The following is a 144,179-nucleotide window of genomic DNA, read 5'->3' on the forward strand; positions in this document are numbered from 1 at the left end:
AGATTGGAAAAACGTTGCCTGGTCTGATGAGTCTCGATTTCTGCTGCGACATTCGGATGGTAGGGTCAGAATTTGGCGTCAACAACATGAAAGCATGGATCCATCCTGCCTTGTATCAACGGTTCAGGCTGGTGGTGGTGGTGTAATGGTGTGGGGGATATTTTCTTGGCACACTTTGGGCCCCTTAGTACCAATTTAGCATCGCGTCAACGCCACAGCCTACCTGAGTATTGTTGCTGACCATGTCCATCCCTTTATGACCACAGTGTTCCCATCTTCTGATGGCTACTTCCAGCAGGATAACGCGCCATGTCATAAAGCTCGAATCATCTCAGACTGGTTTCTTGAACATAACAATGAGTTCACTGTACTCAAATGGCCTCCACAGTCACCAGATCTCAATCCAATAGAGCACCTCTGGGATGTGGTGGACCGGGAGATTCCCATCATGGATGTGCAGCCGACAAATCTGCAGCAACTACGTGATGCTATCATGTCAATATGGACCAAACTCTCTGAGGAATGTTTCCAATACCTTGTTGAATCTATGCCACGAAGGATTAAGGCAGTTCTGAAAGCAAAAGGGGGTCAAACCCGGTATTAGCAAGGTGTACCTAATAAAGTGGCCAGTGAGTGTATATCTTATACAGGAGGCATGATCTGAAAGGGAGTGGAGACTGCAAGGTGGTGACGGGAGAACATAGCCAGGCAGCATTGGATGGTGGTCTGTAGGATGACTCTAGAATCAAGAAGAGGAAGAGAATGAAGTCAGAGCCAAGAATCAAATGGTGGAAGTCGAAGAAGGAAGACTTGTGTGGAGTTCAAGGAAGAGTTAAGGCAGGCACTGGGTGGTAGTGAAGAGTTGCTGGGTGGCTAGGCAACTGCTGCAGAAATAATGAGGGAGACAGCTAGAAGGTACTTGGTGTGTCATCTGGACAGAGAAAGGAAGACAAGGAGACTTGGTGGTGGAATGAGGAAGTACAACAAAGTATACAGAGGAAGAGGTTGGCAAAGAAATGGGATAGAGAGATGAAGAAAGTAGACAGGAGTACAAGGAGATGCGGCATATAGCAAAGAGAGAGGTGGTGAAGGCAAGGGAAAAGGCGTATCGTGAGTTGTATGAGAGGTTGGACACTAAGGAATGAGAAAAGGACTTGTGCCGATTGGCTAGACAGAAGGACCGAGCTGACAAGGATGTGCAGCAGGTTAGGGCGATGAAGGATAGAGATGGAAATGTGCTGATAAGCGAGGAGAGTGTGTTGAGAAGGTGGAAGGAGTAGTTTGAGGGGCTGATGAATGAAGAAAATGAGAGAAGGTCAGATAATGTGGGGATAATGAATCAGGAAGTGCGGTGGATTAGCAAGGAGGAAGTAAGAGTAAGGGCAGCTATGATGAGGATGAAGCGTGGAAGGGCAGTTGGTCCAGATGACATACATGTGGAGGCATGGAGATGTTTAGGAGAGATAGCAGTGGATTTTTTAATTAGATTGTTTAACACAATCTTGGAAAGTGAGAGGATGCCTGAGGAGTCGAGAAGAAGTGTACTGGTACCGATTTGCAAGAATAAGGGTGATGTGCAGAGCTCTAGTAACTACAGAGATATAAAGTTGATCAGCCACAACATGATGATATGGGAAAGAGCCCTCTGGTGTTTGCAATGGTGATGAACAGGTTGATGGACGAAATCAGGCAGGAGTCTCTGTGAACTGTTTGCGGATGACATTGGGATCTGTAGCGAGAGTAGGCAGCAGGTTGAGGGGACCGTGGAGAGGTGGAGGTATGCATTGGAGAGAAGAGGAATGAAAGTCTGTAGGAGCAAGAGGGAATTCATATGCATGAATGGGAGGGAAGACAGCGGAATGATGAGGATGCAAGGAGTAGAGGTGATGAAGGTGGATGAGTTTAAATACTTGGGGTCAACTGTTCAAAGTAACGGGGAGTGCAGAAGAGGTGAAGAAGAGAGTGCAAGAAGGGTGGAGTGGGTGGAGAAGAGTGTCAGGAGTAATTTGCGACAGAAGGGTACCAGCAAGAGTGAAAGGGAAGGTTTACAAGTAGTAAAGTATGATAGTGAGACCAGCTATGTTGTATAGTTTGGAGATGGTGGCACTGACCAAAAGACGGGCGGGCGGAGCTGCAGGTGGCAAAGTTGAAGATGCTAAGATTTTTGTTGGGAGTGACGGAGAAGGACAAGATTAGGAACAAGTATATTAGAGGGACAGCTCAGGTTGGACGGTTTGGAGACAAAGCAAGAGGCAAGATTGAGATGGCTTGGTCTGTGCGGAAGAGAGATGCTGGGTATATTGGGAGGAGGACGCTGAATATGGAGCTGCCAGGGAAGAGGAAAAGAGAAAGGCCAAAGAGGAAGTTATAGATGTTGTGAGGGAGGACATGCAGGTGGCTGGTGTGACAGAGGAAGATGTAGAGGACAGGAAGAAATGGAAGTAGTAGTAATAGTAGAAGTAGTAGTAGTAGTATATGGAATATCCTATTAGCCTTGAGTTAACAGGATACTCTAACCTAACAGGATACCTTGAGAAATATGATCCAAGCAGTTTGAATAGATCGCAAATAGGTCTAGGCTGGTTTATTTTTTTTAAAGTTCGCATCCAAAATATATTTAGTTTGCAGAAAAGGGAACCTATACTGAATATTGGGCACATTTCTCATAAAATTGCAGAAATGTATTCTTGAAAAACATACCTTTGTACACATGCATATAACCAAATGATGCAGGCAATAAAAATAAAAAGGATGTCATACAGTCCCAACAGAGTCTACACCCATCCATCTACCAGGCTCTACAATTTTGGCATTTTCCCTACTCAATGTCTACTTCAGTGTTTGTTGCTCCATTCATTACCATGTCCCCTATAAATACAATAATACCTCAGCTGTGTGCTCCTCCAACAACTCACAGCCACATTCCAAGTAAACAGGAATATGTTTTCACAGAACATCCCCTTAAGCACTAAACAACCATTTCTCAGGTTTGTTTAAAATATGAAGATGAATATGGTGTAGTAATGAATATTCATAAAAAAATGACAGACCACAGTGTATTTGAATTACTGCATATAATTCTTAGGATTAGCATGTATTCTATAAAATGCTCTGAAAAAAAGTATTTCAAAGTTGAACAGGTGGTAAACGTACTCAGGTTAAGTAAAATGTCAGAGAGATGATAAAACAAACAATGCGAATTTGTGGACAACACTTAAAATTGTCGTATTTTGGCAATGCCCATCTATTGGCTGACAAAAGGTTCTCCAAAGGCCTGGAAGCTGTAAACTGTCAGGAAAAATATACCTCAGTGATAACAAAAGCCTCCCATCCAGTTTTATAAACAATACATCTTGCTTGCTCACTGATGCAGTGATAAAAACACTCATAGCACTTCCAATTTCTGAACCAAAGATCCGCAAACAGAGAAAAAGCAATCACAAAACTGCTTCAAAATACTGACATCAAATTACACTGTTACACTCCTCCAGTATCCACCGTCCTATCATTACATTAGACAATTAAAACAAAGATGCACGGATAGGTATTTATCAAATGTTAACCTCACAAAAAGCAACTACAGCAGATGTTTCTAAAAATTGTGACTGTGAGGAAAACTACAAGTTATATTCATTCCATTTTGATAATACATAGAAAAGTAAATTCTCTTTATAAACACATGAAATGAACCAGAGTGGTCCTATTAATCGTTACATTTATTTTAATCCATTTATCAAAATGATTAATAACAAAATAAAAGGATGTGCAGGTCAATTCCTTTTAAATCTCTCATTTATGATATGCTAGAAAAGCAGGTGACCCCATAATGGAAAATCGTGTGTATTTTCACTTCGCTCTTCTAAATGTCTGACATGGACCCTTCCAGTTCAGGTGTTTTTCAAGAAAGCAAAGGTTAAAAAAATAAAATAAAAAGAATCTTTGGGGTTAATATAACTGTCTTCAAATCATAGCTTTTAAATAAGGACTACAATAACTATGTAATCAGGACCTGTTAATACAATTTCTGAATTAAAATACTGAATAATTCACATCTAGAACACCCGTTAACTTTAAAGATGCATCATATTTAATCCATCCACTTTCAGCTTTCTTGTGCAGCTTGTAATATACACAACACCCCCACATGCAGGGCCGACATGCACACATCTCCATGTGAACGCATTCATCTAGATAAGACAGCTAAGTTTAAGACTTCTCGCAGCATTAAGATTCTTAAGGGTGTCTAATTATGGCAGAATACAAACTAATCAAGCCATTATGTCTGTGACAGCAAGGGCTTCACATGGACATCTGATCTTTTTCAGCTTATGTTGTTTGATTGGACGTTTTTTTTGTTTTGTTTTGACAGCATGTTGAAGAGGATGTACAAAGACAACAGCTGGGAAACATTGCTCTTTTCATGTAAACAATCCAATGAGAATGTGTTCGAACACGGACTAATGGATGACTTCACAAAAGTGTTAAAAGATAAAAGTAGAAAAAAAATATTGTTCTTCATGCGTCTGACTGGACAAACTGGAAAATGTGTCGTAGTGATCAACTCCAGAGTCATCTGTATTCACTGGGAATTAGCAGTACCATCACTGTGTCGTCTCTCCTTGACACCCATCTTGTATCTTGTACCACCCCGGCACTGCTGCTCAATCTCTTCTGGGCTGGTTTAGTGGTCATGGAAACCTGGCATGGGGAAGGGCCTGGCAAACGCCTCAACGCGGCTGCGGAGGTTGGCGATGCAAGCCACCGTCTCTGGGTCCTGGACCAGGAAGTCCTTGAATTCCTGCAGCTTACCTGCAGTGGACGCAGGAGGAGAAGGAGTAGTGGAGGTGGTGGTGGTGGTGGGGACAGAGGGAAAGATAAATGGAGAGAGTGATAAACTCAGCTTTCTGTTTTTAACAAGTTTTCTCATCACCAGTGGGCTTTTTTGCTTCCGCTCCTGTTAGTGTCCTGATAATTTAATCATCTTTTGAGGCCAGATAAAGTAGTGTACTATTTTTTTGCGAAAAACTGGCTGTGATGTTGAACTTTTCTTGCTGGAATTGCAATACCACTGCAGTTTCTATCCACTGCTGAATTAAACAAATACTTGGGGGGGGGGGGGGGGGGCAAAACAGGAAAAAAAAGAAAAACTGGTCTGGAGCAAACAAATGTTCTCTCCAGCCACCAGACTGTACTGACCCATATGCTACTCTCCCTGCTTGCATGAGGCTTACCGGTCTTTTTCTTGACATCCAAGGCTATTTTGAAGCCCTCATCCATGAACTCCACAACCTGCACAAAGTCAGCTTCTTTGAACTGCCGGGAGGTCAGTGCTGGGGCACCTTAGGAGAGGGAAGAGTACAGGAAAGCAGAGGCATTACATGTCAAACTTATCCTAAAATTACTTCCCTTTAGAAGTCAGATGGGAATTTTTCAGAGAGGATTCTGGGTAATTTTAAGTTTTCATTTTGAGATTTACCAAACATTTGTAGCAGAGTGGGGAATGGGGGTGAAGTATTTCTGCTAACATAGATGCAACCGCTTCCCCTGAAATCCCCTCATTGTAAGATTCAAGAGAAAAACACCTCCACTGTTTAATGAAATGTCACCTATAAAATGATACACCATCAGTTTTCTTGTCTGCTCCAACAAATTATACTACAATCCCGATGTTTCCTTAAGTGCCTGTGCCCCCCCCCATTTAGGAACACATGTAATCTTTCAGAAAATGTCTGTGTATAACCCCAGAACTTACTAAAATGTAACTGACAAGTCCAAACTACTCTATTCAGTTCTACTCTATTCAAACTACCCTATTCACTATCTCTGTACAGTACCAAAATTGGCAATGGATAGCTCTCTAAAATATCTATATCCACATCTAGAGAAAATATGAGACGGTCATGAGCATGGGGTGTTTTAAGAGAGATGTATTGTGCCAGAGGGGAAGTGTAGATTTGTGACTGGAGCTTCCTGGAAGACAAGTGAATAAACCAAACAGGCTGTTAATTAATTATAATCTGCTCGGTGCTCATGGCCTGATTGGTGTCTCACTCATTTGCATATGCAGATCTACTTCTTGAGAAAGCAAATAAAAAGACAAGGCATAAAGCGCAAGATAAATGTGACATAATACCTTGCCTGTTAGCTAAACACGGGGAGGCTTTGGTAATGATAAAGAGCTCATCTAAATATCCACACTGACATCTTGAGCAAGTGACTGACTATGTGTTCTGAAGTTGTTTTTCCATCTTTCATTCTTTTTTTGAGCTTACTGCACTGCACAAATAAACAAGTTGCAAATATATTAATTAATAACATAAATTCAGAGCAATTAATTCTTGTGTGTGTGTGTGGTGTTAACATGTTTGATAATACTTGGCAGGACCAGATCAGTTGGCGAGTTGATCGATGTGGTTCAGTTTGAACTTGTAAACACTACCAGATAATCTATGCCGAATATCATTTCTGACCAAGCATCTGAGAGTGAGAGGCTAGACTGGCTAATAGAAGGGTACATCGGCCCGATTATTGTTTAGTCCATACCTGGTCCAAAACAGCAGGGAGGTGTGACACAGGACAAAGCCTAAGGGACAGGTTTAATTCAGTGTGAAGTGTAGTCATACCTAGCCTGAGGCCACCAGGAGTCAGGGCACTCTTGTCCCCGGGGCAGGTGTTCTTATTGGCCGTGATTGATACCAGCTCCAGCACCCTCTCGGCTCGTGCCCCATCGATGCCCTTAGGCCGTAGGTCCACAAGGACCAAGTGGTTCTCTGTCCCACCTGAAATGTTCAGAAGACTTTTATGTAATGTGTGACTTTAATTTCTATTCTGTTTAGGTAACCAAATTCATCTCTCTAGTTTTTTGTTTTGTTCAATCAATCACATCAAGTTTTGCTCTTTGACTTATTAGCTATTCACGTGTTGAGCTGAACAAAGATGGAATGCCAGCTGTGCTCCAAGATGTGGCAGAAATGGGTCCAAATGGCTTCACATTTGGGCAGTGTGTCATTTCTGGCCTTATTGGTATTAAATCTCATTATGAATTTTCCACATATCAATATTATATTGGTGTAAACCTTGCATTTACAATTTCAGATTCATTTGGGGAAAAAAATGAGTAAAGCATTTGTTTCATACTCTCAAAATGTGTGGATACAGCAAAGCTACATCCATCGGAATGAAATGTACCCACTTACTCTAAATTTAACTTGTTTCCCCTTTTTCTCCCCAGTTGTACTTGGCCAATTACCCAACTCTTCCGAGCTGTACCGGTCGCTGCTCCACCCACTCTGCCGATCCGGGGAGGGCTGCAGACTACCACATGCTTCCTCCGATACATGTAGAGTCGCCAGCTGCTTCTTTTCACCTGACAGTGAGGAGTTTCGCCAGGGGGACGTAGCATATGGGAGGATCACGCTATTCCCCCCCAGTTCCCCCTCCCCCCTGAACAGGCACACCGACCAACCAGAGGAGGCGCTAGTGCAGTGACCAGGACATATACCCACATCCAGCTTCCCACCCGCAGACACAGCCAATTGTGTCTGTAGGGATGCCCGACCAAGCCGGAGGTAACATTGGGATTTGACCTGGCGATCCCCATGTTGGTAGACAACAGAATAGACCGCCAAGCCACCCGGACTCCCTACAGCAGGCACTCTTAACAGAAAACTGTCTATGAATATAATATTAAGATGGTGTAAAACTAAACATAGAAAATTACTTACTAGAAATAACCATCTCTTGGACTCAAATGTAGGCTTATTAATATTCTCAAAAAACAAGCAAAATTCATTCTCTTGTTCTTTTGTTCAAATATAACAGGAAGTCAACCAAATAATGTTCTCAATATGCAAATCAAAAGAGAGAAAAGGTGAGTTCTAAAATTCTTTTCCCATCATGATTTATTCAGGCAGGTGAGTGGTTTGACATCACATTGCTAATTTACAAGTTTTTTCTGCTCAACATAGCAGTGCACAACATACTTTTTCCAATTCCTATAAACAAGCTACAAACTGAAGGACCAGAGTCTGCATACAGCGCAAGACAGATCTGGGCAGTATCCTTTGGAGGGTATGAATTGTCCTGAAGGCTTTGCATTCAGAGAGAGCTGAGGCTAACATATAACATGCAGTACGAGATGCAGGAAATTCAAGCCCTTGCTCACATCCAAAAACCGCAAATGCTGATGTGATTCTCTTCATTTGATTGACAGAACAAATACAGACATAAGCCTATTTGCACATCATAAATTTAAATGCATTTTCTTTTGACCAACCAATTTGCGACTTGACATGTGACTTGAGTTTGTGACTTCTCTTTATTATCAACTCCTTTCAAAGTTTCCCACTGCTCTCCACTGACTTAATATGTGTTTTTGGATTAAAAAAAAAAAACAAAAAAAAAAACATTTTACAACTAAAATAATATTACCTGAAACCAATGTGTAGCCTTTGCTGAGCAGAGCTACAGCCATTGCCTTGGCATTCTTCAGTACCTGGGCAATATACTCCCTGAACATGGGTGAATGAGCCTAGAAACACAAACACGCATACGCGCACACACACACACACACACATACAAACAAAAGCAGAACACATTGAGTTAACAGCTGTCACTACTGCATAAGTTAGAATTGGCCCCGTTTCTCTTTGTAAGTCAGCCTGTCTCTTACAAAACCAGAAAATTGCCCATGTGTGCGAAGCTTCACATTTCAAACTAAATAAGGGAAGGAAAAAAAAACAAGATAGAAAATACATTGATGTATCTGGTCACAGCTAAACTCAATCTAAATACTTTGAAATTACTCAAGAAAGGGTAAAGCATCAATAGTGGATTACTAATCAAAGTAGCTCACCTTTAAAATTGTGATAACCGCTGATGTCTTTGTTTTGGCCACTATCTTGTTCTTTTCTCCAGTAACACTGTCTCTTTGCCTTCTGTTCGCTCTGACTGTGAGGCACTTAGTAAATGTGTTTTTTTTCTGTTCTTAAGTGAAATATGAACCAATTTCCATCCATACATCCATTATCCAAACCGCTTATCCTGCTCTCAGGGTCATGGGGTACTGGAGCCTATCCCAGCAGTCATTGGGTGGCAGGCGGGGAGAAACCCTGGACAGGCCGCCAGTCCATCACAGGGCCAACACATTCACACACATTCACACCTATGGACAATTTAGTATGGCCAATTCACCGGACTTGCATGTCTTTGGACTGTGGGAGGAAACTGGCACACCCAGAGGAAACCCATGCAGACACGGGGGAGAACATGCAAACCCCACACAGAGGACGACCCGGGACGACCCCCAAGGTTGGACTACCCCTGGGCTCAAACCCAGGACCTTCTTGCTGTGAGGCGACCGCGCTACCCACTGTGCCACCATGCCACCCATGAACCAACTTACTATTATGAAATCATTAAAAAACTTTGAAAGGTAAATAAATGAACTAGGTTGGGTCACCACAAAGTAGGCAATTAATCTTTTCCACATCACGTCATTATTCAAACTTTTAGTTTGAATAACTATTTTTATGGTGAAACAGGCCTGTGGTGGTTGTTTGTCTGACCTGTCTGAGTGCCACAGCCACACCAGCGATGGCATGGTTGTGAGGTCCGCCCTGGAGAGAGGGGAAGACAGAGAAGTTGACCTTATCCTCAAGGTCATACATGATCTCCTTGCCCTTCTTATCCACTGAGTGAACACCTTTGCGGTAGAAGATAAGGCCAGCCCTGAATTGGACAGAGGAATGCATTCTGCTGGTTAGTGGGGCCATTTTGACACAGGTGTTGCTACCCTTTCATACTGTTGATGGTCAGCATTGCTCTGTTTTGCCACTAGATGCATCATTGGCCTTCCCTACTGTGCACTGCTAATCCTCTGCCAGAATGACTAAACATTTGCTAACACCTATGGTCACGGGAGACCATAATTGATCCAAGATGTGTTGTCCTCATTTTTCCCCCATTTAACCTTGTTGCTAAACAGATACACACGGTTCGCACTGGAGCAATAATGTCTACTTACACCCTGTAATAACAAAACTGCTGTTATTGATGGTGTTGAGGTTTCCACTAACATTCAAGCCAGCTTTCTAGATGCTTTGTGCAAATAACACATAGTTACATCAGATCCTATGTATGGGTACACTAAATTAGAGTTGAGCTGATCAGAGACTGGTTTTCATCTTACACTGAAGTTATGTTGAGGCATTTGACCTAATGATTGAAGAACAGTATACAGTGATGAGCCAAAATATTATGACCCCTCAGAGGTGAAGCAAAAACACTGATCATCTCCAAACAAGGGCACATGTTAAGTTCTGGGTAGATAAGATGGTAAATGAACAATCAGTTCTCGTAGTCAATGTATTGGATGCAGGAGAAATGGGCAGGGGTAAAGACCTGAGTGACTTTGACAAGGGCCAAATTGTTATGGCCAATGGTAAAAGGTGGTACTTTACAGTGGTAAAAGTAATTGAAAAAATGGCAAACCATATATATATCTACAGTGAATTGATCACGATTGGTCAATTATGAAAACATGAAACTTAACAAAGGTGAAGCTTAAGGGGTTTCGGGGTGGTGCTGACCCCCCATCCCAAAATTTCTGCAAAGAAAAACACAGGAGCCAGGCCAAGTCGAGTCATTTTTGTTGTTCGACGCTCTGCCCTCAAAAAGTCTTGGCTCGCACTTGCAGCCCTCAGCAAATCGTGCAGAGATTGCAGCAAGCAATATCTACTGAGAGTGTTTAAAAAGGACTACAAATGTGTTCTGTAATCACTACCTTTGTATTCAAATTTATTTTTCCTGCTTGGTTTTACTGGTTGCTTTGCTGAACACATGACTTCAGGATTCAAGTTTGATTATACATAGCACCTTTGCCTTAATGGAGTTTTATTTCAAAACGACCCTTGTCAGGGAATTGCACACATTAACGCGCTAATAATTCTTACTTGGAGCTACGGTACTGGTAGGCATTGTCAAAATTATTTGATTTGTATTTTTTGATACTTTAAGCTTGTTGCTGAATTACGAATAGTATGTTAGGATTTTAAAAAAAAACTGAATGAAAGCACGTTTCTCTGTTCAGTAAACCACTCTGGGTAAAATTTGTGAAATCTCACTTGCATCTCAAACAATATTAAACTATACTTGCCATAAGAGCCCCTGGGTTAACAGAAAACCCGAGATCCCGTTCTAAAACTTTCATATTTGAAAGCAATACTACACCTTTTGATTGACTGGCAATTAGCAATCAAGTTTTGTTGGGTTTTTTAACCCCCCCTTTTTTTCCTCCCCAATTGTACTTTGCCAAATACTCCCATCTGGGGAGGGCTGCAGACTACCATGTCTCCTTCGATACACGTGGTGTCACCAGCCGCTTCTTTTCACCTGACAGTGAGGAGTTTCGCCAGGAGGACTTAGCATGTGGGAGGATTATGCCATTCCCCCAGTTCCCCCTCCCCCCCGAAAAGGTGCCCCGACTGACCAGAGCAGGCGATAGTGCAGCGATCAGGACACATGCGCACGTCTGGCTTCCCACCCGCAGACATGGCCAATTGTGTCTGTAAGGACGCCCAACCAAGCCGGAGGTAACACGGGAATTCGAACTGGTGATCCCCCTGTTGGTAGGCAATGGAATAGAGCGCCATGCCACCCGGACGCCCCAGTGATCAAGTTTTGATAACTAGCCACACTAAGATCATAGTTCAGTGCGAGGGCATTTCATGAGGTAGTATTGACCTCACTCCTACCCTTTGTTGGAGATAAGGTCGCATGGGTTGTGAAGTCAGTGTTGTACTTGTTGGATTATATCAATGTATCCTGGAGATAACAAGCTACATTAGTAGCAGTCTATTCTGTCCTACGTGTTTGTGTCCATGCATAAACAGGCCGACAGATAGCCAACATGAAGAATCCCAAAGAAATACAGAGTCCCGGTCCAAGTTGAGGAACTTTACTGAAGAACTTTGAGAATTCAACCTTTTTTGTAAAACTGTATAGGGGGGCAATACAGAGAAAGAATGTTTCAATAAACATTGCATAAATTATAAAATGTTATCACATGTCTATGACATAACTACATAACACATGTAAATAACTGCACATGACTGCATGTAAATAATAATTGTAGGCTACATAACTGCATGTAAATAGCTGGTACGTAACCTAGGAATTACGAAATCACACATGACTTATGAATGACTTATGAACTAATTGTAAATAATGTACGTATAACATAGATCAGTATGCTATAATATAGGCGGAATACGGGCAGACAGAATAACGTGACATTTCTACCACAGAGCTGACACAGCTAACTAGCAACCGAAAGCCTGGCTGGCTAACTAGCTAACAGAAAATGGGAGAAGCTAACGTTACACATAGCTATTTTCTTATTAACATGAATACAACGACGTTCTTATGACGGACATCATCAATCACTTAAATAATGTCCCAACTGAACTTACAGACGATGCTCTCCAAGGCACAAACGTAGATAGAAGCAATAAACACAGGAGCTGGGCAAACATATGAAATTCCGCATGGAAAGCTGGACTGTACTGTTACCATGACTATCAGGCAGGAAACTATGTCCTGAATTTAAGTCACGTGAGGAAGGCTAGGGGGAGCAAATAAACTTAAAAATAAAAGTACTCTTCTCACATTCTAATAAAGTAACGTCACACTCCCCGCCTGGTATAATTACTATACCACTACCTTAAACTAACATGAGGAGCATGTCCGGAGAACACAAACTAACTCAGTCCATATCCTCAGCAGGCATGAGTAGGACTGTCTTGGAGACAGGCCTCAGGAAGGTCTTTGTAGATCCATATTTTGTGACCTTGAGCTCAATCTTCCTGACCTTTCCATCCTGGCCAGGGAATGTCTTTGTAACAAGAGCCAGGGGCCACTCGTTCCTCGTCACTTGATTGTCCTTCAGCAACACTAGGTTGCCCTCCTTGGCGTTAGGACGCATGTCCTGCCACTTGCTTCGACATTGGAGTGTGGGGAGGTACTCACGCCTCCATCGGTGCCAAAAGGTGTTGGCGAGATGTTGCACCTGCCTCCACTGCTGGCGATGGAGATCCTCGCTGTCGAAGGTCCCCGGAGGGGGAGGGAGAGTACACACCTTTTGCGTCAGTAGCGAAGCAGGGGTCAGGAGGAAGGGAGATTCTGGGTCCGAGGAGATTGGTGCGAGGGGCCTGGCGTTGATGATTGCCGTAACTTCTGCCATTAAGGTAGACAACACCTCATGAGTAAGGCGTGATTGGCTGGTTTCCCTGAGCATGGAGTCAAGAATACGTCTGGAGACTCCAACCATACACTCCCAGGCTCCTCCCATATGGGAGGAATGAGGAGGGTTAAAGATCCATGAACACCCTTCCTCACCCAAGTACTTCCTGACGTTGGGCTCTTCGGGATCTGTGAGGAGCATATGCAACTCCTTGCAGGCGCCTGTAAAGTTCGTACCACAGTCTGAATGAATCTGCTTCGCAGGGCCTCTCAGTGCAAAGAATTGTCTTAAGGCATTGATGGAACTTGATGTATCCATCGATTCGATGAGTTCGATGTGCACGGCATGTGTGCTCATGCACGTGAAGAGGACTGCCCACCTCTTGCTGTTAGCTTGACCGCCACGGGTTCTTCTTGTGGTGACAGCCCAAGGACCGAACACGTCGAGTCCTATGTAGGTGAAGGGTGGCTCTGTGCTCAGATGGTCGGAGGGTAGGTCCGCCATTTTCTGTTCGGCCGTCCTCCCTCGAAGTTTGTTGCAAGCCACGCATTTGCGGAGGATGCTGTTGATGCACCGCTTGGCTCCGACGATCCAGAATCCTGCTGTGCGGATGGACCCTTCCGTGACGATATGACCCTGATGTTTGACTCTCTCATGGTAATGCCTCACAAGGAGCGTCGCGATGTGGCTGCGAGCTGGGATGACGACTGGGGAACTGTTCTCCTGTGTCGATTGCATCATGCTTGAGCCTTCCCCCTATCCTCAGAAGACCATCTTCATCCACGTAGGGGTCCAGCTTCCTTAAAGGACTGTGTTTGGGAATACTTTTCCCAGCAGCCAAGCAGGTGAACTCTTCTCTGTAGGTCTCTCTTTGCACACAGCTGATGATGAGAGTCTCTGACATCGATAGCTGTTCCGCCGTGCAAGGCTTTGTGGGACCGGTACAGGTTTTGAGGTTGTCTTCCACAGCAGCTTTTTTGAGCTCCAAGATGCGGGTTAGGGATGCGATAGCTCGCACAAGAGACTTCCATGAGGAGAACCGCTCAAAGCGATGAGATCCCAGGTTAGCTGGAGGGACGGAGAGAGTCGTGGCATGAGAACGCACCTCACTGTCAGAATCCGGGTTGACGAGTTCGTGAGGCTCCCCTTCAGGAGTGTGAACTCCGTCAGGCAGGGACAGGAAAGGGGGTCCTGTGAGCCATGTAGTGTTTGTTAGCTCGGCGGCAGGTACCGATCGGGTAGCATGATCCGCTGGGTTTTGAGCTGTGTGGACGTAGCTCCACTGTTCTGGTTTGGTGAACTTCCTGATTCGCTGCACTCTGTTGCAGACGTACACATAGAACCGCCTGGTCTGGTTGTATATGTACCCTAAGACAACTTTGCTGTCTGTGTAGAACCCCATCGTGTCTACACTGATGTCCAACTCCCTCACCACCAGCTCTGCCATTTCCACTGCCAGCACAGCGGCGCCAAGCTCCAGTCTTGGGATAGTATGAGCGGACGGAGGCGCCAGTTTCGCCTTTCCCAGGACAAAACCGACATGACAGTCTCCATCACTGTCGATCACCTTGAGGTAAGCTACCGCGGCGATAGCCTTCACTGAAGCGTCAGAGAAGACGTGGAGCTCATTCCTTTGCGCGGTAGATAGGGTGGTGGGAGTGTAGGCTCTTGGTATCCTGATGTCTTTCAGGTCTTGTAATGAATCTTTCCACATCCTCCATTCTGCTTCCTTTTCATCTGGTAGAGGGGTGTCCCAGTCGAGAGCTTCATTGCAGATGAGTTCTCGCAGCAGAAACTTTCTCTGAATGACGACTGGAGCAACGAGACCGAGGGGCTCAAACAAGCTGTTCACCGTGGCTAGAGCACCTCTGCGGGTGAAGGGCTTCTCTGTGGCCATTGCTCTGAAGGTGAAAATGTCGCGCTTGAGTTCCCAGCTGAGTCCCAGGCTGCGTTGGATGAGGGTGGAGTTGTCGTCGAAGTCCAAGGTTTGCAGTCCCTTTGCATGGTCTTCTGGAGGGAAGGCCTCCAGGACATCAGAACTGTTTGACACTATCTTATGGAGTCTCAGGTTTGAGGCAGCAAGCATCTCCTGTGTCCTTTTCAACAGGTCGATGGCTTCTGTGGCTGACGGGAGCGACTTGAGGCCGTCGTCGACGTAGAAGTCGCGTTCCACGAAGTGCTTGGCATCCATTCCGTGTTCCCTGGAGCCGTGTTCTGCTGCTCGGTGAAGTCCATAGATGGCGACAGCTGGGGATGGTGAGTTGCCGAATACGTGGACTTTCATGCGATATTCGACAACCTCTTGGTTGGGGTCGTTGTTGTTGAACCACAGGAAACGCAGGAAATCTCTGTTGTCTTCTCGAACGACGAAGCTGTGAAACATCTGCTCGATGTCTGCTATGACAGCCACTGTTTCTCTTTGGAAGCGCAAAAAGACTCCCAGCAAGCTGTTGTTCAGATCCGGGCCGGTAAGTAGCACATCGTTCAGGGAGATGCCGTGATGTTGAGCGCTGGAGTCGAAGACAACCCTGATCTTGTCTGGCTTTTGAGGGTGGTAGACACCGAAGATAGGTAAGTACCAGCACTCACTTCCCTCCGGTAGTGGTGGGGCCAACTCAGCCTGGTCGTAATCAAAGATGTTTTGCATGAAGGTGAGGAAGTCGGCTTTCATCTTAGGCTTTCTTTCCAAGGTGTGGCGGAGAGAGGTAAGTCTGCTAAGAGCTTGGTCTCGATTGTTCGAGAGCCGTCGACGAGGGGATCGGAATGGGAGAGGCGCCACCCAGCTGTTGGTGTCGTCCATCACCATCTCTCTGTCCATGAACTCCAGGAACAGACAATCTTTGATGGAAAGCCCCACTTTGTCGTCATCTTTAGTACTCTGGAAGATAGTGCTGCCTAGGCTGCAGTCATCAGGGACTGGGGTGTCATGTTTGACGCTGTAAGGAGGAGAGGTGCTGTTCTGTGCTTTGGAGCTGAACCTTTCCTTGACCTGGAGACGGTTGGGGCACGGAGTGAGGAGAGATGGCCTTCCATTTTCGAGCACGCTGGTGCGATAGGAAGTCACAGCTGCTGGCTTGTGGGCTGAACCCAGGCACACGTCACCTATAACCACCCAAACCAGGTCTAGACGTTGGGCATAGGGGGCGCTGGGAGGACCATTGCGTTGCTCCCTGACTTTATGGACCTGAAGGATGTCGCGTCCCAGAAGTATCAGGATCTGGGCTTCAGGGTCCAGGCGAGGGATTCTGCGAGCGATGGACTTCAGGTGGCTGTGGTGCTGTGCAGCTTCTGGGGTCGGGATTTCTGACCGATCGTCAGGCATATGGTTGCACTCGATGAGTGTTGGAAGCACCACACTTATTTTTCCATCCAACGACTCCGCCAAGAACCCTGTGGCTCTTCTTCCAGATGTCTCGGTGACTCCTGCACATGTACGCAGGGTGTACGGTGAGTCTGAACCTCTGATTTGGAAGAGGTCGAAGAATTCAGACCTTGCCAGAGATCTATTGCTCTGGTCGTCCAGGAAGATGTAGACGTTAGTAGCTCTGTCTGGGTGTGCTTTGGGGTATACCTTCACCAGGCAGATTTTGGCACAGGATCTGAGGCTTTGGCCTCTGCCACAGACTTCTGTGCATTTAGAGGTGACTGCTGGTGGAGGCACCTCCTCTTCACTCTCCCCGCCATGCTCTGAGGTGGGGTCCTTGTCTTTTTTGTCCCATGGAGGAGGTCCAGGGTGGAGCGCCGCTATGTGGTCATCGCTCTGACATTCGCTGCACTTCAAAGTTGCCTTACAGTTCTTTGCCAGGTGAGTTGTGGAGGAGCAACACCTGTAGCAGGCACCATTCTCTTTCAGAAAGGCTTTGCGCTCCTCAAGAGGCTTGCTTCGAAAACCCTGACATTTCTTTAGAGGATGGGGCTTCTGATGGATGGGACATTGTTTCCCAATGTCGTCAGGCTTGCTGCTCGAACTGCATGACTGAGAAGCTGAGCAGTTTGTTGAGACCTCTGTCTTGTGGGTGGAGACATGCCTTTTGGCGTGTCTTGATTCCTTTTCTGATCGCTCATGTTTTGAGGACCCTGAGGAGGACTTGTTGGATGTTTTCAAGGGAGCTGAAGGGAGAGTAAAGCTGGGGTCGTTTCTTCTGCGTGCCTCGCTGCTGATAAAGTCTGCGAAGAAGGTGAATGGGGGGAAAGAGACATGGTGCTGCTCTTTGTACTGGGAACCCTTAGTTATCCACCTCTCTTGTAGACTGTGTGGCAGCTTCTCAACGATCGGGTTGACACCCCTGGCGGTGTCCAGGTACGAGAGCCCCGGCAGGTAGCCCTCATACTTAGCAGAATCTAACTCCATCAGCAGGTCTCCCAGTTCCCTCAACTTTACGGGGTCTTTCTGAGAGATTTTTGGAAAGTTCTCTAGCCTCTCGAAGAGCGCTCTCTCGATCACTTCAGGGGAGCCATAGCACTCTTCTAGGCGTTCCCAGACAAGTTGTAGGCCCACTACAGGGTTGGCGACGTGCACAGAGCGAATTCTTGTAACGTGCTCTGAGGACATTTTTCCTAACCACTTTGTCAAGAGGTCGAGCTCCTCGCTGGCAGTTAAGTTCAGTCCTTCAATGGCGTTGAAGAAAGAGGACTTCCACGCCCAATAATTTTCTGGGCGCTCGTTGAACTGGATGAGACCAGAATTCACAAGCTCTCGGCGCACCAAGTACCTCGCAATGTCATTTATACCAGTCGTGTCATCACGATGTGGCTGCGGTGAGGCTCTGAGAGGAGAGTGGTGCAGCTGAGCAGGAGGAGGCTGAGGAGGGGAGAGCTGAGCAGGATGTTGGTGATGTACTGCAGGAGTTGACCTCGCAGGTTGCTGTGCCGGAGCTGCAGGCGCTGACCTCGCAGGTTGCTGTGCTGCAGCTGGCATCGACCTCGCAGGTTGCTGTGCCGGAGCTGCAGGCGCTGACCTCGCAGGTTGCTGTGCCGGAGCTGCTGGCGTTGAACTTGCAGGTTGATGTGTGGCAGCTGACGTTGTGGTTGCGGGTTGCTGTACTGCATGAACATCGTTCGTGGCTGAGAGGTGAGGGGCTCTGAGCGGCGTATATCGTTCGTTCTGGGGGCTCCTCGTAACTAGTCTGTAGCTTAGAGTGGTGTTCGACGTAGTCACGTGTGCGTTGAAGGCTGTTGCTAACCGATTTGTATCGACTCTTCTCGCTTCCCTCACGATCTTCAAGTTCAGCCGCTTCTTCGAGAACTTGAGCATCTGCTATAGCTGCCGCTACCTCCTTCTCGTGACCCAATGTTGATAACTTGGCGGCTATTTGAGCTTCTTTAACTTTAATGTCAGCTGCTAGACGAGCCTCTTCTAATTTCAGGTGAGCTGCTATACGGGCCTCTTCTACCTTTAATTTAGCTTCCCGTTGACCGTAGGATGAACGTGCGCGGGCAGCTTCGACTTTGGCGCGAGCCCTGATTGCAGCTTTGCCAGTTGAGGAGGTTTTAGATCCAGATGATGAGGCGGAATGTAGAGATGCAGCGTCAGGTGGGCGGACCTGTTTCGTCTCATCACCTTCAGTGTTTCCATTGGTTACGCTGTTGTCCGTCATTGTTTATTGATCCTGTTGCTGTAGTGCCCGCCGTGAAGTCGTCTTTTTACTATTCTGTCCTACGTGTTTGTGTCCATGCATAAACAGGCCGACAGATAGCCAACATGAAGAATCCTAAAGAAATACAGAGTCCCGGTCCAAGTTGAGGAACTTTAAGAATTCAACCTTTTTTGTAAAACTGTATAGGGGGGCAATACAGAGAAAGAATGTTTCAATAAACATTGCATAAATTATAAAATGTTATCACATGTCTATGACATAACTACATAACACATGTAAATAACTGCACATGACTGCATGTAAATAATAATTGTAGGCTACATAACTGCATGTAAATAGCTGTACGTAACCTAGGAATTACGAAATCACACATGACTTATGAATGACTTATGAACTAATTGTAAATAATGTACATATAACATAGATCAGTATGCTATAATATAGGCGGAATACAGGCAGACAGAATAACGTGACATTTCTACCACAGAGCTGACACAGCTAACTAGCAACCGAAAGCCTGGCTGGCTAACTAGCTAACAGAAAATGGGAGAAGCTAACGTTACACATAGCTATTTTCTTATTAACATGAATACAACGACGTTCTTATGACGGACATCATCAATCACTTAAATAATGTCGCAACTGAACTTACAGACGATGCTCTCCAAGGCACAAACGTAGATAGAAGCAATAAACACAGGAGCTGGGCAAACATATGAAATTCCGCATGGAAAGCTGGACTGTACCGTTACCATGACTATCAGGCAGGAAACTATGTCCTGAATTTAAGTCACGTGAGGAAGGCTAGGGGGAGCAAATAAACTTAAAAATAAAAGTACTCTTCTCACATTCTAATAAAGTAACGTCACACAGTCTGAAACAAGTTGTTCATTATGCCTGATAAGGGAGTGATACACAACTTCAAAGTAGTACTCATTGTAATCATTCGTTCGTAATCATTAGGTAGTTGGTCAGCTGGTGCACATCTGTATGACATATTCAGGTACAAGTTCTGGACAATAACACATAAAATATGACAAGCAGGGAATTGTGCATTAAAAATAAACACTAAATAAAAATGTGATTTTCAAACAGTATTCTTTTCAGGTTTTACCAACGGTGAATATATTTCTCACATCCTGGGACTTAGTCCACGATGGATGCTCAATTTAAGACACTACAGCATGAAAATGTTTTAAATTGGAAAAAAAAGAATATCAAACATGTCTACACGACCAAGAATAATGAATGTCTTGTTATCAATTTCCACCATATTATGTCAGTCACCAACAACGACTCTCTACCCCATGTTTCCTGTCTGCAATGTTACCTATAAAAAAAAAAGGCTTAAACTGACCAACCCCCCTCACAGACACAGAAAAATGAATGCTGTTGAGAATTCAACATAGGTGTGGTTATCATCATTGAGCCTCATTAGTTCACAACTGAACAGCAGCTTAAATTATTATATTTTTAACCTAGTCTAACAGGATCTTACCGGGCTCCTCGGAGGGACTTGTGTGTGGTAGAGGAGACCAGGTCAGCGTACTCGAAGGGGGAGGGGATGGCTTTGGCTGCCACCAGACCGCTGATGTGGGCCATGTCAGCCAACATGTATGCCTTTACTTCAGTGCAAAGCTAAGAGGAGAAACAAGGGACTCAAGATTAATATCCTTGTTTTTTTTAAATGTATTTCTATCTGTATCTGGGCACAGTCTGTAAAGTCAACAGTCAGATCACGCACTTGGCATTTACACCTAATATTGCGGTTCTGTTGTCTGCATTGTGTCCGCACTGGGAATGGATTGAGGTTTATGTGTGGGGTTATTTCACATTTTCCAACAGTCTCATATACTGGAGCATATTTAAATCAAAACGTATTGTTCTGCTCAATACTTGGGTACCCACAAGGAATATATCAAAATTAGACGCACATTCTGAAAATGTGGTGTGTGTTTGGTAGTTTTTCACATGCCAGGAATTTGACACGATAACACATCAAGTCAAATTTCTAGTATGACAAAACTCACTTGCACTACAACATTAAGACATTACACAAAAAAATAAAAATATCGGTTAAGTTTTCTTTTCATAAAAGAAATTTGGATTTCTGTGTCGTGATGTCATGTCAAATGTAGAATTGAAAAAAAAAAGTGACCTGAAATAAAAGATAGTATGAACTAGGGCATTCACGGCTGCTAGATTTTAGTAGTCATCAACTATACTCCCAAAAAGTAATCAAGTAGTTGTGAGAAATATTTTTTTTTCACCAAATAACAGCAATCGGTTCTCATCAAAAATGTCTCAAATACAACCAGTAAAGGGTTATTTAATGTAGGCAGGACCAACCTGTGGGTGGATGAAATAGCAGAGTCCTTGGTTGGCTCAGAGAGGCTGTTTACAAAAGAGCCGCAATCTGATTGGACTAAACCCCCAGCTTCCTGTCTGACCTGGAGATACTGCAGTAACAACGCGACTGCTTTCTTGCAGGTGTTTCGGTTTAACTAGTGACCATGTTTCCTGGTGACTTTCAGCTGAGCCTGTCTGTGGTTGTGGTGACAGCAGCTGTTGAAAAGTCTAAAGGCCTTAAATGATCTTAAATGGAATATTCAATACAGTATATTTTGTCATCATATAAATTAAACAGTGTTGCCGGCAAGAAACATTCACATTTATTGAAGTTACTTATAATCATATTTGCCAACCTTGACACCTCAAAAATAGGGAGGATTTTAAAGCCAAAGTGGGGGGGGGGGTCCTCCCCCAGAAAAAATTGAGTTTCAGAGACGTTGTTTCCTGCATTCTGGTGACTTTTAAAGAATGAAAATAACTACACTGCAACAGCATTTTTTACGTTAAATACAGAATAATTTGCCCCTCTGGTGAGAATCACTGCTTTTAAGAGCCTGTACACGCCATTGCCCTCTGTGGCTGCCATCTATAAATGTTTATTGTAGTTAAAATTGCAATGCTTTGTGGCCTGTGGCACAATCGTTGAGGGTGGATAGGTGTAGGCCAGAGAGAATATTCTGTTAGGGCCACTAACATAGCCATCTTAGTCTGAGCATATATTACTGCATCAGGTCTCCCTTTATCAAGCAGGCCTATGATGCTTTGCTGGCCCTGGTACACTGTCATCACCTTCTTGTTTCTCAGCCTCTCGATGGTGATTCATGTCGGTGCAATCCTCATGCTCGACCAAAAAATCGACGCAGCCAATTTAAAAAAAAAAAATCGCACGCCCCTTTCCCTTAAAACTTTGTGTAAGAAATGCGAATTCTTCATTCCTGAAGGTCTGAAATTTACATGAGTATTTTTTTCTCTTTGAACTCTCCATTTCTCTCTCTGTCAAGACAGTCACTCACTGAGGAGGGCAAGGCGAGCAGCTCTCTTCGCGCGCATGCCATGGAAATGATACATTTGGTGTAGATGTATTGTCGTCCAGTCGCAAACAGTCGAGTTTTAGAGTCATAGAGCTTATACATGCTGTACAGTGCCAGAAAAAGGTTGTGATAATGTAAAGGGAAAAAAGAAAGGTGGGAAAATGTGTCATAAATTGGGAGAAATACGGGAAAATTGTGACCCCTAGAGGAAACCGGGAGAGGGCAATAAAAATCGTGAGTCTCATGGGAAAATCGGGAGGGTTGGCAAGTGTGCTTATAATGTGGGTGAAAAGCAGAGAATAGCAGAGCAGTGTCTAATGAGAAATTTGACATTATAATGTTACAGGTTAAATGACTGAATAAGGGTCACTTTCCAGTTTGTTTTTCCACATTATAAGAAACTTTATGAGAGGTGAATGAATCTTGCTGAGCACAATTTAGCTTACATAAATGGTTAGCATAGATATTAAACACGGATGAGTGTGTATTTAAAATTTACTAAAGTAAAATCAAAGGCTTTTAGGAGGCCACTACGTGTTCTTTTCGTGTTTTCAACAGCTGCCGTCACTAAAGTCACCAGTTAACATGGTCACTTGTTAAACCGAAACACAGGGTGAGCGGGAGACTTTCCTTCTCCAATTACCTTAAATTCTGTTAATTTAATATGGCGTAATGTAGAAAATGATTGTTCAAACAAATCTATGTTCAACAACAACTAATATTATGTCCACCTACCCACGGTGCTCCCAGCTGCACACCTGCTGTAGATGCACTGCCACTGCCTAATTACTGCAGAGTGCTAAAACCTCAGATGAATGAATAGTCTACAACTATGCAGTGTCGACTAGTGGTTCTGATAGTCGACTACGCGACTGTTCTGTGAAACCCGTAGCATGAACTCACATTGAAAATAGCTTTATGACTGTACTGAGATGAGTTGCAGAATTATTATTATTCAACACTTGCCTTTTTTGGACATTTCATCATTCCAGACATTTTTCCCAATGTAAGGGATCATGTCTCTACTTGCGTTCATTAACCCTGGACACAAACCTAAGCATGCCAGCCACATACTGGTCCCACTGCGCTCTACAATTTATTAGACTATATATATATGTGTATATGTATATATATATGTGTGTGTGTGTGTGTGTATATACATGAGATACAAGACGCATGATATGATCTCAAGACACTGAGAAAGTACATTCTGCCCCACGGTTAGGATTTGATATCTTATTCTACATCTAGGTTCGCACTGAGCCGATAATTCAGAACAGCGGGGGAAGGGCTGGTGTAATTATACTCTTCAAGCAGTCTTCAGAGGACCGAAAGTACTACAGCATAATTCAATAAATCCAAGCCGTTTCTTGCCAGCGTTTATCGAGAGAGGCACAAACAATAAATAGCTCGCTAACATGCAAATAACTCACTGGCGCATGATCAGAGCGATAAACAAACCTTTTTTAGAGCTCCAATTAATATTCATTATCATGACAATCTCCCATCCTCTCATATCTAAACTGGATCAGCACATTTTTATTAGATTTAAAGCCATGGGAGAAGTCAGAGGCAGTGGAGGGGAGTAAAGGAACACAAAAGGGTAACCTACAGTTTTACTTGGAGGAAAAGGAGGGGAAAAAAGGCAAAGAAAAAGGAGGGGCCTACTTTAATCTAGCTCTAACCTGACCCTGAAAAACCTGGACAGTAGCCAAGGCTTGGCAGCCTCCGCCATAAAACAGTGAATAGTTACACAGAGTTGTGTCAGGGGGAAAATATGGTCACACTTCAGGCCTAGCAGCAGAGTGGTTATGGTGCTTAATAAACACATGGTGCTCTTAACGGTGTGACACTTCATCTGATGGTGGTGGCTGAAGAGGATCTCAGCAACAATGAGAGCCAGTCATAGAGTGAATGGACAGCGGATGGGTGGGTGCAACACAAAATAGCCTCTTGTGTGCTGTCATAGAGGGGCACTGAAGTGTGAGGGTAAAAGCTGCCACTGTGCGCACGAGTACGCGTGTGCACGTATCAATGTAAATGTGAGCGTGCACACAGGGTGCCGGAGAATTCGGTAAATTGGATGAGAGCGTAAGACAGGATGTGTGTTTGTATTATGGGCAAGAGTGTGAATTTGCGTGGGGTTTTTGATAAACTAGGATAGAAGTGGGGGTGTGAAAACATCGAGGTTCGAGGGCGCCAGAGAATTCGGTCAAGTGGATGAGAGAGTAAGACAGGATGTGTGTGTTTGTATTATGTGCAAGAGTGCGTGAATTTGCGTGGGTTTTTGATAGACTAGGAGAGAAGAAGTGGGGGTGTGAAAACGTCGAGGTTTGAGGGCGCCAGAGGATTCAGTCAAGTGGATGAGAGAGTAAGACAGGATATGTGTTTGTATTATGGCAAGAGTGTGAGAATTTGTGTGGGATTTTTGATAGACTAGGACAGAAGAAGAGGGGATGTGAAAATGTCAAGGTTCAAGGGCGAACGACTGACAGGGAGAGGCAGAGCATGGTCTCTACTGCAGAATGGAAATTAAGACAGAGATCAGTCCCGGCAAAGCCAGAACCAACAGCGAGGGAGCAGGTGTGTGTGACAGCACAACAGTAAAGGTTGACTGAGTCTTCAATAAGGATGGAACGGTGACCTGACTTTCCCAATTTCAGAGGAGGAAGGAGGAACCAAGGATGGGTTGCAAGTCAAAGAAAACTGATAGAGGAAAACGAATGAATGAGAGAGAGAGACAGAGAGAGAGAGAGAGAGAGAGAGAGAGAGAGAGAGAGAGAGAGAGAGAGAGAGAGAGAGAGAGAGAGAGAGAGAGAATGCAGCCAATGTAAAGGTTGAGTGAATTTCGAATAAGTGGAGAGGGGTCCATGCACCTTCTTGATGCGGGCGTAGTCAATAAGGCGGGCGTAGGCACTGGTGCCAGCGATGATGAGCTTGGGCCGAAACAGCTTGGCAGTCATCTCCATCTGGTCATAGTCTATGAGTCCTGTAGCAGGCTAGAGAGAGAGAGAGAGAGAGATATGAGTCCTGTAACAGACTAGAGAGCTAGAGAGCTAGCGAGAGAGCGAGACACACACACACACACACATATATACACACACACACACACACATACACAGAGAAAGGCAGAGAAGGGGGGCCAGCAGATGTATAGGAGAGAGAGGGAGAGTAAGGTAAAGGAGAGGGGAGAGGACGGAGAAACAACACAGACAGGAGAACAAAAAGAAAGAGGGCACAGATAGAAACAGGAGGGGAAGAGAGAAGAGGGGGCATATGGTAAGGTTTAAGAAATGAGAAATGGGGTGGAGAGGGAGGGAGAGAAGCAAGACAGACAGGAGATAGAAAAAGAAATGAGAAGAAAACACTGATGAATGAGGAACATGAACGGAGGTGGAAACACTGTCAAATTTCAAAATCAAGCAAATTTAAACATGGCAGACATCAGAATGTTTTGGTTAGCACTACCTGAATAAAGTTCTCCAGGTAAATCAAAAAGAAAAATGCATTCATGTTGGAGAAAAAGATAAAATCATCAACTTCACTCATTGTAGAGGAATTTGGAGCCACTGCAACAATGCACCCCTGCTTATTTCATCTTCTTTCTATCTAGTAGTCAACTTATCAAATGAGGAGAAAAGCATCGACATTGGGAGTGGGAACTGCTTCTTTGCCCTTTCTTCTATAAATGAGCTATTTCAACAAATGAACGTCAGACAACTCGCTCTTCAGCAGACGGGTCACATGAAATGGAATCAGACAGTGAATCAAATGACCGGGCTTGTTGCATGCCATCATTTCCTACTTATCCAGTTTCACGTATCCCATACGTCAGAAAAATAGAGAGAGAGAGAGAGAGAGAGAGAGAGAGAGAGAGAGAGAGAGAGAGAGAGAGAGGGCAGGGCAAAAAAGACGAGAGAGAGGTGAGAAAAAGAAGAGGAGAGAGGGATAGAGGAAAGCTTTATTTAGACAAGCAGATAATCTGCCATCTCCAGAGCGGCTCTCTGGACGGCCCCTCACTCCATCAAGGTGCTCATTGTGAAGATGGAGCCAGCGGTGCTGGCCAGCCTGTCGATTTCCCATTATCTCTCTCGCAGAGGGGTCCTTCCCGCCCATCCATCAGCAAGCCGGAACACACCAACTCTCAGAGGCATCGATCAGCAACTGCTAACCCACCCACCCAACCCCACTGCCGCCCAGCAACTACTACCATAAGAATACCTTCATTACAACAAAACACTGATCATATCGAGATGTTGACTTGGGAAATGCTTGGGTCTTACCTGCCTGACTGAGAACCTGTGATTATCACCATGCCAGAGCATGCTAGCAATATATCTAGCTGCCCTTTACACAATGCTTTCGCAGCACGGTGGAACAGTGAGTAGGGAGACCATCTTTTCAAAGGGGGAAGGTGCAACATTTTGGCTTCTCTGATGTGTAATTATTACTAGTAAACATCAGCAAAGGCTTGTGAATGGTTGAGACTAAAACAAAGTTCGTACCCCCCATGCACGCGCACACATATATGGGTGTTTGTCTATATCTTGCACATAGTACTCTTGCATGCCCTAGGGGGCAGTGTTGTGTCAGTGAAACCAAATTATAAAAGTGACAGCCGAAGAAATCTGGGAACAGAAAAAAAGAAAATAAAAGAACAAAACAGAGTGGCATGTAACCAGTTTTTTTTTTATTCTGCGTGTTGTGTCCGTGTGTATATTGTTGTCAGCTCCCTTGTCTCAGCTTCTGTTTTGTTGTTGTGTTGATGTCATGCTACCAGATATTCTTCCCTGCTTGACCAATCAGTGTTAAAATTGCACACCGTCTCTCAGACACGGTAAATGTGCTCTCAAGATTTTGGAGCTGTGCGGGGCTGCGTCTCTAAGCCTTTTGCCAGCTACGGTCAACCAGAGACCACGTCTTCGTGACGCTTTGCAGAGCTCTTCATGTGTTCCTATTCAGAAGAACATCCTGGGCTTAAGGGTTTTTGTTGTAATTTTAACGCCCGGCCACCCATAAGATTCGGCCAGCACTTGTGGTTGTTAGCTACAGGTGTCGGTGCTTCGCTTACTTTAGCAAGTCGATATCTACTCGCGTTGTTGGAAAACACAAGATGTCAGAAAAGGTGCTGGGTTTCTGCTACATATTTGAATTTCTTTGTCATGTCTGTTTTAATTTGAAGATGTTGTTCACATCACTGAGAAATAGTACCCAGGTAAAAACTACACATAGCCCTTTAACTGAAAGGACTGTAGTTTAAATTGTCCTGTTGCTGGACATCCTACATGCCGAAGTGACTCTTAACAAAACACTAAATTCCTAAATGCTCAAGTATGGCTGCTCTGCAGCTGATTCTGACCCCTTACCTCGCTGCAGAGCAGGGGTAAGAGGGGGTAAAATTTACCAAAATGGTTTAATAAAGGGTCATAAAACTCCAAGCAAATACCTTTTAAAATAGTTGCACATTTAATCCTTTGAGATTCCACTTTTGTTTTTATATTTTTAGTATGTCAATATCAAGACAACTCACTCTTCAGCAGAAACCAGAAATGAAAAAGCAAAGTTTTAGCTTTTTGCATTTAAGAGTCATTCGGTAAAGTGGAATGCTTCAAATATTTGTCAAATATTTTCAAATAGACTTAAAAACAATTCCTACTTGATGAAGAAGTATATTCAAATGCTGTGTTTCATTCACGTTATTTTTTATTTTGATTTTGATATACTCCTATTGATCCCCAAAGGGAAAGGCTTCTCTGCGTTTATCCCATCCTAGCTGTGTAGCTAGGAGCAGTGGGCAGCTACCGTGCAGCGCTCGGGGACCAACTCCAGTTCGTCTTGAACTCGAGCTGGTCTTGAACTGCAGTTGCTCTTAAACTGGAGGCGAACTGGAGACCAACTCGTTCACTTCAGTCAGGGGCACAGACAGGAGTATAAACCCTAACATGCATGTCTTTTTGATGGTGGGGGAAACGGGAGCACCCAGAGAAAACCCACCAAAGACATGGGGGAAAACATGCAAACTCCACACAGAGGGCAACCTGGGATGACGCCCCAAGCCTGGACAACACCATGTTTTGTTGGCCAACATACAACACATTCACCTTGTAAACAAACATACAGTAAAATCTTCAGTCAGTCTAATAATACCAACTTCAGAAAGAACAACCCTCATTTTATTTAAAACCCAACTCCTGCTTCAACCCACTACCCCACTATCTATGACATAAAAGGACAAACACAAAATGGTAAACAGAAGTGACCGAGATGACTGATAGCACTGCTGGGAAATAGGAGAGTCCTTAGAATAAGGTCAGCTGGAATATGTCATGGCTGACATCTGAGAAGATGGTAGGTGCTATGACACAAAACATTCAGATTAAATATAGACAGGAAATCCAAACAGCAACAATTATAACCAACAAAATGTACTTTATTCATATTGATGGAGTTTTTTTCTCCTAAACAGCAAACCTGGGTCAAATAAAACTGACCAAATGTATTTTTGCTTTAGCAGTGTCACCTAAACTGTCAGTCACAGAAAAGCAACTTTCAAACACTTTTTAGAAAATTAAACCAAATCTTAAAACTTTCTAAAATTCCAGTGTCTGACATAGAGGTGAATTTAAAACAAGGTATAAGAAATACGTTCGAATGGTATTTGACCCACATCTGCCTTAGTCGTGTCATGTTTTTAAACAGAATGAGTCCACTTTCTTCCATATCTATCACTTTTACATTCAGTAGAGCCTGTACACACTGCTTTAGAAAGTTGCCTGTGTATTGCTGCCTTTATAAAGTAACCAGTGGTGAGTGGACATCAGTAGCTAAGGGATACAGTTTAGAAGAGGGTCTCTACTTACATTCAGCTTGTAGGGCATAGACTCAAAATAGATGGAGGTGGCAGAGATTCTCTTTACATCCGACATATAGCCATGGGTCAAACTGGGGAGGAAAAAAAAACGGCAACATGTAAAGAGCCGAAATCACAAGGAGAAACACAAACACTCTCTCTCTCTCTCTCTCTCTCTCTCTCTCTCTCTCTCTCTCTCTCTCTCTAGTAGCATTCCATTAGTTCCAGGTTCTCGCTCCTTGTCCATGAATGTCTTGTTCCGGTAGCCCATTTCTCATCAGGTTGCCCTGGTTCACCAACACCTGACGCGCTTGTTAACCCGGGCAACGTCCGAGCCGGTATGACTCTATTCACGTTACTCTCTCTCATATCTGAGGTAGTTGGTTTGTATAGCATTAGCAGTCTAAGCCATGGACTCTTACTGGAGACTCGTCCCAACTGGGGTTTTAATCCCCAGTCTCTGGTGGAGAATCCGGCATTCTTACCTACTGAGCTATCCAGCTGCTAGGAGAGACTGTACAATAAGCGAAAGATGGGGGTTGAGGGTTAGTGAGTGTCAGAGCCACTACCCAGGATGAAACAAGGAACATCCATGAGTATATCAGAAAAAGGGCCCTCCAGGACAAAGTGCTGAGTGAGATACAGGCTGTGCAAAGACGAGACAGAGACAGTCCAGTCCAGCACTTAGTAGCAGGGTGTAAAATGCTAGCTGGGAAGGCATACACTGAAAGCCATAACCAAGTGGCTTGGATAGTGTACAGGAACATCTGTACTGAATACAGACTGGAAGTCCCCAAGTCCAAATGGGAGACACCACCAAAGGTGGTTGAGAATGGCAGAGTCAAGATCCTGTGGGTCTTCCAAGTTCCAGACTGACAAGCAGGTGCTGACTAACCAACTAGACATAGTGGTGGTTGACAAGGAACAGAAGACAGCAGTAGTGATCGATGCAGCAATCCAGAGACGGCAACAACAGGAAGAAAGAGCATGAGAAGTTAGAGAAATACCAATGGCTGAGGGAAGAACTAGATCGGATGTGAAAGGTGAAATCCACAGCAGTTCCAGTGGTAATAGGAGCACTAGGGGCTGTGACCCCCAGACTGGGAAAGTGGCTCCAGCAAATTCCAGGTACAACATCTGAGGTAGCTGTCCAGAAGAGTGCAGTCCTAGGAACAGCTAACATACTGCACAGAACCCTCAAACTCCCAGGCCTCTGGTAGAGGACCTGAGCTTAAGAAAGACACACACCACCTGAAAAAGGATAATGGGGGGGGGTATATATATATATATATATATACACTATACCCCCCAGTTCCATGTCAGCTCATTGGTATGACTAATCTTTTCATAAAATGGTCGACCTTGTTCGCCACAAAACCACTCGTGCTCTCTTAGAGTGCAATCTGACTTTTCTCTTTTTGTGTACTGTAAGCGAAGTAAGATAAGTTTTAAATTAAATAAATGTTAAATGACCTCAATCTAGCTTTCTTATTTCTCCATATTTTCTGCAGACAGCAACATGACAATCGCACCTTTATTTTATTGACTAATTATAATTACTTGATAAAAAAAAGGTTATTGGGTACAAAAGTCATACAATAAAATGTATTTTAAGTCTTTTCCCCCCATTCTCCTGTGGGTAAAGTATCTGCCACTCATGAGCGAGTGAGTGTTTGACTAAGGCCTTGATTGTGGACCAAGCATTGAGTAAAAGGTAACTGGAGAATTTAGTTGGTTGGCGAATAAGCAAATGAGAGAGGACAATATGGATAGAGTAAACATTATCATACTATCTTAACTTTACACACCCACCCACACACACACACACACACACATACAGAAAAAAAGGTGTAAACTACTGACTGTCCTCCATCAGGGAGGTCCAGGCCCATGATGCGATCGTGGGGTTTGAGCACAGCAGTGTAGACAGCAAAGTTAGCAGGGGAGCCGGAGTACGGCTGGACATTGACTCCCCACAAGGCAGGGTCCAGATCAAAGGCTTCCAGGGCTCTCTTCTGGCACAGCAGCTCAATCTTGTCCACCACTTCTGCTCCGCCATAGTACCTACACAGGGGGATATAATTGACATGATGTAAACAAATCTGAACTGTTTGTGTAAACATGATTTCTTGAGCCATTCCTAAATACTGTTTCTCCTGGATATTTGACACCAGCCCTTCTGTGTTGACTTGTTTACTGTGTGCATGTTCTTCCTGTGTACATTCGGTTACTATGGTTTTCTCAAACAGTCCATGCATATTTGATGAATAGGCATGGTATGGATGCTATGTGTGGTATGGATGCTGCAAATGACAGGTGTTAATGCTCCGCTGAATGACAACTTTGCAAACAAATTGACCAATTAAGTGTGACATGACTAATAATTCTGGTGGTCTCTAATATCACAAGTAATTAAACATTTCAGTATCTCTGACTGTATAAAAACAAGTAATGTTTGTTGCTCCCAATACCATTGTAACACCACTAAATCAAATAAGAATGACAAATCTTTAATCACATGATTAAAGGATCGGTTCAATTTTTTAAAATCATCAAAATGTTTTTGGGTATCATTTAGAAATAGACAAGCAAGTAGCGGTCTATTCCGTTGCCAACCAACATGAGGATCACCGGTTTGAATCCGTTACCTCTGGCTTGGTCGGGCATCCCTATAGACACAATTGGCCGTGTCTGCGGATGGGAAGCTAGATGTGGAAATGTGTCCTGGTTGCTGCACTAGCGCCTTCTCTGGTCGGTTGGGGCACCTTTTCGGGGGGAGGGACTGGGGGGAATAGCGTGATCCTCCCATGCACTACCTCCCCCTGGTGAAACTCCTCACTGTCAGGTGAAAAGAAGTGGCTGGCGACTCCACACGTGTTGGAGGAGACATGTGGTAGTCTGCAGCCCTTCCTGGATCGGCAGAGGGGGTGGAACAGCAACCGGGATGGAAGAGTGGGATAATTGTCCAGGTTCAATTAGGGGGAAGGGGGGGGGACGATGACATGTCTCGTTTTGAATACAACAAGTTCACAGTGCAGTCCCGTGTACTTTCATTTATTTTATGTTTATTTGCATTTTATTTTAGACAGGAGCAAAATCCGATTCGATTTGGAACTACTTTTTATGGCTAATGCAGTACAGCCCAACCACGTGTAAACTTCTGCACTTTTTACAGCAGGAAGTAATGCAGCCCAAAAGTCCTGTAGGAGAAAACAAACAAACTGCAACATATGTAGCAAAGAAAACGTATTTGAAGTGCACGATAAAGTAGCTTTAACAGCAGAAGTGTGATTTGAGAATATTTTTTCAATTTAACACTTTTACAAGATATGTTGGACGGCAATGTGAGCTCCCTGTTCTTGAAAAGGGAATAGATTTTCAAGGCTTAAATTATTTTCCCTTTGAACCGTGTTGATGCCAAGCCAGAAGATTAAGAAAAGTGGAACTGAAGCAATCTACATTTTTGTCTGTACAATTCTAAATGAAGCTTGCAGTTGTTTCAATGAGGTCTGGGTTTAAAAAAAAAAAGGAGAGTATCCTATAAGCTGTTTCTATAATGTGAGATTGAAGCATTTATACTTGCCAACCAGTCAAAACACCTTTTTCATGACCAATATCAAGATAAACACTTTTATGCTGAGTGAATTTTAGAACATGAAAATAAAGCTGTGACATTTATGACTGGGTCACTATAAAGATACACTCTTTATGTTACATAAAATAATGGAGTAACATGTCATTAAAATGGGACCCAATCCTGACACTACCTCATCAGATTCAGGACACTACTTTGGACAAATGAAGTAAAACAAATCCAGAGGAATTAGGTAAATGGTATATTTTATTTGGGACAGGAGAAAACAACAGCTGGCGATGAACCGATTAATTTGTTTTGATCATCCTTTATCATTTTTACATGAAAAAGGTTGAACGATGGCAGAGCAGACAAAAATAAAAAATAAATATTTGAAACTAACACAGCAGCAGGGAGATTTACTGTGAGCATTAATTCCTGAGAAAAGAGGGATGTTATAAAACATGCTGGTTCTCTGAATGCTGACCCCCCCCCCAAAAAAAGAAGAACAAAACAGGAATTATCCAGGAGAAATAATGTTCTGTGAAAAATAAATCCACAAAACCTGAAAATGGGCCCACTGTCCCACCTTAAGTGTTTTTTAGTAGTTTGGAGGCTTGAGATTAGTTACGATGTGGTAGGTTTGTAATAACATAAACAGGGCCATCTCATCTCATCTCATCATCAGCTGCTTCTCTGGGGTCGGGTCGCGGTGGCAGCAAGCTAAGTATGGCACTCCAGATGTCCCTCTCCTCAGTAACGCCCTCCAGCTCCTCCTGGGGGATCCGAAGACATTCCCAGGCCAGATTGGACATGTAGTCCTTCCAACGGGTTCTGGGTCTAGCCCGCGGTCTCCTCCCAGTTGGACGTGCCTGGAAAACCTCCAAAGGAAGGCGCCCAGGAGGCACCATTATCAGATGCCTGAACCACCTCAACTGGCTCCTTTCAACATGAAGGAGCAGCGGCTCCACTCCAAGCTCCCTCCGCATGTCCGAGCTCCCCACTCTAAGGCTGAGCCCAGACACCCTATGGAGGAAACTCATTTCAGCCGCTTGTATCCATGATCTCACCCTTTCGGTTAGTACCCAAAGCTCATGACCATAGGTGAGGGCTGGAATGAAGATTGACTGATAAATTGAGAGCTTTGTCTTCCGGCTCAGCTACTTCTTCACCACAACGGTCCGGTACAATGTCCGCATTATTGCTGATGCTGCACCAATTCGCCTTTCAATCTCCTGCTCCATCCTACCCTAACTCATGAACAAGACCCCAGGATACTTGAACCCCTTCACTTTAGGCAACAACTCATCTCTAACCTGGAGGGAGAAATCCACCATCTTCTGGTGGAGAACCATGGCCTCAGACTTGGGAGGTGCTGACTCTAATCCCGGCCATTTCACACATTTCTCATTAAATAGGGCCAATTAAACATAAATCATGTGCCTCTATGTGTATGTCTGTATGCATGTTTATGCATGTGTCTGTGTAGGTATGTCTTTGTTTATGCAGATGAGCATACATATGTACATACAGTGCATCCGCAAAATATTCACACCCCTTCACTTTCTCCACATTTTGTTATGTTACAGCCTTATTCCAAAATGGATTAAATTCCTTTTTTTTCTCATCAATCTACATACAATACCCCATAATGACAAAGCAAAAACGGTTTTGTAGAAATTTTTGCAAATTTATTAAAAATAAAAAACTGAAATATTGCATGTACATAAGTATTCACACCCTTTACTCAGTACTTGGTTGAGGCACCCTTGGCAGCAATTACAGCCTCAAGTCTTCTTGGGTATGACGCTACAAGCTTGGCACACCTATATTTGGGGTATTTCTCCCATTCTTCTCTGCAGATCCTCTCGAGCTCTGTAAGGTTAGATGGGGAGCGTTGCTGCACAGCTATTTTCAGGTCTTTCCAGAGATGTTCAATGGGGTTCAAGTCTGGGCTCTGGCTGGGCCACTCAAGGACATTCACAGACTTGTCCCGAAGCCACTCCTTCATTGTCTTGGCTGTGTGCTTAGGGTCGTTGCCGGGTTGAAAGGTAAACCTTCGCCCCAGTCTGAGGTCCTGAGCGCTCTGGGGCAGGTTTTCATCAAGGATCTCTCTGTACTTTGCTCCATTCATCTTTCCCTCAATCCTGACTAGTCTCCCAGTTCCTGCCGCTGAAAAACATCCCCACAGCATGATGCTGCCACCACCATGCTTCACTGTAAGGATGGTATTAACAAGGTGATGAGAGGTGCCTGGTTTCCTCCATACGTGACGTTTGGCATTCAGGCCAAAGAGTTCAATCTTGGTTTCATCAGACCAGAGAATCTTGTTTCTCATGGTCTGAGAGTCCTTTAGGTGCTTTCTGGAAAACTCCAAGTGGGCTGTCATGTGCCTTTTACTGAGCAGAGGCTTCCGTCTGGCCACTCTACCATAAAGGCCTGATTGGTGGAGTGGTGCAGAGATGGTTGTCCTTCTGGAAGGTTCTCCCATCTCCACAGAGGAACGCTGGAGCTCTGTCAGAGTGACCATCGGGTTCTTGGTCACCTCCCTGACCAAGGCCCTTCTCCCCCGATTGCTCAGTTTGGCTGGGCGGCCAGCTCTAGGAAGAGTCCTGGTGGATCCAAACTTCTTCCATTTACGAATGGTGGAGACCACTGTGCTCTTCGGGACCTTCAAAGCTGTAGACATTTTTTTGTACCCTTCCCCAGATCTGTGCCTCGATACAATCCTGTCTCGGAGGTCCACAGACAATTCCTTTGACTTCATGGCTTGGTTTCTGCTCTGACATGCACCGTCAACAGTGGGACCTTATATAGACAGGTGTGCCTTTCCAAATCATGTCCAATCCATTGAATTTACTACAGGTGGACTCCAATCAAGATGTAGAAACATCTCAAGGATGATCAGTGGAAACAGGATGAACCTGAGCTCAATTTTGGGTATCATAGCAAAGGGTGTGAATACTTATGTACATGCAATATTTCAGTTTTTTATTTTTCATAAATTTGCAAAAATTTCTACAAAACCTTTTTCACTTTGTCATTATGGGGTATTGTGTGTAGATTGATGAGAAAAAAAAGGAATTTAATCCATTTTGGAATAAGGCTGTAACATAACAAAATGTGGGGAAAGTGAAGGGGTGTGAATACTTTCCGGATGCACTGTATATATACATGCATATATGTATGAATGTGTCTGTGCGTGCATGTATATTCTCGCATATGTACAGTATGCAAGTGACAGTTATGTGCCTGCAGGTGTTTTTTGTGTTAATAAGCAGGGGTGGACTGTGTAAACACTCACCTCCTCCCTGGGTAGCCCTCTGAGTATTTGTTGTTCAGACAGGAGCCCTGGGCTTCCAGCGCGGCTCGACTGCAGAAATTCTGTGGAAAAAGAATGAATACACACATGCACGCAAACACATACACACGCGCACACACAGATGAAGACCAAGACACCCACAGACACACAGGCACACTCATTCAAACAGACACATGCTGATCAATGACAATGCTGGACAGCAGGAACAAGAACAGCAAATTAAAGACTGTTAAGTGATAGTGAGAAATCCCCTACAGCAAAAAGGCAATCATGACAGTATTGAACCCCTGAACATCCTTGAACTAACACTCTGCACCCTGCAATGGTTATCACCTGTGGTGCTTGAAGATACAACATAACAGTATACACTTCTGCTAACGCAAAAAGATGTTATTGGAGTGTCTTTTTGCATCTCTGAGTTTCTGAAAATGGAACCAAGGCTTCATATTCTCTTTAAGTAATCACTTGTCATTCCAATGCAGAATACAGTGGAACGGTCAAGGTAAACATATTCTACTAAAATATCTATGTGCGCGCGGCCGCACACATAGATACACACGTGATCCCGCCAGGAGACGAAAACATGAGTCGACCACTTGGGGCCTTGAGTTAACAGAAGTTATTGAGAGGTTTCATTGTTTGATACTAGCGGGGATGGGCCTTGACTTAACCTGATAGGTTCTTCCACACATGCGATCCTGCCAGGAGACGAAAACACGAGTCGACCACTTGGGGCCTCGAGTTAACAGAAGTTATTGAGAGGTTTCATTGTTTGATACTAGCGGGGATGGGCCTTGACTTAACCTGATAGGTTCTTCGGTACTCAAGGTGAGTTAAAAAAAAGTGTTTTTTTGTGGCAACCGGGTGGCGTAGCGCTCTATTCCGTTGCCAACCAACACGGGGATTGCTGGTTCGAATCCCCGTGTTACCTCCGGCTTTGTCGGGTGTCCCTACAGACTCAATTGGCCGTGTCTGTTGGTGGGAAGCCGGATGTAGGTATGTGTCCTGGTCACTGCACTAGCGCCTCCTCTGGTCGGTCGGGGCGCCTGTTCGGGGGGGGGGGGACTGGGGAACTCTTCTGCCTAGCCAAACGGTACAAGTCATTTTCTCCTTCCTTAGTGTCTAATTACTCATACAACTCACCATGCGCCTTTTGCTTTGCCTTTGCCACCTCTCTCTTCGCTTTACGCTGCATCTCCTTGTACTCCTGTCTACTTCATTGACTTCATTGCGTCGACTAAAATAAATGGGTGACTAAGTGGCTTTTCGTATTTACATGTAATTTTGAAAGAAAACACACACTAATTGTACAATTAGTGTGTACAATTGTACTAATTGTATATTTGTCTGTTTCTCTCTCTATATGTTTGTCTGTGTGTCTCTATCTGTATCTCTCTGACACATTGTCACTGTCATTGACCGGTCATGTTGCTACATGCAGGCTGCAGCCTGGTCCAAGTGTTTGCTGATGGGCAGATGATATCTGGCGAGCTAAGTGACGCGCTAAGTCAGTAAGCTAAGTCAACACCAGGCGAGGCCACTGCCAGACCGCCCTCGGTGTTATCGGAACTGCCGGTCTGCATTGGCTAGCAGTTAGCTTAGCCTGACCTGCTCCCGCATCCTGTCAGACTGCCCTCGGTGTTTCCTCTTTAGGCACAGCTCTGGGCAGGGCTGTGGCCGCTGGGCCCGCAGGATGGCAGACGTGGACAAAGACACTGCATGGATGGCACTGGGTGAGGCCGCCACAAACCTCAGTTCGTGCCGCCATCTTCCCACACTGGTACTGGGTGAGGCCGTTGCAAATGTGAGTTAGCGCTGCCAAAACGTAAATTTCGGGATTTACTACTGTAAATTTCAAAAAATTAAAGACTCAACATTAAATTATTATGGTTTATCAATTAAATACACTGGTATTTTTTGGAAAGAAAAAATGTGTGACATCTGATGTTTGTCAATGGCCATTTGCAAGTGCCAAGCTAGTAGGAAATGGTTGGATAAGACTAACACATCCCTTTTTATCTCATAATCCACTCACAGTGCCTCCAGTCTGTAGGTGAATGTGTTTGAAACAATACATAGCCAGCTGGCTGACGGGAGCCGCACATAAAGAAATGTATAACAGTCACTTGTTTTTCTCCTCTATCGTTAGCTCTTTGAATTGGAAAACGTGATAGGGAGAATTGTCTCAATAAATGAGATGGCCTACATTTTTTTCTCTTCATTAACCTGCCTGCCATCCACTCAAACTTCACCAATTCTGTAAAAATTGTCAGAACAATGTTTAAGGCACCGCTGGTGGTTTTCCCTGTTTACACATACAGCATCTCTCCGTAAGATGCCATTTGTTCACATACAACATGACAATGCTTTCTGTCTTATTCCCAACTCATGTAGGGTGCATTTGATATCATAAACTATGGCATCTGTAATTAACTTTATTTTTTCTTATTATTTTGACATTATTGATTTTCCATACAAGTGTACCATGCCACTGACTATCAACTTCATCCTCTGCACAAACTGAACAAAGCTCTCTCATTTCTAGGTCAGTCCATTTTCCTGACATTTAGTATGTGTGTGTGCGTGTGTGAGGGTGGACATTTGTGAGGAACTATAACGGTTTTCCTCATATATGGGCCTGTCTGTCCTACAGTGGCTTTGGGGTGTGGGGGCTGCAGGGAGGCAGTATGAAGATATCAGCTTCATCTCACACTAGACCGACTCAGGCTTTTGTGTTATGAGGGCACTGATACACTTCACTGAACAACTTTTGTGGCAGAGAAGCAGCAGCAGCAAGGGACAGGGGAGGGAGGAAATCGACTCAAGTGGTAAAAACCTGGTCTGCTCCTTTGAATAGAAAAACTTCTATCTTCAGATAATGAGGTCATGGAGTCACTGACATTGCTCAGTTGCAACTGAGCTACAAAAAACAAACAAACAAACAAACACAACAGACCCCAAAACCCATAAAATCTGGAATCTAGGGTTCAGGGTCATTTGCATTTTAGTGATTCAACTCTGATTATTGAACTCATTTATCACCAGTTCTTATCATAACTTTTTATTTTCATTTCCCCCCCCCCTTTTTCTCCCCAACTGTACCCGTCCAATTACCCCACTCTTCCGAGCCATCCTGGCCGCTGGTCCACCCCCTCTGCCGATCCGGGGAGGGCTGCAGACTACCACGTCTCCTCCGATACATGTGGAGTCGCCAGCCGCTTCTTTTCACCTGACCGTGAGAAGTTTCACCAGGGGGCCGTAGCATGTGGAAGGATCATGCTATTCCCCCCAGTTCCCCCTCCTGAACAGGCGCTCCGACCAACCAGAGGAGGCGCAAGTGCAGCGACCAGGACACACACCCACATCCGGCTTCCAACCTGCAGACATGGCCAACTGTGTCTGTAGAGACACCCGACCAAGCCAGAGGTAACACGGGGATTCGATCTGGCCATCCCTGTGTTGGTAGGCAATGGAATAGACCACGCTACCCGGATGCCCCCATCATAATTTTTGAGAACGAAACAAAAAGGTTTCAAAAGCCAAAACTATGTTTTCCGTATAGTTTATCATTGTAAGTGATATTGCAGGATTACCTTCCCGCAATATCACTTACAATGACTAGATCTTGAAATCATTCTTTTTTTGGATTCCAACTCAAATTCAGGCATTTCAGGACAAAGGACACAATTGAATCAGAATCGGTTACAATATTCATTAATGGATGGGCATCCAACTTTTACATTGCAATCGCCCTGTGGCAGTCACACAAACACATACAGATCCATCATGCTTGATCAGAGACAACAGGGCTAGAGCTGTCACCATAAGGCTCTTCTCTTTTGTGCACTGATATTATCTTAGATGTTTTAGGTGTTTTAGATATCACTACATATACAGATTGCTGTCATTATTTATTCCTTTTACAACTATTGTTTTTTTGACTGCACAACACATTTCCCAATTGGGGAAACAAATACTGTTTCATGTGGTGCTTTTTGGCATTTCAGTCAATTCATTGATTAGAATGGAATGGTTCCAAATCACGCTCATTTTTGGCCTCGTTTGATATCCGTACTGAATGTGGCTAGATCGTACCGGTGGGAGGGCTTAATGATGATAGAATTCAATGATCGACTTTACATTCATGTCACATCCAGTGATGCCACTGATATTGTGTTGATATCCTACAGCACCATTAGGGCCAGATCTCTGGTGGTACAGGAGAACGATGAGGCAGCATATGTGTAACAGTGACACACACACACACACACACACACACACACACACACACACACAGGCGGGAGGGAAATAGATGAGCAATTATAGAGGCATCATTTGTAAAGACAGAGCAACAACTGCTGTAAACAGATTTCATTTTCACCTAGAGACGTGACAGAAAATAATCTGATTGGAGAAACATACAAGACAGAAACTCAGAAAGTAATCTGACTGAATGAAAAGAAGACAAAAATGCTGGCACGCATATGCACGCGTACGCACACACACACACACACACACACACACACACACACACACACACACACACACACACACACACACACCTGTATTACTGAAACAGCTTAAATTAAACTAATGTTTGTCTTAATATTCCTGTTTGTACATTTTATTATTTATAGTATATTTATAGTATATTTACACTTTGAAAAGTTTTTTTTAAATAATGAACTTCATGGCTTTTGTGCTGTACCTCTAGATTTTCACAAATACTGAAGTACTACTATCTTGATTTAAAAAATGTTATGTGGCTACAATTTCTAAAATGCATTTTATTTATGTTACTAAATGTTATATATCTAAGAGGCAGACAGATTCATTCTGCAGAATTCCAAAGATTTTAATCAATAATATGTGCAGAAAATGTGAAGAAATGCTGCAGATTCCTTTTGGGTCCAATTAGTACTCTCCAAAGGAACAATTGGCAGGGCTGTTTGAGTCGTTGGACTGAGGGCACCTCTGCTTCCTGCCGTTCCTCTTGTTCGGTCTCGTGTGCGAATGTGTCCCCCCCACTGAGCATAGCAGCAAACATACATTTGCCAACTTGTCGTGAATGTTCTCTTGTACATTCTTGGATTAACTTTGCATACCCCTCCAAACCTGTTTCTAACAGGTGATCCTGTGAAGTCATAGCTAAAGGAAATAGCTAAATAGAAATATAGAATATATATGTAATTCTGTCTTTCCATACATTTTATGTTGCGCCTGAGTGTGAGGCACCAAAGATACTAGTACTAGCTGGATCTAGTACTAGTATCTTTGGTACTAGAAACTATGATCTCAAGATTCGATAAGCAGTAGGCAACTAATTTTTTTTTTCTTTTTAAAATCGAATACCCGGACCTGAGAAATTTCGAGCAGGTTCTTAATGCTGAACTCTACTGGAATTCCTTAATAAAAAATAAAAAAAGACAAGCTCTCGTGAATAATCACATGCATCATTAGTAAGTATTTTAACAAACTTTTACCTCAGAGGCGATGAGTTCAAGACCCCGGCACTGCCTATCCTTCTCCTTCAGCAGAAGGTCCCACATCTCTGGATCATCCTGAGCAAGGCTCTCCTGCCCCGTCCACGCACGCTCCTCATCCACTGCACGTGTGGCTGCGTGGGACTGCTGCCCACGGACACCCAGGGCCACTGGAGTACGCTGGCACAGAGGCTATGGACAGGGAGGGAAAGAGAGAAGAGTACAGTAAATAAAGAGAAAAAGAGGACTACAGTGAAAAGGAGTTCATCCAATCCAACAGCTCCCAGCAGTAAATAAGCATTCTAGGCCACAGCTTGTCATACATTGAGTTAGAGCCCAAAGGTGTGTCTACTTAGAAGTTAGAATATATTCCAAAAACATTCTAGAGGTTATATTTTTATCAAAATCTGCTGATGGTTATTTTCAAAAAACCTTATGTTGTTGCAGCAATGTATAGCCAAGTGAAATACTGTGAAAAAAAAGCCTCTTCTCCTTTTACTTCTTGCGCCTCCCATTAGCGGTCACCACGGCGAATCATCCATTTCTATCTCCTCCTGTCCTTTGCATCTTCCTCTGTCACGCCAACCACCTGCATGTCCTTCCTCACCACATCCATAAACCTCCTCTTTGGCCTTCCTCCTTTTCTCTTGCCTGGCAGCTCCATCTTCATCATCCTTCTCCCAGTTTGAGCTGTTACCTTCAGGTAACAGCTGTATTAGGACTAAGAGATACAGGGCTTCCTTTGTCCCCACTGCCATCCAGTTGTTAAACAGTAGATAGTATTGATCTGTTGTCTGCAGTTTGCTAGTTTCCTTGGTCCGTATAGTTTATATTTTTTATATTTTATATTTGACCTACTTTGGTTCTCCTTGCCCACAACGTCCTGTTGTCAATTCCATCTTGGTGTTTGTATGTTTTGTCTTTGTGTGAGAGTTTTTATACTGGCTGCAAACTAATTTCCTTGCAAGGGACAATAAAGATACTTTGACTTTGATATACCCAGCATTTCTCCTGCACACATGTCCAAACTATCTCAATCTTGCCCCTCTGGCTTTTTCTCCAAACTGTCCAACCTGAGCTGTCCCTCTAATATACTCACTCTTAATCCGGTCAATTTTTATCACTCCCAACAAAAATCTTAGCATCTTCAACTCTGCCACCTCCAGCTCCACCTCCTGTCTTTTCGTCAGTGCCACTGTCTCCAAACCATACAACATAGCTGGTTACACTACCATCTTGTAAACCTTCTCTTTCACTCTTGCTGGTTCCTTCTGTTGCAAATCACTCCTGACAGTCTTCTGCACCACTCCACCCTGCCTGCACTCTCTTCTTCACCTCTCTTCCCCACTCCCCGCTAATTTGAACAGTTGACCAAGTATTTAAATTCGTCCACCTTCGCCACCTCTACTCCTTGCATTGTCACCATTCTGCTGTCCTCCCTCGTTCACACATAAGTATTCCATCTTGCTCCTACTAAATTCCATTCTTCTCTCCAGGCTCTCAACCTGCTTCCTACTCTCACTACAGATCACAATGTCATCTGTGAACATTATAGTACACAGAGACTCCTGCTTGATCTCATTCATTAACCCGTCTATCACCATTGCAAACAAGAAAGGGCTCAGCTGATCCTTGATCTAATCCCACCTCGAACCAAGAAAGGGCTCAGCTGATCCTTGATCTAATCCCACCTCGAACCAATCTGTCATTCCCACCACACACCTCACCACTGTCACACTGCCCTCATACATATCCTGCACCACTATTACCACTATTCACAGACATATTACATACTTCTCTACCACTCCAGACTTCCTCATAAAACACCTCCTCTCAGCACCCTGTCATATCCTTTCTCTAAATCCACAAAGACACAATGTAACTCCTTCTGACCTTCTCTATTCTTCTCCATCAACACTCTCAAAGCAAACATTATATATCTAGTGCTCTTTCCTAGCATGGAGCCATACTGCTGCTTGCTATTCATCCCCTCTCCTCTTAACCTAGCTTCCACTACTCTTCCCCATATCTTCATGCTGTAGCTGATCAACTTTATTCCTCTGCAGTTACTACAGCTCTGCACATCACCCTTATTCTTGGAAATCGGTACCAGTACACTGCTTCTCCACTCCTCAGGCATCCTCTCATCCCCCACCACCCAAAGGGCACTGTAGGGAGAGAGTGCCTTCCTGCTCCTCTTCTCGCTTCGAGTGGGTCCAGGGCGCTGGCTCCAGTAGGTCTGGTGGCTCATCGTCTGGACTCTGACACAGGGTTTCCATACCTCACTTGGCTAGCCACTAGCATGTCCTTAACACAAAATCTCCCTGGGGTGCGCTGATGGAGGCATCTTTTTCTACCCTCCACTCCTCCACACTGGGAGGGCACAGCTCCCTCGACAATGTCGCCTCCCTCAGTCCTCTCCACAAGGTGGCTCCCCACCATTCATCCTCGCAGCCCGGGAGAGGCGGTCACATCCTCTGTCGCAGGGCAGTTGGACTATGGACTGCAGGATTTGTCGCTAGGCGAGACGCCGACACTCCTGGTGGGTAGGGCTATGTTGGGCAAGGGCTGTCGTCCCTTGGCAACTGGTTGGCACCACCTTCACTGCCGCCGGCCCACAATACAGCAAGGTCTTCTCTTCCCCCAATGCTGCCACCCAAGCTGCAGTTTTCTTCTTGGCATGCCAAGTCTCCAGGTTTGTGTCTCTTTCCCGTGTCGGGACACCTGTACAAGTCACCACTATGGTAATACGCTGCCACTACCTGGGTTCCTTGGCACAGAGACATGGAAACAGATCATAAATGAGGGCACAATAGTCAATTTATTAAAAAAATTATTAAAAACACCAGAGTTAAAACCATATGCAAGTACATAAAACAAAATGACAATAAAGTTTTCCTGATTCCCCAATATGAAAAAGACTAAAAACAAATGTTCATTAAAAGTCCCCTCTAGCTGTGGCATCTTCATTTGCAGTGTGGAACCAATTTATCTGTCCCGAGTTAATTAGACTAACTCAGGATAGCTGGTCCACACCCCACTCTGCCACAGTTACTTATCCAGTCACTTCATGTTAGTCTCCTTAGATTAAAACAAGCCTGCACATTGGTGTTATGCTGGTGAACCATGACAGGGATTGCTTAACACCTTGCAGTTTGTTCTGCAGAACAAAGTCCATGACTTTAATGGCCTTAAATATGGTCCGAACCTGTTTTTTTATGCGTTATCCAAAAACATCAAGGCTAATTATCTTAGTGTATTCCATAATGCATTGTATACTATATAATTCAGATTAGCCATTTTGAGTTAATATAGAGGAAGATAGAATCCAGGGTTTGCATTGTAGTGACCTACTTTAAGCAGGTTAGACATTCACCATGTGACTGTCCTTTTAAGACGGTGGGTTCAGGGGTCAGCAGAGGGGATTGTGGGTAGATGCACGGTTGAGGAGGATTGGTGTGTGTGAACTAGCATGTCGAGCAGCCCGAGTTGATAATAGTGAACTGTGTACTTTCAGTTGGTGGAGAAAATAAACGACCCCATGGTTGTGGTCAAAAAGAGAAGTGGTCTTGTCTCCTTTCTGCCATCCTTCACAGCATAATGCATTTTAGTTTGGTGGTTTGCTTGGAGCATTTGACAACTTAATAGCCTTAACTTTTGTAAATGAGCTCAGAAAAAGGTCCTATTTATTTGTCATAGTTAATGTTAGCCTACTTGACTACAAAGGTTCTGCAAAATATGAGACTGACCATCAGTTATGTGTATGCATGTAGCCTATTAATTTATGTTTTAGCCATAGAATATTAATGCATATAAAACAATTCTGTGCGCAAACTTTAACAACACATAGTGGCCACCTCCAGACATCCCTTTGTCACCCCTGGGCCACCCCAGTTAAAAATTATTAGAACCGCCACTGTCAATGTTATTCGGTTCACCTGTACGTGGTCATAACGTTTTGGCTCAGCAGTGTATATGGAAACTGAAAAATTCTAGTTACTGTGTACCAAATGTGTTAATATATATAAAATAAATGTAAAATGGATTCGTCTTGTCAAACATAAGTAGAGCTGAATTTCAAGTCTATTCCTCTCTCATGCACTCTAATATGTAACCCAGTATAATTAGAAGCTGGCCTGTTTGTGTGATATCAATAATCAGCGTGGTTGTTCAATTATGCTTCAATCAGCAGTTCTACCGAACAGAGGGATCAGCTTTTACAGCATCAATGTACAGAAGGAGGCATAGAGAGAGAACAGATTCAGCACTTCCTGCTTATCTTATCTGGACTCGAAGCTGGCAATCTCTTCAGCTTCTGCTGCTTCGGTGCCTGATCATGTGACATTGTAGAATCCATTCAATTTTCACTACCACGGTCTTCTTTTTTCTTTCTTTTTTTTTTTAACCAACACCTAAGCATGAATAATTGCCAGTCCTTCCCCTTCATGCAGGATCATGATGGATGTTTGAATCATTTGTGGGTTAATGCTATTGTATCTGTGTTTAAATAGAGATGAGACATGAAGATGTAGCAGGGCTGGAGATGCCTGTTGAGTCTTCATCAATAGTCTACATTTCAAAAGCAGGGGGTGAACTTTCAAGTAATTCAAACTATGTGCAACATATGTACATTTTTCAATGTAATCCACTGTTTTAAAACCATGGGGTTAGCAGTCAAAGGCGGGGGTGTGTAAGGTAAAAAACAAATCCCAGAACTAAAGAAATTGGCTGTTAGCCTATATGGAGTAAACTAACCCTACATGTACCTTTACATTAATACATGGGGAAAAATCGGCTTAACTGCTGTAGGGTACTAGGTAATATCTTAAAAGTAAGCATTTAAAAAAACTGACAACATAGCATGAAAAAGGAAAACCCCCTGATGAAACCTTTGGATAAGTAGTATTCATTCTTGGTCCACAGAGGCAGATAAAGTATTAACTGGACACTTACTAGCACATGTTCAACCTGAGACCGGCGATATCAATACCAAAATAAGCAACTGCTGTGTCTGACTGAATGAAAACTAAATGCTATGGTTTGACAACAGTGCTATGGACACCAACACTGCAGCCACTATCAGGGACCACATGCTAAATCAGAGTGAGCGTCTGTATGGACGCAGGAGGCTAGACGCTGACGAAAAACTAAGAAGAGGCAGTGGGTAATTAAAACAATTTGAAAATGACATTGACGCATTGTGGTTACTGAAAGGCCTGAATTTAAAGAATGCCACATACTTTCAGATGATCTCAATAAGAGAAAGTGGCATAAGCCCAATCTAACTAGTTAATCTACATCCCCCGTGATCATTTTCAAACTAACAATAAAAGGGTCTACGGGGCAGTCAGCGTGCCTGATGAAGGGAAGAAATGTCACGGCAGCCTCCTGTACTGTAGTTAATAAGGAGAAAAAAAACCAAACTATTAGAGCTTTTTGAAAAAGAAAAACCCAGAATAAAACACTTTAGGTCACTCCTCAGAGTTCGACAGAGCGAACATTTCACTCGCATTTGCGATTTGTGTGCGAATTGTAAAATGTGTTTAGGAGCACGTGTGCGAATAAAAAAATTCAGCCCACGTAGCCTGTCCCACCCCCCCAAGCAAACAGTTGATAACAATGATAGCGGTCACTACGCTGAACCAATGTTGTCCGTCGGAAAAAAAAAAATCACGTGATCCACTCGTCAGCGCAAAGGGATACAACACTTTCTCTACCAAAAATAAATAAATACATAAAATAAAAAAGTCAAGCGTGTTGATGCAGGGGCGCCTCTGCAGCCGAATGGTTACAGCTCATCACATGGTCGCAACGTCGCTTTCTGGAATCCAGCCGGCGACCTTTGTTGCATGTCATACGCCCCCCCTCCCAAACTTTCCTGTCTATACTGTCGCTGTCGAATAAAGCAGAAATGCCAAAATAATAATAATAAAAAAGAGTGAACATGCAGTGAGCTAGATGGATAGCTAAAGAATTCAGAAGCTGCCTTGGTGTGTCCACAACTGAGGACTTGATGCGGAAAAGCTTTAAGGGGCCTCCATAAAAGCAATTTGATCCCAGTCCTGCTGTGGACCGCCGACTGAGCTAAAAGCAGGCATGCTTACAAAAGCTGCTGGTCCAGTCAAGTCAATTTTATTTGTATAGCCCAATATCACAAATTACAAATTTCCCAGTGATATTATTTGTGTCTCAACCAACTGAGCAGACTTTTTTTTTTTTTTTTGCCGTTTGGAACTAAGAAATACTTTATTATAGATGCGCTATACCGTTCATACTGAAAGCAATCTAAAATTTAAATAATTACGTAATTATTAAATAAACTGTTTGAAGCAGAAATAATCAAAAACCTAGTGTACTTTTTGTATTCAAATAAATGAATCCCTCTATTAAGGAAAAACACATTGCTGCAACCCTAAAGTTCTTTATGCACTCCCAAATTTGGGGGGGGGGGGGAGTAAGCGTCAAGCCCTGCCCCCTATGAATCAGTCAACAATATGATGCTGATGACCCAAAATGGAGATTACTTCTGTCCAACCAAACTACAGTTATCGTTCAGGGTATGAGGAAAAACATCCATTCATTGGCAACTCTAAGAAGCAAGTACAAAATATATGTATTGGGCTGAGGGCAATTAAGGAAAGGGAGGTGAGGAAATTTTTCTTGATATTCTTAAAGAATCAAAGTCATTAATGTTGCTTCATTGCACTGCTATTAAGAAACGATATTAACTTTGCAGTCTTCAACAGTTTGAAAATAATAATAAAAAAAAGCTTTGATCGAAACAATGACAAGATGCTTAGCTGCAGGGCAGTCATGACAGTTATACCGTAATGATGTATATTTTATATGTATATATGTAATGTGCATGGATAAACAGACTCCCTAGCCCTTAGCTAATGGGTCAGACCCTCTAGTCGACTGGTTAACGTAGTCACCTGCGGCGTGGGTTCACGTCCTGGCTGCAGCTGCTCAGAAGCGGGATGGTGAGGCCATCGGAAGCACGTGCACCCAGAGGCGTGAGGGAGCTGATATGCTGAAGCCGAAGGAATGGGGAAGTGTAACGTGCATGGATAGGTAGACTCACTAGCTTTGGGTTAACGGGTCGGACCCTTTAAGGCCAATTCATAATCTTGACGTACTATACACAGACCGTACTCTGCTGGGGTCCGCGCGGACTAAAATGACGCAATAGCGGACCTCAGTGTACATCCGCCTGCCCATGTCCTTGTGAAAAAGGCCCAACAATGCCTGCATTTCCCGAGGAGGCTGAGGAGCGCCCGTCTATCCCCTAAAATTCTCACCAACTTCTACCACTGCACCAATGAGAGCATCCTGACCAGCTGCATCTCAGTGTGGTACGGCAACTGCACATCTGTAGACCAGAAAGCTCTGCAGTGGGTCGTCAAGGCGGCCCAGCATATCACCGGTACCCAGCTCCCAGCCATAAAAGACATTTATCACAAATGCTGTCTTCAAAGGGGTCTCAGCATCAGCAAAGATCCCACCCACCCCAACCATGGATTGTTCTCCCCCCTGCACTCTGGGAGGCGCTACAGGAGCCCCAGAGCCCGCACTATCAGGCTCAAAAACAGCTTCTTTCCCCAAACTGTTGCCCACTTGAAACTGGCTACCCACTAAATGTCTGTGGATATTTTTTACATGTGCTCTTTTTTTAGCTTATTGTTTTTAATAATTGAATTGAAGCTCAATTTTTGTGACCGCGCGTACCTAGCATTCGCATACTGGTGTCACACAAAACATGGCTCGACATGAAACTGTTTCACGTCGATATGCATTTTGTGTGGCACCGGAAACCTTTAGTTTCTTCTTTGTGGCTTTACAACTTTTATACAGTATGGAGACAATATTTTTCCTCACCATCCCTCACCAACATGCTGAACTCCCCCTCTCTATCTCTCCCTTCGTTAAGTGGCCGAACATACCACCTCCGTGAGGTGTTTCTTTCATGGATGTATTATAGTAGAACTGGATATGGCACGGGCGGCATGGTGGCGCAGTGGTTAGCACGGTCGCCTCACAGCAAGAAGTTCATGGGTTCTGTCGTGTTATGCATAATTGATTCCAACAGTCTGTTATCGAGTGTAATGCGAACGTCTTTATTCAGTACAACTCGGGAGACAATCTGAAGTATATCCCGGCAGCTTTTCAAAATAAAATTCCCTTTCGGTATTAACAGAGTCCTCCACATCTCCCTTTATAAGGAAACAGTGCAGACTGTACCAAAAGTATATCAGATAACAAACCAATAATAATGTCCATCAATAAATGTCTCTGCACACCTCACATTAAACATACTTGGCAAGCCATGTTGAACTTAGCTTTTCTTTTTTTCCACATAACACCTGGAGCATTACAGGATAGAACTTTCTCACTTCTCTACATGCTCACAAATCCAGTCTGTGAGGCTTTACTACCACTCTACCAAACCTAGTCCTGGTAGGGACGGGCATGACTGTCTTTGGAGTCTGTATTGGAGACTCAGGGTGGTCCGGGGTAGCTGGCTGAGCTGGTGTGCTGGATGCCTGTGGCTGAGGTGCTGTCTCAGGCAAGGGGATGAGATGGTGTCTGTTTCGCCTGATGTTGCCTGTAGGGCCATCCACTAGATATGAACGAGGTGTGGAGTGAGACAAAACCACAGTGCCCTGAGACTTGGTATCAGTGACCCACACTGACTGTCCAGGTGTGAGCTGATTTAAGTCCCTCACTCTGTCTTTTGTTGAACGTCTGAGTGACCTTTGACCTCCTCTCTCTTTCTCTGGCTGCCACAGCAGCCCCATTAGGAAGAGCAGGGACAAGTAAAGAGGGAGGCTGGGGCACAGGTGTGCAAAGTCTCCGTCCCATCAGTAATTGTGTGGGGCTGTAGCCATTTGCCATTGGAGTAGCTCAATAGGCCAACAGAGCAAGGTATGGGTCTCTGCCTTTCTTTAGCAGCTGTTTCACCATCTGGACGTGGCGTTCTGCCTCTTCATTGCTTTGGGCAAACTTGGGGCTACTCGTGACATGTTTGAACCCGTAGGATGTCGCAAAGTCCTTGAACTGTCGACCACAAAATTGAGGTCCATTGTCACTGTAGAACAGTTCAGGGATGCCGTGTCTGGAGGAGATTGATTTAAGATGTACAATCACATCATCTGAGCGTGTTGGGGTTAATTTTGCAATTTCCACAAATCTTGAATAATAATCCACAACTAGAACATAGCTGCTGTTGTTGAGGGTGAACAGATCCGCACCCACTTTTTGCCAAGGTCTCTCCGGAAGCTCACTGGGCAGTAATGGCTCCATTGGATCGGCACATTCCTTTATGCATGTTGTGCAGTTTCTCCCCAGCTCGTTCAGTTGGCTGCCTAGGCCGGGCCACCATACTGTTTCTCTGGCCCACTCTCTGCACCCTGATATCCTTCATGTAGAGCCTCTAGGACAGAGTTGCACATCGCTGTGGGAATGACTAGTCTGGACCCTGTTAGCAACAATCCATCGTGCACAGTAAGGATAGCTTTTTCTGGCCAGTAGGCTTTTACTGGACTTGTGAGGTGGCTGTAGTCAGGCCATCCGGTCTGACCAAATGAGATGACCTCTGAGCACTGTCTTCTTTCGATTGTTCTCTCAGTTGTGCCAGATATGTTGAGCTGACATCTACATAGATGTTAGTGTCTTCCAATAGGTCTTTGTCTCTGTCGTTCAGACTCATGCTTGGGCTGACAGGTGCATGTGAAAGAGTGTTTGCGGTGTGGAGGGCTTTACCAGGAGTGTGAGAGATAGAATAGCTGTACCTCATGAGTCTGAGTCGAAATCGCTGGATTCTGGGAGGAAGCTCAGTTAGAGCCTGGTGACCTAACGGGCTAACTAGAGGCTTGTGGTCAGTCTCTAGAGAGAAATGTCGGCCAACCAGGAGGTCTCTAAAGTGCTCACACTCCCATGTCAGCCCTAGTGCCTCTTTCTCCACCTGTGCGTACCGCTGTTCAGTCTCGGTCACAGAGTGTGATGCATACGCTACCGGCCTCCACTGCTCCCCCTCCTTCTGTAGAAGGACTGCACCAAGTCCATATGATGAAGCATCCACTGACAGTTTCAGCTCCTTGTTGGGGTCATAGAGTGTCAAGATCGGAGGTGATGTCAGATCATTTTTCAGCTGGTCGAATGCTTGTTGTTGTGCACAGCTCCAAACCCACTGATTTTTCTTTGAGAGAAGGTCCCTCAGTAGTTTGTCTTTCTCTGCCAGTCCTGAGATGAATTTTCCCAGCTGGTTGACCATCCCTAGGAAGCTGCAGACTTCGCCTGTATTGGATGGCTCCTTCATCTCTCTGACTGACTTTATTTTGTCTGGGTCTGGTTGCACGCCATCAGTTGACAGGATATGACCCAGGAACTTCACTTCTCTCCTGCCTAGCTCGCACTTCTCCATGTTCAGTGTGACGCTGGCTCCTTGGACCTTGTGGAGTACAGTGTGAAGTCTGGTGTCGTGGTGCTGTTGGTCTTTTTCCCATATGAGAACGTCATCCATATGACATACTACTCTCTGCAGCCCATCGAGGATCATGGACATTCTCCGCTGAAAGTGTTCAGGGGCAGATGCGATGCCGAACGGCAGTCTGTTGAAATAAAAACAGCCAAAGGGAGTTATGAATGGTGTGTATGATGCTGACTCAGGGGATGATGGGATCTGCCAAAACCCTCTATTTGCGTCTAGTTTACTGAAGACTTGCGCTCCTGCGAGAGTTCCAAGCATCTGCTCAACTGAAGGAGGGATGTATTTCTCTCTGCATACTGCTTCATTGAGGCGGGTGAGGTCTACGTAAATGCGCACAGAGCCACTCTTTGTTGGCACAGGGACCATACCAGAACACCATTCTGTTGGTTCTTTGACTCTGGAGATGACTCCCATCGACTCCATTCTTTCAAGCTCCCTCTTCACTTTCCCCAGTAAAGGGATTGGGACACATCTCGGTGTTGCCAGGGAAAAAGGAACGGCGTCAGGCTTGAGCTTAATAGTGTATGGCTGCTGCATCATTCCTAAGCCCTGGCACAGTTTTGGATGTGACTCTTCCATCTCAGCCTGGACACGAGGTTAAGCTTCACGCTAGCTGGTCTGCTTAACAAGGCCATTTGTAAGTCTTTTATGACATACACATCCTCCTGGATCACTAGCTCACCTTTGCCTAGTGACTCAGTGTACCTGCTTAAAAAAGGAAGTGGCTTACGTCCTGGGCTGACTAGTGGTCTGGCTGTTTTAGTCAAATGGGTGTCTGTCTCTGCTATAGTGTAGTAGGTCTGAGCTGGAATGATGGCGATGTCAGCTCCCATATCTATTTTAAACCTGACTTTATGGTTTTGATAGTTAGATCTGCATACCATGGGTCTGTGCCTGTGTCTGCGTCTACGGAGCCTAAGAACAAGGATGTGTTGCAGTTCTCAATAGTTTCTACAGCATGCACTGCTTTTCCAGATTTGCACACTTTACTGTAGTGCCCTTTCTTTCCACATGTATGGCATATCACTTCTCTGGCTGGGCACTGCCATTTTCCCTGGCCTGGGGATTTTCCACATCTGTAACAGGCCAGGCGATCAGCTGGTGTTTTTCCTTTTGACCCTGTTTTTGGTGTGGGCAGCTTTTGTTTTCTATTCTTTGTTGTCACTGCATCAATTTCAGCTTTAGTTTCCCCTCTGAGGTTCGTTTGCTGACTTTTTATCACTTCCGACTGCCTTGCCATGTTGACTGCTTTCTCTAGCATCAAATCTCTGTCCAACTGCATTCTCTCAGCAAGACTGGCATCTCTCAGTCCTACTACAAGGCGGTCTCTGATTAACTAGTTGTGAAGTGCGCCATAGCTGCAGTTTTCTGCTAGGGCATACATTACAGTGATAAAAGAGTCTACAGTCTCATTAGCTAGCTGCACTCTTTGGTTGAATCTTGCCCTCTTATATATTAAGTTTTTCCTGGGCACGAAGTATTTCTTGAAAGTGCCTCTTACCGCACTGTACTGTTGTCTCTCTGCATCGGTTAAAACATGGCCCCACAGTATGTCGTCTGCGTCATCTCCCATGCAGTAGACTAATGTGTTCACTTGATTAGCTTGTGAACTAAGATGCAGGTTGCTGGCCAGTCTAAATCTTTCAAACCTCCTTATCCATCTTTCCCAGTCTTGGGGTTTTGAAAAGTCGAACGCTTCTGTGAATGTTGCGCTAGGTGTGTTAGCAGGGCTAGCTGCTGGCTGGGGAGGCTGTGCTGCTGCACCGCTGTTGTCTTGGGACATCTTGCCATTCGCAGATATTACCTACGACTAAGTAACTTAAAGCTCTCCCTAGCTGTCACAAAGTTCACTCCTTACTGCAATCCCGCTTCTGACACCATGTTGTGTTATGCGTAATTGATTCCAACAGTCTGTTATCAAGAGTAATGCGAATGTCTTTATTCAATACAACTCGGAAGAAACTCTTAAGTCTAGCCCGGTAGCTTTTCAAAATAAAAGTCTCTTCCGGTATTAATTGATTCCTCCACAGGTTCGAGCTCCGGGGTAGTCCAACCTTGGTGGGTCACCCCGGGTCATCCTCTGTGTTGCGTTTGCATGTTATCCCCGTGTCTGCGTGGGTTTCCTCCGGGGGCTCTGGTTTCCTCCTACAGTCCAAAGACATGTAAGTCAGGTGAATTGGCCATACTAAATTGTCCCTAGGTATGAATGGGTGTGTGTATGTGTGTTGGCCCTGTGTTGGCCTGGCGGCCTGTCCAGGGGGTCTCCCCGCCTGCCGCCCAATGACTGCAGGAATAGGCTTCAGCAACCCTGCGACTCCGAGAGCAGGATAAGCGGTTCACATAATGGATGGATGGATCCGGCGCCACCACTCAGCCTTGCAGCCAATTTCTTTCCAGTGGTCACTCACGGTATTGCAGTGAAAAATCCCCTGCGGCCCAAAAAGTATCTTCCCTATAGACCACCACTGTAAAAGAGACGCCTGTAAAACTGTTGACAGGACACCTGCAGCTATAATCATGGTCAATTATTACTCTTTGTATTGTATATTTTAAAGCCACAGGGTTTTAAATCTTTTTAAACATTTTCCAAAGCCCAGAAAAATCTCCACCCCCCCCCCACCCACGTATAACGGGTCGGCTGTGTACGAGCCGTTCTCATAGCCTAGCCCTAGCCCTAGAAGCATGATCGGAGTAACACTACTGAGCATATTCAGTGGGTCCCATGTACCCGGAAGTAACCCGGAAGCCAGAAAGTGTTTCGGTGTATGCGCCAGGCGAGCAATTCTCATAGGAACGGTGGCTTTAATGCTTTTGACTTCAATACTATTAATAATATCTTTAAAATCAACTGTATAAAGCACTGCCTTGCTGATAATGATTCCCCATGGTATTATATCCCCAACCTGATTTTTGAGAAATGTGGTGGATTACATTTTTTTACTTTCCTGTAATTATAAATGTAATAAATTGCTCCTTAAAGTAGCAAACTTCCACAAACAAGCTCTTGAAGCCTGGAAATTAGCATTCAAACATAATTTCTCCCCCCCATACCTGTACTATTTGAAACAACCAGTATGTGCTATTTAGAAACAAGACTATATTTTTTAAGAACTGGATGGGCAGTGATATAATATTTGTATTGGACTTGATAAATTCCCAGGGTGGATTTTACAGTTATGAGGATGTTATCAAAAAAAAAAAAAACTGGTGCAGACCTTTCTATGAAAGAATATGAAAAAATTGTCAAGAGTATATCTACGGGACTGATTCACCTTGTAAAGGCTCCTTTACTTTATGGCCCTTTTCCTGGAGAACTCCCCAAAATTAAAATAGGGGGCATAAACCTGCTTGATCGCAAATGTAATAATATGTACATCAGGGGAACATTTACATCAGATGAGAGCTGTGTTCCTAAAGCATTAGATATTTGGAAGCTATCTTTCCCAATGCCTGTCACCAAAAATATATGGTCTGAGTCTAAAAAGTTCTTCATACCCAATAAAGTCAAAGAAATTCACTTGAAGATACTACATAAATATTACCCATGTAACACATTTTTATGCATATTTAAAGCAGAAATCTCAGAGAAATGTTCATTCTGTAACACAGAAGAAGAAACTATTTTACATTTATTCTTTAATTGTTCCTCTAAGCTATGGACAGATATTGTATTAATCATTTTTGATACATTTAACAAGCTACTTAGTTTAAAAACGGTATGGTCTTGTTCCTTGATTGCAATACTGGCTCTTCTACTGTGGATAATGCTCTCAAAATTCTGTGTTTGTCTGGTAAATTTCACATTCACAAATCCAAGGTGATGGGCTCCAAGCCCAATATTTGTTTATTTTACATTGATCTGATATTCTTTTTCAAGTCCCTTGCCAAAATAAACTCTAACAAAAAGGCAATGAAAACATCTCTCATCTTGGAAAAATATATTAAACACATTAGATAAATGAACAGCTTAAACACTGTTTTTTCCCCCCTGAAGACTCCCAACAGTGGCTCTAATTATCATCATGTGATCGTTGACCTCCTAAGTTTATTTTTGTGTCAACCTTTCCTTGTTTATATTTTTATTTTATTCTATTCCCTTTATTTTCTCTTTTTTGCACTGTATTATGACTATAATCATTACTTTTTATGTTTTGACTCTCCCCTGTACTGAAACTCTGACATTGTATTGTTGCAATGAAACAAAACAACTGTACATGATTAAAAAAAAATTTTTTTAAATCCACCCATCCATCCATTATCATGTTTTTGAACATCATGTTCAAAAAAAAAAAGAAAAGAAGAAGAGGAGAAATAATTTTTTTTCCATCATAAAGATGTTGTACAATCTTCACATTGGCAGACAGCATATAGGGGACTGATGTGGTAAAACGTTTTGCAGATCAATGAAATCATTTAATGACACTGGTCTGGCCGAGAGGACTCGTCAAAAAAGGGAAAACAGTAATTTAAGGAACAGAGATTTGTGACAAAAGACAAAGGTTGGCGGAAAAAAACAAACAAAAAAACCCCCCAACAATAGATGAGCATAAAGGAAAAAAATTCTCATAGGAATGAACAGGCGCCATTTTTAGATCCGGTATCCAGTTCTATTATAATACATCAATGGTTTCTTTTCCAACATAGCCTGGCAACAGAGCAGCTCTTCTTCATCATCCATGGACAGTGCCATGTTGTTTAGTCTGTAACTTCCGGCGGAAAAGAAGAACGACGCGCAACGATTGTGGAAAATGTAGGCCTTGGGTACGAGTTGGTACGACTGGACTATGAAAAGACTGAAAACGTGTGGTCCGTTCGCACAGTGTATGCGCCCTGCATTTATAGACCGTATGAACGCCCTTAGTCGACTGGTTAACATTGTTGCCCATGGTGTGGGAGACCTGGATTCGCATCCCGGCTGTGGCGATTCCTGAATTCGCCACACAAACACACATTTATGATAGGCTACTTGCTCCTTTGCAGCTATACTTATCCTCATTCTTCTCAAACTTGGAACCCATGACGATTTAGCTTATTTTCGGGGTTCCGGTGTAGCTGCTGGCTTCCGTTTCCTATGAAGATTTTCTATTCCATACACCCGTCATTGTTTACAGTCGGATTAGCAACTTGAGACATGAGAATGGAGTTTGAGTTGAGAGACGACGTCTACGACCGGATTGTTTCAAAAGCAGTTAACACGAGTCGAACGTGTAACAAACGTTGATACTTTTTGTAGGCGTTTTAGGTACAGACGCCATTTCAGCCAATGCGTTCCACCTCTTTTGCTCCCCACGCGGACTGTTTATTTAACCAAAGCATGCTCCTGTAGAAATCTGCATCTACTCAAATGTGATTGGTCGATATTAATCGGACTAAAACAGAAACCAGAACGCTTCCGATAACAAAATCTAGTGCCGTGCCTACAGATTCTATATTTAATAGCCATTACCTTCTTCTTGTCTCCTCCTCTCCTCTATAGGTCAGCTAAGGGGACAGAAGTGACATGCCAAGGCGATGAAGCTGGAATGTTAACAGCTGAATTCTCAAGAGCCTTTCCCTGGCCTTCTGTCATCACTGGCAGTGTTGACGGTGGGGAGGTGGTAGGAGATGGGTGGGGCGTGCTCTAGCAGAGATCAGAGCCTGAGGAGACAGGTTGGCCTCCCTCTGAGGATGTGTCTCACTCTGAGAAAAATCACATGGATCATTTAACCCTGACAGGAACCGTCCTTTGCTGTCGCTGTTTCTGCGGGGACACCGCGCCCTGTGTGCAGTGCCAGAAAGGCCCTACCGCTGGGACAGGCAAAGGGGCCTGTCTGACAGGGGACTGAGAATATTCCCCACTTCCAGGTCCTCTTCACCTCTACCTTCACCTCCCTGTTTCTTTTCCTTACTTCTGTCCCCTCATGTCAACCCAAGCTGCTGAACAGGCTGAGCTAAGTGACACTCGTGTGACTTTTTTTCATAGTGCTTTCCATCACAGTCAGTTGCATAACTGCAAACAGGACCGCTCTGAAAAAAACAAAAAACCTAACAATTGTCCCAGTGGCCTGTCTTAACACCTGCCAACGTCCCATCCTGGCCTTGATCATTATGGGAGATTAATTATTAAACACATGATTAATTGATCCCTGAGAAAAGGTAGAGCCAAGATGCAGGCACCAGATCTGTCACTGTGGGACTATTTTTAGACAACAAATTAGGCTGTTGTTTGAAGGTGAACTCGATGAAAAAACTTTGCCGGGAGAAAATAAAGTTGGGCCGATCCACATCAACCTATGCACCATGCACAAAGGATATAAGTGGGACTTTGATGAGGTTGTTTTTGGCAAGCTGTCATTTCCATCAAACATCTGTGACTGCAGAGTGGTGAGTGATGGCAAAAAAAAAAGAAGAGGAAAAATCACTTCATTTAGCCTAACTCTGTATTATATTTGTCCATTTCCTGCATCAGCTCCCGAGAGGAGTCATTTTACAGATGGGCGCTGTCCAGTCGCCGTTTCAAACAACAATCAACCCTGCAACACTGACTACAAGAAAAAAGCGGGTCATTGCAAAGAAGACTGGAAAATAGGAAGTGAAGTAGCAGAAAAAAAGAAGACGTGTCAACAGAGCAGTGGCATCCGTCAGTCTGACACGCCTCTGCCCCTTTCCTTGTCACTGACTGATGGGAAGTCCGGGTGTTACAAATTACCCAGTGATCAGCCCGAATGACACCAGGCTCAGATGTCTGACCAGGGTGAACGGTTGTGGGGGTGAGGTGGGTTGGGGTGGGGCTGGGGGCAGCATTCGTAGCAACTCTCACTCCATTAAGGTCAAAGGGATTGTCAGAGTGAGAATCAGAAAGCAAAACACTGCGGGTGAAAGAGCCAATTTCCAGGATTAGTTGGCAGGGTGATAGAGCATTAACCCTGTAATCTTCCACAAAAAGGCAAGGCTCTTCAGTCTGACTCTGGGCAGATTGATGGGATAAGATACATGCTACGCTATGGTTTTGTGTGTGTGTGTGTGTGTGTGTGTGTGTGTGTGTGTGTGTGTGTGTGTGTGTGTGTTTGTGTGTGTGTGTGTGTGATGGGGTAGGGGGTGTTCAGACTTAGTTTATGGATGTTGTACGTTAACAACCTCTTAACCTCTTCCCATCTCACTTTCTCTAGCTGTTCAAATATTGAGTGAGTATCAAAAAAACTTTTAAAAAGTAGGGTGGCCTGAATGTCATTTTCAACACTTACAAGATTCGTCTGTAATTTCCAGAAGGTCCTGATGTATTCATAATAATCTTTTAAGTCTTTTTTTGGAAGTTTCTTCAAAACAACATTCACATTTCATTTTTATTTTTGTAACGGTGGGGAGGTTCTTTTCAATTCATTTTAATAAAGTATTAATTTTAAAAGTATCTGTTTAGTAGTTTCCTTTGGTAAATACTATCCATCCATCCATTATCTGAACCACTTATCCTGCTCTCAGTGTCACGGGGATGCTGGAGCCTATTGCACCAGTCCCTGGGCGGCAGGCGGTGAGACACCCTAGACAGGCTGCCAGGCCATCACAGGACCGACATATAGAACAATCTGAATAAAAAAATTCATTACTCCTTTTAAAATTACTTGTATTTGTTATAGTGCATCTTCACCATCTGCCAAGTTGATTCTCCACTATAAACATTGAAATGGCCCCTTTTAAGAAGTCTAAATGTGCCAACTCTGTTTTGCAATTATGTGCATGCAACTTAAGTTGCAGACTTGGGTCTTGTGTGAACAGTGACAACCTTGTATTTTCCCATGACCAGTCTGGCATGAATGGTCAAATACAGGCTGATTCTGTGTTCAGTAACCTGTGTCATACATGGGGTTTGTGTGTGAAAGGGGCTTTTCTATCTAGGTGTGACAGACCTCAGCACAGCTAGCCTAAACTTTTCAATAAAGTGTTGAAAATCTCAATAGGCTAGTTAGTTACATGAAGCTGCATCCCTGGGAACCTCAACAACACTGGCATGCATTTATTGTTTGCAATGGAAAGGAAACCTTGTTTCATGTTACCAACATAACTGAGGGCTTAGCAAATTTAGTTAGCATTCAGAGCCTCAAGCTCTAAAAGTTGAAGAAATGTGAACTTTAAGCCCTGCCCTTAAAAAAAAAATCTATACTCAAATGGGTTTCTGAAAGTTGCATAGCAACAATACAGGAGTTATTACCAGTAAGTGCTTCCCATATGCATCAGTGTAGGAAAAAAATGTGCTTAATGGACATATGGATTTCTTTTGGATTGACTAAAGCAATCACATGAGTCTTTGGCCAGAACAGCTCTGAGCAACTTTCATTTGGATTAAATGAGAATGCCACTGAAGTTATACTTTGAAATTGGATTCAGACAATAATGGAGCCGTATTGGTCTGAATATAAGATTTATTTATTTTTTTTTTTTTTAATGGAAATACATCTGAAAAAGTGGGGTCATCTTATGTTCGGGGTCTAGACTTAAACGTCAGTATACAGTCACAACAGATGGCGCCAAATATCTATAAAACAAGTTTTCCAATTCAGACTGAAGGAACCTGTTTTCGGGTGGACCGGCTAGCGGGGACAGCCCACAAACGCGAATGTCCCTCACTGACTGACTGACTGACTGATCAGTTTGGCGGGCCGTTGGATCAGGTGACCAAAAGTAGTTCAAGCTAGCAGCAACCGACGACGTCACTGAAGCTACATGATTGGTCAGTCGACCAACGACGTCGCTGGTAAACACGGAAGTGGGAGTTTCCCTATTGGCCGTGAATCAGCGCAGCGGTTCGCACGCTAATGAACATAATATATTTCTGCTCGTGGATACCACTGAGAGGTCTCATTGCAAAAAATACAAATTGACAAACACCAGCGCTAATAATAGGCACACGCATTTAAGAGGTGCATTCATAAGCTGCATCACACCCAGACTTTCCAGTGATTATGGCAGTGGTGATTGTAGCCAGGTAATTATATATATATATATATATATATATATATATATATATATATATATATATACATACATATACACTCACCGGCCACTTTATTAGGCACACCTGTCCAACTGCTCGTTAACGCAAATTTCTAATCAGCCAATCACATGGCAGCAACTCAATGCATTTAGGCATGTAGACATGGTCAAGACGATCTGCTGCAGTTCAAACCGAGCATCAGAATGGGGTAGAAAGGTGATTTAAGTGACTTTGAACGTGGCATGGTTGTTGGTGCCAGACGGGCTGGCCTGAGTATTTCAGAAACTGCTGATCTACTGGGATTTTCACGCACAACCATCTCTAGGGTTTACAGAGAATGGTCCGAAAAAGAGAAAATATCCAGTGAGCGGCAGTTCTGTGGGCGAAAATGCCTTGTTGATGCCAGAGATCAGAGGAGAATGGCCAGACTGGTTGGAGCTGACAGAAAGGCAATAGTAACTCAAATAACCACTCATTACAACCGAGGTATGCAGAAGAGCATCTCTGAACGCACAACACGTCGAACCTTGAGGCAGATGGGCTACAGCAGCAGAAGACCACACCAAGTGCCACTCCTGTCAGCTAAGAACAGGAAACTGAGGCTACAATTCGCACAGGCTCACCAAAATTGGACAATAGAAGATTGGAAAAACGTTGCCTGGTCTGATGAGTCTCGATTTCTGCTGCGACATTCGGATGGTAGGGTCAGAATTTGGCGTCAACAACATGAAAGCATGGATCCATCCTGCCTTGTATCAACGGTTCAGGCTGGTGGTGGTGGTGTAATGGTGTGGGGGATATTTTCTTGGCACACTTTGGGCCCCTTAGTACCAATTGAGCATCGTGTCAATGCCACAGTCTACCTGAGTATTGTTGCTGACCATGTCCATCCCTTTATGACCACAGTGTTCCCATCTTCTGATGGCTACTTCCAGCAGGATAACGCGCCATGTCATAAAGCTCAAATCATCTCAGACTGGTTTCTTGACAATGACAATGAGTTCACTGTACTCAAATGGCCTCCACAGTCACCAGATCTCAATCCAATAGAGCACCTTTGGGATGTGGTGGACCGGGAGATTCGCATCATGGATGTGCAGCCGACAAATCTGCAGCAACTGCGTGATGCTATCATGTCAATATGGACCAAACTCTCTGAGGAATGTTTCCAGTACCTTGTTGAATCTATGCCACGAAGGATTAAGGCAGTTCTGAAGGCAAAAGCGGGTCCAACCCGGTACTAGCAAGGTGTACCTAATAAAGTGGCCAGTGAGTGTATATACACACACACACACACACACACACACACACACACACACACACACACACACACACACACACACACACACACACACACACACACACACACACACACACACACACACACACACACACACACACACACACTCACTGGCCACTTTATTAGGTACACCTTGCTAGTACAGGGTTGGACACACTTATTCACCACCATATGTTGTGAAATGAATAGAAAATAGAGTCAAGACATTGACAAGGTTAGAAATAATGATTTGTATTTGAAATAAGATTTTTTTTACATCAAACTTTGCTTTCGTCAAAGAATCCTCCATTTGCAGCAATTACAGCATTGCAGACCTTTGGCATTCTAGCTGTTAATTTGTTGAGGTAATCTGGAGAAATTGCACCCCACGCTTCCAGAAGCAGCTCCCACAAGTTGGATTGGTTGGATGGGCACTTCTTGCGTACCATACGGTCAAGCTGCTCCCACAACAGCTCAATGGGGTTCAGATCTGGTGACTGCGCTGGCCACTCCATTACCGATAGAATACCAGCTGCCTGCTTCTGCTCTAAATAGTTCTTGCACAATTTGGAGGTGTGTTTAGGGTCATTGTCCTGTTGTAGGATGAAATTGGCTCCAATCAAGCGCTGTCCACTGGGTATGGCATGGCGTTGCAAAATGGAGTGATAGCCTTCCTTATTCAGAATCCCTTTTACCCTGTACAAATCTCCCACCTTACCAGCACCAAAGCAACCCCAGACCATCACATTACCTCCACCATGCTTAACAGATGGCGTCAGGCATTCTTCCAGCATCTTTTCATTTGTTCTGCGTCTCACAAACGTTCTTCTTTGTGATCCAAACACCTCAAACTTGGATTCATCCGTCCACAACACTTTTTTCCAGTCTTCCTCTGTCCAATGTCTGTGTTCTTTTGCCCATCTTAATCTTTTTCTTTTATTGGTCAGTCTCAGATATGGCTTTTTCTTTGCCACTCTGCCCTGGAGCCCAGAATCCCGCAGCCGCCTCTTCACTGTAGATGTTGACACTGGTGTTTTGCGGGTACTATTTAATGAAGATGCCAGTTGGGGACCTGTGAGGCGTCCGTTTCTCAAACTAGAGACTCTAATGTACTTATCTTCTTGCTCAGTTGTGCAACGCGGCCTCCCACTTCTTTTTCTACTCTGGTTAGAGCCTGTTTGTGCTGTCCTCTGAAGGGAGTAGTACACACCGGTGTAGGAAATCTTCAATTTCTTAGCAATTTCTCGCATGGAATAGCCTTCATTTCTAAGAACAAGAATAGACTGTCGAGTTTCAGATGAAAGTTCTCTTTTTCTGGCCATTTTGAGCGTTTAATTGACCCCACAAATGTGATGCTCCAGAAACTCAATCTGCTCAAAGGAAGGTCAGTTTTGTAGCTTCTGTAACGAGCTAAACTGTTTTCAGATGTGTGAACATGATTGCACAAGGGTTTTCTAATCATCAATTAGCCTTCTGAGCCAATGAGCAAACACATTGTACCATTAGAACACTGGAGTGATAGTTGCTTGAAATGGGCCTCTATACACCTATGTAGATATTGCACCAAAAACCAGACATTTGCAGCTAGAATAGTCATTTACCACATTAGCAATGTATAGAGTGTATTTCTTTAAAGTTAAGACTAGTTTAAAGTTATCTTCATTGAAAAGTACAGTGCTTTTCCTTCAAAAATATGGACATTTCAATGTGATCCCAAACTTTTGAACGGTAGTGTATATATATATATATATATATATATATATATATATATATATAATACAAAAAATAATAAAAAACAAATTCGCGCTACATAACTGTATAAATAATCAGGGTATGGAAAGTGTTGTCCAGTTTTCCAACAAAAAGAGCTACTCAAGCTACATCCCATCCCAGACTTACCATGGTCAACTGTAACAACAGAAATCTTTGAGTGGAATGGCCAGCACTACCCTAGTATTAGTTGACTCATAGTCTGGACGGTATGAGGTTGACTTGCTTCGTGACATCACATCCAACACTGTGATAAGAAAACTAAAAAGACATTTCTTAGTTCATGGAAGCCCACACAAAGTAATCTCAGACAACGGGGCCCAATTCAAAAGCCAAAACTTTAAAGAGTTTGCTTCAACCTGGGATTTCATCCATGTGACCAGCAGCCCAGAGTTCCCTCAGGCTAATGGATTAGTTGAAAGAGATGTGCGCAGTGCAAAACAACTGATGGAACGCTCCAAGCGAGATAGAATAGATGTTTTCCTGAACCTGCTCAACCTTCGTAATGTACCATGTGACCAGACACTTAGTTCACCAGCTGAACAACTTATGTCAAGACAGACACGTACCACCCTCCCCATCTGCAAAACTTTGCTGCTTCCAGCTGCCAAGAACAGCAGTATGATCAAAGCACAGCATACAAAAAAACGCAATGCTCAAAAGACTTGCTATGACAGATCCAGTAGGCCCCTTCAGCCATTGACCCAAGGACATTTAGTAAGATTGCAGACTCCACAAGGGTTTGACCGGATGGGTACAGTAAAGAACATCTGTCAAGAACCAACAGCTTAAATCATACAATCAGAAGGGAAAGAGTACAGAAGAAACAGAAGACACATTCTTCCTGTCTTGGAACCACCACCACAGGTTGACCTCAGTGACCTCAGCATCATTCTCCAACAACAAACTAACTGATCAGCAGGGACACGACAATCATCCCGTCTCTCACGAGAGGCACCCTCAGCAAAACTCGCAGCGAAACGCCAGTGAACAAGAGGCTCTTCAGAAGACCAGCCCACCCAGAAATCAGTCGATGGCCCATCACACGGGCAGGCCGCGTTTGTAAGCCACACAGAAAATACATGCAAGTAACAGTATAAGGACAACAATCAGGGGCTGTTGAAAAAAAAACATTTTTTTTGTTTATATGCATACAGCAAGACGTTAGGATTTGGATACATTTGATCTCATATCAATTTTATTTCATACTTACCTGGAATGGCCAGGACTATATTTTTATATCTGCCTGCAGATTATTATTTGTGTTCTTAGTATTGGAAGCATAGCTAAAGAGAAAGGATGTAGAACATTGTATTTGTTCCAATACATGTTTGACATGTAACAGCCACCGTATTAAGGTAACCGCCTATTACTGCTACAGGAAGTATGTCAGCAGTCGGTCTGCTAGTTACATACAAAGAGTTCTGTTGTACACATCAATAAACTTATTAAACGTTTTCCAGTGTCTGACCACTCGTCAATCAACACAGCACAGCCGCTGTTCATGGAACTGATGTCAAAACAGCTGCTTTCTAAATGAAGTTGCGGTCCAGCCACATACTAGGTTTTAACCTAGTCTTGTTTTTCTCTGTCAGATTTGTTTCATGACTGTTCTACAATTAGACTTCACGTGGATGGTTAATGCAGTTACTTAAATTTTGATAGGCTACATGGTTGTTTTTTCACTACGAGATGGACAGCCTAATTGGTATTAGAAATACCAACAGACTACAGTTTTTTTTTCATTTTTATGGTATCTAAATACCATAAAATTGTTCATTTACAAATGTGTTTACATTTTATTTAAGTGTGACAATTTCACCTAAAGACACTGAAAACTACTAATACTAATACTTTCGGCTGCTCCCGTTAGGGGTCGCCCCTGCAGATCATCTGTTTCCATTTCTTCCTGTCTTCTGCATCTTCCTCTGTCACACCAGCCACTTGCATGTCCTCCCTCACCACATCCATAAATCTCCTCTTTGGCCTTCCTCTTTTCCTCTTCCCTGGCTCCATATTCAGCATCCTTCTCCCGATATACCCAGCATCTCTTCTCCACACATGTCCAAGCCTTCTCAATCTTGCCTCTCTTGCTTTGTCTCCAAACCATCCAACCTGAGCTGTCCCTCTAATATACTCGTTCCTAATCCTGTCCTTCTTCGTCACTCCCAAAGAAAATCTTAGCATCTTCAACTCTGCCACCTCCAGCTCCACCTCCTGTCTTTTCATCAGTGTCACTGTCTCCAAACCATATAACATAGCTGGTCTCACAACCATCTTGTAAACCTTCCCTTTAATTCTCACTGGTACCCTTCTGTCACAAATCACTCCTGACACTCTTCTCCAACCACTCCACCCTGCCTGCACTCTCTTCTTTACCTCTCTTCTGCACTCCCCGTTACTTTGGGCAGTTGACCCCAAGTATTTAAACTCATTTGCCTTCGTCACCTTCTATTTCTTGCATCCTCACCATTCCACTGTCCTTCCTCTCATTCACGCATAGGTATTCCATCTTGTTCCTACTGACTTTCATTCCTCTTCTCTCCAGTGCATACCTCCACCTCTCCAGGCTCTCCTCAACCTGCACCCTACTCTCACTACAGATCACAATGTCATCCGCAAACATCATAGTCCACAGAGACTCCTGCCTGATCTCGTCCGTCAACTTGTCCATCACCACTGCAAACAAGAAAGGGCTCAGAGCCGATCCTTGATGTAATCCCACCTCCACCTTGAACCCATCTGTCATTCCAACTGCACACCTCACCATTATCACACTTCCCTCATACATATCTGGCACCACTCCTACATACTTCTCTGCAACTCCCAACTTCCTCATACAATGTCACACCTCCTCTCTCGGCACCCTGTCATATGCTTTCTCTAAATCCACAAAGACACAATGTAACTCCTTCTGGCCTTCTCTATACTTCTCAATCAACATTCTCAAAGCAAACATCGCATCTGTAGTGCTCTTTCATGGCATGAAACCATACTGCTGCTCGCTAATCATCACCTCTCCTCTTAACCTAGCTTCTATATTACTCTTTCCCATATCGTCATGCTGTGGCTGATCAACTTTATACCTCTGTAGTTGCTACAGTTCTGCACATCACCCTTGTTCTTGAAAATCGGTACCAGTATGCTTCTTCTCCACTCCTCAGGCATCCTCTCACTTTCTAAGATTGTGTTAAACAATCTAGTTAAAAACCCACTGCCATCTCTCCTAAACAACTCCATGCCTCCACAGGTATGTCATCAGGACCAACTGCCTTTCCACTCTTCATCTTCTTCAAAGCTACCCTCTCATTTTCTTCGTTCATCAGCCCCTCAAAGTACTCCTTCCACATTCTCAGCACACTCTCCTCGCTTGTCAGCACATTTACATCTTGCTGCACATCCTTCGCAGCTCAGTCCCTCTGTCTAGCTAATCAGTACAAGTCCTTTTCTCTTTCCTTAGTGTCTTATCTGTCATACAACTCACCATACGCCTTTTCCTTTACCACCTCTCTCTTCACTTTACGCTGTGTCTCCTTGTACTCCTGTCTACTTCCTTCATCTCTCTGACTATCCCACTTCTTGTTTGCCAACCTCTTCCTCTGTATAATTTGCTGTACGTTCTCATTCCACCACCAAGTCTCCTTGTCTTCCTTCCTCTGTCCTAATGACACACCAAGTACCTTCCTAGCTGTGTCCCTCACTATTTTTGCAGTGGTTGCCCAGCCATCCGGCAACTCTTCACTACCACCCAGTGCCTGTCTTAACGCCTGCCTGAACTCCACACGACAGTCTTCCTTCTTCAACTTCCACTATTTGATCTTTGGCTTTACTTTCACTTGCTTCCTCTTCTTGGTCTCCAACGTCATTCTACAGACCACCATCTGATGCTGCCTAGCTACGTTCTCCCCTGTCACCACCTTGCAGTCTCCAACCCCTTTTCGATCACACCTTCTATATAAGATATAGTCCACCTGTGTGCACTTTCCTCCACTCTTGTACGTCACCCTGTGTCCCTTCCTCTTCTTGAAATATGTATTCACCACAGCCATTTCCATCCTTTTCGCAAACTCCACCACCATCTGTCCTTCCACATTTCTCTCATCATACCTACCCATCACCAACATGTCCATTGAAATCCGCTCCAATCACCACTCTCTCCTCCTTGGGTACCCTCTCCACCACATCATCCAACTCACCGCAGAATTCTTCTTTCTCGTCCATCTCACACCCAACTTGCGGGGCATATGCACTGATAACATTCAGCAATACACCTTCGATTTCCAGCTTCATACTCATCACTCTGTCTGACACTCTCTTCACCTCCAGCACACTCTTGACATACTCTTCCTTCAGAATTACCCCTACCCCATTTCTCCTTCCATTCGCACCATGGTAGAAGAGTTTGAACCCACCTCCAATACTCCTGGCTTTACTCCCCTTCCACCTTGTCTCTTGCACACAGTATGCCTACCTTTCTTCTTTCCATCATATCAGCCAGCTCTCTCCCTTTACCAGTCATAGTGCCAACATTCAAAGTTCTGACTCTCACCTCCACACTCCTACCCTTCCTCCTCTCTTGCTGCCTCTGGACATGTCTTCCCCCTTTCCTTCTCCTTCGCCCAACAGTAGCAGTTTCCACCGGCACCCTGCTGGTTAACAGTACCGGTGGTGGTCATTGGTAACCCGGGCCTCGATTGATCCGGTATGGAAATCTTATTTATGATCTGCATATTTGATTTGGCAAAGATTTTACACCGGATGCCCTTCCTGACGCAACCCTGCCCATTTATCCGGGCTTGGGACCGGCAGTAAGAATGCACTGGCTTGTGCATCCTCAGTGGCTGGGTTTGCTCAGCCACTGAGGATGCACAAGAGGATGCTCCCGAAATCACCAGAAAGCCTAAAGTCGCAGATAGGCTTACTTTCAAGATCAGGCCTCAGCCTACTGTCATTAAAGATGTATTTTAGGCAACAGTAAGAAATTTTATTGTAATAGCTTAATTTAAAATTACTGTTTAAAATACCTTATGTTACAATACAGTAGGCTACAATTTTTTTCAGCCAGTTAAGTGTAAATATGTCAATTAGATAGTCATCCAGGAGAAAGAAAGATGGGGAAAGAATGACGAGTTCATTAACCACATAGAGATCACATCGGCCTTGATGATCACTATCGACTTCCTTATCTGGGGAAAATACATATTGTGATAGTTAATGGACATTTTTGATATTCATATCAAATATATATCTGGGTAAACGATATTACCAGTGCACCTAATGTAAAAAAACAAAAAAAAAACCGACAATTTTGAGCACTGTCTAGGGTACCTATGCTTCAGATGGGGGTGCATCACAAAATCAAAAAGATCATTTGACTGTCAAATTCTAGACAAAGTTTGTAGTTCATATTAAATGACTCTCCTCGTTGCCATTTGAGCAATATATATTACAAAAAAGTACAATACATTAAAAAAGGTCACCTTTTCATTTCATTTCAAGCAAATGAAAAGGCAATAAAAAACACCAGGTTGCAATTTCTTCTTTGGTGTCTAACTTTGGAAGACATAGCATTTATGTGTATTGGCCTGTTGTGAAATCTTAAAACTGAGCGATGTTCCCCTTTAGTCAAAGGCATTGACTTAATCTCCACATCAGCAAAACACCAAAGAAGCTGAGTTGCTTTACTAGTCTGTCTGGGCTATATCCAAAGGAGTTGAATCAAGTGCAACTGGACTTGGATAACCATGACCTGGATGAATGAGAACATTCACAGACATGTCTGGGCTATACTTTCTTCAGTCTCGTCAGGCCCATCATTCGTGTCATCTTCACCTCAATTCATTGTGTTTCTGCTAGGGGGAGGACTCCTTTCTTATTGTCCTCATTGGTTGAAGAAATGAATTGAGCTTTGGCTTCCTTCAAAGTCACGACAAGAAAAATATCTAACTCAGATACACTACCGTTCAAAAGTTTGGGATCACCCAAACAATTTTGTGTTTTCCATGAAAAGTCACACTTATTCACCACCATATGTTGTGAAATGAATAGAAAATAGAGTCAAGACATTGACAAGGTTAGAAATAATGATTTGTATTTGAAATAAGATTTTTTTTACATCAAACTTTGCTTTCGTCAAAGAATCCTCCATTTGCAGCAATTACAGCATTGCAGACCTTTGGCATTCTAGCTGTTAATTTGTTGAGGTAATCTGGAGAAATTGCACCCCACGCTTCCAGAAGCAGCTCCCACAAGTTGGATTGGTTGGATGGGCACTTCTTTGAGCAGATTGAGTTTCTGGAGCATCACATTTGTGGGGTCAATTAAACGCTCAAAATGGCCAGAAAAAGAGAACTTTCATCTGAAACTCGACAGTCTATTCTTGTTCTTAGAAATGAAGGCTATTCCATGCGAGAAATTGCTAAGAAATTGAAGATTTCCTACACCGGTGTGTACTACTCCCTTCAGAGGACAGCACAAACAGGCTCTAACCAGAGTAGAAAAAGAAGTGGGAGGCCGCGTTGCACAACTGAGCAAGAAGATAAGTACATTAGAGTCTCTAGTTTGAGAAACAGACGCCTCACAGGTCCCCAACTGGCATCTTCATTAAATAGTACCCGCAAAACACCAGTGTCAACATCTACAGTGAAGAGGCGGCTGCGGGATTCTGGGCTTCAGGGCAGAGTGGCAAAGAAAAAGCCATATCTGAGACTGACCAATAAAAGAAAAAGATTAAGATGGGCAAAAGAACACAGACATTGGACAGAGGAAGACTGGAAAAAAGTGTTGTGGACGGATGAATCCAAGTTTGAGGTGTTTGGATCTCAAAGAAGAACGTTTGTGAGACGCAGAACAAATGAAAAGATGCTGGAAGAATGCCTGACGCCATCTGTTAAGCATGGTGGAGGTAATGTGATGGTCTGGGGTTGCTTTGGTGCTGGTAAGGTGGGAGATTTGTACAGGGTAAAAGGGATTCTGAATAAGGAAGGCTATCACTCCATTTTGCAACGCCATGCCATACCCAGTGGACAGCGCTTGATTGGAGCCAATTTCATCCTACAACAGGACAATGACCCTAAACACACCTCCAAATTGTGCAAGAATTATTTAGAGCAGAAGCAGGCAGCTGGTATTCTATCGGTAATGGAGTGGCCAGCGCAGTCACCAGATCTGAACCCCATTGAGCTGTTGTGGGAGCAGCTTGACCGTATGGTACACAAGAAGTGCCCATCCAACCAATCCAACTTGTGGGAGCTGCTTCTGGAAGCGTGGGGTGCAATTTCTCCAGATTACCTCAACAAATTAACAGCTAGAATGCCAAAGGTCTGCAATGCTGTAATTGCTGCAAATGGAGGATTCTTTGACGAAAGCAAAGTTTGATGTAAAAAAAATCTTATTTCAAATACAAATCATTATTTCTAACCTTGTCAATGTCTTGACTCTATTTTCTATTCATTTCACAACATATGGTGGTGAATAAGTGTGACTTTTCATGGAAAACACAAAATTGTTTGGGTGATCCCAAACTTTTGAACGGTAGTGTAAGTGTTGAGCAATCCCTGGGTGAGAACAATTATAGCAGCAGGGCAATAGGCAAACTTTGTCCCATCATTGGCTTTGAAAGGCTGGCTGAAGACCACAGAAAGGAAAAGAATAAAACAGTTTACCTAATCACCCTGCAAAAAAATTATCCATTCAAAATCCCTGTAATTTACAGAGGGCTTAATAATATGTTGTGAATTTATTACACAAGAGCTTGTTTTAGTACATAGTACGCAATCAGTCTCCAATTTGGGTCAGAATATTACTAAACAGAGACTAAGTTTTTACATACTGTTAATTAACCTAAAACAGCAGGCTTCAGCACAACTTCAGAGACTGAAGGCAACCTGATGCAGTCCATTTTAGCAACTGCCTAAAATTGACCATAACACCCTCAGTTTGAACTAATATCTAAATGCCAAGGTCACACAAGCAGCATCTTCCTCTAACTGTTATCAACTGTTAGGTCAATGCCCCTAAAATCGCTCTTAAGATACGGAGGACATTAGAAGGACACTCAAGCACAGTCCATTAAAAATGTCTCTTTCATACATATACACACAAACAAACCAACTCTAACAGCAAGAGAAGTTCTGGATTCTCTGGACTAAAATATGGCTACTTTATGGAACAAGTAGAAATTTAATGAAAATGCATGCTTAGCCAATTAGTAACAATAGGGAAGCATGCAAGCATGTGATTTCCCTCAACCTGGAGGGGGAGGGGGGTGGCTAAAAGAAGGCATTGAAGGGATTATTTGAAACAAATTGGGTCCCAACAAACATCAGAGGATTTTGAGATATACTTGCTATGGTGTCAGAGCAACTACATAAAATTCTTACCATCTCAAGAGTCAGTCACTTTTTAGCGTTCTGAAAATGAATATAAAAGACCTTATCCAATCTTTTTGAACAATGTCATAATTTTTAATTTTAACATATCAAAATCCTCATTTAATGGAAGGGTTGGAAATTATGTATACGACATTTTCAGGGAGTCCTTAAGTAGTTAGATGAACGTCTCAGTGTAAAACAACAATGTAAAAAAATTCTACCTTCAGTTGGCCATAAGGCTGTACCAGAAAATGACAACAGAAACATCCCACTGAGATGATCAAAGACCTACAATTCAAAGCTTTAAAATCTAAGTTGGAGAGGGAATGCCTTGCCAAATGACTTCTCACTGTGTCTGAAAAAGCAAGTTTGTGTCCCTAGTCTTCACAACGTGTTATTAAAATGGAGCTTAAGACTTGTGTCAGTATCTATCTTTAAAAAGAATATGTCAATCCAAAGCCTAGTTACTGAAGAGTGTAACCGAGAAGTGTCTATTAATCAATACTATACTAAGCATATAAAACTGAGGTTATTGTTGGCCAAACATGGGCAAAAAAAGGCAATCATAACAGTTACATAACTTATCCAACTAAAGAAGATAATATTATTTGCTTTGAGGAGGATATCTCAGTCCCACTTTGCACCTTGACCATTAAGGCAAAGTTGCCGTCGAGCTTCACCTACCTTTAGCCTATATGGAGATAAATACCAGTTCACAAAAATCCCAATGAAAATGAGTGGTAACCTTAATTTAACAAACTCGTTAAAACTCCAGTTTTTGCTGTTGACGATAGCATGTTAACCTTAACTCATCATCAATGGTTTAAAGGTTGATCTAAGTTCAAAAACAATTCAAGCTACTTCAGCGCCTCTTGCAGCTTGACCCACATGATGAAACGGACCCAGCGCTGTTGCATCATAGCGTGGACCGGCTCCATCTGAAAACACGGGCTAGCTCTAACGTACTGGCTCATCAGCCAGGGTGCTCTTAAACTATTATTTAAAAAAACAAACAACACAAAACAAAACAATAAACGAGCCACACGAACAAGAAATTCATGGAATAGACCAACACGACATATATATATAAAAAAGTTCCCACATCCTGGTGGCAAATCATCCCCGAGGGGAAAACATCGTTGGTCTGTTACGGTTTGCTACCACCGGTGCGGCGTTACCTGGCTAGGTTTACTAGTTAGCTTCACTGCTTGAGAAATTACCCAGTTAGTCACCAGTGCAACTATTGCGGTAATTTAACAGAACTGCTAGGAAATAAGAGTTAATTGACGTTGTGATGTACTTACGCGTACGACTTGCCTCAATGTGAAAGACAGCATGTTTACAGATATCTTGGAGGAATAGTTTGTCACAGCAACGTCAGGCAACCAGCTGCTGCTTGAGTGAAGGGTCCCTGGAAAGGGCTGTTCGGTAGCCGGTGGCGTCGCTTGATTACGTTCCCTTTGCCGAAAGGGGTTGTGGGAAATGAAGGCCGATGCGGATAAAATAATCAGTAGCGTTTTATCGGCAAACTGTTGGTGTGACAAATGTAGAGATAAGAGCTATCACCCTTCTTATGTTATGTTTATTCTAGAGCTTAAATTCACACATACAGAAGCATTCCGCCGAAGGTTTTTGTGGTGGGCTGAATCTAACAAAAACCCAAAAGTACCATGGGAAAAATATTTTCATTTACAGCATTTTAACGCTAAATTCTACAAATTAACAAAACATTTTATTGTATTTGTAAGAGTAATATTTTCTCTTTATGACAAATACTATAACGTTTTGATTACGTCATCCCGCAATTAGGGCGTACACTAACAAATATTGCATAGTGAATGGGAGCAAGATTGAGAGAGACGAGTGAGTGTCCTTCTATCGCCATTCTTTCATTCTTCCACAACTGCCCGGCCACTGTTTGCTGTTAGTGAGATCAAACTCCTCCGCTTCCCCTCGAAAAATCCCATCCAACCATCCAATTCCATTGGATGAATGTGCGCTAAACGCAGTTAGATCTACGACCTACTTTATTCCATAACTCCAATCTATCTGTCTAACATACTGCGTGTAATATTTGCTAGTAATATTTGATTTGCTAATGTCCCTTACGGCTTTCCGTAGCGCCACAACAAAGTCACGTGATGTACGTAACAACGTCAGTCGGAATCCGGTCGATGAATAAACACCCAGCACGAGAGAAGTCGTCCTTGCTTTATTAATGTTATAAGTTAACGTAGCCAGAGGGCACAGATCATTACATGGTGTCAGAGTAGCGGAGTTTAAATACCCAATATGGATTCGTACGGCGTTCCAGCTCCACGGATGGACTGGGAATCGGCGAACTTACCTGAAGCATGGAGACGATTTCGACAAACAACGGAGCTAATGTTCACGGGCCCCCTGCGCGGGAAGAATGAAGAGGAGAAATGCAGCTACCTCCTGCTCTGGATAGGGGAAAAAGGGCGCGATGTGCACAACACTTGGACACTCAGCGGAGAACAAGCCAAGAAGCTAGAAACGTACTACGATAAGTACACTGAGTACATCACCCCCAAAGCAAACCCGATTTATGCCAGATATAAATTTCATGAAAAGATGCAGGGAGAGAGTGAATCCTTCGAACGATTTGTAACTGAGCTAAAGCTCCTAGTCAAAGACTGTGGCTACCCAAATGCCGACGAGATGGTCAGGGACCGCATCGTGTTTGCCACCAACTCACCCAGAGTGAGAGAAAAGCTACTTAGCCAGGGAGCTGAGCTAACGCTAGAAAAAGCCATAGATGTAGCCCGCTCACACGAGCTAGCAAAGCAACAGCTAAAGTTTATGGGCCAGGGCAGCACACATGAAACGGTGCACGCAATAGGCAGAAAGACTTACAAACCGAACGCACCCAAAGCAGCTAACGCTAACTTCAGACAAAGGGACGTTAGCACCGCCGCCAGGGCGTGTAGCTATTGTGGAGGGCTACACGGCGCTAAAGCCACTTGCCCAGCTAAGGGTAAACAATGCATTAAATGCAAGAAGCTCAATCATTTTGCTAAAGTATGCAAGTCTAGCTCCCAGGGACAGACAAAGTACTACCGCGGCACAGTACATGCCGTCGGAGAGAACCCAGAAGAGTACACCACTGACAGAGAGCAGGAAGAACTGTACTTCGACAACATTACAGTGGAGAGCACCGCTGTGGGAGAACAGACAGAGCTGTACATAGACTGCATCTCAATAGAGAACAACGGAAAAAGCAACGAGCAGGCTTACGTAGAGGTTGGAATTGGCACACCTCCACAGAAGGTAAAGTTTAAACTAGACACTGGGGCACAGGCCAATACTATTCCCACCAACCTGTTCCAGGCGCTGTTCAAAAATGTGATACTGAAACCAGCAATACACAGACTCACTGAATATGGAGGAGGCGCGCTGAGCGTGAAAGGCACATGCAAACTCAAATGTAAGTACAGAGACAATGCAATGATGCTGGACTTTTACGTCATTGACACAAACGCCCCACCAGTCATGGCAATGAAAACATGCCGTGACCTAAACTTGGTAAAAATAGTGATGGCTGTGAGCGAGGAAAACAATGTCACATCACAGAGCATAATGGATGAGTATGCAGATGTTTTCCAAGGAATAGGAGAGTTCCCAGGCGAGTGCACCTTCCGCGTCACACCAGATGCAACGCCGGTCGTCTGCCCGCCACGCAGAATCCCCATCGCCCTACGCAGCAAACTGAGGGACGAGCTTGACAGCATGGAGAAAGGCGGCATAATCTGTAAGGTAACAGAACCCACAGAATGGGTGAACGCACTCGTCATTGTTGAGAAGCCAAAGACAGGCAAACTTAGAGTGTGTTTAGACCCCAGAGCTCTTAACAAAGTGATACAACGACCTCACTACCCCCTCCCCACGCTGGAGGACGCCACCACAAAGCTTGCTGGAGCTGAGTACTTTAGCGTGTTAGACGCGCGGTCAGGCTATTGGGCCATCAAACTGAGCACTGAATCCTCAATGTTGACGACATTTAACACAGTGTTTGGCAGGTATCGTTTCCTCAGACTGCCATTCGGAATCGTGTCCGCTCAAGACGAGTTCCAGAGACGCGTGGATGAAACATATGAAGGATTGGACGGTGTGACGGCCATAGTGGACGATATACTAGTGTTCGGCAAGACTAAAGAGGAACATGACCAGCGTCTCAGAGCGATGCTGAAGCGCACAAGGGAGCGAGGGGTGAGGCTCAACCCCGACAAGTGTCACATATGCGTGTCCGAGGTAAGCTACTTCGGCCACACGCTCTCACACGAAGGCATCAAACCAGACCCACACAAGGTGAAGGCGGTCAAGGACATGCAACCCCCACAGAACAAAGCAGAGCTGGAGACAGTCCTCGGCATGATCAACTACCTCGCCAGATTTGCTCCACACCTCTCACAGATAAACTCACCCCTCAGACAGCTTCTGAAACAGGACAGTGAGTTTGTGTGGGATGCAGTCCACGACAAGGCGTTCCAAGAGATGAAGAATCTCATTACACAGCACCCAGGTCCAGTACTCTCATATTTCGACCCGCAGAAAGAGCTGCGACTCCAAGTGGATGCATCCAAAAGTGGCCTTGGGGCTGTCATGCTCCAAGATGGCAAACCAATTGCCTATGCGTCCAAGTCACTCAACAGCACTGAAGAAAACTACGCACAGATAGAGAAGGAGCTCTACGCTGTGGTCTTCGGCTGCAAGAGGTTCCACGAGTACATGTATGGACGAAAAGTGATTGTGGAGTCAGACCACAAGCCTCTGGAGGCAATACTAAAAAAGCCACTGGCAGCAGCACCACCCCGGCTGCAACGGATGATCCTGGCGCTCCAAAAATACGACATCCAAATCATCCACCGCCCCGGCAAGGACATACCGGTGGCCGACACACTGTCACGCAAGTCAATAGAACACCACGACAGTGACCTACAGGAAGGGATGGAGGCCCAAGTGCACACAGTCCTCAGCAACATCCCTGTGAGCGACACAAGACTCACAGAAATCAAGCAGGAAACAGCGCAAGATCCACAGCTCACCGCACTCAGACGAGCCACACTCACTGGCTGGCCAGACACAAAGAAAAAGTGCCTGCCCAGCATCCAGGAATACTGGAACCACAGAGCAGAAATCTCAGAAATGGACGGTATCCTGTTCAAAGGTGAGAGAATCATCCATGCCAGCCACCTTGGCGTGGAAAAAAGCAAATGCCGAGCAAGAGACTTACTGTTCTGGCCTGGCATGGGGAAACAGATCGAGGATGCGGTAGCAAACTGCAGCATATGCCAAGAACGGCGCAGCGCAAATGCAAAGGAACCAATGATGTCACACGCCATACCCGAACGGCCGTGGCAAGTGATAGGAACAGACCTATTCACATGGAACTCACAGGACTTCATAGTCACTGTGGACTACTACTCCAGATTCTTCGAGCTAGAGAGACTTTACAGCTGCACCTCATCTGCCGTCATCATGAAGCTGAAAGCAGCAATGGCTCGACACGGAATCCCCGAGACTATCATCAGCGACAACGGTCCGTGCTACAGCTCTGGTGAGTTCCGCAACTTCTCACAGACATGGGGTTTCTCACACACCACCACAAGCCCCCACTACCCACAGAGCAACGGCCTCTCCGAGAAGACTGTCCAGACGGCCAAACGCATCCTGGACAAAGCCAAAGCTGAGAACAAAGACCCCTACATGAGCTTACTGGAGTATCGCAACACACCGGTGGACAACCTGAAATCACCGGCACAGCTACTGATGAGTCGGAGGCTGCGGTCCATTCTCCCATCAACAGCAAAACACCTGCAGCCACAGATCGCCAGTCAGGAGGATGTTCACAAAAGGAGAGAGGTATGTCAACAGCGCCAGCAGGCATACTACAACCGAACAGCCAAACCTCTGCCCCACCTGCCCGCAGGCACACCAATCCGCTTCCGGCAGGAGGATGGATCCTGGAGACCTGCAACTGTGGAAAGACCAGCGAACACAGACAGGAGCTACCACATCCAAACCAAAGAAGGTCAGATCTACCAACGCAACCGTCAACACCTGCGACAAAGCAGAGTGAACACTCACACTACGCACACACACACTTCACAGCAGACTGTTACCAGCGCTAACAACAACACACAAGCCCATCAGCAAGAGCATGCTGAACCTCCAGACACGAACAATCAGCGACAACCAGACACACAGCCTGGTTACACCACGAGGTCAGGTCGCACGATCAAACCAAGACAAATCCTTGACTTATGAATGTTAAAAAAAGAGAATTTTACACCAACCTGTACTATACCTGCTATGTTTTGAAAAGAAATATTTACAGCGTTCACTTACCTTGTGTACCTACCTGCTGTTTGCAGTTACCAGTAATGAAATGAAAAAAAAGATGAAATGTTATTACGGTGTCACATTTAGACAGTGAAGGAAATGTTTTACACTACTTTGTTGCAGTCCAGTTATATAAGAGTTCCACTTTCATATTCTTTCTTATTAAGATTGTATTCGCTTATAAACGTGCTCAACGTGGTCTGTATCTCTGCAGAGAAAGCAGCACTTTTCAGAAAAAGGGAGATGTAATATTTGCTAGTAATATTTGATTTGCTAATGTCCCTTACGGCTTTCCGTAGCGCCACAACAAAGTCACGTGATGTACGTAACAACGTCAGTCGGAATCCGGTCGATGAATAAACACCCAGCACGAGAGAAGTCGTCCTTGCTTTATTAATGTTATAAGTTAACGTAGCCAGAGGGCACAGATCATTACACTGCGTACTGGGTCATTACATATACACAGCGCAGACATTTTCCAAGCACCTTTTTATAAATTTATGATTTTTCCGTCGCAGCTTCGAAAATGTTTTGGCGCCTCAGAGATATTTGGGGACACATGTAACTCAATGAGTGTTGACCCAGTTGTGAAAAACATAAAACTGTGAAACAAGTTAGACTCCAACATCTGGTTTTTCGTAGTGTGAGTACAACACGTTAAGTGTTGACCAACACTGCGCATTTATCTGTTTATTTTACACGACAGCACAGACTAAGACCTTAAAAGTCAAAAATTTCCCCAAGATCTGACATGCTTCTATGTGTCAAAAATGCAGGAAGTCAAGTCGCTTTGCTTACAAAAAGTAGTTTATTCAAGTGTGCTATTAGTATACTTATTTTAAACGAAAAAAATCAGTGAGCATACTTTCAGTTTACTTTTTAAGTACTTATCAGAGATATACTAAACAAAATTATACTTAAGTATATTTACAAGTATACTACTAGTACATATACTTGAACTTTACTTGACGTTTACTTAAGTTTAGTTAATAAAATAAACTTCAAGTGTACTATTTTTTGTAAGGGACATGGCTCTTTACTGGAATCAGAGATATCGTCTAGCACAGGCACCCTTTTTAACTTTGCCCGGTACACGCAATATGGAGTTATGCAATTTTTTTTTTTACATTATCCAAGGTGTTTAAAATATCTCGAGGAAGCATAATTGGACCATATATGAAGAAAAAAAGACTGCTACTCTCCCAGTTGAAGATTATCACGAATACTCGACAAAAATATATGTTGCAACACATCCAGACACTAATGAAGACGGTGCTGTGGAATTCTGTTAGTATTGGGTTGATATATTAGTATTACTATTATTACAGGTTTACACATATGAGCCAACCTCTTATTGTAAGTTTTTATCTTTGTCCACTTTTGACCAATAGCCTCTTTTTATATATTTGATATGTAGTATTACCTGACATGTAAACATAACTTGCCCACTACACTCAATATATTCTGCAACCTGGAGATTTATTCTTTTACACAGGTTTCTGCTCATTCCAGTGCTTTTAGTATGGGACCTCATTTTGCCATTTTTACTCATAACCTGGATACAGAATGTATCTTGCACAACTCACAGATTTTACTACTGGGAGCAAATCCACTGAGCCTGATGATTCAATTTAAATGAATTGTTTGCGATGCAAAAATTCCTTGTCATAACTGCCGGTGTAACCTGGGCCTTAGGCCAATTCACTGGATTATATCTTTATGTAACAGTGCTGTTGCTTAGCTGTTGTTGGTCAGGAATCTCAAAAAGTAACAAGTGCTACAGCAATTCTCTTACAAGACACTTAAGAACTCTAACTCAAAAAGTTCTGGTGAAGGCTACTTGTACTTGAGTGAATTTTGCACAAGGTAATCATGCTTTTACTCATACACAACTTTTTACTACTATCTATCCCCATGCCTCACGGTCACATGCTTTCTCTCTCTTGCTCTCCTCTCTCTCTCTCACACACACACACACGCATGCATGCACGCACACACACACACACACACACACACACACACACACACACACACACACACACACACACACAGAGTGGTATAAATAATCTCTCCACAACTACTGGTCTGATGATTTTTCACCAAACCTCTCTTAAGTCTGTGTGATAAAAAGGTGATCTCCAGAGAATCTGGGTTGCAGGGAGCCCATCAATCTCTGTGTCCTGAATGTCCGCAGCAACTTCCAGAAGATACATGGACCTCCCTGCAACCTCCATCTGAATGTCATTGATCAACAACATAATAGGGTATTGAGCCAGAGTCCAGATGAAGATTCAATTAGCATCGACTGCGTGTTTTTCTAATGAAACTCTGAGCACTGTTATCTTCAAATCTGAAGTATGGAGAGAAGTATGAAGAAAGAAAGAAAGAAAGAAAGAAAGAAAGAAAGAAAGAAAGAAAGAAAGAAAGAAAGAAAGAAATAATGAAAGAAAGAGAAAGAAAGAAAGAAAGAAAGAAAGAAAGAAAGAAAGAAAGAAAGAAAGAAAGAAAGAAAGAAAGAAAGACAGACAGACAGACAGACAGACAGACAGACAGACAGACAGACAGACAGAAAGAAAGAGACTGAATGATTTAAGGAGTGAGATGGAGAGAGCGGGAGCAAATGAGCAAGCGAGCGAGCGAGAGAGAGAGAAAGAGAGAGCGAGAGAGCAAGTCCAAAGGTTGGGGGTGGAGTAGCCAATGGCTAAACTGTTCATATTATGCAATAAAATGTTTGGCAAATTTTCTATCCAAAATCTGTGTGTATTCATTAATTTGTTTGGGGTAGTTTTTATTTGAGTAAATAGCATTTTGGAGAAATAGCAGTTAAGCTTTTATCCAGAGGGGTTTTTCCATTTCTGTTCAATAGAGTAGAACTATTTCAGCAAAACAGTTTTGTGATAACACCTTGAAATGAGATTTTTTTGTTTTTTGTTTTTTGTTTGCACAATAAGCCACTATGATTGGTTGGTAGTGATGGGATCCCACCTTTCTCCTGTGCCAAGAAAACACCTGCAGAATGGCAGCGCCACAATGCAATGTATTATTGCTTATTAGAAAACATTCATGTATTAACACATTGGAAATACCCTTATTTAAGGTGGCAATCAAAAGATTAATTTTCTTTTGTTGCCTATTATTGTTATCCCAAAAAAAACATGTGATCTGCAAATACTGTTGCCTCCTGAAAGACCTCAGACAGCAATGAAAAGGAAAACTCTTGCCCAAAACATTTCAAAATGTTAGTGGACACCAGCGTGTAACCTTGTAATCAAGCCTTATGATTAAATCGACTCTGTTTCTATAAAGGATCCTGTCTCTGCATGTTAAAATTGCATTAAGCAATATTTTTCATATTAACAGAGAATCAAACGACTCCCCGTAATGTGAAAGGATTGCTAATACTTGCTGCAAGACGAGGTCTTGCAGTAACATTATCTATTTTATCTACTAGTCTAATCGCTTGATGTAAACACTGCCAAAGTTGCTGTCAGTTGACTAAATTAGTAAGCCATGACCTTACAGTATTGTGACCCCCAGCAATAAACACATTCGTTGATCTTGCGACTAAATAAACAGGAAATATCTTGGGAAATATCACCTACCTAGTTAGCTGGGTGAGAATCCATCCATCCATTATCCAAACCACATCCTGCTCTCAGGGTTGCGGGGATGCTGCAGCCTATCCCAGCAGTCATTGGGCGGCAGGCGGGGAGACAGGCCGCCAGGCCATCACAGGGCTGACACACACACACACACACACACACACACACACACACACACACACACACACACACACACACACACACACACACACACACACACACACACACACCTGGGGACAATTTAGTATGGCCGATTCACCTGACCTACATGGCTTTGGACTGTGGGAGGAAACTGGAGCACCTGGAGGAAACCCACGCAGACACGGGGAGAACATGCAAACTCCACACAGAGGACAACCCGGGACGACCCCCCCCCCCCAAGGTTGGACTAACCCAGGGCTTGAACCCCGGACCTTCTTGCTGTGAGGGTGGGTGAGAATAAAAGCATGAATTGGACGCACCCAATCTAAAGTCCTGTATCCTTCAATAGAGTCTGGCTGCAGCATGGACTCTCTGGGATAAGTGTTCTGTCACCAATCCAGTGATTTGATGACTGTCTGTGCTATTTGATCCGAAACATTCTTTATGTGAAATTCTCCTCTAAAATGCTTGCATGGGACGAATTTACCATATATGGCCAACACAAATATTTGTTACCATTGCAATGGTCACGTTTAAAACTGAACTACTGCAGTTCTTACGTTATTGAACAGTACTGTTATTGAACACTGCTTGGCATCCTGTGCATCATGTTCTTCATAAATTTTAGGTCCATTATAATTCTGTTGTCCTCTTTCAATGTTGTATTATGTAAATTGCGTGAACACAACATCCATTGCACGCTGTCCGTCATGGGAGAGAGATCCCTCCTCTATTGCTCTCCCTGAGGTTTCTTCCTATTTTTTCTCCCTGTTATAGGGTTTTTTGAGGGAGTTGTTCCTTATCCAATGAGAGGGTCTAAGGACAGGATGTTGTGTTGCTGTTAAGTCCACTGAGGCTAATTTGTGATATTGGGCTATACAAATAAAATTGATTTGAATTGATTGAACAATTGCACTTCTGATGTTAATATGTACAATAACCCACAGCCTATTTGTTGATGAATTGGATTAATCCTAAATGGCATGTCCTGCTTAGTCAGTTGTTGCACAGACTCATCACAAGGATGGCAGGCCTTTTTTATGTACAGTCATTTCCAAACAACCAAATCTCATGGAATAACTGTCTCAGGCCAAATCCTGCATAACGAGGCTCTTGCAGTCATCTAATCATGCGTTTAGTTGCAGACCACTTACCCCTGATGGTGTCGGTGCTGCCATTCCAAGCACTTGCTCTCTTATTGATTGAGGAAGTAGTAGGTGTGGCCAGATTAACTTGGCATTTACTAACAAGAAAAAAATTGACTCTCTCTTGAAGTGTGTCCCAAAATTCTTCACAACTGCCTCTCTCCTCCCCTCCGACACTACCCCCTCGTCTCATATATCAGTTAGGAGACGAGATGGTTGTTTGAGAGGGGACAAGAGAAGAAAAGTAGATACTATTGAGACAGCCAGTGTCTTAGCCTGCTATCAAAAATAGACATTTTCTTATTAGGTGGCTTAGTCATAATTTTAACCGATAACAAATCAACATTACACAGCAGAGTCCGGTCCTCTGTTCAATATGTTCTGGCTGCTGTTTTATATGTTTTCCATCAGGGATGTCATTTTTGTTTATTCTTAATTAATCAAAAGATAAACATTGTTGCAAACTAATGTTGAATGCAACATCTTGTTGTGAAATGTGATATAAAAATTACAATTAAATTATCATCCCTTCTGAATAAGGGCATCACTGTGGTTCAGTGTTTAGTATGTCACCTTACAGAGGGTCCTGGTTTTGATTCCAGTCAATCCATGTAGAGTTTGCATGTTTTCCCCGTGTCTGCATGAGTTTCCTCCAGGTTCAACGCTCATCTTCCAGATTCAAAAGACATGAACGTTAGGTGAATTTTAGTCTCTACATTGTTTATAGATATGAATGTTTGTGAGTGACGTGTGTACGAACCTGTGATGATGGACTGGTGACCTGCGCCTGTATGGATAGGTTTAAATTCTCTGTGACCCTGAATAGGTTCATGCAGGTATAGACAATGAATGGATGAAGGAATGAGGTGTAAATACATTGATTATCGATGATGATAGATAAGTTGCCTAATAGATAATGTTATCCCAACTCAGAACTGACATCTGGCATCATGTACAAGGTAATAATGCTCTATGTTTTACTGATATATTATCAGCAGACAATATGGCAGCACAGACATCTATTTCCAGGTAACAGCAGAAAAGAGGAGTTAATAGAGGTGCGGAGGAGACAATCTTAGGGTGATGGGATGCACTATTTACAGTGCAATATAAACCAGATCTGGTGAGGTTCTGGTATAAGAAATGGCTATAATGGGGGCATCCAGGTTGAGTGGCAGGCTATTCCATTGTCTACCAACACGGGGATCGGTGTTTTGAATCCCTGCATTACCTCCGGCTTGGTCGGGCGTCCCTACAGACACAATTGGCTGTGTCTGTGGGTGGGAAGCGAGATGTGGGTATGTGTCCTGGTCACCGCACTAGCGCCTCCTCTGGTTGGTCAGGGCACCTGTTCAGTGGGGAGGGGGAACTGGGAGGAATAGCGTGATCCTCCCACACACTACGTCCCCCTGGCGAAACTCCTCACTGTCAGGTGAAAAGAAGCAGCTGGCGACTTCACATATATCGGAGGAGGCATGTGGTAGTCTGCAGCCCTCCCCGGATCAGTAGAGGGGGTGGAGCAGTGATTGGGACGGCTTGGAAGAGTGGGGTAATTGGCCGGATACAACTGGGGAGAAAAGGGGGGGGGAATGCCCCCCCCCAAAAGGCTATAATAATAGTGTCTCTATGGCAAAAATCAGACTACTCTGCCATAAATCTGACTCAGTTCCGATTTTTGTGACAAAGATCTTTTTTTTTTTGGCCCTGTGATGGCCTGGCAGCCTATCCAGGGTGTCTCCCCACCTGCCGCCCAATGACTGCTGGGATAGGCTCCAGCATCCCCGCAACCCTGAGAGCAGGATAAGCGGTTGGATAATGGATGAATGGATGGAGATCTTTTTTTTTTTCAGAGGAGTGTCAACATGAGAAAGCACATGAAAAAGTATCTTTTCACATCTGATTTTGGCCACATTCACACTTGACCCCATGTGCCTAAATCAGATATGTAAGTGATGTGTGACCATGCAACTCAAGTCTTTACCTTGAGGATGAATTCATGTGCATGTGATGTTATTCTTCATGGCTGACTTGTATCATTCCTACGGTTTGCCTTTCACTGATACTGCCACAGCAAAACTATGGCCTAATTAGACTAGGGATAAACTCCTGTGACAGACATGGGGTACTGGGGGGGGGGGGTGTTTATGGGAGAAGTTAGTTTTTAAAAAACAGATGCTGTTGGAAATAGGAAGTCAGTGCGAAAATATTGAAGTCACTGATTTTACATCTATTTGGTGAGATGCCTCTATCCAAGGTTAAGTCGAGGGCAGTGTTTGATGAAAAAAAATTGCTTGTGAAATGGCTGAGATCTGTCAACACATTTGTAGTTTGCGTGAGTACTGGGCGAAACCTTTCAGGAAGGCAGTTTGATGGCACTGATCAGACACGGGTCACTTTCAAAAATGAATGCAAACACTGAGGCCGAAAAAAAGAATCTGGGAAAAAAAATTTTTTTTATTGCGCAATATGGCCTGCAGTCTGAACATAACCTCGTTCTCAAATGCAGTCAAATCAGAAGGGCCCATAAAAGAGAGAGTTTTCCCCAGTTATTAATTATGGTGGTTTGGTTATGGCTATATGAGTCTGACTGTCACTTCTACACATCTCACACAAACTTTTGGAAACATGATTCCCCTTATAAAAGGCAATGCCGTCCCCGCTCATCTACAAAAAAAAAAAATCTGTGTTAAAGGCCTTTCAAATTGACAGAATAATATTGTTCTGAACACAACAGTGTCAGTTTGCTGCATGTGTTAATGAAATGGTTGAGAAGTCATTTGTAGTTTAAAATGTGTTGAGGTAAAGATGACTTTTTTTCTGTTTGCAAGACCAAACAAACAGCATACTTTGTTAATCTTGTAAGTACAAGAAAAATAATAACATTTGCACTTGATTGCATAACTCTGCTAAAAAAGAGACAAACATTGATTTAACCTGTAGGTTAAATTTCATTGATGCTCCCATTATATAGTACTTTAAATTCTTTTACATGACAAATAGTCCTTCACCATTGTTTGATTATGCAAATTGGATGCCTTCACAGAAAGCCTACGCCGGCTCTGAAATATTACTGATGAATAATTCACAAGAACTTAGGTCATAATAGTTGACTACAGTACAGATAACATGATTTCAACAAAAATGGTGTATACTTTGTGTGCAATGAGCACCATAATTATGCTACAATAACAAAAGGAAACACATTTCACCATTAAAAGTCAGACAAACAGTTAAAGAGATTTTAATGTGCTTTTTCATACAGTACATTGTATGCATATCCAGCATAGCATTTCTCATACATAGAACTCTCTTATTATTTGGGTTGGGAACGCAGGGCTGAGGGGATGATTAACAGTCAGTCTACCATAACGTAACGTCTGCCGCACAGCAAAACACAGCTGTGCCAGAAGGGTTTCACTTTGCAGTTTGGACAGCATACTGAAGCGCCAAAAAAAAAAAAAAATCACCCCTTTCCCGCTAATTTCCATAAATTCTCCAACTGACAAAAAGTAATTTCACAGAGAAACCAATGTCTAAAAGCAATAATTGGGCCAAATTTGTGTACATTATTTACAGAGAATACAGTAAATAAAGGTTAACCCATACGAAGTTGGAAACAGTATACGTGATTTTTAAATCTGCACTTCAACAGCAGTTGAGAGCGGCAAACTTACTGTCCCTTTTGTCATCATAGTATCATTATTATCATTATCATCATTCATTGCAACGTCATCATCCCTCATCATTGTCCTTTTTTTATTTTTAAATTCAGTCTTTTCAGATAAGTCTTGCTTACTTATCCAAAGTATGGGTGGTCATTTTGGAAGTTGTAGTCTGGACACACTTTCTGAACCAACTTGTAATCAATACTAAAGAAAGAAATGAAGATGCAGATAACCTTGAAAGGTTTAGCACAGAGCCAGGCGGCATGGGACTGGGTGTGCTCTGTAAAGCAGGTCTGCGACGGATCGTACAGGCAGGGCTTGGGCTTCTTTGACCTGTTGGTTATCTCGTACTCCACCCGGCAGTTGAAGGTCTTTACCTCTTTGGGGTCCGTGGTGGACTGCTGGGTCTGTTGGATCTGGACTTCCGGGTGGGTGTGAGACTGTAGCTGCTGCTGGAGGACCTCGAACTCCACCACCTTGGTTGGTGGTACGATGCTGACAGACACATTCCCCAAGCTGGAGGAGTTGTGCCGGAAGTACACAGTGAACGTCCCGTTGATGTGGTCCACAATCTTCCCTGTCACCAGCAGACTGAACTTCATGGTCTTCACATTGAAGTAGAAATCTCCCCAACCAAAGATCTTCTTGGTCTTCAGGGCTGTCTTTAGCGAGGGCTTGCGCTTGGAGCGGTAGCCTGTCTGGTCCAGAAGCAGGGACTGGTTGCGGGCCCAGTCATATGGGTTGAAGAAACTGTATGTGGGCAGCTTGGACTTCATGGGCGTCTGATCAATGGAGGTGGAGAAGATCCTGGTTTGGTACGGAGGCTTGACCACACCACTGGGTGCATTACCGACTGCACCTCTAGCCATGCCGTATGGGAGAGTCTTCATCACTGACCCAACCGGGCTCAGATCTGAGAAGTCCACCTGCTTATCCAACCCTTGGACCTACAATAGAGAGAAATAGAGAGAGACAGACAGACAGACAGACAGACAGAGAGAAAAAAGATAGTTAGAGAGAATACATTCTGCATTTAAATATAAAAAGCAAAAATGTTCTGATTCTCATAAGTAAATTTAGGATTTTCATTTCAGCCCTTATCCAGGTTGTTGTATCTGCTGCAGATCATTTCCCCAATTCCAGAGAACAACTCTATCTGCTTCTGTTAATGCCCTTCTATTCTGGTGTCAGTGTTCTGCACGGCAGACAAGCGCCGCGAGTGAGGTAATGGATGCGAGCTTTTGTTTGTAGAGACAGCTCTCTTGCTTTAATCCACAGCCTAGATGGTTATTCGCAGGAGTGATTGACTAGAAATCTTCTTCTGCTCTCTTTCATGTCTCATCAATCACATCACCGTCAGACTCCCACCCTCCCGATGTGTGTGTGCTTGTGTGTATCTACACCTAGTACACGCACTCACACGTTACCCTATGCTGTGACTCTATACACACATTCAAGCACACAAATAAATACACAAAAACACACAAAAGGACTCACATGCACATACATGCACACACACTCATCCATGTACTTCCACAGACACACAAGTACGCTCCCACATATACAACAACACACAAAAAGTCACTCACGAAGCTCAAAGCTGACATGATGTGATGGTGAGGGGTATTCAAATGGTTACATGTGGATGGTCTTTAAAACTGTTCTCCAAATGGATGAATAAACCAAAGTGGGGAAGAAAAAAAAAATAACAGAGCAATACACACACAAAAAAAAGTCCAAACAAACTCAAGCCCCGCTCTCGGCGTCTAGTCATGCAAGAAAGATTTTTGTCTCTCCTAATTCTTATTCAGTATGGTGGAACGGACAGTTTTGAGCCAAAGTCCTCCTCATCTTTCATCAATCATTGAACTCAATAATAACTGCATGTTGCTATTTGTTGAGGCAAGAGTGCGCCGCTCAATACATCTCCAAATGTATTCAGTCATTCAATTAATTTATCTATTTCTATTGACCCATCACTAGCATGCCAGCGGATCTGACTTCTTGTTAGATTGATCTCGGGAAAAATGACTGAGGTGTACTGACAGCTGGAGGAATGAACTGGTGAAAAAGAAAGATGTTGCTAAATGAGCAATGACTGGATGACCTGACGAGGCCCTTAACACTTGGGTGCCATGACAAAAGGTCTATAGTGTAGTCTGGCAGAGTTATGCTTGAATTTTGGCAATTTGGATTGACTCGGCTATGGATGACATTCAGTGAGTTAAAGTTGATTGCAGAAAAACATCTAAATACATACAGCAAGATGTGCAGGCAAGAAGACTGTGGCTTCCTGTGAATGCGCTGTCAGCAGAGCTGTCAGCCAGCGCCATGTGTTGCCATCTGTCAGACTAGAGTTCTGCCGGTGTGAGCCTTATCATCTCCTTCACTAATAGCACACAGCTTAAACTACCACCACCACCATCATCATGCTATGAATGTCAACTTGGCCTTCAAAGTAGACCCCATGATGTATATCAGGCCAATGTCTTGACCTGTGGTCAGTGTAGAATCAGTGAGCGTTCTCATGAAGGGGAAAAAAAATTGTGCAAAGTCAGCAGCTTTTCCAAACATCAATAGAATGAAAAGAGATGAGTATGAAAACGCAGCTACTTTTTGTGGAGAATGGAGGTATTAAAATGCCAAAGGAAACCAATAGATTGACTTTTCTATTAGCATAAATATCAATTTTTCCCTGCCTTGACAGTAAATCTATTGCAAAGGTGCAGATTTGTTAGAATAAATATGATATTTTTGTCTTGACGTGAAATCCATAAGCTATAGACTTTTAGCAAAGGTCTGGATGTGTGCTTTAAGGTCATATCAGCCTATTGCAACCAATGGAAAATTTGAAAAAACACAGCTACTGTCTTTTACCTCTCCTTGCCCTTTATTCAGACATGTTATAATGACTAAGAAGTAACTTTTGCTGCAATAGCCAGAGGCAGAGGCGTCGTTAGGATCTTGAAACATTGGGGGCTTAGCCCAGCCCAGAAAGTTTTAGATTTTCCCCTGATAATTGCACCATTTTCAAGTTATTTCAGAGTAAAATGAATAGATGAATGAATGAATGAATAGATGTGAGACACTGCTCTACCATAAGGTTGTGGTCAGGTGCATAGGCTGGCTTTCACAACATGAAATCGAAATAAAAAAAATTAGTGCAATCTGAGTCCTCATTCAACTTTGTTATTATTTTTATTTTCAGCAGCAGGAGTAAAACCCTAAGAAAAAATAAGAGCCTTACCGTTGATGGAGCAGTCATATGCTAGATTGCCAATGCTTTGTTCAATTTTGAAACTTGACCAACCTTGGTCTCATAGCTTCTGCCTGGTCTCATAGCTTCTGCAGTGACAAGGGCTCCTTGTGAACTGTGACAAACTGTGTTAACTCTGTGTCTTATCTGTCTGATACTCTGCTCCCCTTCACCTCTATAGTAGCTCTTTTGGTGTCTCACCTCTCTGTCGCACTCCTCATCTCCTCTGCTCTCCCCTGTCCAAAATCTTAAGCAAATCTCTCATTTTTTGCTGTGATGATTAGACCATAAACACAAGTTATTTATCAATTCATTTTATACAGACTTAACCAATTCACTGGACAGCCAAGAGTTTGCTACCTGAACACTTTTGGGTGTATTTTATGGATTTTGGGCTGCTGATCATGAAAATCACCTTAGATTTTTCCTATCACATACCGTTTTGTAGATATAACCTATTTTTGTGATTTCCCATCATATTTTAAGTCTACTAGTATATTGCCCACACAGCAAGCTGTTTTGGTCAGTCCAAGCATGCCTGGGCATGCACTCAGTGTAGGTGCTATGCAATGTTGTCTTAGGGATGCCTGGGCATGCTTAGCCAGTTTAGATGCTGGCAGACAGGCTACAAAAGCTGCTCACATTTACAGATGCTGTTTGGACACATGCTGATGCACATGTTCTTCAGGCAATGGCATAGTGAGCACATGTAACAAAAGTATTTATTGTCTTCAGGAAGATTTAATACAGCAGAACTGTCTTGTCAATGTTGCAACAGCTGCGATACATTGTTACATCTGTGGCGAGTACACGCTTAAGGCTCAAAGACGCACCATGACTGCACTTATTAAGAAAGCCTATGAGCTCTACTTCGGATGTAAAAATGGGTGACTAAGAGAAACCCTGGGCTCCTCACATTTGTTGTGCAACATGTACAGTCAATCTGAAAGCTTGGCTCAAAGGTACTTGGAAGTCAATGCCATTTGCAGTCTCAGTGATATGGTGAGAAGAGAAGGATCACATGACGAACTGTTACTTCTGTCTGACCAATGTATCTGGCTTCTCTACTGAAAATAAGAAATCTATTGAACACCCGTCAACCTTCAGCCATGACACCTATGCCACATGATGACAGTTTGCCAGTACCGAAGCCACCAGAGACATGGAGCCTAGATGAGGCAGATGAAGATGCCACAATGCATGAACCAGATGTGGAAAACAACACTGATCCAGATGTTGAACCCTTTATGCCTGTGTCATGCACGTTACACCTGGTTATCCTCATCTGATAACACAGCCAGAATTAAATGATCTGGTCAGGGACGTAGATTTGTTAAAAGCTAAAGCAGAACTACTTGGTTCAAGATTGCAAGGATGGGATTTGCTGTCACCAGGTTCCAAAAATGTATATCTTTCAGAAATGTCAAGAACATTTGACAAACTTCTTTACGCATGTTGACAAATTCTGTTTCTGTGCTGATATTGATGGATTATTCATGGCTTTGGGTTGTGTGCATGACCCACAACAATGGCGTCATTTTATAGATTTGTCAAAGTTAAGCCTGAACGCTGGCCTGTTACACAATGGCAATGTCTACCCTTCAGTACCCATTGGTTATGCAGTACACATGAAAGAAGTCTACAATAACATGGAACTGTTGTTGAAACACCTACAGTACAACAATTACGACTGGAACATCCGGTGATCTAAAAGTATTGGCACTGCTACTAGGAATGCAGCTCAGATATACAAAGTACTGTTGTTTCCTTTGTGAATGGGCTAGCCATGCTAAAGAGTCACCTTACATTAAAAAGAACTGGCTGCTCTGTAAGCTTTTTGTTTCAGGGCAGAAATGTATGGCGCATAAATCACTTGTCGACCCAACAAAGATATTTTTGCACCCTCTTCATATAAAACTTGGATTGATGAACATTTTTGTGAAAGCAATGAAGAAAGAAGGTGATGGATTTCGCTCTTTGGGACAGATGTTTCCAAGAATAACTGATACTAAGATTAAGGAAGGCATTTTTTGTTGGTCGACAAATCAGACTGGTCATCAATGACAGGGAGTTAGAAGATCTGCTAGTGGGGCCAGAGAAAATAGCATGGAAGGCATTTAAGGAATGTTGTTGAGAGTTTTCTTGGCAACTACAGAGCACCAAACTACACTGAGTTGCTTGACAACATGCTTAAAGCATACAAAACCATGAAGTGCAACATGTCATTGAAAATTAATTTTCTGTGTTCACACTTGTACTTCGTCCCTGCTGAACTTGGTGCAGTCAGTGACGAACATGGTGAAAGGTTTCACCAGGACATTATGACCATGGAAAACAGGTATCAGGGCAACTGGACTCCATCAATGCTGGCCGACTATTGTTGGACACTGACATGAGAGGCACCAGATGCTGAGTGCGAATGAAAATCAGCTGCAAATCATTTTAAGCTCAGTTGAACTAACACAATGTGTCAGCATCATTATGCGATCAAACATGTTAAATTCAATAAAAGTTATTTGAGGGTTTCTCAAAATTCCTACGTGATACAGCAAATCTGAAATTATTTTTGTGTTCAGCTTGAGATTGTCTATCATAATCTCCATTTTTTTTCCAAGAAGCAAAATGTTTGAAAACATTTGTTGTCCAGTGCACCAACCAATATTACATTACACAAAAACAAACCATTAATGCACTATTTCATTGCATAGAGGCTAAATAGTCATCAGTGCTCATTATTCCATATGGGCTGACAGTCACACAACAAAGCAACACTATTGGATACCTAATACAGGCCAATATTCAATGTAGCAACAGATGTACATCACTCAGAATTCTATTGCTACTTATTACTTACTGCAGTGTAATCAGTGGATCTGTGCTCTCTACATCTGATAACATCTATCCATCTATCTTCACAGCCTCATCCCTTCCTCTGTTGTGCTCTTGTTGCTCTTTCAAGTTCTCTCTCTCTCTCTCTCCCTCTCTCGCTCGCTCTCTGTTTTCCAGAGGGTTTTCCAGATGAAGAGGACCCATTTCCTGATTTTGAATTGTTACCGAATTTAGAACATTGTTCTGGTTTACTGTTGAATGTCAAACAGAGAAAAGCTTTAGATCTGCATACTGTGAAGGGAAAAGTAATCTACAGATGTTGTGTAAAAGTTTTGAATAAAAATAAGTTGAATGATAAAACAGATACATTTTGAAGGGGAAAACTTGGCATCAGCAACACTGTGAAGCCGTTTGGAGAGTCCTCTATAGACTGCCTTTAAACAAGCGAACAGGTGACTTACAGTGGGGAATATAACAGGGAGCTGTTGCACTGAATTCTTTTATCTATGTAATTAATCACACTGTTTCTAATGAATGTCCTTTCTGTGAGCTGGTAGAAACTGTTTGTCCTTGCTTTTCAGACTGCAGAAGACTTAGGGAACTTTTTGGTGTTTTAGATTGTTTGTTTATCTCCTTTGATGAAGTGTTGTCTGAAACTGCTTTTATTTTCGGGCAGGATACAAAATAAATAAGTAAATAAATAAACAAACAAATAAATAATTACATAAATAAATGAATAATGCAACAAGGTGGCAACTTTTAAACCTCCTTGCTGGTGAAGCTAAACTGTCAACATATATCACCAGAAAGAAAAAGATAGAAGGAAAACTGTGAAGAAATAGTCCCTGTGTTCACCTCTCTCGTTAAAGCCAGAGTTTTAATTGATTTTAAATGTCATAAATTAATGCACAGCATGGTTGTGTTTGTAAATCAGTGGTGTTATAATGATGTCATTTGTTCAGTGATGAATGATGAATTAATTTTTAGTGACTTTTTCGGATAATGTTATTATGTGATTCTTTGTTTCAAAGCTGCTGTAAATGTGTGACAATGTATTAAGAGTTGTTTTTTTTAAAGTAAAAAAAAAGTCTCCCTGTGTCTCTCTCTCATTGTATCTGTTACAACACTGTGGCAATCATGTCCTGACTCATCTGCTGCTACAGCAACTGCAGACAACTACCTCCACCTCTTCTAGCCTCACCTGTGCCTTGTTGCCTTCATCCTTTTTCTTTTGAAAAAGCTTCTTCCATGGCCTTCAAGTCTTGCCTTAGTGAACCAGCTAGCTAGCTACCACCAGATGCCACCAATGACAAGCCCTGTAACTGGTCCAGTGCTCTCTCTCTCTCTCTCTCTCTCTCTCTCTCTCTCTCTCTCTCTCTCTCTCTCTCTCTCTCTCTCTCTCTCTCTCTCTCTCTCTCTCTCTCTCTCTCTCTCTCTCTCTCTCTCTCTCTCTCTCTCTCTCTCTCTCTCTCTCTCTCTTCTGCGTGCATGGCAAGTAGTGTGGACTAGATCTGCTGCTTTAATGACATGAGGACCCAAAAGGTACTTGCGTTTTTGATCAACGATATCACATTAATTTTTGAGGGCTTTAATACATGATCAGAATGACAGATGAATAGATTATTATTCTTATTTTTGTAAAAATAAATAAATAAATATATATATATATATATATATATATATATATATATATATATATATATATATATATATATATATAAATAAATAAAGTCAAAATCCAGGGATATTCATAAAACATTTGGAGCTGTAGCCTTGGACACCCAGGCCTAATGCTGCCACTGGCCAGAGGGATGTTACTGGAGTGGTGTGGGCTGATACAAACACACAACATGCACACTGAACACAGCATACCAGTCTTTACCACTGCAGCCCTATCCCCTTCAGGCAATGAGCATCTCAACTGGAGGAGTTTGTTCGCAAACCTTTTGGGTGGGAAGTCCTGTTAGCAGCTCTTTAATCACCAATTTCTTTCCCAAATCAAATTTAGAAATCTTAATTTTAAACTCTAGATTAACAAAAGTCAAATCCAATTTTGAAATGAGTGATGAAACCATCACTGGGCTGATTTTAAGCCTTGCTCCCCTGAGCCACTGTAGCCCCATTCAAAGCTGATAGAGCCACAAAACACTTTTAGAGGGAGAAAATAGGATTGGCTGCCTTCTTATAATAATAACAATAAATGTAATGTGCTAAGCATAAACCAGTGGTGATGCTGTGTGTGGCAGAGGTCTCGGAACAGTAAAGACGTGAAATTTCCAAACACCACGTCACAGTTGCTTTCAAACCCCCAAAACACACTGTGCCAGAAACTGGTCCACCCCAAGGATCAGGTCCCCCGCCACAAACAGAGCAATACAGCGTATGCTGTTAAGTGCCAGGAGGATTGCCGTGACTTGTACATCGGGGAAACTAAACAGACACTGGCCAAGAGGATGGGACAACACAGAAGAGCTAACACGTCAGGCCAGGACTCCGCAGTCTACACCCATCTACAGGCCAGTGGCCACTCTTTCAAGGATGAGGATGTGCACATCCTTGACAGGGAGGAATGCTGGTTTGAATGGGGAGTCAAAGAGGCCATCTATGTGAAGAGGGAACGACCATCCCTGAACGGGGGGGGGGGGGGGACTAAGAGTACACCTGTCACTATCTTACGATGCTATGATTGCAAACATTCCCAAATCCTCTGTGACTAGTACACATTGCCATTGAAACTAGTTAATGGTTACGTTAATTTGCATATGAAACCGATCATTGTTTTCGGTCGTTATGCCACTGTGGGATACCCGCAGTCAGTTTAGACTGAAGAGGTCACTTCACTTAGAGGAGTGATGAAATGTTTCTCTCAATAAATGTTGTATCCAGATGAACTGATTCAACTTTCTGGGGTAATATGTTCTTTTTAAATAAAAATCTCAAGGAAGAATTGAGGCTTTAATTCCGATCGTTTTACAGTAACATGCATACATTCTTAGTATAAGTTAAGAGGTGAGGAAACAGCAAAATCATTGAAACCATGTCATGAAACAAATATTGGCAATATCGTAGTAGTTGCAAGATCCAACACACACTAATATGCAGACTCACAGCATAGATAGATAGATAGATAGATAGATAGATAGATAGATAGATAGATAGATAGATAGATAGATAGATAGATAGATAGATAGATAGATAGATAGATAGATAGATAGATAGATAGATAGATAGATAGAGTTACTTATGTACATTGATAGTGAGCTTTTAAATTTTGGCTGGAATATTAAAACTTGATCCAATTTGAGGATTTGCATTTTAAATTCTTAATCATGTAATATGATATATTCAAAGGAGGGCAACAGCCCTTTAATCGCTGGCATGCCACCATTATGAATTAAAGGGTAAATGGACTGCTTTTTGTATAGTGCTTTTCTAGCTGCAACAGCAAGTCAAAGTGTTAATTAATGCCTCACATTCACCCACGCATGCACACACACACACACACACACACACACACACAGTGGTGTCAACCATGCGAGGTAATGACGAGCTCATCAGGAGCAGTTAGGGGTTAGGCGTTTTGCTCAGGGACACCTCAACAATTTTGCCAGAAGGAATCGAGGCTTGACCAGCAACCCTCCACTTACCATACAGCCTGCTCTACCTCCTTAGCTACTTACCCCCTGAGCTGATTAAGCCTGTCATTGTTGGACTGACTCTGATAAAACATTACCTCTGATTAGATGAGCTCAATATAGACTTGATGTTTAGGTTACAGTACTTCTAATTGCCTAGGCTGACAACACGCTTTTGACTTGCATCCCCAAAATATTTTACATTTAAGCAATTTTGAGAGAGCAGACTAGTAGCAGTGGGGAAAAAAAACTGTCTTCAAGTTGCGCTTTGGGCACAAACACCAGAGTCCTCATGTACTTCCACTGTGTATCAGTGTTATAGCTGGGCCCATCAAATCTCAAACTATAGCAACGTTCCTCCCGTTTTTCATCTACTGCCTTACAGAGGACCAGCACAAGACAGCAAAACACAAGGAGACCATAATAGTCATAACCGACTGAGACAAAACCCAGCATCACACATTTAATGACTTGACATTTTGTGGATTACAGTCATAGACAAGCACACTTATCATTGCGGCCATAGAGGCACACACACAGTTGCCGATGAACCCAGACCTGTGCAGATACCACACATAAAAAATCAAACATGTGTGACGTTACAATGATGGCTCCGGCTGGTCGAAGGCTCGACTGGGAGTTGAGCGATTTGAATCTTAAACCTCTGCACACTACCAGATGCTGGCCGTCCATGGTGAGCTGCCCTATTTTGCTGGTGCAGACTCTCTACAATCTTGAAAATCAGTCGTCATGGCCAAATCGGGGTTACATAATAGGCCTTTGAATTTTCTAGTGTGTTCCTGGCTTATGTAAGTCTAAACAAATCACAAGAAGGAAGAAAAGAAGGCAAAAGGATTTTTGAAAAATTAATTGAGATACGGTCTTCCTTTTTCAGAAAGACAAATCAGTGTTAAACTTCACTTAACACTTAAATCAAATACTAATATTCAGTGAAAAGTCAGTCAAAATGATAGATTAATAAACTTGACATTATAATTTTCTCTTTTCGCAAAGTGATAGGAGAGTGGGGTAACATCACAGCACATGATGGAATGAGAATTCTGGTGAACTTCTGTATACATATGTATGATGTAGGCAACTCAATAGCAACCAGAGGAACAATCAAATTACGGTGCATTGGAGACAAAAGTGGATACTGCGGAAAATGTTATTAGTAGAGAACTGAGATGAGGAGAGCATGTTCATTTTCTAGGGTGATAGGGGACATTAATCACCTTTAACTTCATTTGGGGGTCTGCATGAGGAAAAAGCATCCTAAGGTGCCGCTTAGGTGGGAGGCCTGCAACCTACCTAAGTGCAATAAGTGAATGAAACAGGGAACGCTCCACAGGGAGAACACGAGTGAGGCTTTGTTAAAAGGGATGGATGACATGGCAGGTGGAAATAGATATAGGCATACAGAAAGAGAGGTAGAACAAGAATTACAGAGAAAGGAAAGGGCGAGATCCTGTGACAGGGTGCGAACTACTATACTGTGGCTTTCGGGGATTTCAGTTTTTGCTTTAGGGGGTGTACTAAAACATCCATGATGCAAACATGCATATACTTGCTATATCAGGAATTAGGAATCAGAAACACTTTATTTCTCATTTAATTTCAAAACTTCCAGCGTGGGAAGATGGCGGGGCGAACTCACGTTTGCGGCGGCCTCACCCAGTGCCGACCATGAAGTGCCTTTGTCGGCGTCTGCGTCTAAGTTTGTGTCTTCGTCTGCGTCTTAAGTTTTTGTCTTTGTGTGAAGTTTTTTTTTCTTTCCGTTAATGGCTGGGAGAGCTGGTGTTGGATCGGCTGAGAGAGCTTATGGCCCTTTCCGGAGCTGTATGGCCCTGCTTGAAGCTGTATGGCCCTGCCCAGAGCTGTACCCGAGAGAAAACACCAAGGCGGTCTGGCGGTGGCCTCGCCTAGCGTCGACTGTGCAGTATTTTTGTCTGTGTCTGCGTCGTCATGTAGAGTGCGGGGGACGTGTCGAGGCTGGGACAACTTGGTCTGTTTCGACCGATGGGCCCAGGGACCATGGCCCCTTCCTGGAGCTATGCCCAGGGAGGAAGCGCTGAAGGCGGTCTGACAGGATGCAGAAGCGGGGCGGGCGAAGCTAACTGTTAGCCCATGCAGACCGGCACTTCCGACAGTCATCCTGGCTGGAGTTGGTTCTCTGGACAGAGGATTTTTTTTTTTTTGGACTGCGTTGCAGGGTGCACTGTAATGTTTTTTGTTTATTTGTTTCTATTTGTTTGTTTTTATTTTGCTTTCTTCTCTCTGTTTTTAGGGGTCCAAGCAGCGAAGCTGGTGGAACCCTATTGTATTTGTTAGGATTATTATTATTTTTCTCCGCTAAAAGTGTGTGAGGCTCAGCAACTGTAAGTCCTAGACCAACCAACTTTGGTACGTGGATTCCTATGGCCCCCCACTACTCAGACACCACAAATCACCTATGTCAGCCAGATGGTGGCGCTATAACAAAGGGTCATGCGTAAAAGGCTATAATTCCCACACCATAAGTCAGATCAACACAAAACTGCACAGACCTATGCATCTGAATGTGTTCTACAACTTTGTCATTGGGACCACGCATGTCAGCCATATAGTTTGCCCGCCATTTTGACTTGTATTAGTTTGGGCGCAGTTTCTCAGCTAAAAGTGTCTGAGGCTCAGCAACCATAAGTCCTAGACCAACCAAATTTGGTAGGTGCATTCATACGGCCCCCCACTACTCTGGCACAACAAATCACCCATGTCAGCCAGATGGTGGCGCTATAACAAAGGGTCATGCTTAAAAGGCCATAACTCCCACAGCATAAGTCAGATCAACACAAAACTTAATCGACCCATGCATCTCAATGTGCTCAACAACTTTACTATTGGGACAACCTATGTCAGTCATATAGTTTGCCCGCTATTTTGACTTATTTGGTGTGGAAGCGCTGCAGCTCTACATACCACACGCCAGGACACCTGGGTTTAACGACATACTTTTCTTTTTACGGCAGTCGGCTAGGACGCAAGAAATCAGACACCGTCTGGTCCAGTTTTGGGAACTCTGGCACATGTTTCTGAAGCAATGGAAGTGTTACGACATTTTGAAAAATTACGGTAATCGTCTAGGACACAGGCGACCCAAGTAATCCAACATTGTCATATCTAGTTGGAAACTCGGGTAGGCTACTGTTTCTGAAGCAAGATTCTTCAATCTTTATTACATTACCAACAGCGGTTTAGTTTCATGTTGAAACGGTAGTCTATTACAGGCTAGGTGTATAAAAGGCCCCTACGTATCATAGCGTTAATTATTTACGTTGGGTGTAGGTATATGATCATGAGGACAAAACCATTCAAATTGCTCCATAGGGGGCGCAACAGTGCCAATGCTTGGACCCCTCCCAACGCCGCTTGCGGCTTTAATTATTACTGTTGTTGTTTCTGCAAAATTCTTCCCTAAAAGTGTCTGGGCAGCAAAAACTACACGTTGCACAGACACCAAACTTGGTAGGTAGATTCCAGACCTGTTAACGATCTTACAGTAGAGATATTACCTTGACACACCTCTAGGGGGCGCTATAATAAGCACATTTACGTTTTGGGTCATATCTCGGGCTCTCTATGGAATTTTTGCGAAAGCTCCCGAATCTAATGCGCCCATTTGCGCCAATTTTGCCTACCAAAATTTCCCACCATTTTCAAAAAACTTAAAGTGAAAATAAAATGAACTTGTCTGACACTTTTCATCCGATTCGCATAAAATTTGGTATGCGTCATCTCCAGACAATGCTGATACATAGTTGTCAAACGAATTTTGATATGTCATTCCATTTCGAAGTAACATGTCAATCAAAATTTAAGGTGTGGCCCATAGTTATTCTATTGCCTATATCTAGTGATGTGATTGTCCAAACTTAATGAACCTTGTCACGCACAATCGCCACAACATTCTTTGGAAGCATGCCACATTTTGTGAAATTTCGTCCATAGGGGGCGCTACAACTGACACATATCAATATCTCAAAAACCGCTTGATCAAAAAATCTGAAATTTGGATACTTATACTTGGACCCATTTGGCTACATTGCCAAAAGTGCTGATTGGCTGGATTACCAAAATGGCTGCCAAACAGCCAATCAAAATTCAGCAGCTAATATCTGCTAGTGTGAATGGCCAATCTTCATGAAACTTGATAGGCTTATTCTTTGTGGCACATAGAAGCAATGTACCAAATATGAAACAGATCGGACACATGGCGGCTGCAATACTGCTTGGACCCCATTAATCGCTGCTTGTGGCTATATTTTTTTTAATGTTTTTGGTAGTGTCGTTTTGGGGAAATTTTGGATGTGTGTTTTTGTGTTACACTGCTGTGGGCTGGGGGAAACGAAATTTCATTTTTTTGTGTATGCAAGTACGTCTAAGAAATTACAATAAATTATTCCTGATTTCATGTACTTGCATACATGAAATGAAACAAAATATTGTTTCCCTCAGCCCACAGCAGTGCAACACAAAGACAAAAACACATATCCAAAAACTACAAGAACTACAAGAACACACATATCCAAACTCAACAAAAAAATCACTGGCCAAGAGAACCAGCCAGGATGACTGTCAGAACTGCCAGTCTGCATGGGCTAGCAGTTAGCTTAGCCTGCCCCGCTTCCAAGTCCTGTCAGACCACCCTCGGTGTTTCCTCTTTGGGCACAACTCCAGGCAGGAAGCATGGTGCTTGGGCCCACCGGACCCAGCAGACCAGGCTCCCCCAGCTGATCCAACACCAGCTCTCCCAGCCAGTCACCTTCGACACACCTCCCCGCACTCCACACGATGACACCAAAAACACATTCAACGCTGGGTGAGGCTGCCGCCAGACTGCCCTCGGTGTTATCGGAACTGCCGGTCTGCATTTGCTAGCAGTTAGCTTAGCCTGCCTTGCTTCCGCTTTCGTATCCTCTTCGGGCACAGCTCTGGGCAGGGCCGTGGTCCCCGGGCCCACAGGACGCAGCAGACCAAGCTCTCCCAGCCGATACAGCACCAGCTCTCCCAGCCATCAAACAAAGACACAAACTTAGATGCAGATGTGGACAATGGCACTGCATGGACAGTACTGGGTGAGGCTGCCACAAACGTGAATTCATGCCAATATAAGTAGATCTGCACCTCAAAGACAATATTAAAACAAAAACCACCTATCATACAACATGATCTAATAGAGTAGAGTGCAATAATTTCCCAGCAAATAAGGAAAGGACAGGTAAAATACAAAGACCCCACAGCAATGAGGAAATTCTTCTCTTATGGTTAGTTTGCTTTTGCCCCACCATGTTTAGATGGTGAAGGAAGGAATATCACAGCTGGATCGTCACAGTGAATGAGTACACATACAATATAACATATTGCTATAGAAAATAATATAAAATATAGAAATGTTCAAATTATAGCAAAACAATTTGGTAATTTGTATTTTAGAGATCCCACAAAATTTTTATTTTCAGTCATGCTCCCTGTGGATCCCCCCTAGTTCATAGCCTGCCCCATGACAGACAGATTGAAGGTTGGGGGGGCTCCACACTTACTCAGTGAATAAGCAAAATTGAAGTGGGCCCTAAAATTAAGGCGACAGGCATGGGCGCAAGTTCATGAATACTGAGATGACATCCAGTGCTTTACCTGTGCCCCCATCTGTAGGGTTAGTGGTTGTGTCAGGAAGGACATCCAACATACATTTTGCCAAATCAGTATGCAGATTGACAAGACCATACTGGATCAATCAAGGCTCCATACAGGACCGGTCAAGGCCCGGGTTAATAACGACCGCCATTGGTGCTGTGCTCTCACAGGGTACCGATGGAAACTGTAAAATCCGTTGTGGTGACCCCTGAGAAACAGGGAATAAGCCGAAAGAAGAAGAAGAAGAAGAAGAAGAAGAAGAAGAAGAAGTGGGGCCCTAAAATTGACCCCTGAATTCTGATACTCCACTCCACTGCAACTGAGAACTAGTTTCATCATTTAGGATGGTTTGGATCAATGGGTTTGTCCTGTTTTTTCCGGTTTTTTTTCTTTTCTTTCTTTCTGCGGGTCCCTTTCTTTCTTTAATGAGTACCCAATCCTCCCTCTTCAGCTTGCTTACTCTAACATTCATCCATAACCTCCCTTTCTGTCCAGATAGCTGGCTCATTCAGGGGAAATCAACTTTGCTCACTCACTCTTCAGCCCACATTTTACATCCTCCCTCCAGCCTCCCTCCCCCCCTCTCTCCCCCCTGAGGACTGATGAGAAGATGAGAGCCACCTGTCTCACAGCGCTTTTTCAGGGCTTGTTCGTTTGTTTAATTGGAGTTTTATTGGTGACAATCAATTCATTTCTATCTGTGCTCGCAGCCACATTGATCTGCTGTCACAGAGAAGAGTCAAATGTACAGTTCCCTGCCCACTGCTCTCCAAACCACAGGATCTGCTGCTGGAGGGTTTCTATTTTATTTCCTTTTAACTCTCTGCTGATGCTATGTTGAGCTTGGCATGACTGTGAACAGAAAGGAGTTGTTTTTCCTTTCCCCCCCACTTTTCTATCTTAAAGTTGCAATGCTGAAGATTTACATGCAAACTAATTGCTGATACATTCTACTGCTGGTGTATTTGAGACAATAGCTCATCTACAACTATCCAAATCGTGAACTCTGGCAGGTGTTTATTCTAACGCTTACTGTCGGGTATGACTTTCCCAGGGAAAATTATAGTGCTCCTAGTGATACATTTTATATAGATATGGCAAAACAAGCCTGTAAAAGACCTTTTTACTCACAGATACTAACACATCAATAGGTAAAAATCAGGTTCAACCATGGTATATTATGTTTGGCAGCGAGAAAGGTGCTAATGTCACAGTATTGGAAAATCTGTTTCATTTCAAATGGCTCTCTGGGTTATGGAGCGCTTATACAGCACTGCAATCATTATATAATATCACAGGTGTCAGTAAGATCAACAAAGAAGACAAACATCAGGACTGTAACTTTAAGTCAAAGGTTTGATTTTCTGTCTGGGAAGTCTGATGAAATAAATACTTTTTTGGTATACTATTTGTTCTTAGTTGAAGACACAGCAAATCAAGATCAGAAATACATCTGAGCATACAACCATGTTTACTCTGAGGTCTGAGCACTATTTACCTATACTGCTTCACCATTACCTCTCTGAGAGGGAAGTGCCATAAACCTCTCCCATCGTCCATCGAGGTACTGATGGATTGCTGAATGCAGGGGGAAAATGATTTAATTTCACTACAGCTCTGAACTTCAAAGATGCAGACTATGAAATTACTTGCATTCCCCTGAAACCGAGGCATGAGTCATGTAGGTTTGTCTAAAAAGGATTGTCACATGAAAACGAATGCCCCCCATTTCAATCATGCTATAACATTTACTTTTTAGGTACTGCCGATGCTCTTATCCAAAGTGACTTACAACAAACTAACAGCTTGGGGTTTAGTGGCTTGCTTTTGGGAACTTTGGCAGAACAAATAAGTGGTTGAAGGATAAACTGGCTTTTGCAGGAACCAAACTTACAGCCTTTCAGATGACAGAGCTGTACTGTGCCTGCAACCTTCCGATTAATGTTAGTTCCCTTTTTTCAGTGATCACTTCTTTACACTGTTCCTTTGCTTTCACCTGGGAAGCACCTTGGAAAGCTTTTACACATGCCAAATAACATTATCATTATCTCATCTCATCTTATCTCATCTCAGCTTCAGCTGCTTCTCCGGGGTCGGGTCACGGTGGCAGCAAGCTAAAGTAGGGCACTCCTGATGTCCCTCTCCCCAGCAATGCTCCCCCGCTCCTCCTTGGGGATCCCAAGGCGTTCCCAGGCCAGTCTGGACATGTAGTCCCTCCAGCGAGTTCTGGGTCTACTCCGGGGTCTCTCTCTAATTGGACGTGCCCGGAAAACTTCCAAATGAAGGTGCCCAGGAGGCATCCTAACCAGATGCCCGAATCACCTCAACTGGCTCCTTTTGATGCAAAGGAGCAGCAGCTCTACTCCGAGTTCCCTCCAGATGTCTGAGCTCCTCACCCTAACATCAATTAATTATTATTATAATAATAATAACATTATCATAACTGTTATTTTTATTGCATACTGTGTGACTTATAAGAACACTTGATGCTAAATTTATTAAGGAATTGTAGAAAGGGGCTAAGGGATCTGAAATGAGTAAATTTGTTAGTGGCATTAGCAGCATCTTACACTCAGCTGGAACAGTAAACTTTGAAAATTAAAACAAAAAAATTAAAAACATAAATTGTGTGTAGAATAGGTTTAATCAGAGTTGTAGGGAAGTTTGGAAAATATGTTTTAATTGTTTAAAATATTTGTTGAGGATTCTCCTCCCCCAGGAAGCCATGTGACCCATGTCCACACATTCAAGCAACAGTGGCAAACATCAGCAAGCAAAAATAATAATATTGGATTTTTTTCTCAAGTGACGTTAATGTTTAAAAAAAAACACAAAACACGAAAACAAATGTTATCAATAGTAATGTTACAGAGGATGACAAGGATCAGACTGTACTGATCTGTCCGTGTTCAAATTATTAATCAAAACTCACCTTTTCAGAATTACTTTAATGTGTGATTAATGTTGTGTGTTATATGGTTTTGGTGTGTTGTTTTTATGTTCATTTTAACTAATGTACAGTGTCTTTGTGTACCTTGAAAAGTGCCTTATAAATAAAATGTATCATTATTATTAAAGATGAAAACAACTGCTTAGCAATTCTTCTTCTTCTCCTCCTCCTCCTCCTCCTTCTCTTGCTGCTCCCATTAGGGGTTACCACAATGGCTCATCCATTTCCATCTCTTCCTGTCCTCTGCATCTTCCTCTGTCATGCCAACTACCTACATGTCCTCCTTCACCACATGCATAAACCTCCTGTTTGGCCTTCCACTTTTCCTCTTGCCTGGCAGCTTCATCTTGAAATGAAAGCCACTTTATCTGACATTGTATTCTTACTGTGAATTTGTTTTCTACGTTTAACCCATCGTATTGTATAGGAGCAGTGGGCAGCTGCAGCACCTGGGAACCAACTCCAGCTCTTCTTTCCATTGCCTTGCTCAGGGGCACAGACAGGAGTATTAACCCTAACATGTATGTCTTTTTGATGGTGGGAGGAAACCGGAGCACCCAGAGGAAACCCACACAGACATGGGGAAAACATGCAAACTCCACACAGAAAGGACCTGGGATGGCCTGGGGTTCGAACCCAGGACCTTCTTGTTTTGAGGCAACAGCGCTAACCACTGAGCCACCGTGCCACCATCTTCAGCATCCTTCTCCCAATATACCAGGCATCTCTCCTCCGCACATGTCCAAACTATCTCAATCTTGTATCTCTTACCTTCTGCCTCCAAACCGTCCAACCTGAGCTGTCCCTCTAATATACTCCTTCCTTATCCTGTCCTTCTTCATCACTCCCAACGAAAATCTTAGCATCTTCAACTCTGCCACTTCCAGTTCCACCTCCTGTCTTTTCGTCAGTGCCACTGTCTCCAAACTATATAACATAGCTGGTCTCACTACCATCTTGTAGACCTTCCCTTTAATTCTTGCTGGTACCCTTCTGTTGTAAAGCACTTCTGACACTCTTCTTCATCCACTCCCCCTGCCTGCGCTCTCTTCTTCACCTCTTCAACTTCGCTCCCCATTACTTTGAACAGTTGACCCCAAGTATTTAAACTCATCCAACTTCTTCACCTCTACTCGTTCCATCCTCACCATTTCGCTGTCCTCCCTCTTGTTCACGCATATGTATTCCATCTTCCTCCTACTGACTTTGATTCCTCTTCTCTCCAGTGCATACTTCCACCTCTCTGGGCTCCCCTCAACCTGCTTCCTACTCTCATTACAGATCACAATGTCATCTGCAAACATCACAGTCTATGGACACCACATCTGTAGTGCTCTTTCCTGACATCAATCCACACTGCTGCTCACTAATCACCACCTTTCCCCTTAACCTAGCTTCCACTGCTCTTTTCCAATATCTTCATGCTGTGGCTGATCAACTTTATACCTTTGTTAGTTACTACAGCTCTGCCCATCACCCTTATTCTGAGAAGTTATGCTTACTGCATAACGGGTTATGTTAATTATTGGTTACATTAAGTAAGTTATGCTTCTAGATCCAAATGTGAACCACTCTCATGAACAATTCATGCTGGAAATTAGTTTATGAAAAAAATTGTGATAAAGTTTGCATTGGTTAGAACTGCTTCATACTTTGTGAGTAGCTTATGGTGGCCAGCCTAGTGAGTGGCCGTGATGTACGATGCATTATACATAAATAAATAAATAAATAAATAAATAAATAAATAAATAAATAATAGAATAACATCACTAATTTTACATTCAGTTGGTAACACACACACCCCCCCGCCTTCACACACACACACACACACACACAAACACACACTTAAAGCATCTTTCCGCGCACCTGGTTGGCGGCTTGGCTTTGGACTGTTACTGTGCTTCTGCCAAAATGTATTTCATGTCACAAGCGGACAAAGATATGGGGCAAGAAACTCCATTCAATTTTGACAATGATCATATAATAATTAAAAAAGAAAAGAGAGAGGGAGAAACTTTTCCTTCCAAAACCGAGTGAGCTGAAAATGACATTTAATTAAAGAGAGCCAAATAAAGCCCCAAGGAAAAAAGATAAACTGGTTGGGGGAGAGAAAAAAAAGAGAAAAAGACAGAGGGGGAAAGAAGGAGTATCGAGGGTGGGGGGGCCGTAAAAGTGATTTCGCAGTCCAGTGGTGTCGCTGGATTATCATGAAAATGAAAGCTACTGAGTCAGGGAGTATCAGGGAGCAAGGAAATGAAGCCCAGACCGATAACACGGTAAAGGGGGGGAAGAGGAGATGAGAGTGTGGAGCAAGAAGAGAGGTCTGTGAGACAATATGAAGAGAAAGAAAGTGCAAAGAAAGGGAGAAAAGGTAAAAAGACAATATATATACGACACATACTGAGATTACGAGTGCCATAAGACAAAAATGAGAATGGGTTCACCCAAAAGAGAATAATCAGGGGTTTCTTGAGAAGTAATATCTGTAATACCATTTCAAGCGGACCAGCACAGCTCTGAGACAAGTTTTGGCTTAAGTTAAAATAAATTTCTTTTTTTTTTTGAGGTGAATTAAAGTTTAAAAAGTAGTATTGTGGTTGAGCATGAGCCAGAGTTTCATTTAAGCAATGTAGTGAGAAAAAATAATATTCATTCTTGCATAGGCCTGTCTTTGTTTGTTTGGTCTGTAACTCAAATATTGAATAAAAAAAAAGAAAGAGTAAAAGAAAGAAATAAGGAAGGAAGGAAGGAAGGAAGGAAGGAAGGAAGGAAAGAAAAAAGAGAAGAAAAATAATGTGAGGCAGCAACTCTGATGTCTTCTTATGAGGTTTATGAGGATATTGTGTACTGGCTTAAGTGTAATACGCTGACAATATTGCAAAATGTTGCAGAAGCCATGGAGATTGGACCGGAAAGGAAAGGGAAAATGTCCCTGGCTACGAATATGCTGAATGGAATATTGATTTACTGCACGAGACTGTTTCTGTTGCATATTTGAGACGACAGTTTTTGCCCATCATCTTGCAGCGATGGAAGAGTTTTGTAAAGATATTAAAAAAGAACAAAAAATAAAAAACCCACAAAGTCATTCAAATCCCAACAATTTTCTCAAACCAAACAGCCTGTTTGTAAGGACTGTAAAGAACACTGTGGCATTGATTGTGTTGTTGCTTCCCCCCCCCCCTATATTGCACTGGTCTCCACTATATAACAGTGCTCCAGGTAACATTCTCACTTAGATGTCCAATGATTTCAAAGACAAACTGCCATTGATTTCTACAACAAAACTCCTGCTGAGCTACATGGAAGAGTGCTGACCATGGTCCTTATTTTCAGGCTTTGGCAATTATTTGAAACAAAACCAAAATGTTTTTGTCATATTTGATTCTTGCTGGTATTTTCAAAGCAGTAGCCAGTCAATGTACTAGCGATTCAGTGTAATTGCTCCTTTATATGCTATTTTTCATTGTTGCTGGCGAGGTACGACATCCCTGACAAGTATTTAAGTGTGATGGCACTCACGCAGGAAATAGATTGAGTCTGCCACAAAAAGAAGAGAAGAAGAAGAAGGAGACGGAACATGCATGTCAAATGCAGAAGACTAAGTGATAGGTGCTAAAATACAAATTGAACATTTGACATGACTTGACATGTTGCTCGATATGACTGTGTTGGATGACACCGTTGGTCAGTCTTCTTTTTCCAAAATACGAACATTACCGCTGGATTATCCTTCCAGCGTTATACTAAAACCATCTTCTGGTGTAAAAAAACAAAAAACAAAAACAAAAAAAACAAACAAACAAACAAACAAACGGCAGCTATACCAACAAGTACCCTGGCTCTGCCAAATGACAGAAGCTAAGCGTGTATGAGCTTGGCTAGTACTTGGATGGGAGACCTCACAGGAAGCTGAGTTGCTGCCGGAAGTGTTGTTGGTGGGTAAGACCTCTGGTCTTAATTAAAAACAACAAATATCAAATCGCAATGCCCCAGTGCAGTGAAGGGGACACTGTGCTGTAGGAGATGCTGTCCTTTGGATGAGACGTTAAACCGAGGTCCTGACTCACTCTCATCATTAAAGATCCCATGGCACGTATCACAAAGAGTAGAGGGTTCCCCGGTGCCCTGGCAAAATTCCCAGCCTAGCTCTCTCCATCTGGCTACCTAATCATCCTCCCATGTAATTGACTCAATGATTCCTCCCTCTCCACCTCAAGCTGATGTGTGGTGAGCGTTCTGGCGCAAAATGGCTGCCGTGCATCACCTAGGTGGGTGCTACACATTGGTGGTGGTTGAAGTGAGTTACCCCCTTCAATGTGAAGCACTTTGGGTGTCTAGAAAAGCGCTATATAAATGCATCCATCCATTATCTGAAACACTTATCCTGCTCTCAGGGTCGTGGGGATGCTGGAGCCTATCTCAGCAGTCACTGGGCAGCAGGCGGGGAGACAACCCGGACAGGCTGCCAGGCTATCACACAGAGCTGACACACACACACACACACACACACACACACACACACACACACCTAGGGACAATTTAGTATGGCTGATTCACCTGACCTACATGTCTTTGGACTTAGAGAGGAAACCGGAGCCCCCAGAGGAAACCCACGCAGACACGGGGAGAACATGCAAACTCCACACAGAGGACAACCAAGATGACCCCCAAGGCTGGACTACCCCGGGGCTCGAACCCAGGACCTGCTTGCTGTGAGGCGACCGTGCTAACCACTGTGCCACCATATCGCAATGCAATGATTATTATTATGAAATCAGATAAAATACAATTGCTCTGCTATCATTTTAAGTGAAATCAGTCATCTGTGCAATGTCTTAAGGTTGTTGCTTGTTATTTGCCATTATTTACGCTCTCTTATGTGTCTTCTGTTTATTGAGATAGGACAAAAGCATTGTGGGGGACATAAGGTAAGGGACACTCAGGATACAAGATTCTGGTGGGATTTGTCCACGTGCCACGTGTTTTTTGATGACCTTGGGGTTTCAACCACAGCCCCATCTCCGGGCACTATTTCTTAAAATTGGTTACGGTGTATCTTGGCCTCTGTAGGTGGGACAAGGACAACTCACACAGAAAACTAATATAGTTGGAAATGAAAAACATGACCTTAAGGAATGCAATAAAGCCCAAGCTGCACAGAATATACTAGAAGGATGTGAGGTCTGACAATATGGTAGTTTTGCTAGTATGTTTTGTTTAGCTGCCGTGGGAGAAATGTCTTTGTCCATCACGCGTAAACAAGCTGAAGTGACTGCACACTCATTAGGTTAGTCTATCCACACAGTGGCAAAATTATTAAGCTTTTTTTATATTGAGAAAAAATTACACAGCCCTCATCTTGTTGCCGTAAGAGTTTGAGAAGTGACTTACTTTTAATGCAACTTCAAGCAACAAAGAAACTTAACCTTTGACCCTTTTGTTTTCGACGAAATCTACAGAAGTTTCCATGTTAGTTCTGCAGCGTGCATAATAAGCAGCCTTGCACACTACTGGATTCAAACTTCCTCAGTCCCAACGTTTTCCTAAAAGTAAAACCTATAATCCGTTTCAAAAGAATCGTAATCGAGCCACCGTGGATGCAGCTAAAGTGCCCTGTCTAGCAAAGTTCTCCAACACCTCCCTAGATGCCATCTGCCCACAGGAAGAACAGTGGGTGAAGATAACAGGACCAGCCGTGTGCTTTATCTAGAAAGCCATTAGAAGTTTTGGCTCTCAGGAGCCTGACTTCAGTAGCCATAGATCAACAGTGTGCTGCAAATCTCCCTTGTTCCACCCTCCCTATCTCTCCGATCACATCAGATCAGCATGCTGGTGTGTGGTTACCGCACTGTCTGGCTGGCTGTTTGGCTGGCTGGCTGTCTGGGTGGGTGGGTGGGTGTGTTGTATCACCTCCACATCCCTACCGATGTCACTGCACCTGATCAATCACCCACAAACAGCTCCAGCGCTTGGGGACCCACCAAGAAGGAAGGGAGGAGATAGGGAAGGGCTTGGTAGAGGTGTGTGTGTGGGGTGGGGTGGAAAGAGAGGTGGAGGCAACAGCGCCGGCGGTGGGAAAAAGGACGCTGCTCTTGCTCTTTTGCATGATTGGGTGGCAGGCCATGCATCAAAAGATGACAGCTCTCTCATTTTTCCCTTTAAATAAGAGTGGCGAGCCTCCTGCTGCCTGCACCCTAACTTAAATCATTCATCTAAATAACTGCTGCAGAACTCCGCTGCTGGGGGGGGGGGGGGGTTGCAGAGGCATACCACAGAAGGATGCAGGGGAGGGGGGGTATAACCTGCCATCCCCTGTTTCTGGATTTCTCATTCATAATCATCTAAACATATGTCTCAGATGACTGACGTGAGAAAAAAAATCACACTTCCTGACCACCGCTTACCCCACCCCTTATGTTGCAGATATATGTATTGAAAGACTTTTAAATTCATAGCAGTTAAAGTGGGCGAGGAAGAGGAGGGAAGAGGGAGTGGGGTGTGTGGGGGTTGAAGGATAGAACAGGGGTCTGGCAGGATGAGCGACGCACTGAGCGGCTAACTGACAGTGACTGATGCCCTTTGTGTTTTGCAAGTTATCCAGCACCCACACACACACACACACACACACACACACACACCACACACCACACACACACACACACACACATACACACAGCTGGAGACAAGAACCAGAAAACACTGGAGATGAATTTACAAAAAAGACACAAAAATAAGCGTGAGGGATCAAAGTGCACTGGAAAATAAATAAATAAAATGCCAAGCTATCTGCATTATGAACAGAAAGGAAACAGAAGGAGGGAAGACGGGGGGGGGGGAGAAATTCCCAGCGGGCGCGAGTGGGACGGGGAGTTGTCAACAGGGAGGGGATACAGGGACACATGGGCCTGTGATGAGTCCGACAAGTCACCCAGCCGGCGAAATAAAGTCCAGCTTCCAGCTTTGTTTTCCAGCATCCATCAGTAGGAGACCCAGATGACTGATGGAGTGGCGCTGGGCACAACACACGAGTGTCAGAGTTACTCTCCACAATAAAGGCCCGCTCTTTTCTTCGGTCCAATCCCCAAACATGTTTTCTATCTAAAAACTATCTCCTCTTCTCTTTTATTTTGTCTTGTTTTCTACTTTTTCCTTTTGTTTCTCCTTACTCTATTTCCACATCACCCTTTATCTGCCTCTTCCTTTGTTTCTGTCTTCCTTCCTTCTTTCCATTTTCCTACTCTGTTTTCCTCACATTTGTTTTTGCTCATTTCTTCCTTCCATCCTTTGTTCTTTTCTACCACATGTAACCGATTTTCTTTCTTTCTTTCTTTCTTTCTTTCTTTCTTTCTTTCTTTCTTTCTTTCTTTCTTTCTTTCTTTCTTTCTTTCTTTCTTTCTTTCTTTCTTTCTTTCATTTCCCCTGTTTTGTACCTCATTCTTCCCTCCTACCTTCTTTCATTCCATTTTTCCTTCTTCCATTCCAACATGAACTTCCCTGACTGACTGACTGACTGACTGACTGACTGGCTGGCTGGCTGACTGACTGACTGACTGACTGGCTGGCTGACTGACTGGCTGACTGACTGACTGACTGACTGACTGACTGGCTGACTGACTGACTGACTGACTGGCCGGGTGACCAGTTAGCACAGTTTTGCCAAACAAATCTCACCAGAAGTCGCTACTGGCTCTATGAAATGTCACGAAAAGTCGCTAGACTGCGAGACAACGTCACCCAATATGTAACCATGTCTAATTTGCATACGTCACTTAGCTGAACGGCATCCTGTTCTCTATGTTCTTGCAGGTTAGATATTTTGTTTGGTTGCTTTTTTTTGTTTTTTTTTTTGGAGGAGAGGGGGTGGGGTTTGTGTATGGGCAGTTTTTGTTGCTTTTATATTTTAATGTTGTTTTTTATTTTTATCATTGTTAATTAACTATGAACTGACTGACCAGTTTGTGTGGATGAGCTCTCATCAGCTGACCAAAATAAACCCAGTCTCGTGTATATGTAAGTTTTCCTATATGCCCACTTTTCTGTTGATACATACTGAGGTCAAAGCCGCCCCCTGCGCCCTCCCAGGACTCACCCTCTTCGTCCAAGTCTCCCTTATCGTGGCCACTCCCCCAGCCCTAGCGTCTCTCTCTTGTTTGTGCGTGTATGTGTGCTTCAGGATCGGAGGCGTGCAGCAGGCAGAGCAGAGGTCCACCATCTGCATCTCATCTACGGCGATCAACCCTACTCCTTATTTACCCAGCCTTGCCACACTCACCTTGCCAGATGGTAGTGCCTGCTCAGTTCAGTCTACGCTTCCAGCCTTTATGTTGATACATTGCCTGTAACCCTCATCTAAACCTGGCTCTCCGTGTTTCCCACAGTCCTGCCTGCTCTGTCCAGCCCCTGCCTCTGGTCCTTGGTCTGTCTCCATGGAGCCCCGCTTGTCTTCCTGCTTCCCGGTTTGGTCGAGGTCCCCCCTCCCCTCCCCTGTGCGCTCTTGTCCTGGACCCAGTGTTCCCTGTCTGCTCCTCGCTCTACTGACTCCTCGTCTTGCCTGGCATTAAAATACTGGTGTTACTGAAATCCAGCCTCGAGTCTGTCTGTGTTGGCATATTGGGTTCAGCCTTGCAGCGCCGGTTAACAACGGAGTGTTCATGAGGTTTATAACAGCCGCACATGGTGATAGGTTTTGTGTCTGCCTGCCGTCCACCATTCTGAACCGATGGCTAGGCAGTGTCCCTGGATAGGACATCAGAGCCCTCTTCCACTTCCCCCACATAGAAGTTGGCCACTACAGGTGAGACTGGGGAAACCATAGCACATCCATACTTCTGCCTATAGTACTGCCCCCTGTATGTGAAGTATGTGGACTGAAGACACAGCTTCAGGAGCAGACACACTTGGACAGCGTTACGGGTGGTCCTATTGCTAAGGGTGGGGTCCTTTTCTAATTTCATACGGACTACCTCCACTGCCTCATCAACAGGAATGCACGTGAAGAGAGACTTAACATCATCCGCCTCCATAATGATGTCCCTGAATGTGATGTTCATTACTGCCTACCAACAGGTTAAGAATAGATGCCAGAAATGTAGAGATGCTATAGGTCACTGAGTTAATCATACAAACAATAGTCCATAATGGCACACCCTGTTTCTGTATCTTGGGTAAACCATACAGACTAGGTTTCCTCCACTAAGCTTTAAGTCCAGATGAACTGAAGCAACGTTCTGGGATTTCTACGCCTGGATTATTGAGCATGCATCAAGACACTCTTTCAAATAAACATCCCAAGATCTGCATGGAAAGTACTGTTCTTGAAACTGCATTTATAACCCTTTTCTTTTTCTTTTACTTGAACATAGCCTAACCATGTCATGTGATATGCTACGTGAGTACACTTTAACAACAAATATTACTGGGATCACTACAGAAAATTGCAGATGAACATTTAATATCCAGGAATTCACATTATAGACATTACTTCGAACATTTACCATACACAGCCCAGCCATATGCTAGGGTTTTGACCTAGTCTTGTTTTCTGTCTCTTCCCTTATTCATTTTCTTCTTTTACCGTGTTCCTTCTGTTTGTTATTTGGTCCATTTTCTTTAAGCTTTCCTTCCTTCATTCCTTCCTTCCCCTCTTTCCTTCCCACCTTCCTCTTCCTCACCCTGTGATGTGGGGTACCACAGAGGAATAGAAGAGGTTATGTGAGTCAGCCGGCGAGCACTGGTGGGAAGTAATTGGATGATTAGAAAAAGATGAACAGACTAAATGTTTTCATGTCTCGCTCTCTCCTACTGCGAGGGAAGCGCTGCCATTTTTCAGAGCCCAGGCTGAGCAGGGCTGGGCCGCAGACTTTGGAGAGGTTTTACGGCTCCCTGGATCAGGGCAAGCTGTCTCAACCGGGGCTGTTGGGAAAGTTAATTAGAAGCGAAGCAGTGGGTGGTGCTTATGAATATGACCCCTGAGCTGTCGGCAACGGGGCACAGAGGACATTGACCTGTTCACCACAAAGTTAAGCATGTGTGAGCGAAACACAGACACGCACACGGCTTGCTGGCACGCGCACACACGTGCGCACACACGTGCGCATACACACACACACACACACACACACACACACACACACACACACACACACAACATGCATAATCTAGCCTACTCATACACAACATACAATATGTTTCTCTCTCAGTGTCTCGTTTGCACCCTCGCAAAGTCACAAGCATACACATGCACAAACACACACACACATACACACACACACACACAGACACACACACACACGCGCGCGCGCAGTCTGAGGTTGAAGTGACCGGGACATTACAACATAAACCAAAAACTAAGACTCCCATTTTATCTGTAACAGTAATTAGACACAAGAAGAAATAAATAAAAAAAACAACTTGTGCATGTGTGACTGTATTAAGAAAAAATCAACCACACGATCATTAACACATACCGACACCCACACACTCACAACGCACACGCAGCCATGTGAGTGTGTGCACACACACACAACACACACACACACACATGCAATATAAGTTTTCTCTCCTCCTGTCTTTTGGATGCCTTTTTCCATTATATAAATTCAGCAGGCTTCAAGGACAAAGAGTTGAGACCCCTTACTGAGAGGTTTCCCATCTACCATCTGGACCCAGAAAATTCTGATTGCTGACCACTGTCTCTGCTCCCATTCTGTTCCTCAGGACCAGCTCGCTGTAAGACAGGGGCGGGTATACAGATAGCACCGAACCACTCGAAAGCGCCGCACAGTGTTCGTGACTTTACCGAGACGTAACCCTGCTTGCAGATGCAGAGGACCAGAAAAAAACGTGGAGTTGTGTTGAAAAGGAGGGAGAGAGAGTTACAGAGAGGGTTTTTTTTTTATTTACTTATACAGAACATTTCATGTCCAGACTGCTGACCAGCACATTTGCCTCTCTCCGTCTTCCTCCTCTCTCCCTTCTCCCTCCCCTGCCTCCCGAGACTTTGGTTTCCCATCATTTAATTTGGTTTCACGCCCCCAGATCCAATATTAAACTAGATATTAACAGAAGAGAAAAACTGAGAATCGTTTCTCCACTAACAAGTGTGTCCGCCGTGGTTATTTGTGCCCTTCTAAAAGTAAGCCTTCCTCAGTGACCTTGCCCGCTGGACAACTATGTGCATTTCATTCAACTTTGGGGTGTCAGGATTTTCCAACTTAGGAGTCTCAACCCCAGAATTAAATGCACTCCAAGGCAGTAGCTTGGGGAAGCCAAGCAGGACTATTAATACTTGTGAGGAAAAAAAATGTCTATATGGCATTTCAAGCATTAACATGAGCTATCAATGCTCTGTGGTGCAATTTCTTTAAATAAATGAAACGTTCTTGATTTTATACTGAACAAATTGAACCCACTGGTGATTCAATACACTGAGTCGTTTTGCTGGCCAGAGCCTGTATTGGCTTGGTGGGACCAGCCCTCGGTCCTCTCACATATCTGATATAGTCAGTAACAAATGAAGAGGGTTCTCGCACAGTTAGGAAGGACACGTGCTAACGCATCTGGAGTCGTTCTGAATACATGCGTAGCGGCAGACAAAACAATACCCTTAATGGCATGCAGCGTTTGTTGCTGTGTGCCACTGCAGCCTCACGTCATGTAATGAACACCACAACCAAACTTGCACAGTGGGGCATCTGGGTAGTGTAGCAGTCTATTCTGGTGCCTACCAACACGGGGATCGCCTGTTCGAATCCTCACGTTACCTTCAGCTTGATCGGGCATTCCTACAGACACAATTGGCCGTGTCTGTGGGTGGGAAACCCGATCTGGGTATGTGTCCTGGTCGCTGCACTAGCGCCTCCTCTGGTCGGTCGGGGTGCCTGTTCGGAGGGGGGGGGCTGGGGGGAATAGCGTGATCCTCCCACGTGCTACGTCCCCCTGGTGAAACTCCTCACTGTCAGGTGAAAAGAAGCGGCTGGTGACTCCACATGTATCGGAGGAGGCATGTGGCAGTCTGCAGCCCTCCCCGGATCGGCAGAGGGGGTGGAGCAGCGACCGGGACAGCTCGGAAGAGTGGGGTAATTGGCCGAATACAATTGGGATGAAAAAAAGGGGGGGGATTGCACAGTGAAGCTAAATTATCAGACTATACAGAAACCGATCTATACAACGTGCACAGAGCAAAGTTAAACAAATCACACCCAAAATGTATATTATTAAACTATTCCCATGCAGACGTTTTCATGTCATGGAAGATAAGGCAATGCTGCAGATAGCTCATTATAAAATCAAATTGTTGTTAAACTGAATTATGGAAAAGTCAATATGGAGGGTAAGTGGATTTGGGGCAATTCGAATTTCATTTCAAATCTAAAAATTAAAAACAAATATATATATATATTTTCAATTTTGCTGCTCAGGACCAACATTTTTTTAAAAAGGACTTAGTTTTCTTTTTCTCCTTTGAAAAACGGAATAAAATTGCATGAAAACGCAGACAATGAAAGCAGAACAATAACAGAATGGCAGATTATTTTGCAGAAGTCACCCCCCCCCCCACAACCCTGACCAAGTGGCGAGAGAAAAGGGATGGATGGATCGATGGGGATGTTTTTATATGAATACCATTGAGTTCAAGCAATTCTAGGAGGACCTCTTCAGTCATATGGTTCTGCAAAATGCTTGATTCCCCCCCCATATTGTCCATAATATGTCTATGCTGTTGCAAAACGTCTGATTCATTAAAGGTCAAGTTTTCTCTGGTTTGCATTTTCCTATAGAAAATAAACAGCGATTATAATAATTTTGAACGCAACTACCTGTTAGCAACTGTCACCACTTTCCCTCCCTCACTAGCATTTGTAGGCTAGCAGGCTATAGCTGGATAAGTTAAAGGCTTTCTTGGCTTTTGTGCATGTTTTTGAGCCATGGCTTTATCAGCAGCAACTTTCAGCTGCCAGCCAGCCGGAGTTTGAATTATGAGAGCGTTGATGCTTGTGGACATGAGCCGTCCAACCGCTTCTGGTTTCAGAAAATGAAAATGCAGCCCATTTTCCGTTTTTATATTTTCTTGCCATTTTATTTTCTGTTTTACTAAGGAGAAAAATTAATTCTTTTTTAAAAATGTGCACATTTCATTTCGAAGCGGGGAAATAAAAAAAAAGACTTGTTTTTCCATTTTTAATTTGTGGATGTTAAAATGAAAAAAAATCAAATCATTAATTTTTCTTTTTTCTTTTTTTAATTTCTGTTTCTGCAAGGAAAATAGAATGATCAAAAGATACACTGACCAAAAGATACACTGGCCATGGAGGAAGCTTGCCGGAGTTTTGGTTTGAATTCTGGCAGTAAGGGTCCGTTACTTTCCATTATATGTAGAAGGATGTTCGAAATCCTAACTTGCTAAGTTAAATGAATTGAAGTATAAGGCCAGTGGTGGTTTTCTTGCTCATGTAATTCCCACTCTACATCTATTTCTTACGCTCTACAGGAAAGGACAGTTTCTCTGTCGATGGGTTATTGCAGCTGACTGCTCTACCAACATCCAGATGTTCACCACACACACACACACACACACATAATTACAGGGAGCAAGAGAGGGAAATCTGCATTCACTTAGACGTACTTGATTGTGGGGAGAAAAAGTGAATGAATGCTAGACCGCAAACCTGAGCAATCATACACAACACAAAAATGCTGTGTTTATAGTAAATGCACAAGGAGTGGTCTCAGCTGTAGGTGGCTTCTATCATACGTATGTATATCTGCTTAGATGGTACACCGGTGATTATTTGAGCCTGCACATGACATGCAAGGCCAGAGGTACACTTTACAGCAGATACACTATTATGTCAAGATGAGATGGTTTGTATAAAACGTAGGTCGGACAGGATGTTCTGTTCAGCGTATCGCCAATCAAATTATTGGTAGTATGTTTCTTTTCCATCTATCCATCCATCAATTACCTGAACCACTTATCCTGATTTTATCACAAAATACAGATTTAGCCACAAGGACCTGTATATGTATAGACATATGCACACACACACACACACACACACACACATATATATTATGTATACTACATATGTATGTATGTATGTATGTATGTATGTATGTATGTATGTATTATACATGCATGTATGTATTATACATGCATGTATGTATGTATGTATGCATGTATGTATGTATGCATGTATGTACATATGTATGTATGCATGTATGTACATGTGTGTGTGTATGTGTGTATGTATCTATGTATCTATGTGTGTGTGTGTGTGTGTATGTATGTATGTATGATTCAGCAGCAATCTAACACAGATATTTAATGATTCCAATAAAAGGTGCGGGCTGACTAAGACTTGTGACTGATACTTCAGCAGAAAAAGAGGCAAAGCAATTGGCTGTGGTGCATCTGTCCTCCAGCAGACACACAAACCTATTGCTCGAGCAGTTTTAAAGGAAAAGGATTTAAGCAGGTTGAAGGCTAGGTTGGCATTCTTTCTATCAAATGACCAGTTACCAGGGTATTTGTTTTTCCCTTGGAAAAAGGGGAGGAATTTCTAACCATCCTTCTCAAGGAGCAGCGAAAGGGTGCTGCAGAACTTCACAGCAGAATTCAGTATTAAAAAAAAAAGAAAGAAAAAAAAGAAAGAGTAAGAGTTTGCTTCTACAGTATGACGGCCACATTTGTATCACAAAGCTACTCTCGCACACACTGTTTGTTTTGATTCGGCAGCGATAAAAGGGTCTGGACAGACCGTGATGTGTGACTATGAGTCCAGCAGACTCTGTAGTTCAATTACTGTGTTGTAGCTCCACTCTGGCCCAGGGCTACACGCTTAGCTGGAATAGCTTTAGTAAACACACACACACACACACACACACACACACACACACACACACACACATTTTTACAAATCTGATGCCGCTGACCAAGGGATATCAACCCTGATACATTTCTCTATTTTTTTCCTTAAAGATATGTCCAGATGAAATGTGTTACAAGATTGGATATTGGCGCTATCTAAATGAATGTTTTCAGTCCCTGGGGGAGGGAGGTAGGGCCTTGCTGCACCGTCTTGGTCTTTAGAACAAGTCAGGGGACAGTTGATGAAAAGGTTGGTTCTGGCACTTTATCAAGAATGGATTAAAAAAATTTTTTTAAAAACACAGGAAATGAACAATGACCCGTGAAGGCCAGTCCAGCCCTTTTGCAAAACTGTTTTGACAGTTGGGAAAAAGAATCTTTTCAAATTTCAATGAAACTGATGGAATTTCACTTGGTTGGCGACTGGCCTTTTGTAAGTTTGAATTCAAGTACTGCCGATATAAACTTGTGACAAAAGTGTTTTCATTACTGCAGGGAAACCGTAATTGAGGAACCGAAGAAATCTGTTTTGTGAAAAAAGAAAAAAAATGGAGAAAAAAAAGACACCTTGTGTAGCACAGTCGTGATGTGCTCGTCACCTCATCAGCAAAGGAAGATTGGCCTTGACATGAGTAATATGAACAAGCACAAACACTCTCATGGATGTGAAGTACTATAATAATAAAGTTATCCTTATTATTACTGTTACTGAGTCCAAGCTAGTGAGGACTTGGGAAATTTCATTTAGCAACTCAGGCTGTGTCTACAGGAGACCGTCACAAAAACACTTCCCTTACTTTAATGTCATTTTCTATGCAAAGACCACATTAGAAGTAATGGATGCAACTGAATTATGAACAAAATATCTTAGTTATACTGGTGTTTTTGCACGTTGCAGGCCATTAACTACAAATGACATATATATGTTACGTTAATTCCGACCATTTTCCAAAATATATACACAATTGTGTCTTTGAATGTGTTTTTCCTATATGTACCATTCAGCCACTCGTTTCCCTTCAGTATGGTGTGAAAATCAACTTGCAGAGACCTGAAACTTGTCGTGAAATGGATAATGTGAATTTTGAAGCTTCTTCCATTAAAAAGGTTGCTGTCTGACAGCTGGCTCTTCTATCTCTGATGTCTGAGCACACTGAAACACACTACCGGGAAGACTTCCCATCAAGCCTTGCTTTCAACTGCTTTGTCCAGCAACGATAGTGTTAAAATGTCCAATGTGAATACTAATCTTTTTTGTTGTTGTCGATTCTCCCCCCCCCCTTTTTCTCCCCAATTGTATCTGGCCAATTACCCCACTCTTCCGAACTCTACCGGTCACTGCTCCACCCCCTCTGCCGATCCGGGGAGGGCTGCAGACTACCACATGCCTCCTCCAATACACATGGAGTCGCCAGCCGCTTCTTTTCACCTGACATTGAGGAGTTTCACCAGGGGGACGTAGTGCGTGGGAGGATCACGCTATTCCTCCCAGTTCCCCCTCGCCCCCAAACAGGTGCCCCGACCGACCAGGGGAGGCGCTAGTGCAGCGACCAGGACACACACCCACATCCGGCTTCCCACCCGCAGACACGCCCAATTGTGTCTGTAGGGACGCCCGACCAATCAATCGATCAAGCTGCATTTTATATAGCGCTTTTCTAGCTGCAACAGCCACTCAAAGCGCTTTACATTTCTGGTCAAATCTCTGTTTCGGAGTGAATACTAACCAGTGAATACTAATCTTAAGCAAGTTTCAAGTCTCTGCAAGTTGATTTTCATATCCTACAGAAATGAATGGAAACCAGTGGGTCCCAGGAAGACAGAAAAAACCCATCCAAAACCCTAAAATACCAATACCATCCATCCATCCATTATCCAAACCGTTAATCCTGCTCTCAGGGTCGCGGGTATGCTGGGGCCTATCCCAGCAGTCATTGGGCGGCAGACAGGGAGACACCCTGGACAGGCCGACAGTCCATCACATACACACACACACACACACACACACACACACACACACACACACACACACACACACACACACACACACACACACACACACACACACACTCATACCTAGGGGCAATTTAGTATAGCCGATTCATACTTATACCTTAAACTGCCCATTTAGGTCAGCAGTACAATCCTACAATGGCTAATCTCTGAACACAGACTAACTTCTGCAAATGCATTCACACACATCCGCACACAAGTACACACACACACACTCAAATGTGCATAATCCGAGACATATGCTGATATGCAAATGCAAAAATGCCTCTTTGTCTACGTATTAGCTCATACACATGCATGTACACACATGCATATTGCACACACATGCCATAAAAAGAAAAGCAACCTAAAGATTTGGCAAATCGCCAGAGCAGATGGACAACTTGGTCAGCGGGGGATGATGGTTGTTGCTGTGTGTGTGTGTGTGTGTGTGTGTGTGTGTGTGTGTGTGAGGGGGGTGTCTATCTGCTGTCTGTCGTTTCTAACAAGCTGGGAGACCAGAGCCAGGACAGGTCAGACACAGGGACAGACACAGACGCCCACTGCTCGCTCTCATGCATCCATCACATTCCAACTGTGGCATTCCTGCTAATTAGAACACAAACTAATCATCCAATCAAGAGGAATCGTGACGAAGAGAGCAAGAGAGCGAGAGAGAGGCTCTGCCAACTCCACCCTTGTCAACACTTAGCCCTTAGTCACTTAGCATATGACTTTTTTTTCTTCCGAAGTTCCTCCAAGTACTCTCTCACCTTCTTCTTTTTTTTTCTCACCTTCTTTTTCTTCTATTTTTTTGGTTTTGTTTAGCCTATTCAGAAATGTAGAGGGATACAGTGAGATACAACACACTAAGCAAATAAATATGCAAACAAGTACCAGGTAAGCAAATAAAACCATTGCCTGCTTATCAGTTCACATCTTAGCTGCATATATGATAATCTGTGAACTAAATCTAAACAACTGTTTTGTTCTTCAGTTCCCTTAACACATTGTTTGTCATATTAACAATCATATATTCAGCCCTCTGTGCCATCAAACACAAATTTGTAGCAATACAAGCTGGTTAATGTCCTCTGCTAATGCCTCTGGTGGGTCTCTGCACACGTGGCATCCTTTTGTTTCCCTCATGTTGTTTTTACATTAGCGGTACTGCGATCCTCCGTGCATAACTTGAGAAGACCTTAAGAGATTGCATTTATAAACTGCTGCGCAAAACAGTGAGTACTTCACTTCAAGACTTGTACTTCAGGATAAACTGCTTGTTCTGTGATTGTATCTGTTTATCGCACGGGGTCAGCAGTGATAAATTCTGGGGCAAAGTCATAGAAAACCACAAACAACAAACTCATACTGGCAGTGCTCCTGAGCAGTCCAGGACACGGTGCCCATGATGCATCAGTGTAGGGTTGACCTTGCATTAGGTCAGGGAGCATCATTAGTCTTGCCTCCACACTGCAAAGCTAAGAATAGGAACAAGACCCCAACACAATCACTCAGTCATCATATCCATATATCCCTCCTGGTCCTCTCCCTCGCTCTCTCCCTCTCTGACATCTGCAACATTCTGCAATATTGTCTGCATATTAAACTTAAGCCAGTGCTCAATATCTTCACCTTTATGAAGACATCAGAGGGGAAACATTGCTGTCTCAAGTTATTTCTTTTTCTTCTGTCTCTGTCTTTCTTTCTTTTTCTTTTTCTTTCTTTCTTTCTTTCCAATCAGTGGTTGCTGTGGAAATGCAAAAACAGTTTTAATACTAATGTATATGTGACCTTAAATGGACCTCAGTGAGAAACAGAACGGAGTTTAAAGGATTTTTTTCCCCCTTTCTTTATGCAACGTGGGTCTTCATAGTTTTTGTAGTTTTTGCCACGGTACATATCTTTACAGGCCATGGAATATGATTGTCAGATATGTTTCAGCAAGTTCGACTGAACCAAATGATCTAAACCAGGTATTTCGAAGTGTAAATAAAAATGCAAGTTAAAAGTTATTTGTCGAACTCTTCAATTTTATCATCAGTGACTGATCACATTACCGAGCTACTTCCTGGTTCAACTTGCATGAGTCTTACTTACCTTCAGCAGTAGTAAACTTCAATAACCTACCCAGCCGGCAAAGTGTGAAGTCATACATGATAGGGAGTCATGCACACAATCTAACTAAGGTATTAGGTTTTTGTTTGTTTGTTTGTTTGTTTGTTTGTTTTGAAGGGCAGGTTTAGGGATCATATTTCTTGGCCTCGTAAGACGCCATTGTAAAGCTGAGTCAAGCGTTGGTCCCTTGTCCAAGATCTCTACAATGAGACCAGTGAGTAAAATGATACCATAACTGATGTGATCACTGGCAAACACCACGAAAACAAGACCTAGGTTGTAACAAAAACAGAATTATCCTTTAAAGCTGAACGTGAGCTCAACATCACTAAACAACTGGAGGAATCATCGCTTCAATCACAGTACGACATGGGACATGTCAAGGTTTCTACTGTCTGTTTTATCTTGAAGAACTGAAGAGAAAAAAAAAGAGTCAATGGTGAATTGCAGGGGTGGTGCAGTGTGTGAGATATCTTTGTTCATGTTTTTACCAAATTTAATAATTCTACTGATTGAATATGGATTTTTAAGGAATGTTCAAGTGTAAAACAATTTACCTGAAAGCGAAAACGACATTCTTTTTTCTCTTTTATTTCAATGTGAATAAATTGCCTACAGGTAACAGCCAACTCCCTCTTTCTGTGTTTCCTTGCTTTGAGACCAAGTCAGAGCCCCGGCTCACAATCAATACCTTTCAGCACTAAGCCAATCTGCAATAATAAAGGCATTACACAGAGGAGAAAAATACAAAAAATCCTATTAAATATGGGAGATGGTCTCTCCCCTGCTACCTCTTCCTGTCTCCTGTTAGCCTCGGTAAGCGTGAAGCCATCCCATTCCAAACCATTCCAGAGAGAAGCAGCGTTGTGTGATCCCTAAAATCGTTCCTCTGGGATAATCAGCTAGCTGAGGATCAGGGCCCGTACTGCCGGATACAGGTATACACCCATAGCTTAGCATCCTGTTCAACTCCCCCAGAAGCCATAGATATTTCACAGATTGCTTTTTATGTTGGGTTGGCAAATTGACGGAGCGCTCATCTTTATTCTGTTTCGTGGCATTTTTAATTTTGGGGGGATTGTTTTCTTAATATATTTTTTTTAATTTTGTTTTTATCTTCCTCTGCCCTTCCCTACCCGCCTACCCTTTCCCTCTGAGTGAATCTGTGATGAAATGATGGTTCCTGTCCTGTGAAGCTTTTAACAAAGCGAGCAGTCTTGTATCAGCAAAATACTTTAGCTTTATTATATGCTAATGGTGTGATCCTCTCTGCCAAAGTATCTGAACTGAGCTAAAAGACATCGAAAGGCGAGACAAAAATACAAGTACACCAACGCTCTACAGAAATATAATCACAATTTGAAAAAAAAAAGAAGGACGAAATGGATGAAAGGGTGATAACAAAATATAAAATGTGATAATTGGGAAGTGTTGTATTGAAATATTCAAGAGGTGGAACAAGATGGAAAGACTTATTTCCCATCACTCGGCCTTCATTTAAAAGCTCATTCTCTCTCTCTCTCTCTCTCTCCCCCCCTTCTCTTCAAAAGCACATCAGTTTATCACCTTGTATTCTCTTTAGAGAGGCATTATTGTCTTCTCTACAATGTCGACTTGGACCTTCACCTCATGATTCATCTTGTGCTGTGTATTCCAGCATTTCCAAAGTGACTAGAAAGGAGGACAGAGCCTTTACAATAATCAGAGCTCATTAGAGCTAGCTGAGCCTCAAGGGGCCAGTTAAACCACAAGCACTACCATCTAAACACACTCACTTAGTTTGCCAATAGACTCCCCAGGCCGATGTAGCCGGTGGTTCTCTCCTTATTTACACATTTGTTTGTTGCTTCCTTAAAGCTGATTTCAAGTGCCTCAGCTGTACTGATTAGCCCCTAGCTAAAATTAAGTGGTGCCATTTAAGTCACGATTAATACAATTCCACGATGTATCAAAGGGCATTGCATATATATGGCCACCACAGAAGTTGTGCTAACAAGAGCTTGTGCTGCAATGTGTCAACGACATGACTGTTAGCTGCAACGCTGCTTCTCAATACTGAGAGGAAATTCTGCTGTATTGGGCCTGGACTGCTTCCCTGCATTGGCTGCCACACACATTGTTCCACCTTGTCCTGTTCCCCGGATGATCCATTCCATCCATTATCTAAAACTGCTTATCCTACTCAGGGTCATGGGGATGCTGGAGCCTATCCCAGCAGCCATTGGGTGGCAGGCGGGGAGACACCCTGGATCTCTGCTATATCCCTGGATATATATCTCTGGATGATGAGGTAGATATATCTATGTCAGCCATCCACACTTACGTGTTATCCAGAATGGCTGTTAATGCAGCTGAGTTTCTGAAGAAATTATATTTCTTCAGTAATTGAATAAGATAACTACTAACCCAAACCCATTTTAAAAGTCATCCAATTGGCATCTGCATTGCTTATATTCTTCATTCACTCAAAACTTGCCAGTAGTTAGTCCCCCTAAGGGCTTTAAAATACATTGCATTATAATATATAAGCTACATCTATTTATCTGATTTTACATCTATTTTATCTGAGATTGACAGCTGATGATTGATTATCGCATGAAACAGGCATGTACTGTCTCATAAAGAATTTACTTGACTCTCTGAATTTTATATACGTGTGTGTGTGTGTGTGTGTGTGTGTGTGTGTGTGTGTGTGTATACATATATAGTCTCTGACTCTAGGGCTAAAAATATAAGGATGGGGAAAAACAGCTGCATTTCTAAAAAAAATGGTTCATATAAAGAAATCTTGCCCCTACATTATCATGATGATGACTTAATCTCACATGGCATCCATTTTAATCTCTGTGTCTGACATTATTAACCAAACCTTTTGCTGCAGAAGGTAATCTCTTCGACATCCGATGTGGTGAACAAAAATGGGGACATTGGGGTTGGTATCTCAATTAAGAAAAGGAATGAAATCAACTAAAACATCGGCAACAAAATCTAATCTAATGCTCTATCAGCCATGGTAAATGAAAAAAAGGGGGTTGTCTTGATATCGCAATAAAGAAAATGTGTTATCACGGATGAGAATCAGACGTTATCAAGGTGCACATGATCATCCGGTGGCATCATCCAAGATCTCAGAGAATTAAAGGGAGGCATATGAATCTAGTCTGAGACAGAGGAAGGACACAGAACAAATGAATTTTGGTTGTAATCCCACCATTTCAAATTTTACATGATGTACATGTAGCAGACCATAAAAAAGGATACAGTGTAAATTCCTGTATTCACTGATATTAACTAACCTTTGAATAACAGGCGACGTTTGAAAGAAGCTATGTTTACATCATGTTTTATACAATCTGAAAAAGAAACAGAATGGGAAAGTCAAATTTCTACTTAAAACGCTAAAAACCATGCGGGTGGCGTGGCGGTCTATTCTGTTGCCTACCAACATGGGGATCACTGGTTCGAACCCCCTGGGGTGTTACCTCCGGCTTGATCAGGCGTCCCTGCAGACACAATTGGCTGTGTCTGTGGGTGGGATGCCGGATGTGGGTATGTGTCCTGGTCGCTGCACTAGCGCCTCCTCTGGTTGGTCGGGGTGCCTGTTCGGGGAGGGGGGGTACTGGGGGAAATAGCGTGATCCTCCCACATGCTACATCCCCCTGGCAAAATTCCTCACTGTCAGGTGAAAAGAAGCAGCTGGCGACTCCACATGTACTGGAGGTGGCCTATGGTAGTCTGCAGGCCTCCACAGATCAGTACAGGGGGTGACGCAGTGACCGGGATGACTCGGAAGAGTGGGGTGATTGGCCAAGTAAAATTGGGGAGAAAAAAAGGGGGGGGGATCCTAAAAACCACAGTTCTCAGACACACTTGAGCTTGAGAAATTAGTGTGTCAATAAAGATAAGAAACAGCGAAGGAGGAGGAATTGTTAAGTAAATGATAACGTATAGATATTAATTTTAGCTCTAAATGCTTTCAATATTTATTTCTTAGTAGTTAGCACCTATTAGCTATTGTGATAGCTTAGCTGTTGTTGGTGGGCAAGCAGTATCACATTGTTTTCTGACGAACGCCGTTTATTTGCACAACACTAGTTGACAGTAACTCAATGAGTTGCACTTTCGTTGATCAACTTTTTAATAAAATTACTTTAAGATGTGTACAACATATGGATGAAAACACAGCTAAAAACAAAAACAGGAGTGGAGGAGGAATGGACATTTACTAATCTCATTTTGGTGTGATACGGGGGCTCCGAGAGAAACAGCTGAAAATCACTGACCTACTGGAATAGACAACCACACAAAGTACACGTTACAACCTGTCCCCACACCACTCATTCTACAACCTCATCTCTGTTTACTGTACTTGGCAATCTTCAGAGTAACTGAAATAGAAATTGCAATTTTGGAAGATATTTTCCAAAGGACCATGGACCTTGGGACATACAACAGTCGAGGAGAAAAAAAAATGTAAGCACATCGTATTTTTCAATAACATTCTAAGTCAATCATGAGAAGGGTGTTCTCTTATAAAAGTGCACTGTAAATTTTGAGCTAGTGCAGCTCTTGAAGATGGACTTTTATTGATTCAAGGTCTGAACAGGTCTGAACTTTTAATACCTATGATAAGCATCTATCTGTCTATCTATCTATACAGAGAGAGAGAGAGAGAGAGAGAGAGAGCGAGAGAGAGAGAGAGAGAGAGAGAGAGAGAGAGAGAGAGAGAGAGAGAGAGAGAGAGAGAGAGAGAGAGAGAGAGCGATATTCGATTTTCAAAAGCACATTTATTTAGTTTACATCCCAGTCCAACAGCTGATCTTCAAATGTATGTCTTATTGTAATTCAGCTCATAAAATGAAAAACCATTTCAGAAAATGTCTCACTTGAGTGGTTCAAACAATGTATTTATAACAACAAATGGGTTTTAAAATCGTCCGCACTTTGTAAAACGATGAAAAAATTGTTTCTATTGCCCCGCAGAAAGGACAAACATGGGGGGGGGGGGGGAGAGAGAGAAGGACATGCTTATATGACAGACATAATGATAGAGACTGAGTGGGAGAGTGTCTTAGGGACAGAATGAGAGAGAGAGAGAGAGAGAGAGAGAGAGAGAGAGAGAGAGAGAGAGAGAGAGAGAGAGAGAGAGAAGGACATGCTTATATGACAGACATAATGATAGAGACTGAGTGGGAGAGTGTCTTAGGGACAGAATGAGAGAAAGAGAGAGAGAGAGAGAGAGAGAGAGAGAGAGAGAGAGAGAGAGAGAGAGAGAGAGAGAGAGAGAGAGAGAGAGAGAGAGAGAGAGAGAGAGAGAGAGAGAGAGAGAGAGAGAGAGAGAGAGAGAGAGAGATTTGTTTTTGTTAACCTTTGGGCAATTCTGTTTTACAAGGCAACATGGTAGTTAATCTTTCAAATATATATTTTTAATCTCTCTCTTTCTGTCCTTGTGCTGTGTAAGTATGTGTGTGTGCCTCTATATGTGTAGCTATCAGTGTGTATATCAGTGTACTTTTAGATGTGTGTGTGTGTGTGTGTGTGTGTAATTTATGTCACTCATCAAGGACATAATTCTCGGTTCTCAACCCCCCACTGACTTGGGACCTGACTGCCTGACAAGCAATCATATTGCCCCTCCACCACCATCACATCCTTATCTCAACTGCAAGAAAGCATCCAACTGCATAAAGAAACTGTTGATACCTAATAAAAACGGATATTTGGAATACTTAGACACTTGGAAAACAAGAGTTAAATTGTAAATATAAGACAAAACAAGAAGAGTTTAAACACAGACCGCAGTAGAAAGCAGCAGAGTGAGGTAGTGTAGAGATGTATGGTGCGTCTGTCTGATTAGTCACCCAAGCAGAGGACATATCAGTGCTTCCAAAAACACTTCTTATTTATTTTAGCAGTGGTTCATTTTCGCTAACTGTTGTGTTCATAAACTGTGTTATTGCTGGCACATTATATCTGTTTCCGATACCTGGACTTCATAGCGTAAAGGATAATTAAAGGGTGTTTTATAGAACCTTGGTCCAATTTTCATAGCTTTTGTCATCACACAAATCAGTTATGATACCATTTTACTCACCGGCGCCATTGTGGAGATTTCGAATAAGAAGACCACCTCTGGATTTAGCTTTACAGGGGTTTTTTACAGGGCCATAGATTATGATCGACAGACATGTTTCAACAAAACTAATTTAACTCAAATATCTTAAGTATATATTTGGAAATATAAACAAAAATGAAAGGGAAAAGTTATCACTTGAAATGTGCAATATTAACAATGGTTGACTGCATTGCCGAGCTACTTCCTGGTTCAACTGACAAGAATTACCATCTTAGTAGTAGTAGTAGTAGCAGTAGTAGTAATAGTAGTAGTAGTAATAACCATCAATCAACTACCCGGCCAGTGCAGATGAGAAGTCAGATAATGGGAGATCATGAACATAATCTAACTGAGGCATTACTTCTTTCTTTTTTTTTTTTGGTTGTTGAAAGGACAGGTTAAGGGGTCCTATTCCTCTAAGATCTAAGATAACATTGTAAAGAGGCATCAAGCAGTAGTTCCGTGTTCAAGACCTTCACAATGAAGCTGGTTGCCGTAAAGTTGGGTAGTGGAGTAGAGTAAATTTGGAATTTTGCGGCGCTTAGTATGTTGCATAAACATGCACGCCGCTAACAAAATAAGACATCAGTCACAGATTGATTTAAGGTTAGCTTGTAAACATTCTATTTGTGAAGCTATCTCATGGAATATCCTTCCAAATCTCATAAGCTTGTGTTCACCAAAGACTTTATTTCTGGTCACAGAAAGTTGAGTCAGTTCATCTGGACACAACGTTTATTGGGAGAAACGTTTCATCACTCATCCAAGTGACCTCTTCAGTCTCAACTGACTGCAGGTGTCCCCACCCTTATAAACAATACAGCTGCATAATGACCGAACCAATGATCAGTTTCATATGCAAATAGGTGGGTCCATTAACTAGAGTTTCAATGGCCATGTGTACTATTCACAGAGGATTGGGGAATATTTGCAATCACAGCATTGTAAGATGGCAACAGATGTACTCTTAGGCCCTTCCCTCAGTTCAGGGATGGTATGTGGCGGGGAGTGTCGGAAAAGCTGAGATGCGCATTTTCAGAACACCGCGTCTCAGATGCTTTCAAACCCAAAAAACACACTGTGCCAGAAGTTGGTTCACCCCAAGGATCAGGTCCCCTGGCACAAACAGGGCTATATAGTGTACGCTGTTAAGTGCCAGGAGGATTGCAGTGACTTGTACATTGGGGAAACTAAACAGACGCTGGCCAAAAGAATAGCACAACACAGGAGAGCTTACACGTCAGTCCAGGACTCTGCAGTCTACACCCGTCTACAGGCCAGTGGCCACTCTTTCAGGGATGAAGATGTGCACATCCTTGATAGGGAGGAACGATGGTTTGAATGGGGAGTCAAAGAGGCCTTCTATGTGAAGAGGGAACAACCATCCCTGAACCAAGGGGGGGGGGGGGACTAGGAGTACATCTGTCGCCATTTTACAATGCTGTGATTGCAAACATTCCCCAATCCTCTGTGAATAGTACACATGGCCATTGTAACTCTAGTTAATGGTCACACCCATATTTGCACATGATCCATCCATCCTCTTGGCCAGTGTCTGGTTGGTTTACAAGTCACGGCAATCCTCCCAGCACTTAACAGCGTACACTATATTGCTCTATTTGTGCTGGGGGACCCGATCCTTGGAGTGGATCAATTTCTGGCACAGTGTGTTTTGGGGTTTGAATGCGGTATTTGGAAAACATGTGTCTCAACTGTTCTGACACTCCTGCCACATACGGAATCACCACTGCTTTACGCTTAGGCAGCGGTTGTGCTTCTCCTCTCTTCGATCGACTGGTGCACTGTTTGGGCATCTTCCTGGCTTTGATAAACGCCCAGTTAGGATGACCACACTTAACCAAGGCCCGATTAATGTGGGATTTCTCCCTTTCCATGGCCACTGTGTCGGTGGGGACATTGTCAGCTCGGTGGTACAGTGTTCTGATGACTCCTAGTTTGTGCTCCAGTGGATGACGAGAGTATGTGTTCAATCAACCAATCAATCATGTTGCATTTTATATAGCACTTTTCTAGCTGCTACATGTGTTAGTTGGCTTTACATTGTCTGGGGGGGGGGGCTAAGAGTACATCTGTCGCCATTTTACAATACTGTGATTGAGTGACATGCGGTGGGGTCAGTGGCTGGGTAGGCAGTGGGCATTCACAAATCAAAATGACATCCTTTTGTGCTCTCTAATGTTTTATAACAAGCTGATCCTTCTTCATTCTTCCAACTGCCACAAAATTCTAGAATACTGTGTCCCCTTGGCTGAACTACATTCCAAATGAAAACTTAAACAAAAATATCACCAAAGTATATATGAAATGTTTTTTTCTTGTTTTATATGGTTTTTGATAGCTGTGAAATGACTAAGTAACACCATTTCCTCACATCATTACATTACAAAGCATTACATCACTAAATCCTCAAAAAATGCCTCTTTAACTCCATTTTGGCAGACATACTGCAACACAACAGATAGCTGCACTTTATTGGTTGTGTCAGTGGGCTAATCGACTTGTACAGAAACGAAAGGGGCTGCATTTACCTCATCTTGAATGTTCTGTCGAAGAGTGTCACTTACTGCCAAGATAAGGTCGTTTTGAATATGGTCTGATGTTCCAGAAAACATTAATAGTGAGGGAAAGTTAGGAAAATCTGGGAAGTAAAGCATTACCAAGAAATTTCGTTATGAATGTGTTCATAGAGGTGTGTAATAACATGTATTAAAATGTTGAAATTCAACTCCAGGGGGAAACACTTAAAAAACCTGATCAAAGTTGGGGTATTGATGCCAGTATTAAAAAAAATCAACTTCCGGTTTAGGAAAAAAGGCTACCAAAACATGTTTGTACATAATTTTCTGAACAAAAAAGTCTCTTGGGGTAAGTCTCTAACTCACTCGTGTGATTTTTTATGATTTTTAAAAGATTTTTTATTTTTTATTGTTTTTATTTTTTTATCCTGTTCTTAAGGCCCTTTCCATCCACCCCCTCCCAGTGAGAGACCCTTGTTCTTTAATTCATCTATTCTTTTATTTTCATTTTTTGTTTGGAAAATATTGTAGTAAAATAGAGAGGAAGTGGGGGAGACCGGGTGAGGGTGATTTTTTTGAAAAAGATTTAGATAAATCCTTTTTATCATAACAAATCACAGCAATGCTGTGGAGACTTACTTTTGTTTGTTTTTTTTCATGATTCTGAGTTGATTGCTAGCATTTAATTTTCTCTAGATCTACTCCTTAGTGGAATAACTGCCATGCCAACTTTTGCATATATATTTTTTTGCATTTATTACAATAGTTGCAATAGTCAGAGGAAATCCATGTCAAATGCTTCACAAGTCAATGTCTGAGTCTTCTTCAAGACCATCATGAATACCATTCTTGCATGTAATGCCTTTACAAACTCCACATGCTGAGATGCACTTGACACCATTCTTCTTGCAGCTGCATCGCCTGTTGCTGCAATCTCCATTACAATTACAGCTTGTGAACTGGAGGAGCTCCTCAGGAGCCATTGGGTCTAGTGTTGGAACTGGCTCATAACCATGAACACCGAATGTCCATCCATAGTCACTGGGGTCCAGAGACATGCTCTGTAGAAGAATCCAGTCCCGGGTCTGTAGGTAGGCACGGAGAGAATGCGGTGCAGCCGCACCCTCTGTTGGAGGTAAAGTCTCTGGTTTGATCAGCCCAGCCGCTGCCTTCCGTGAGAACATGGTATACCGAATTTCACCCAGAGTAGTACCTGGTCCATTGTAAATATATTGGAAGATCGCAGTTCCAGCCTGAACCACTGCACCCTTGGTAGCATGAATGTCCATGAAGATGTCCATATGTTTATCAATGTCCCCTGCACAAAACCTGAAAAAGTGCATTTCAAGGTTTTTTAAAGATATTTCAATATACAAATATTTCACTAAAATACAATTACTTTTATTAGTATAGGCCTACTATTATTACCTGTCAAACAGAGTTGTTTTCCCATGGCCAGAAATAGCAGAAACTGTATCACACCCAGTGAACGCATGACAAAAGAGCAGGTAGCGTCTCTTTCTTTCTGAGAGAGCTTCCCGGATCTTCCTGACATCATAAGAGCCCTTGGATGTGATTAAGAAGAGTGGGTGGTTGGTGCTCGAGCTATGGTGCACCAGCATTACCAGCACGTCTGCGTCTTCTGCTCGCAACTGTAAAGAGAGCATGTGAAAATATTTTAAAAAATCAAAACTCTTATTTTAAGGTAGTTAAGCAAATGAAAGTTAAATATCTACACAAACTACTGACCTCAACAGAGCCATCTTTAGCAGCAACCAATGCCTCTCTCACAATCGAAGTGTCAGCATCATTGTCAGTCTGCTCCACAGTGATGTTAAGTTTTCTGAACGTTGAGGAGAGGAGGTGAATGAGTTCACTCTTGTTATGGATGTTGTCCAAGAACTTTGCTCTTGGTGTCCAGTGCATCATATCTGGTTGAATCTGGAGATCACAGCATGATTTCTTGCTACGTCGGATGTGGTCATGATCTTTTGGGGATCTGTTATAGCCATCAAAGACCACAATGATCCTTTGAGAGTTATAGGCAAGACGCTGCACGTACCTTAGGTAACTGTTGGCAATCTCCTGCCAAGTCTGGCTTTGTTCCCACTTCACCATGTAGAGAAGCCATCCTCCATCAACCACCAAAGTGGAACAGGGTTGGTTAGTGAGTTCAAGTGGATCAGTCAACTCCTTCAGGCTAGTTTTGGAAAACCCTGCCTTGTTTGCCTTGTTCATTTTGTGATCTTTGTTGCTGAAAAGGGACAATGGGACGGGAGTTAGCTCATACTCCAAGCTTGTCTCAACTGTCATATCCCGTTGAGCAAAAATGATCAGTCGGTTGAACAACTTGAGTGAGTCAAGATGAATCTTCTTCTCGTTGATCTTGGGAATCTTTCTGAGTGATGACAGGGCTTGTACATTTGACTTCACCTCCATGGTTGATGTTGCTGACTGTCCATCCAGCTTTATCTGCATCTCTCTACCTACTTCAGCTGCTCTCTCCGCATTGACTGAGTCATCCCCCGTGCTTGTGAATCCTGTAGAGAAAGATACAAGCATATTCTTGTCTCGATCGTGGTCGAATGTGTTGTTCTCTTCAAACCACTGAATGAAACGGGGTGTTACCACTGACAGAGACAGTGTTTAAATCTATATTGTCCCCAACGAACTGAGTGACTGCATTGTTTGCTTCCGCAACCTCCATGGAGAGACCACCTGATTGTCACTTTCACTGGTGGTTGGAACCGTTGGATCCTCAAGTGCGGCATCAATTGCAGCCTCATCATTGATCTGGTCATCAGTTTCTTCTACAATGGTATCAAGTGTGCCAGATGTATCTGGGATGCCATCTCCATTCCTGTCATTGAGGAAGCAGTATTTGTAGTTTTGTGTCTCTGAGTAAGACTCAGTGTATCCTAGCCAGTGTAACTTGTCGATCATCCATTTTGACCCAAATCTATGATCAAGTTGTATGGCAAGCCCCATTTGATATGGCAATACTCCTGATCGAGGCCGACGAGCCTTGATAAAGTTCTGCCCCCAAACAGCTACTCTTTCATCGGTCTTCACTATTGGTCTCAAGAACATCTGGAGGCTCTCAGGAACAAGTGCCAGCTGACTCTGGATATCAGCCATACTGTATGCAGTGGGGTATGACTTTGGATCTAGATTAATCATGGCGATGTCGTTGCATATGAACTTTAGTGCTGTCTTTATGATTTGTGTCTTCTCATCTCCTTGCTGAAGATTAGCATGATGCTCTCGCAGAATGTTGCTTGTGTTATCTTTGAGGCAGAGTACATCTGACCTTTTCGACTGTGATGTGAAGTACAGTGTGTCATGATATTTCTCTTGAAGTTTCATCCTTAGCCATTTCTTTGAATAAGAGAGGCTCTTATCGGGTGACTGATCAAACTGCTGCATCTTTTCGTGGACTTGGTCAAGCGTCATCACCCCATGCTCGAGTTCTGTGTCTAGCCATTCGCATAATTCAATAAAAACAACCTCTTGCTCATCATCTATTTTCTTTTGTCCTCTCTTCCTTGGTCCTTCATCTGCAGTCTTGGAGTAAGGCCTACCCTTTTCAAAAAGAAGTTTGCAGCGCAAATGATACAAGGTTTCTTCTGCTACTAAGTCATTGATCCCTTCCAGACGTCCAAGGACTTCTGTGCCCCAGTCATCTCTACGACTCCTTGCTATCTTCAGCAAGCTTGCTCTTAGTCTCTCTGCAGTCACATTATCAGGCACTCTATATTTCTTTCTAGCGTCTGCTGGTTTATGTTCGTAGATATGAGTGGGTTGGTTGCAAAGAATGCATACATTCTTGTACAGAAGCTGAACTGACCGTGAACTTGAAGAGGTGCATGCAGTTGATGCACTGAACTCAGAGCAAGTGCGCCTTCGCTTCAGCTTTGCTGTCTCTTCCTCTGCCTTTGATGCTTGAGCTGACGTCTTGGTGACCCTGACAAACTTGTTGTACAAATAATCGTTACACTTTATGTGGTATCTAAGTCTTCCTTCATTTTCATCCTTCTTCATACGCTCCAAAATTGTAGCATTTTCCATGGCTTCTGCATGTTTCAATAAAGTAGCATAGCCTTTAGAAGTTCCTTGCAAAAGCCTCTCACCTGGCGTTTCCAGGCCTTCACAGAAGAAGCACTTGAGCAGAGGTGGGTTCACATCGTCTTCTATATTAGCCTACTGAAGACCCATAGCCTACACAAAGTAGAATAAAGACCGAATCTGTCATAGAGGCATAGTTTCTGAAATATTGTACTGAGGTGCAAAAGAATAGATTTGCTTAACCGTAACAATAAATCAAAAAAAATCTGAGCAGTACAGGCTACACCACTTTAACCTAGCTAGGTAGTTAATGGAGCAGACAGCTAGCATTTAACTAAATAAATAAATCAGATGTAGGTTTTGGAGTATAGTACACACATGAGAGTCAGACAACTTATGACAACTATGAGCCAGCTAACAAGTATTGTTAAGCTAGTAATGGCAACTTTTAGTGGAAGTTAACATTTACGTTAGCCGATCATATTACTTACTGTTAGCTAGCTAACAAGAACAAGCAAAGTTATACCTTTTATGTAACAAATGAGAATCATCAGTGTTGTGCAAAGGAACATTTCAGCTTTTTAGAAAAATTGTTGAGAATACGTACGTATCAGGTGTTGAAAGCAGTATATTCAGTCAGCCCGTGATCAATAGAGAAGAAGGATGTAAATGGCTTCAACATGTCGGGTGCCCTCTACGGCATGGGGGGGGGGGGTGATGAGTGGGAAAGTGGATGTGAATATTTTTCTACCAGTGTCTTGGTGAAAAATAAATGCTTGCAATCAACTTAGAATCATGATTAATTCCTAGTTTGACCCCTCAAACGTAAGTTAAGTCCAATTTAAGCTTTTTTCAATTTTCGAAAATCTGTTATCGGTACCCTGACTTTGAGCAATTTTTTCGGAGGTTACCCCCGGGAGTTGAATTTCAACATTTTAATACATGTTACTACACACCTTAAGGAACACATTGGTGAATAAATTTATTGGTAACACTTTACTTCCCAGATTGGTCAAATTCCTGCTAACTTTCCCTCACTATAAGGAAACTTCCTCAAGATGCATCGCCAAAGCACTGTTCTTTCTCCGCAATGAGCAGACCCGGCCCAAGGCTTTATGGGACCCTAAGCAGAATTTGATTCCCCCCGCTTAACCCACCTCCCACCACCGACAATATTATATCCATGCTTGAGTGTTACCATACCATTGTCATGACTTACTACGGTGCTGGAAAGTCTTAAAATAAAGCAGCAGACAATGCATTCACTGAACAAGTTAACCATTTTAATTGTTTTTGAACTGTGCAAAAGTGCAGAACAGTAATAAAGAAATAAATTATTTTCTTACATAAAATGCAAATGCAAAAACAGACAATATTAAATAAATTAAATAGAAACTTAGATAATGACATACAATGAACAGAAGAACTTCTAACGTCTAACAATATAACAATAAAGATTAAAGAGTATGCAGATGAATACATTTTTTTTTGAAAACTATGGTGTTCAAAGGTGTGCTAATGGTTCAGAAAATATCCCAAAATAAAATGCTTTAATTTATCATTCTCCTTAAAATCTTGGCTTCCTGGCTTTTCTGGAGGCAAAGCCATTTATGACGTTACTGTAGGAGATCTTGCGGCCAACTATATTATTTATGCTTATAAGTGCCAGTCCACTCAATCTCTCTTGAGCCACGGAAGATCTTAAGTATATTTTGTGAGGCATCTATTTAACTAACATTATTGTTAGTGAAGGTTCATGATAACATGCCACAATTGGTCGTGGATACATACCTTTATCCTGCTGTTTTTTGTCTTCCTCTAATTTCTTCCGCTTTCGCTTCTCATTGCCAAATGGATAAACTCTTTTTGGTGACATACTGTCGTGATGTACTTGCTTACAGTTATAATACGCATGAACCTGACCCCAGCTCTGACATAGGCAGCGGAAATGATTAAACCAGTAGCATTAATTTGTCTGTCTGTTAACAACATGGTGTCAAAATATTTAGTTTTTGTTTTTGGTGATTACTACTGATATGATATATCACACACACAAAAATATATATCTTTATCAACCTGTCGTGTTTGACATTTCAAGCGCTCTTGGGGGCCCCCTACTGGCGCGGGGGCCCTAAGCGACCGCTTAGTTCGCTTACGCTTTGGGCCGGCTCTGGCAATGAGGTTTAAGAGCTCCACACAGCTTCCCGGTTTGATGAGCCGGTGCTTTCCTCGTTTCCCCTGAAGGCTAATTCCTGTTTCCCTAAGTAGCAAGCAACATGTATCAATCATAAGCAGTGCCTTTCCTCGTCCATTGATTTCGCCTTAACCTACGCAACACGCATGCGCAAACGCCGGAATTCACAATGTTAAAGGCATTCCTGAAAAAAGCAGAGCCTACTCTTCCCATTGAAAAAGTCGGCAAACTTATGCGCTGTACGGCGTTTTGCTCTTAGACGTTTAGACTTAAAAAGGACAAGGACCTAAAAAAAATCATTAAAAATATATTATAAGACAGCATAATTGTAACTAGAGTGAGAGTTTGATATGTTATGAATTTGTTATATGGTTATTTTAAAATATTTTGATTACAACATTGCTGTGACTGCAACCATTCCCCAATCCCCTGTGAACAGTACGCATTGTCACAGTAACTCTAGCTAATGGTCATGGTAATTTGCATATGAAACTGATCATTGTTTTCAGTCGTTATGCCACTGTATTGTTTATAAGGGTGGTGATACCCGCAGTCAGTTGAGACTGAAGAGGTCACTTATTAGATGAGTGATGAAACGTTTCTCTCTCAATAAACGCTGCGTCCAGATGAACTGATTCAACTTTCAGTGATTTCCTTACCTGGATTATTGAGCATGCATACAGACACTTGTTTCCAGGGTTTAATGTAACCTCCATTATTTTTCCCCCCCAGAGAGACTAGATCTGATTTCTGAGACAAAGGCTTGGCCAACAACAAAGTGTCATCCCTTAACCATTACATTACAGCCAGTATTTGGTGCAAGGTTGAAAAAGATACCGGGAGCCAGGTTATCCAGAATACACACTTATCTAGAATATACACTTTTTCATTCACATGCATTCACCCAAACTGCATGGCTTTGAACAGAAAATGGAGGGGGGAAACTTATCTGGAAGAGACCCACACAAACATGGGAAGAACATGCAAACCCCACAAAGAAGGGCTGGGATCGAGGCCAGGGCACTTTTGCTGTGAGACAACAATAACTGAGAAACTGTCTGCCCCTTCTAGTATGTAACTTGCATTAATGTTTTTTTTTATCAATTATTCTATTTTCTTGGTTAATGTTTGGAAAAATAAGGAAAGGGTCATACAATCTTGCAGAATGCGGGATGGATCTGATGGATCATAGGAAATGGAAATTAATTTGATTAATCTGACATTTGCTTCAGTCATCTGTCATTTGCTTTCCTCTTCTAACCTACGGTTATCACCGTTCCTTCTTTCTCTTCATCCAGTATAACAAAGTGGGAGAGATTGGAGCAGAGGTCTGTGTGGTGAGAGCAGAATGCAATGTGATGCTGCTGACATCCTCCACTCCCCAAAGTCATAAGCAGAGGAAAGAAGGGTATGATCAGCACTCCACTGTTGTTGCTTTGGGGATTACTCTGTTCTGTTCTCCTCATTTATGCCGCTCTGCATTGTTCCCTATAAGAACACAACCCTCTGCAACCAGATTTCCATTTGCACTTAACACTAGGGAGGCCAATGGATGTGCACATATATGTTGGGTATATCTTGCCTTTCACAGATTTCATTTCACTACCATTTGTATCTTTCCTTCCTCCCCCTTCAGGTAATGTTCTTGTGAAACACAACATGCCAACCAAACATACAATATATATACACACACACATACACACACACATACACACTGATCAGCAAAAACATTAAAACAATCTGCCTAATATTGTGTAGGTCCCCTCATGCCGTCAAAACAGTTCTGGTCTGTCCAGGCATGGACTCCACATGACCTCTGAAGGTGTCCTCTGGTATCCGGCACCAAGATGTTAGCAGCAGATCATCCAAGTCCTGTAAATGGCGAGGTGGAGCCTCCATGGATCGGACTTGTTTTTCCAGCACATCCCATAGATCCTCAATCGGACTGAGATCTGGGGAATTTGGAGGCCAGGGCAACATCTTGACCTCTTTGTCATGTTCCCTAAACCATTCCTGAACAATTCTTGCAGTGTGGCAGGGCACATTATCCTGTTGAAAGAGACCACTGCCATCGGGGAATGCCGTTGCCATGAAGGGGTGTACTTGGTCTGCAACAATGTTTAGGTAGGTGGTACATGTCAAAGTAACATCCACATGAAAGCCAGGACTCAAGGTTTCCCAGCAGAACATTACCAAGAGCATCATACTGCCTCCACCAGCTTGCCTTCTTCCCATAGCGCATCCTGGTCCCATCTCTTCCCCAGGTAAATGATGCACATGCACCTGGCCATCCACATAATGTAAAAGAAAACGTGATTCATCAGATCAGGTCCCCTTTTTCTATTGCTCCATGGTCTAGTTCTGATTCTCATATACCTATTGTAGGTGCTTACAGTGGTGGCCAGGGGTCATCATGGGCACTTTGACTGGTCTGCTGCTACACAGCCCCATACACAGCAAGCTGTGATGCACTGTGTGTTCTGACACCTGTCAATCATAGCCAGCATTAACTTTTTCGGCTATTTGAGCTACAGTAGCTCTTCTGTGGGAGTGGACCAGACGGGCTAACCTTTGCGCCCCATGTGCATCAATGAGCCTTGGGCACCCATGACCCTGCTGCTGGTTCACTGGTTGTCATTCATTGGACCACTTTTGGTACTAACCACTGCATACCGGGAACACCCCACAAGACCTGCTGTTTTGGCGATGCTCTGACCAAGTCATCTAGCCATCACAATTTGGCCCTTGTCAAAGTCACTCAGATCCTTATGCTTGCCCATTTTTCCTGCTTCCAACACATAAACTTCAAAAACAGACTGCTCACTTGCTGCCTAATATAGCCCATCCCCTGACAGGTGCCACTGTAATGACACAATCAATGTTATTCACTTACCTGTCAGTGGTTTTAATGTTTTGGCTGATCGGTGTGTATATGTCACAGCCCCGGCCGTGCCTCCACCTGTTTTCCTTGTGTTTGTATGTTTGCCTTTTCCCCTGTGTCTCCAGTTTTCCCGTCTGTCTCTCTCTCTCTGTGTGGAGTGGGCATGGCTTCCCTCCTTGGTATTCTCCGGCTCCCTCCTGATTTGCAGCTCATTCACATCACCTGCCCAGCCTGCACATTCGGCCTTCCATCAACTCATCAACTCAACAGTATATCTACTCGGGTTTTCCATCCACACATTGCCAGATGGCTGTTTCATCCACTGTGGTAGCCTCTTGGCCACGCTACAATAGCATATTCAGTTATTCATCATGTTGTTTGTGTTACCTGTATCTGCCGTGTTTCCTTGAGCTTACAGGATCACTACTTTATGGTTCCCCTGCCTGCCTGCTCCCTTATCCTCAGCCAGCCATGCTCGCTTCCTCGTCCGTCTGTCCTGCTCAGCTCAGCTTTGCCATCCACCATTGCCTTTCTACTTTATGCATAGCCTGCCATTCTCATTCCCATTAATTCCTACAATTAAACCCCTTTAACATTACTTAACTCCATTGTCTGTGTTTGGAGCCACCTCAACTGATCACAACAAAAAAAGTGTGTGTGCGTGTGTGTGTAATTTTGAAAGAAAAGATTGGAGTTTGCATGTTCTCCCTGTGTCTGTGTGGGTTTCCTCCGGGTGCTCCGGTTTCCTCCCACCATCAAAAAGACATGCATGTTAGGGTTAATACTCCTGTCTGTGCCCCTGAGCAAGGCAATGGAAAGAAGAACTGGAGTTGGTTCCCAGGTGCTGCAGCTACCCACTGCTCCTATACAATAGGATGGCTTAAATGCGGAGAATAAATTCATTTTAAGAATAAAATGTTGAACAAAGTGGCTTGCCGTATTTACATGTAATTTTGAAAGAAAACAAACTAATTGCGCAATGGTCATGTGACAGGTTTCAAGTGTCTGTCTTCTCTGATAGCATCATTTGTCTCTGTCTGTCTGTCTGTGTGTCTGTGTGTCTCTATCTGTATCTCTCTGACACATTATGTCACTGTCACTGACCGGTCATGTTGCTACATGCAGGCTGCAGCCTGGTCCAAGTGTTTGCTGATGGGAGGATGACATCTGGTGAGCTAAGTGAACTGCGACTACTGCAGAAGTGGCTCCATCTGCCCTTTCCTGACCAGGACACACCCACACACCCACCCACACACCCACACCCACACCCACACACACACACACACACACACACACACACACACACACACACACACACACACACACACACACACACAGAAAAGGCTGTTTTTTGTTTGGAGACGGTTTTGGGTGACACTGCTGCAACTTACAGGGGCTGCATTTAAGCCACTTACGCGGGTCGGCATTAGAAAATCTAACACAATCGAATTGAATACAATTCCTTAATTGTTGTCTGCTGAACCAAGTGCGGTAGATTACTGCTCTGATGTTGGTGTGAAATAGCAAAGCTGTTCACCCATGGCTGCAACAGGACAAACACTGCATTACACTTAAAGCCTTGAGTGCTATGTCTTTGTTGGGAGTAGGTGTGGTAGATTGGTACACTAACTCTGGCGGTAAAATAGCAAAAGAAAAAAAATCAATTTTCCTCCGTAACTTCGACAGGAAAAGCATTTCAAACTGAAATGAAAAGACAACCATTTCTCTTTTGCAGTTACTGACTTCAAGACTCTCTAGATTCGGGTCAGATGTTGCCAACACTCTCAGAAAGACTGAAGGCTACAGCCCTTACCCATAA

The 144,179-nt window shown here is 43.2% G+C and overlaps 2 protein-coding genes across 2 annotated transcripts; both read right to left on the reverse strand.

Moving 5' to 3' along the window:
- Positions 1-2,887: 2,887 nt before the first annotated feature.
- shmt2 (serine hydroxymethyltransferase 2 (mitochondrial)) lies at positions 2,888-73,727 on the reverse strand. The gene is made up of 12 exons (XM_056273166.1): positions 73,632-73,727; positions 41,450-41,641; positions 35,949-36,028; positions 30,934-31,134; positions 29,081-29,162; positions 25,097-25,219; positions 20,336-20,475; positions 9,567-9,729; positions 8,431-8,530; positions 6,624-6,779; positions 5,232-5,339; positions 2,888-4,809 (listed from the first exon to the last, which is right to left on the reverse strand). The coding sequence occupies exons 1-12, from the start codon at positions 73,662-73,664 to the stop codon at positions 4,682-4,684; spliced, it is 1,506 nt and encodes a 501-aa protein (XP_056129141.1). The 5' UTR covers positions 73,665-73,727; the 3' UTR covers positions 2,888-4,681.
- A 13,647-nt stretch (positions 73,728-87,374) lies between these two features.
- Positions 87,375-90,583, reverse strand: LOC130131898 (neurexophilin-4). The gene is made up of 2 exons (XM_056301624.1): positions 90,554-90,583; positions 87,375-88,190 (listed from the first exon to the last, which is right to left on the reverse strand). The coding sequence occupies exons 1-2, from the start codon at positions 90,581-90,583 to the stop codon at positions 87,375-87,377; spliced, it is 846 nt and encodes a 281-aa protein (XP_056157599.1).
- Positions 90,584-144,179: the final 53,596 nt, after the last annotated feature.

This window comes from Lampris incognitus, chromosome 2 (assembly GCF_029633865.1).
Source record: "Lampris incognitus isolate fLamInc1 chromosome 2, fLamInc1.hap2, whole genome shotgun sequence".
Lineage (NCBI taxonomy): Eukaryota > Metazoa > Chordata > Actinopteri > Lampriformes > Lampridae > Lampris > Lampris incognitus.

What these genes read in the sequence shown, in the direction of transcription:
- shmt2 (XM_056273166.1), bottom strand. Translation starts at nt 73,664, where the DNA reads ATGCTGTCTTTCACATTGAGGCAAGTCGTACGC. An exon ending in ACTACGCCCGCATCAAGAAG is followed by an intron (nt 20,476 to 25,096) that starts GTGCATGGACCC and finishes TTCTCCTCTTAG; the next exon opens with CTTTGCACTGAAGTAAAGGC. An exon ending in TGGCTGTGGCACTCAGACAG is followed by an intron (nt 8,531 to 9,566) that starts GTCAGACAAACA and finishes TTGTGTTTCTAG; the next exon opens with GCTCATTCACCCATGTTCAG.
- LOC130131898 (XM_056301624.1), bottom strand. Translation starts at nt 90,583, where the DNA reads ATGAGACCAGGCAGAAGCTATGAGACCAAG. An exon ending in GCAGAAGCTATGAGACCAAG is followed by an intron (nt 88,191 to 90,553) that starts GTTGGTCAAGTT and finishes TCTCTATTGTAG; the next exon opens with GTCCAAGGGTTGGATAAGCA.